The sequence below is a fragment of the Lethenteron reissneri genome, chromosome 67, assembly GCF_015708825.2.
Source record: "Lethenteron reissneri isolate LAM-NWPU_2019-01 chromosome 67, ASM1570882v1, whole genome shotgun sequence".
In the NCBI taxonomy this organism is placed as follows: Eukaryota; Metazoa; Chordata; class Hyperoartia; order Petromyzontiformes; family Petromyzontidae; genus Lethenteron; species Lethenteron reissneri.
The window spans coordinates 3,070,646-3,201,644 of record NC_083845.1 but is presented as its reverse complement, the minus strand read 5'-3'; the positions used below and the strand labels follow the sequence as shown (position 1 = coordinate 3,201,644).

Below are 130,999 nucleotides of genomic sequence, written 5' to 3'. Positions count from 1 at the left end.
GAGGTGTGGACTCGAGTCATGTGACTTGGACTCGAGTCAGACTCGAGTCATGAATTTGATGACTTCAGACTCGACTTGGACTTGCATAACAATGACTTTGTCCCACCTCTGAGGTGTGGACTCGAGTCATGTGACTTGGACTCGAGTCAGACTCGAGTCATGAATTTGATGACTTCAGACTCGACTTGGACTTGCATAACAATGACTTTGTCCCACCTCTGAGGTGTGGACTCGAGTCATGTGACTTGGACTCGAGTCAGACTCGAGTCATGAATTTGATGACTTCAGACTCGACTTGGACTTGCATAACAATGACTTTGTCCCACCTCTGAGGTGTGGACTCGAGTCATGTGACTTGGACTCGAGTCAGACTCGAGTCATGAATTTGATGACTTCAGACTCGACTTGGACTTGCATAACAATGACTTTGTCCCACCTCTGAGGTGTGGACTCGAGTCATGTGACTTGGACTCGAGTCAGACTCGAGTCATGAATTTGATGACTTCAGACTCGACTTGGACTTGCATAACAATGACTTTGTCCCACCTCTGAGGTGTGGACTCGAGTCATGTGACTTGGACTCGAGTCAGACTCGAGTCATGAATTTGATGACTTCAGACTCGACTTGGACTTGCATAACAATGACTTTGTCCCACCTCTGAGGTGTGGACTCGAGTCATGTGACTTGGACTCGAGTCAGACTCGAGTCATGAATTTGATGACTTCAGACTCGACTTGGACTTGCATAACAATGACTTTGTCCCACCTCTGAAGTGTGGACTCGAGTCATGTGACTTGGACTCGAGTCAGACTCGAGTCATGAATTTGATGACTTCAGACTCGACTTGGACTTGCATAACAATGACTTTGTCCCACCTCTGAGGTGTGGACTCGAGTCATGTGACTTGGACTCGAGTCAGACTCGAGTCATGAATTTGATGACTTCAGACTCGACTTGGACTTGCATAACAATGACTTTGTCCCACCTCTGAGGTGTGGACTCGAGTCATGTGACTTGGACTCGAGTCAGACTCGAGTCATGAATTTGATGACTTCAGACTCGACTTGGACTTGCATAACAATGACTTTGTCCCACCTCTGAAGTGTGGACTCGAGTCATGTGACTTGGACTCGAGTCAGACTCGAGTCATGAATTTGATGACTTCAGACTCGACTTGGACTTGCATAACAATGACTTTGTCCCACCTCTGAGGTGTGGACTCGAGTCATGTGACTTTGACTCGAGTCAGACTCGAGTCATGAATTTGATGACTTCAGACTCGACTTGGACTTGCATAACAATGACTTTGTCCCACCTCTGGTACAAGCCAAGGGTAAGTGTGCGGGGCGAGAGATGGAATTTGCAAGTAAATGATAGAAGGAGGAACCTTGCCGGAAGCGTCACCCGCGCCTCCGATTGGCGCGGTTGGCTACGTACGGTGCGAGAGAAGTTTAACGTGCTTGCACACATTAGCTGTGTACAACTAATGTGGTGATACGGTAGACACTGTACAATGGCGCTAGTCACGTGGGATCACGCAAGGTGACGTGAACACCTTGTCTTTTGGTGGTCACGGATCGTCGTCGTCGTTGGTGTTATCATCGTCGTCGTCCTCGTCGTCGTCATCATCATCGTCGTCATCATCGTCATCATCGTCATCGTCGTCATCGTCGTCGTCATCATCATCATCATTGTCATCATCGTCGTCATCGTCATCATCATCATCATCGTCATCGTCGTCATCGTCGTCATCGTCATCATCATCATCATCGTCGTCATCATCGTCATCATCGTCGTCATCATCATCATCGTCATCATCGTCGTCATCATCATCGTCGTCATCATGATCATCGTCGTCATCATCGTCATCATCATCATCATCGTCGTCATCATCGTCATTATCGCCATCATCATCGTCGTCATCATCGCCATCATCATCATCGTCGTCATCATCGTCATCATCATCGTCGTCATCATCGTCATCATCATCGTCATCATCATCGTCGTCATCATCATCGTCGTCATCATCATCGTCGTCATCGTCGTCGTCATCATCGTCGTCATCATCGTCGTCATCATCGTCGTCAGCGCGCTCGACGACGACGCGGGCACGAAGCCTATCCAGCAAGGTGCCGCCTGGGGGTTGCTGGCATCGCTCTGCACGACGACAACGACGACAACAACAACAACGACGACAACAACAACGACAACAACAACGACAACAACAACGACGACAACAACAACAACGACAACAACAACAACGACAACAACGACGACAACAACAACAACGACGACAACAACAACGACAACAACAACAACAACGACAACAACAACAACGACGACGACAACAACGACGACAACAACAACAACGACAACAACAACAACGACGACGACAACAACAACAACAACGACAACAACAACGACTACAACAACAACAACGACGACAACAACAACAACGACAACAACAACAACAACAACGACGACAACAATAACAACGACAACAACAACGACAACAACAACAACGACAACAACAACGACGACGCTCCTCACCACTCACGCCGCTCCCACTCCCCCAAACCCCCCCACACCCCCCAAACCCCCCCCCCCCCACACCGCACACCCCCATTCCCCCCCACCTCCCAACCCCCCCCCCCCCCACCGCGTATTTGCAGGGGGAGGGGGGGGGGTTGTCCGGTTGTGTTTTAACGTTCGCATAAAAACGGCCGCGTGAGTTTGACGAGATCCATGTTTCCCATCAGCCCAGGGCAGAAGCCTGGCGGACACTTCAGCCCGCAGACTCGCCTCGTCCAAACCCCCCCGCCCACCATCACCCCCACCACCACCCAACACCACAACCACCCCCACCACCACCACCACCCACAACCACCACCACCACCCACCACCACCACCCAACACCAACTCCACAACCACCACCACCCACAACCACCCCCACCACCACCCAACACCAACCCCACAACCACCATCACCACCCACCACCACCATACAAAACACAACCCCACAACCACCACCACCCACAATCACCCCCACCACCATCCAACACCAACCCCACAACCACCACCCACCACCACCACCCAACACCAACCCCACAACCACCACCACCCACAATCACCCCCACCACCATCCAACACCAACCCCACAACCACCACCACCCACAATCACCCCCACCACCATCCAACACCAACCCCACAACCACCACCACCCACCACCACCACCCCACCCACCCACCACCATCCACGACCACCACCCACCACCACCATCCCACCCACCCACCACCACCCACCACCCACCACCACCCACCCACCACCACCATCCACGACCACCACAACCTCCAGCACCATCCCCACCACCACCACTAATACCCCCCCACCAACCCCCCCACCACCCCCCACCACCACCCCCCACCACCACCCCACCCACCACCATCCCCCACCACCACCCACCTCCAGCACCACCACCACCCACCACCACCCACCACCACCACCACCCACGACCACCACCACCACCCACCACCACCCACGATCACCACCACCCCCACCCACGACCACCACCACCCCCCAACACCACCCCCACCACCACCCCCCAACACCACTCCCACCACCCCCACCACCACCACCACCCCCACCACCCCCTCCCCCACTATGTAGTTCACGCGCGGCTGCAGCTTGGCTCTCTGTCAACGCGAAAAAAAACGCAAAAATTGTTGTCCCTCCAAAATCTCAAATTTCCTTTTTTCTTCAGAGCCGACGTTACGTAACCACCACCCTCCACTCCCCCTCCTCTACACCCCCCTCCACTCCCTCCTCGCCCCCCCATGCGTTCGACAGAAGCGCGTCTCGTTATTTCGGTGCCGAGCGGGAATCTTTTCCCCGTGCCCCCCCCGCGACAGCACGCGGGGCCCCGGGCGGCCGCCTCGCCCGGCCGACAGGGGAGGACGCGTCACACCCACCGCGACTCCCACGACGTCGTTTGTGTGTGTGCGTGCGTGTGTGTGTGCGTGTGTGCGTGCGTGTGTGTGTGCGTGTGTGTGTGCGTGTGTGTGTGCGTGTGTGTACGTGCGTGTGTGTGTGCGTGCGTGTGTGCGTGTATGTGTGTGTACGTGTGTGTGTGTGCGTGTGTGTGCGTGCGTGTGTGTGTGTGTGCGTGTGTGTGTACGTGCGTGTGTGTGTGCGTGTGTGTGTACGTGCGTGTGTGCGTGCGTGCATGTGTGCGTGTGTGTGTGCGTGCGTGTGTGCGTGTGTGTGTACGTGCGTGTGTGCGTGTGTGTGTGTGTGCGTGTATGTGTGTGTACGTGTGTGTGTGCGTGTGTGTGTGGGGAGCGGTGGTGTAGCTGTTAGCGCTACGCTGCGCTATTAACCCGGCGACCCGGGTTCGATTCCCGCTCACGGCCAACACCGGTGACGATTATCTGAACCGGACCCGGGCCTCCCCTAGGTCGACTCAGCCTCAAATGAGTACCTGGTGCGGTGTGTAAACATTGCCACTAGGGAGACAAAGGCGGCCGGGCGTGGTGCTGGCCACCCACCCCCTCGTGTACCGTTCCGGCCTTCATAGGTGCTTGCTAACAGCACTTGTCCCTACAGTCTGTTAAGGCTATTTGGGGGTCTTTGTCTTTGTTGTGTGCGTGTGTGTGTCTGTGTGTGTAGTGTGTGTGCGTGTGTGCGTGTGTGTGTAGTGTGTGTGCGTGTGTGTGTAGTGTGTGTTGTGCGTGTGTGTGTAGTGTGTGTGCGTGTGTGCGTGTAGTGTGTGTGCGTGTGTGTGTGTAGTGTGTGTGTGTGGTGTGTGTGTGTAGTGTGTGTGTGTCTGTGTGTGTGTAGTGTGTGTGTGGTGTGTGTGTAGTGTGTGTGTAGTGTGTGTGTGGTGTGTGTGTAGTGTGTGTGTGTAGTGTGTGTAGTGTGTGTGTGTGTCTGTGTGTGTGTGGTGTGTGTGTGGTGTGTGTGTGGTGTGTGTGTAGTGTGTGTGTGTAGTGTGTGTGTGTAGTGTGTGTAGTGTGTGTAGTGTGTGTGTGTGTGTAGTGTGTGTGTGTAGTGTGTGTAGTGTGTGTGTGTGTGTCTGTGTGTGTGTAGTGTGTGTGTGGTGTGTGTGTGGTGTGTGTGTAGTGTGTGTGTGTAGTGTGTGTGTGTAGTGTGTGTAGTGTGTGTAGTGTGTGTAGTGTGTGTGTGTGTGTAGTGTGTGTAGTTTGTGTGTGTGTAGTGTGTGTGTGTGCGTGTGTGCGCGCGCGTGTGTGTGTGTGTGCGTGTGTGTGTTGTGCGTGTGTAGTGTGTGTAGTGTGCGTGTGTGTGTGTGCGTGTGTGCGCGCGCGTGTGCGTGTGTGCGTGTGCGTGTGTGTGTCTGTGTGTGTGTAGTGTGTGTAGTGTGTGTGTGTAGTGTGTGTGTGTAGTGTGTGTGTCTGCGTGTGTGCGCGCGTGCGTGTGTGTGTTGTGCGTGTGTGTGTAGTGTGTGTGTGTAGTGTGCGTGTAGTGTCTCTCTCTCGCCACGTCTGAAATCCTAAAGGGTGCCAAACCAAAGGTCTGCCAACCCACTGGACATCTGTGGGGGCGATAAAAGCGAGCGCTTTATAGCTCATCAGATTCGTCCGGTGGGTCGTTATCGTCGTCAAAGTCACAGTTTTTCTCTTTTTTCTTTTGATCGTCGTCTGTGTAGTTTGTTCATCTGAATTCGTCGTCATCTGGAAAAATGGTCGTGAGTGTCATCGTCACGGGTATTGTATATCGTCGGAGAGTACGATTTAAACGAAGGGGGTCCTAAATGTCTACACACGCTTCACATCGGGGGGTGGGGGGGGGTAAATAACTGAGCTAACTCCCTTGCCTGGTGTACAGGAGGTCGTGGGATCCATCCCGACCCTGACGCCTGCTGCTGTACATTTAGAGTTTGCGTGTCTCTCTCTCTCATCATCATCACGGTGGCTAGGAGATGTTAACTACCTCGCCTGGTGTACAGGAGGTCGTGGGTACGATCCCGACCCTGACGCCTGCTGCTGTACATTTAGAGTTTGCGTGTCTCTCTCTCTCATCATCATCACGGTGGCTAGGAGATGTTAACTCCCTCGCCTGGTGTACAGGAGGTCGTGGGTACGATCCCGACCCTGACGCCTGCTGCTGTATATTTGGAGTTTGCGTGTCTCTCTCTCTCATCATCATCACGGTGGCTAGGAGAAGTTAACTACCTCGCCTGGTCTACAGGAAATCGTGAGTTCGATCGCGACCCTATGAAGCCTGTTGTAGACTTGGAGATTGCCTCTCTTTCTCTCCGGGTAGCCTCCGTTTTGATTTCTGCCCTCCGCATTGATGTTGATATCGACAGCGACGACGACGACGACGACTGACAACTTGCGGAGTGTGAATCCCGCGCCCCATCTCTGGCGCTGCACGGTGGGGACCGTCCGAGATCTCGGTGGTTGCTGCTCGAGCGGGGAGACTCGCAAGCCGCTGCAGTGCCCAGTGCCACGCTCTTTAAATTGGCCACGTTTGAAATATCAAGCAGCACAAATTACCCGTTTGGGAGTCGCGCGTGGCAACATCGCCCCCCAACCCCCCACCAACTTCCTCCCACCACCCCCCCACCACCGCACCGTTTGCTCATGGCGAAACCGCGTCGATGATTCGTCGTGACGGGAAAACGGTCGGCAAGACTGCAATGCCCGCCGCTTGCCCCTACGTGACGGTGACGCCACCACGGCGCCTGTGCCAGGCTAGGTGCACTTTGAGGCCACGTGCTCGTGTCGACGGCTCGCTGCTGGCAGGAGGAGGTCACGAGACAGACACAGCAGGTGCCATGGGATGGCTGACTGAGATGACTGTTAGATGCACCAGCTGTTCACCCCCTTACTGTGCCAACTTGCTGCATTTTATCCGCCCGACGCTCCGCTCGTTGTTGTGAGCGTCGCTCCTCTGCCCGCTGTTGTTGTTGGAGTTGAAGGCCGACTGCCTCCAACTGCCCAGTAGCAGCGTCCTTCACGTGCCTCCTCCACAGAGGCCGATCTTGACACCGCTGCTACCAGTCCACTCAGCTCTACATCCTCCTGTACAGCATCAGCTCCATCTCTTCTCCAGCCCATGTCGTGCCCGTTAAGCTCCCTCTATTCGGCCAAACGGAAGCTGCTTGGCTATGCTTTGGCTGGGCATGCTGGCTGCATGACCCAGCCAACGCAGCCTTGCCTGCCAGAGGAGCTCACCGATGGGAATGTGTCCAGATCTTTCAAGGATTTGTGAGCTCCCCGCACAATCCAGCCCGGTTAAACCCAGGATGGATCGTAGGCAGGGCGAGCCTGAATGTTTATAACCGGCGCAGATGTTCCATTAGAGGGGTCCAAGTTTCAAAAGCGTAGAGAAGGGAGGGAATGACTGCGGCCGAGAAGACCCGAAGCTTCGTGCGGAGCGACAGACCAGGTAGCTTCCACACAGCGTTACGCAACCGATGAAAAGATATTGCCGCCCGATGGATTTGGAGTGAGACCTCTGCTGTCAAACCGGAGTTGGAACCGGCAAAGACACACACGCATACATACACACCCACACCCACTCACCCAGAAATATACACAAAGATCAAAGACTCCCCCCGTATCGCCTTGTAACAGCCTGCTTGGAGCGAGTGCTTTTAAGCTAGCAGCACCTATGAAGGCCGGCACGGCACGAACATCCCGCCTTTGTGTCCCCAGTGCTGATGTAGGCACACCGACAAACCAGGTACTTATTTAAGGCTGAGTCGACCTAGTGGAGGTCCAGGACCATGAGTGGTTCGTAGCGCAATGCGAGTTCGGGTACGGCTCACAGCCAAGAGACACACAGACAGAGACACACATACAGACACACAGACACACAGACACACAGACAGAGACATACATACAGAGACACAGACACACAGACAGAGACACACAGACAGAGACACTTACACAGAGACACAGACCCACAGACAGAGACACAGATACACAGACAGAGAAACAAACAGAGACACGGACACACAAACACACAGATACAGAGACACAGCCAGAGACACACAGATACACAGACAACACAGACACACAGACAGACACACTTACACAGAGACACAGACACACAGACAGAAACACAGACACCACAGACAGAGACACAGCCACACAGACAGCCACACAGATGAGGGGGGGGGGGGTAGAGACAGCGATAATGGTTATTTAATCCTGTCGGAAGCTGCCGAAACACACGGGTGGAATGGAAAGACAGGTGGGACGGGGAGGTGGGAGGGGGGAGGCAGGAGGTGGGAGGGGGAGGGCAGGAGGTGGGGGGAGGTGGTAGAGAGGGAGGAGGTGGGGGGAGGTGGTAGAGAGGGAGGAGGTGGGTGGAGGAGGGAGGGAGGGAGAGGGAGGGAGGGAGGGAGAGGGAGGGAGTTCACGGCTGTAAGTGAGGCTGAGGGGAGATGAGGGAGATGAGAGGAGCGATGGGAGCAGGTAGAGGGGGGGAGGTCACGAGGGGAATCGCAGGCGGCGCTGGCGATGACATCACGGTCTGGGAGCTCGCAGACAAAGCGGTGGGGGGGGGGGTGTAGGGGGGTGTAGGGGGGTGGGGGGGGTAGGGAGGGTGGAGGGGGGGGGACTCTGCTTGGCTGCTCTCACCATCGGGGGCACGAGAGGCGGCTACTGGGGAGGGAGTCAGTCGGAGTCTCTCGTGGGGAGGGATTCAGCGTGGCCTGGATCGTGCTGAGTCGCTATTATTGTCGTCTGTGGCACCAACAGAAGGTGGCTTTATAACGCTCGCGCGGGCGAGGCCCGGAATGCTTCAGGACAGGATATTAAACGGGCAATGGGCTCAGACGGAACGCCCTGACCCTGAGGGTGTTGATGGTGGAGCTCCGGGCCTCAGATCTGTGCCAGAAAAAGGCGTCGCGCGTTCACCAAAAATTCCCGGCGACTGTGACCCCCCCCCCCCCACCACCGCCCCCGAGTTTTTCGTGGACGTACGGACGGACGGACGTACGGACGGATCGACGGCACCAACGTTCCGGCGTGCGAGCGAGCTGAGCGATTTGGACGTTGGAGAGACGTTGCCCGACAAACGACCGACGTCTACCTGGGAACGTTTCAGTTCTTTGAGACATTTTTCATTCGATCAAAGTCGTTTCAGCAATTTCATACATTTTAGTTTTTAAAGCCCCCCCCCCTCCACCGCCCACCCCACGTGATGGTACGCGTCGCTGCCTTGCGATGGCACGGCGCTCGGGAGTCAACAAAACACTAATTGGGGGGCTCTGTGTCTCCCGTTGGGGGGCTCTGTGTCTCCCGTTGGGGGGCTCTGTGTCTCCCGTTGGGGGGCTCTCTGTCTTCCGTTAGCGTCGTCCCACCTCGCACATCTGGGGTGGGGGGTAGGTGGGTAGGCTGGGGGATGATAAATACTATAATTATCATGTTATTATCATCATTTTTTTAAAATTATTATAGTTGAGAAAATCCTGAGTGAGAGCGTCTCCAGGCTCGTTGGGTTCTTTATTTGGCATCGGTCCAGTGTCACACAGCCACAATCACAGGCAGAGACACAGGCACAGGCAGAGACACAGCCAGAGACACAGGCAGAGACACAGGCAGAGTCACAGACACAGGCAGAGTCACAGGCACAGGCAGAGTCACAGACACAGGCAGAGACACAGGCAGAGACACAGACACAGGCAGAGACACAGTCACAGGCAGAGACACAGCCACAGACACAGGCAGAGACACAGGCAGAGTCACAGCCACAGACACAGGCAGAGACACAGGCAGAGTCACAGACACAGGCAGAGACACAGACACAGGCAGAGACACAGGCAGAGTCACAGCCACAGGCAGAGACACAGACACAGGCAGAGACACAGCCACAGACACAGGCAGAGACACAGGCAGAGACACAGGCAGACACACAGACACAGGCAGAGACACAGACACAGGCAGAGACACAGGCAGACACACAGACACAGGCAGAGACACAGCCACAGACACCGGCAGAGTCACAGGCAGAGACACAGGCAGACACACAGACACAGGCAGAGACACAGCCACAGACACAAGCAGAGACACAGGCAGAGTCACAGACACAGGCAGAGACACAGACACAGGCTAAGACACAGTCACAGGCAGAGACACAGCCAGAGACACAGGCAGAGACACAGGCAGAGTCACAGCCACAGGCAGAGACAGAGTCACAGGCAGAGTCACAGCCACAGGCAGAGACACAGACACAGGCAGAGACACAGCCACAGACACAGGCAGAGACACAGCCACAGACACAGGCAGAGACACAGGCAGAGTCACAGGCACAGGCAGAGGTGGCGGAGGTCACGGCGAGTGGAGTGAAGCCGCCACGGCTGGTGGTGGATCCTGTGAGCTCGTTAATGATTTCTTTATTTTTCTTTCCATTCCTGGGGTTTTTTTTCCCTCCACCCCGTCAGTGCCTTTCCATCCCCCGCACGGCTGCAGCCAAAGGCACCGACCTCCTCCTCCAAACTCCGAACTCCGAGCTCGTGTGGACGAGCGTCTTCAGACGTTACCCCCGACGACGTCACTCAAACTACAGCCGCCCCCCCCCCCACACCGCACCGCCAGATGCCGAGGGTCCCTCCCCGTGCGGCAGGGTCGGACCCTCGGCACGGTGTCCGACGTTTCGCTCCGTGTGGGGCCTGCACGGAGCGAGACCGGAACCGGCTGCCATCGTGAGTGCCGAAGGAGCCTCTCCGGCTTGAGGTGGCCGTGGGCGGGGAGAATCCGCGACGTCTCAGGCCAAAGAGATCGGTGGCTTTGGGGACCCCCCATCATCCGCACGGCCTTCTGCGCCGATGTATTCGTCTGCGTATTTACATTGTTGCTGTTGTAGTTGTTGCTGTTGATGTTGTTGTAGTTGTTGTTCACACCTCGCTGATCTCGACAAGGAGCGAGAAAGCCATCACCGCAGCCGTCGAACCGATCCGGCGGGAGCTTTCACGTCGCGCTCCCGCGGCCGTCTGGAACGCTCCTTCCCTGCCCATGTTCGGAAGCCACGGGGAAGCTGGCGGGTTCTTAACCTTAACCGCAGCCTTGCACCCATTTGGTTATTGATCGTTTAACAAGAAAAAATTGTGCAATGTTAATAGACACATAGGGTTTGACGAAACAAAGGAAGTTGTAAATTAACGTGGCCGTGCTTAATTTGCGCTTTCGATGATTTACCTTCGGACATAAATCTGGCCGCGTCTCGCCCCCCCCCCCCCACCCCCAGCAAGGGCATCTCGCACCCCCAGTGGGTGCAGCGTGTAGCGTGCACCCCCCCAGGTCAAGAGAAAGAAGATGAAGCACTACTCAAGATTGACAAAGTTATTTCTGTAGCACTCCTTTCCTGGGTTCAGGTTCCTCGTCCCTCCCACGCACCTCCGATTAGCGCGGCCGGCTACGTACGGTGAGAAGGAAAGTTTAAGGCACGCACAGCGGTGGGGGTTGCGCGTGGAATGCGTCTTTATCGCCGGACCACCACCACCGCGCCCCCCCCCCTCTCTCCCCTCTCTCCTCTCTCTCTCCCCTCTCTCCCCTCTCTCTCCCCTCTCTCTCCCCTCTCTCTCCCCTCTCTCCCCTCTCTCTCCCCTCTCTCTCCCCGCACGCATTCCATGGCTGGGCAGCCGCAGAAGGCAGCAGCCGCGACTTCGCACAGAACGCCTTTCAACGATCGGACGTTTCATTTATTGTTCTTAGCCGTCCCCGAATACAGGGGGGGTGGTAGATGGTGGGGCCCCCCCCCAAGTGAGGTGGGAGGGGTCGTCAAACAGGAGGGAGAAGGAGCGGGAGCTACAGTGGTGGTTGTGGTGGTGGTTGTGGTGGTAGTGCTTGTGGTGGTGGTGGTGATGGTAGTTGTGGTAGTGGTGGTTGTGGTGATGGTTGGTGGTGGTTGTGGTGGTGGTTGTGGTTGTTGTGATTGTAGTGATTGTGGTGATGGTTGTGGTGATGGTTGTGGTGGTGATGGTTGTGGTGGTGGTTGTCATTGTGGTGGTGATTGTGGTGATGGTTGTGGTGATGGTTGTGGTGATGATTGTGGTGATGGTTGTGGTGGTGGTGGTTATGGTTGTGGTGGTTGTGATGGTGGTTGTGGTTGTGGTGGTTGTGGTGATGGCTGTGGTAGTAGTGGCGGTGGTGGTGGTGGCGGGGGAGGCAGTGGGGGAGGCGGAGGGGGTTGCCGACCGTGACGAAGGGCGAGGGGTCACGTGAGGGTACGGTGGGGGGGGGGGTCCCATGCCCCCCCCCCGAGGTGTTGGGTTCCTCCACCGCCCTCAGAAGCAGCGACCCACGGCGCGTGGTTCGCCTGGGGGGGGGGGGGTGGTGGGGGTCGCCTGCCCGAGAAGAACCCCCCACAGCCGCTGCTACTCATCTCCACGTTGTCCGGCCCTGCTAGAGCCGGCGGTGGGTGGAAATTCCACATTCGTATGACGGGGGGAGGGAGAGAGAGGAGGCAATCCGTAGGACAAATCAGTACTTCTTCTTGGTTCTTTCGGTAAAGTCACGTAGAAGGGAAGTAATAAAATAATAAAAATAAAACATAATAAAACAATTCTCACGACGTTTCGGCCACAACGCAAGCAGACAGACGCTGTCGCCTCGACAGACCTGGTTTTCACCTGAGGACGGCTGCTTGCATTGTGGCCGAAACGTCGTGAGAATTGTTTTATTATGTTTTATTTTTATTAATTTATTACTTCCCTTCTACGTGACTTTACCGAAAGAACCAAGAAGATGAATCCCTGCAGTCACGAAAGCTTTAAATCTAAAAAAAAAAATCGGTATTTGTTTTATCGATTCCCCCTCCCCCGGGAGGTGTAATGGGCTGAATCACACCCCCCCCCCCTGTCATCCCACCCTACAGGGGGCAGTTGTCCTATGGAATAGACTCGTCCTCGCCATAGGAATGTGGAATTTCGTCCACCGGCTCAGCACCAACGCAGGATGCTTCCGCCGCGGCGTAGCGACGAGGACTCTGGACGGTTCGATTCCTATCTCCTGGCGCGGCAGTTCGGAGCAATGATGGCGAGTTTCTTAAATCCCCCCTCACTCCACCCCCCCTCCATCAGCACCCTCTGTCACGAACTCTCTCGGCCCCTCCGATTGCGAGCCGCTCGCCCTCCAGCGCTCCCCAGAACAACGCCGCCAAGCAGCCAGCAACGAGCAGCAGCGTTAAAAGGGTCGACGGTTCACGCGCTGTATATGTCGGGCACACATACAACACACGCGTGTCTTCAGTCCAGCGAGAAACCCCCCCCCCCCCTACTACATGTGTAGTAGCTACTACATATGTAGGATCGGGAGGATGAGGATGATGGGGAGGACGAGGATCGGGAGGATGGGGAGGATGATGAGGATGTGGAGTAGAAGGAGGATGATGAAGATGGGGAGAAGGAGGATGAGGATGAGGATGATGAGGAGGATGAGGATGTGGAGGATGGATGATGAGGAGGATGATGAAGATGTGGATAAGGAGGATGATGATGAGGAGAAGGAGGATGATGATGATGAGTAGAAGGAGGATGATGAAGATGGGGAGAAGGAGGATGGATGATGAGGAGAAGGAGGATGATGATGATGAGGATGATGATGAGGAGGAGGATGATGAGGATGGGGAAAAGGAAGATGAGGATGAGGAGGAGGATGATGATGAGGAGGAGGATGATGATGAGGATGGGGAGAAGGAGGATGATGATGAGGAGGATGAGGAGGATGAGGATGTGGAGGATGGATGATGAGGAGGATGATGAAGATGGGGAGAAGGAGGATGATGATGGGGAGGATGGGAAGAAGGATGATGAGGATGGGGTGAAGGAGGATGATGATGAGGAGGAGGATGATGATGATGAGGATGATGATGATGATGATGAGGAGGATGAGGAGGAGGAAGCTGCCACGTGGCTCTGGCTAAATGGGCTGACGTACTCTTCGCATGACGTCGACACGGTACACATTTATGTAATTGCTATTATTTCCAAATAAAATCGTTTCTCCGCGGTGGTGGTGGCGACGGCCCCCGCCGCTACTGCTCTGACCTCTGTGGGCCCAACCCGTGCTACCGCTCTGACCTCTGTGGGCCCAACCCGTGCCACCGCTCTGACCTCTGTGGGCCCAACCCGTGCCATCGCTCTGACCTCTGTGGGCCCAACCCATGCCACCACTCTGACCTCTGTGGGCCCAACCCATGCCACCGCTCTGACCTCTGTGGGCCTAACCCATGCCACCGCTCTGACCTCTGTGGGCCTAACCCATGCCACCACTCTGACCTCTGTGGGCCCAACCCGTGCCACCGCTCTGACCTCTGTGGGCCCAACCCATGCCACCACTCTGACCTCTGTGGGCCCAACCCATGCCACCACTCTGACCTCTGTGGGCCCAACCCATGCCACCGCTCTGACCTCTGTGGGACCAACCCGTGCCACCGCTCTGACCTCTGTGGGCCCCATCGGTGCCACCGCGCTCCTCACCACGCCCATAACTCCCAACCCACGAGGAAGCCCCCCGCCGTGCCCTGGCCGTCACCCTGGCGACGCCGGCTGCTCGTTAACCACCCACCCACCTCTCCCTCTTCTCGCGCTCTCAGCCCCCGCAGGTTAGAGTCGCGAGGGAGCGGGGCGGCAGGCCCAGGTGACGATCCAACCGCTCGGAAGCCGCAGCGAGCGCCGCGAGCGACTCTCGCCCGGGCGAGACCACGCTCGCCGGGGGTGACGCGGCGACCCGCTCGCCACGCTCCGCGGCCTCTGCTCCCTCGCCGTCCGCCCGGCCGGCCGGAATGTTTTTCTGACCTTCCCGTCGCGGGTCGGATTGGTGTCGACGGCCGGGGCTGACGTCGTCTCGACGGCCGCTGTGCGGCGATCGCCATGGGGCGATCCGTCGCCTCGAACCCCGCGCGGGAGCCTCCCCCTCCGCGCTTCTGTCGTCAACGACGCCGTCGACCCCCGCGGCACCTTCACCGACGCGTCGCTGACGCATCGCTCTCCGCGCGGGCGACCCACGGACGGTAGCATCGAAGCAAAACGCACGAACTCGTCCGGCCGACATTCGCCGGGCATTCAAAACTGCAGGGCACTGCCTCCGCCGTAGAGCCTTCGCCGGGACGCCGGGTGCAAGCGTTCGGTTCGCGAGCGCCCACCAAGGGGCGGCACGGCGACTCGCTAACCGCTGAGCCACCCCCCTCCACCCCCGACGCACTCAATATTACTAACGCCCCGCACGCGCGTGCCAGGCTAGGTGCACCTCGAGGCACGTCGCGTGACGTTGCGGGGGGCTCGTCCGCCGGCAAGGAGGATGCCGCGGGACAGAGCCGGCTGGCGCGGCCTTGGGCACCGCCGTGATGCACGGCGATGATGCTCCAGCTGCGCACGCACGCGGGGGGAGGGGGGGGCAAGGGGAGGGGCGAGGGGGCGAGGGGGGGGGTCACGCGTCTCACCTCGAAGGCCTCCTCGTCCAGGATGCGGGTGCCGAAGACGGCGATGCCGTTGACGTCGATCCGCGAGCCGGCCAGGGAGCGCGCCAGTGGCCTCGTCACGCTCCTCCGGCAGTCCAGCGTCAGCGTCACATTCTGCCCGCGCACGCTCAGCGCCACGCGGTGCCACCTGCCGCGGGGGTGGGGGGGTGGTTAGTCGCGGGGGGAGGGGGTGGAGGGGCAGGTGAAGAGGGGCAGCCGGAGGAGGTAATGTTGGGATTCAAAAGTGGGGGAAATGGGGCACATTGCCGATTTTGCCACATTCCGGATTGGGTCACTTTGCCGATTGGGTCACATTGCCAATTGGGGCATTATGCCGATCGAGGAACTTTGCCGATTGGGTCACATTGCCAATTGGGGCATTTTCCCGATTGGGGCACTTTGCCGATCGGGGAATTTTGCCAATTGGGTCACATTGCCATTTGGGTCACATTGCCGATTGGGTCACATTGCTGATTGAGACACATTCCCGATTGGGGCATATTGCCGATTGGGGCCCATTGCCGATTTGGTCACATTTCCCGATTGGGACACACTGCACCATGAGACTTCCCCCGTGACGTTCTTTGGTGTTGAACAGAGGAATTGCATCGGAAGGTTAAAGACGCCGGGGCACGGCGGTGCGACTGTGGCCATGCAACCCACAGCTACGGAGCGCACGGCGAACCCACTGTGGTCGTCTGGGCTCGTTCAACGCAGGAGGAGGAGGACCAGCGACATGACACGAACTCTGTCTGTCTCTCTGTCTGTCTGCTGAAGCCCTCTCGTCGTGACGAGCAGCAGCAGTCGCAGCAACAACACCTCCACATTGACGTCTCACTCTGGGACATTTCTCCCTCTCGTTTTACTACATCTATCTCACTACAACTCTATCTCACTACATCTCTCCCGTCTCACTCCACCTCCATCTCTCTCAGGTTTTTTTGGTAAAGTCACGTAGGTAAAAAATTTAAATTAATAAAAAAAATAAAAAATAAAAAATCACGACGTTTCGGAGGCAACACAAGCTTCCGTCTTTTTTTTTACTATTTTTTTTTAATTTGACTTTTATTAATTTAATTTTTTTACCTACTTGACTTTACCGAAAAAAACCTAGGAATATGAATCCTTGCAGTCACGAAAGCTTCAAATCTAGAATCAATCTCTCTAGTCTCACCGCACGCCATCGACCCGCCTCTCGCCACATCTGCCCCTCGGTAAAGAAGAACGACTCCCCACACAATCCGACGGCTCTCCCCCCCCCACCCCCCACCCCCCACCCCCACCCCCCACTCACTTTCCGTCGGCCAAGTTGAGCCCCTTGAAGATGGGATACTCCTCTGGGGGCGGCAGGCCGTGCTGGTCCTCGTAGAGGAACACGGGCGAGCGGCCCACCTCGAGGCCCAGCTGCTGCATGCCCTGCTCGCTGTAGAGCGAGAGCAGGAAGGCCTGCGTGCCCTTGCGCGCCCGCACCGTCAGCACCATGGAGAAGTCCACGGGGAACTCCGAGTCTGCGGTGGGGGGGGGAGGGGGTGAGAGGTGAGAGGTGAGATGAGAGATGATAGAGAGATGCGAGCAAGTGTGGGAGAGAGAGAGATGAGAGAGATGAGAGACAGAGATGAGAGATGAGAGAGATGACGAGAGAGATGAGAGAGATGAAACAGATGCGAGTGAGCGTGGGAGATGAGAAAGAGAGAGATACGAGCGTGTGAGAGAGACGACAGAGAGAGATGACAGAGCTAGGAGAGAGAGATGAGAGAGTGAGACGAGGGAGAGATGAGAGAGTGAGACGAGAGAGAGAAGAGAGAGATGACAGAGCTATGGGAGAGAGATGAGAGAGTGAGACGAGAGAGATGACAGAGCTATGAGAGAGAGACGAGAGAAAGATGAGAGAGACGCAAGCACGAGCGTTTGCGGGAACATCCACGCCGAGAGGGGCGTGGGGAATCAGGGAGGGGGGGGGGCAGGGAGACAAAGGTGGAGGAGGGTGGGGGGCCCGACTTGCACACCGCGAATTCAACGCGTTCATGGGGGGCCATTGCCGGCCGATTTGCTCTTTTCCGTGCCACGCAAATGACGAAGCGTGCCACGGTGAAGGTTCATCGCCCGAAACGTCGCCCGTGATAGTATATTCCTTTAAAATGCCACGCACGCACGCGGCGTTGTTGTCGACGCGGAACGTGTTGACCTGCTGCTGTTGTTGTTTGTTGTTGTTGTGCACCACTGACCAACGCAGCAGCAGCAGCAGCCACCAAATCGTTTTTTCCCCCCCACAACTTTCGAAGCGCTCGCGAGAGGATCACGTGGAGTGGAGGAGCGGGGAGAGGCGACCACTTCCGCAGGCGACGCTTCACGGCGATGAAGCGGTCAGGGATAGTCACAGAGAGGCAGCCGAGGGATGGAACGAGTGCGGGAGGAGGGGGGGAAGAGGGGGGGAGGAGGTGTGAGGAGGGGGGGAGGAGGGGTGAGGAGGGGGGGAGGAGGGGGGAGGAGGGGGGGCATCCCCCGCCCCCCCTCCACCCCTCCACGGAGTGACCGCACGGCAGCGAGAGGTGGCGACGGGATTGGGGAGGTGGGGGGGCGCCTTCATCCAGCAGTGGATCGACCGTGGTCGGCGAAATTGTATCGTCTCGTTCTCCTCCGGGGCAGTCAATGGGGGTGGGGGGGGGGCAGAGGGCAGGCAAAGGGCAGGCAAAGGGCAGCTCTAGGGGTGCAGGAATGTGAGGCACGGGAGGGGCGCGTGGCTGGGTGGAGAGATTGCCAAGAGCCGTCACTGCCTCGACTCGTGAGCAGCTGACGAGCAGCAGCAGCAGAGGAGGGGAGCCTCACCCACTCACCCACCACCCAGCCCACCACCCACTCACCTGCTCACCACCCCAGCCCACCACCCACTCATCTGCTCACCACCCAGCCCACCACCCACTCACCTGCTCACCCCCCAGCCCACTACCCTCTCACCTGCTCACCCCCTTGCCCACCACCCTCTCACCTGTTCACCACCCAGCCCCCCACCCTCTCACCTGCTCACCCCCCTGCCCCCCACCCTCTCACCTGCTCACCCCCCTGCCCCCCACCCTCTCACCTGCTCACCCCCCAGCCTCACCACCCACTCACCTGCTCACCCCCCTGCCCACCACCCACTCACCTGCTCACCACCCAGCCCACCACCCACTCACCTGCTCACCCCCCAGCCCACCACCCACTCAGCTGCTCACCCCCTGCCCACCACCCACTCACCTGCTCACCACCCAGCCCACCACCCACTCACCTGCTCACCCCCCAGCCCACCACCCACTCAGCTGCTCACCCCCTGCCCACCACCCACTCACCTGCTCACCCCCCAGCCCACCACCCACTCACCTGCTCACCCCCCTGCCCACCACCCACTCACCTGCTCACCACCCAGCCCACCACCCACTCACCTGCTCACCCCCCAGCCCACCACCCACTCACCTGCTCACCCCCTGCCCACTCACCTGCTCACCCCCCAGCTCACCACCCACTCACCTGCTCACCCCCCTGCCCACCACCCACTCACCTGCTCACCCCCCAGCTCACCACCCACTCACCTGCTCACCACCCAGCCCACCACCCACTCACCTGCTCACCCCCCAGCCCACCACCCACTCACCTGCTCACCCCCCTGCCCACCACCCACTCACCTGCTCACCCCCCAGCCCACCACCCACTCAGCTGCTCACCCCCTGCCCACCACCCACTCACCTGCTCACCCCCCTGCCCACCACCCACTCACCTGCTCACCCCCCTGCCCACCACCCTCTCACCTGCTCACCCCCCTGCCCACCACCCACTCACCTGCTCACCACCCAGCTCACCACCCACTCACCCACTCACCCCCCTGCCCACCACCCACTCACCTGCTCACCCCCCAGCCCACTACCCCCTCACCTGCTCAACCCCAGCCCACCACCCACTCACCTGCTCACCCCCCTGCCGCCCACCCACTCACCTGCTCACCCCACAGCCCACCACCCACTCACCTGCTCACCCCACAGCTCACCACCCACTCACCTGCTCACCCCCCAGCCCACTACCCCCTCACCTGCTCACCCCCCTGCCTCACCACCCACTCACCTGCTCACCCCCTAGCCCACCACCCACTCACCTGCTCACCCCCCTGCCCACCACCCACTCACCTGCTCACCCCCCAGCCCACCACCCACTCACCTGCTCACCCCCCCTGCCCCCCACCCACTCACCTGCTCACCCCCCAGCTCACCACCCTCTCACCTGCTCACCCCCCTGCCCCCCACCCACTCACCTGCTCACCCCCCAGCTCACCGCCCTCTCACCTGCTCACCCCCTTTCCCACCACCCACTCACCTGCTCACCCCCCTGCCCCCCACCCACTCACCTGCTCACCCCCCAGCTCACCAACCTCTCACCTGCTTACCCCCCTGCCCCCCACCCACTCACCTGCTCACCCCCCAGCTCACCGCCCTCTCACCTGCTCACCCCCTTTCCCACCACCCACTCACCTGCTCACCCCCTTGCCCAACACCCTCTCACCTGCTCACCCCCCAGCTCACCACCCTCTCACCTGCTCACCCCCCTGCCCACCACCCACTCACCTGCTCACCCCCCTTGCCCACCACCCTCTCACCTGCTCACCCCCCAGCTCACCACCCTCTCACCTGCTCACCACCCAGCCCACCACCCACTCACCTGCTCACCCCCCCTGCTCACCACCCTCTCACCTGCTCACCCCCTGTCCCCCACCCTCTCACCTGCTCACCACCCAGCCCACCACTCACTCACCTGCTCACCCCCCTGCCCCCCACCCTCTCACCTGCTCACCCCCCCACAGCTCACCACCCTCTCACCTGCTCACCCCCCTGCCCACCACCCACTCACCTGCTCACTGTTACTACCGCGACATTGCACGGCCGTGACTGTGGACACTGTACGCCAGCGTGTCCGTCTGTCTGACAAAACATCTAAGTTGCTAGGGAGACAAAGGCGGCCGGGCATGGTGGTGCTGGCCACCCATCCTCCTCGCCTGCCGCAGTGCGGGCCTTCGTAAGGTGCTCGCTAACAGCACTTGCCCCAACAGTCTGTGAAAGCTACACGAAGAGGGTGGGTGGGTTGGTGGGTGGGTGGGTTGGTGGGTGTGTGGGGTGGTGGGTGTGTGGGTTGGTTGGTGGGTGGGTGGGGTGGTGGGTGTGTGGGTTGGTTGGTGGGTGGGTGGGGTGGTGGGTGTGTGGGTTGGTTGGTGGGTGGGTGGGGTGGTGGGTGTGTGGGGTGGTGGGTGTGTGGGTTGGTGGGTGGGTGGGTGGTGGGTGTGTGGGTTGGTTGGTGGGTGGGTGGGTTGGTGGGTGTGTGGGTTGGTTGGTGGGTGTGTGGGGTGGTGGGTGTGTGGGTTGGTTGGTGGGTGGGTGGGGTGGTGGGTGTGTGGGTTGGTTGGTGGGTGGGTGGGGTGGTGGGTGTGTGGGGTGGTGGGTGTGTGGGGTGGCGGGTGTGTGGGTTGGTTGGTGGGTGGGTGGGTTGGTGGGTGTGTGGGTTGGTTGGTGGGTGGGTGGGTTGGTGGGTGTGTGGGTTGGTTGGTGGGTGTGTGGGGTGGTGGGTGTGTGGGTTGGTTGGTGGGTGGGTGGGGTGGTGGGTGTGTGGGTTGGTTGGTGGGTGGGTGGGGTGGTGGGTGTGTGGGTTGGTTGGTGGGTGGGTGGGGTGGTGGGTGTGTGGGGTGGTGGGTGTGTGGGTTGGTTGGTGGGTGGGTGGGGTTGTGGGTGTGTGGGTTGGTTGGTGGGTGGGTGGGGTGGTGGGTGTGTGGGTTGGTTGGTGGGTGGGTGGGGTGGTGGGTGTGTGGGGTGGTGGGTGTGTGGGTGGGGTGGTGGGTGTGTGGGTTGGTGGGTGTATGGGTTGGTTGGTGCAGTTCCACATTTTCCTCGTAGCAAAGTAGCTACATATGGCTACGCGCCCCGCACTTTCAAGGTCCCCGCGCTGAACGCTTTCAAGCTATCAATTGCGATCTTTGCTTTGAAGCTTTCGTGACTGCAGGAATCCATACTCTTTGGTTCTTCCGGTAAAGTCACGTTAGTAGAAATAAAATAAAATGAAATAAATCACGACGTTTCGATCGCAACACAAGCGATCTTCATCAGGTGGAGCAACCACGGCAAGAAAATTGCTGAAATAGGTGAGAGAGTTGCCGTGGCAAGAGGTTATATCGGTAAGAAAGGAGGGAGGCAAGTGGGGAGAGAGAGATTCTGCACTTGCTCTATTGCTATAGTACTACACCGCCTTCAACTTGTATGAACCACTGGGTGTTTAATTTTAGCCATTTGTCGTATTATCTGGCTGCGTAGCAATTGAACATATACAAATACTTTACTGTGCAAGTTAAACATTCGTGTTTTAATATTTAAGTGGCTTTATTTATTTATTTAGGGCCCCTTTATAACATCATGTTACCAGCCCCGCACTAGCTTCACCCGGCAGCGGTGGGCGGCGAGGGGACCGCTGCCTCTGCGCCTTCCCGTGAGCGCGCCGAAGCGTCCGCTGCGTCCCAACGGCGACGCTGCGTCAAAGGAGAAACGTTCTTTTTGGTTTGACGAAAATAATATTGAGTCTGGCTCCAAGTCGTGTCCGGCCCTGGGCTGTCCTCTCCAAGTCACTGTGCAGCACCCCCCCAACCCCACACCACCACACCACCAACACCACCACCGGCACCACCACCAACATCACCACCACCACCAACACCACCACCAACACTACCAACACCAACACCACTACTACCACCACCACCACCAACACCACTACCAACACCACCACCACCAACACCACCACTACCACCACTACCAACACCACCAACACCACCACCGACACCACTACCAACACCACCACCACCAACACCACTACCAACACCAACACCACCACCACCAACACCACCACCACCAACACCACTACCACCACCAACACCACTACCAACACCACCAACACCACCACCACCAACACCACTACCAACACCACCACCACCAACACCACTACCAACACCAACACCACCACCACCAACACCACCACCACCAACACCACCACTACCAACACCACCACCAACACCACCACCACCAACACCACTACCAACACCACCACTACCACCACTACCAACACCACCAACACCACCACCGACACCACTACCAACACCACCACCACCAACACCACCACGAACACCACCACCATTCATTTCCAGCCCACCCAACCCGACAGCCTCAGCCCCTAATTCCAGAGCTTCGTCCGTCAGGCGCTGCCACCACCAACCAAAACCAAACGGCGCTCGTCCAGATTGTGCCCACCGGGACCTCGACTCGAGCATCGCCCGCGGCCCCCTCTCTCTCTCTCCTTTAATCCATCCCCATCCATCCATCTACTTCCAACCCCAACCATCTGCATCCATCTCCTTGGGACTCGCCGCCAGTCCGCCTCGCTCACGACGGCCGCTCGAGATGCCCGTGGACGTCGTTCACAAGTCGCTGGGGCCGCGCCAACGGCGATCGCGGCGCAAAGGATTGAATGGCTCGTTTGGGACAGCAAAGACAAAGAACCCCCGTATAGGCTTAACAGACTGTAGGGGCAAGTGCTGTTAGCGAACACCTATGAAGGCAGGCACGGCACACAAGGGGGTGGGTGGCCAACAACACGCCCGGCCGCCTTTGTTGACACACCGCACCAGGTACTAATTTTAGGCTGAGTCGACCTACGGGAGGCCCAGGACCACTTCAGACAATCTCTATCACTGGGTGTTGGCCTTGAGCGGAAATCGAACTGGGGCACGCCGGGTTGGTAGCGCAGCCTGCGACTCCATCACCAGCTCCCCACACCAGCGTGTGTCGAGGGAAGTGCTGTTAGCGAGCGCCTATTAAGGACCTTCTGCAAGTGCACAATGCAGAAACAAAGGCGCAGCCCCGCAAATGCCGGCGCACACCACTGTTGGGTTGGAAAGGGGGGGGGGTCTCCTCCGCGACGCGGGGAGATCTAGAGAGCCTCATCCTCTGCAGTGGTATTTGGCCTACTCTTCCACGCCTGAGCCAGGCGTCGTGAAGGAGGTGTGAGCGGCCCACATTTTGCCCCAGCCGACACGGCCTGGAGTGGAAGGAGGTGGCGGGGATTCGAGAAACTCGCCGTCGTTGTTACAAACTGCGGCGCCGCGAGATAGGGATGACGGGGGGGGTGGGGGGGTCAACATTGAGGTTTGCCAACGATCCGGTCGAAGGACCTCAACTTGTGATGCAAGGCAGAGGCGCTGCCAGGCAGGGGGGGGGGGGTCCAACCGAGGATTTCCTCCACCCGCCCGTCCATTACGCATGGCGGGTTGCGTTTCCCCAGCCCTCGAAGTGTTCGTGGCAAAGGGGAGGGAGGGTGTGGAGGGATTAGAGGGAGGGAGTGGAGCGAGTTGAGGGAGGGAGGGAGTGGAGGGAGTGGAGGGAGAGAGTGGAGCGAGTGGAGGGAGTGGAGCGAGTGGAGGGAGGGAGTGGAGGGAGTGGAGGGAGGGAGAGAGTGGAGCGAGTGGAGGGAGTGGAGGGAGTGGAGGGAGTGGAGGGAGGGAGTGGAGCGAGTGGAGGGAGTGGAGCGAGTGGAGGGAGGGAGGGAGGGAGTGGAGGGAGGGAGGGAGGGAGTGAGTGGAGGGAGGGAGGGAGTGGAGGGAGGGAGAGAGTGGAGGGAGTGGAGGGAGGGAGTGGAGCGAGTGGAGGGAGGGAGGGAGTGGAGGGAGGGAGTGGAGGGAGTGGAGGGAGGGAGGGAGTGGAGCGAGTGGAGGGAGTGGAGGGAGTGGAGGGAGTGGAGGGAGTGGAGGGAGGGAGTGGAGGGAGTGGAGGGAGTGGAGGAGTGGAGCGAGTGGAGGGAGGGAGTGGAGCGAGTGGAGGGAGGGAGGGAGTGGAGGGAGGGAGGGAGGGAGTGAGTGGAGGGAGGGAGGGAGTGGAGGGAGGGAGTGGAGGGAGTGGAGGGAGGTAAGGACTGGAGGGAGGGAGGGAGTGGAGGGAGTGGAGGGAGGTGAGGGAGGGAGGCCAACCCCATTATGGAACATCATGGTCCATGTGTTGCCTAAAGCTCTGAGTGTGTGTGAGTGTTTGTGTGTCATCTCATTCAGTCAGTCATCTCATTGCCGGTCATCTCAGTCAGTCATCTCACTACCGGTCATCTCATTCATCGACACTCGGGAGACAAAGGCGGCCGGGGGTGGTGCTGGCCACCCACCCCCTCGGTGTAACGTGCACGGCCTTTACAGGCGCACGCTAACAGCACTTGCCCCCCAAACAGTCCGTTCCAGGCTATACGGGGTGGGATCTTTGTCTTTGTTGTGCGCGTGCGTGAACGTGAGGGGTGTGATCGATGCCCAGGTGCGGTCAAGGGTCGGCTCCCCTACTGGTCAACGCTGGTGCTGAACCTGGAGCGTGCCACTCAGAGGCGGGGGCCTTATTCCATCAAGGCCCTGCTAAAATAAAACACCTGCCCGGGTGTTTTATGTCGTCAAACACTCCCATCCCCGGAGAGGTCTCCATGAGTGATGGGGTGGTTAAAGAGAGGGAGGAGGGGAGGGTCCCATACCTGGACAGTGTGCTCATGGGCCAGCTATGCTTCGAGTGGATAATGAGAGTGGAGAAACTGCACTGGTGACTACACACAATGCTTATCATCTCTCTTTCGGTCACCACGATCGCTAGGAAATGTTAACTACCTCGCCTGGTATACAGGAGGGCCGTGGGTTCGATCCCAACCCTGACGCCTGCTGTATATTCGGAATTTGCGTGTCTCTCTCTCATCACGGTGGCTAGGAGATGTTAACAACCTCGCTTGGTATACAGGAGGTCGTGGGTTCGATCCCGACCCTGACGCCTGCTGCTGTATATTTGGAGTTTGCGTGTCTCTCTATCATCATCATCACGGTGGCTAGGAGATGTTAACTACCTCGCCTTGTGTACAGGAGGTCGTGGGTTCGATCCCGACCCTGACGTCTGCTGTGTATTTGGAGTTTGCGTGTCTCTCTTTCTCTCATCATCATCACGGTGGCTAGGAGATGTTAACTACCTCGCCTGGTGTAAAGGAGGTCGTGGGTTCGATCCCAATTCTGAAGCCTGCTGCTGTATATTCGGAGTTTGCGTGTCCCTCTCTCTCATCATCACGGTGGCTAGGAGATGTTAACTACCTCGCCTGGTGTACAGGAGGTCGTGGGTTCGATCCCGACCCTAACGCCTGCTGCTGTATATTTGGCGTCCACGTGTCTCTCTCCCCGTGGTCGACTGTTTTTTTCTCTCTCTCCGGGTCCTCGGGGTTCCCCCCCCCCCCATCCGACACGCAGAGAAGATGCGCTTAAGAGTATTTGGCTTCTGCGATGAATTTGCCGCGAGATTAAATCAGCCCGCTTCGCTCGGGCTGCCCATTAGCGAGAGAGTCACGTGGCTTCTGAGACACGAGGCCGCACAGCTCAGAGGGCAGCACGCAGCTGGTGCAATAAACACGGTCTGCTTGAGTTCGGCTTCCCTCTCGCCTCCGTGTGTGCTTTGGACAAGGGTCCTGCACGGGACGTCATCTATTATATACATGTAATATCAGGGGCGGTTTCTTCATTAGGGCGATTGGGCGACGCACCACCAATGTCATTCAACCACAGTCACGCTAGCCGTCACTGTCAGCCTCTGGATATAGTCCAATCAGCGTCATGTCACGTTCTGTGGAGTACCGCCTCTTTTGGGGCGATTTCACTCCGGCTGAGAATCGCCCCGAGTGGTCCCATAGACTTACATTCAAAGATGTTTTTTGTCGAACGGGGGCGCTCCAATGCATTCTCTATGGCTTCCGGGAGGGCGAGCCCTAACGTGCTTACGTCATCATACGTGCTAACGTCATCATACGTAAGCACGTTTCATCCAACAATATAATTTATCGCTACCTAGTGGAATATTTAATAAAATAAACTTGAGTGGTTTGTTTTAATAGTGAGTATATAAACAAACAAGATGCATTGTAAGAGTCACTTTATTTTTCATTAATATTAAAGAAGTGAAGTTGCCTTTACATGCTTAAGCTGTTAATTTATTCATTGCATGGGTGGACCTTATCCTTATCAATCATCCAGACATTTGCCCCCCCTGAGAGATTTTGCAGGAGCCGCCACTGTGTAATATATATAATGCAAAGTTGTGAATGTGTGTCTGTTCAAAATGTTTAGCGTACTTCCCGACATGCAACAAACTGGAAAATTGCCATGTGGGTATGTTCCAGACTGTACACCATGCAAACATTATAAAAATATACTTTTGTCTTTTTTTGCGGGGGGGAGCTCAAGAATGCATATTTTTTTGCACGCCAAGTGAGCTGTGACGTCAAATCTGTCACGTGACCCGCGCATGTGGAAGCGTCACGCATTGTAGTGTAGCGGTTAGCGCTACGCTGCGCTACGAACCCGGCGACCCGAGTTCCACGTGGTCAACCACGTGCTGATCGGAGGCGCTATAGTCAGTGCCGGATTACCGTAGAGGCAAAAGTTGCTACATATATGTAGTAACTACTATATGTGTAGTAGCTACTACTACATATGTAGTAACTACTATATGTGTAGTAACTACTATATGTGTAGTAACTACTATATGTGTAGTAGCTACTACATATGTAGTAGCTACATCTGGACTCTCTCTCTCTACATATGTAGTAGCTACTCCATATAGCTACGGGCCCCACACTTTCAAGGGCCTCGCGCTAAATGCTTCCAAGCTATCAAGTCCGGATCAGTGATGCTGCACTTGCTCCATTACTCTAGTACAATACCGCCTTCAACTTTTATGTTTAAGGTTAGCGATTTGTCGTATTATCTGGCTGCGTAGCAAATGAAAAAAAATACTTTACGATGCAACTAAAATAAGTTAGTATTTTAATATTTAAGTGTTTTTTTTTTATTTAGGGCCCCTTTATAACATTACGCTACAGGCCCCGCACTCGCTTCATCCGGCACGGGCTATTGTAGCTACAACACTTGTCGCCACTATGGCAGTGGATCGTGTGATCCAGAACTGACTGCTGTCCCAGAGACTCGCCCGTGGTCTCTGGAGTTCTCGTTTGGTTCAAACAAATCAACTGGACTCTCTCTCTCCCCGTGTTTGTCTCCCATCCCCGTGACTCTCTCTCATCTCCCCGTGACTCTCTCCCTCTCTCTCCCCGTGACTCTCTCTCATCTCCCCGTGACTCTCTCTCTCATCTCCCTGTGACTATCTCTCTGACTGACGTCATCCATAACACTGGTCAACACACTTTTCTGGCATAAGGTATTCCAACGGTTTTAATGTAATTTTGGGGTGCTGATTTCAAATTTGGCATCAGTTTTTGTCTATCACATCAGGTTTTTGAGATATCAAATATTGCATTTTAAATAAAAACTGCAGAAGAAAAATATTAAATAAATGTGGATATCTACATAAAATGATATTATAAACACAATATCCTAAAAATACAGCACCATATTTTAACACTAATGCAGTCACTGACTCGCAACAACTTGCAATCATAAGTGACAGAGTTAATTTCGGGTAAAATCAATGAAAATGGGGTATGCCGATAGCATAAAAATTAGATGTTAGAAGTCCAGGCCAGAATTTATTTTTTGTTTGTTGACCAGTGTAATATAAGTGTCGGGGCCGTTCAAGCCCCCTCTGCCCGGCCAAAGCAGAAGCAGAGGCTGGTCGCCACGGGTGGCTGGGCACGTGGGCGACACCAGGGGTCACCAACCCCCAGGCCGTGGACCGCGACCGGTCCGTGGCCTGTTAGGAACCGGGTCGCACGGCAGCAGGAGGTGAGAGCGGTGAGTCCGTGTGTGTACACACTCTACACACCGCATAGTGGTGAGCGGTGAGTCCGTGTGTGTACACACTCTACACGCCGCATAGTGGTGAGCGGTGAGTCCGTGTGTGTACACACTCTACACACCGCATAGTGGTGAGCGGTGAGTCCGTGTGTGTACACACTCTACACACCGCATAGTGGTGAGCGGTGAGTCCGTGTGTGTACACACGCTACACACCGCATAGTGGTGAGCGGTGAGTCCGTGTGTGTACACACTCTACACGCCGCATAGTGGTGAGCGGTGAGTCCGTGTGTGTACACACTCTACACGCCGCATAGTGGTGAGCGGTGAGCCCGTGTGTGTACACACTCTACACACCGCATAGTGGTGAGCGGTGAGTCCGTGTGTGTACACACTCTACACGCCGCATAGTGGTGAGCGGTGAGTCCGTGTGTGTACACACTCTACACGCCGCATAGTGGTGAGCGGTGAGCCCGTGTGTGTACACACTCTACACACCGCATAGTGGTGAGCGGTGAGTCCGTGTGTGTACACACTCTACACACCGCATAGTGGTGAGCGGTGAGTCCGTGTGTGTACACACTCTACACGCCGCATAGTGGTGAGCGGTGAGTCCGTGTGTGTACACACTCTACACACCGCATAGTGGTGAGCGGTGAGTCCGTGTGTGTACACACTCTACACACCGCATAGTGGTGAGCGGTGAGTCCGTGTGTGTACACACTCTACACACCGCATAGTGGTGAGCGGTGAGTCCGTGTGTGTACACACTCTACACACCGCATAGTGGTGAGCGGTGAGTCCGTGTGTGTACACACTCTACACACCGCATAGTGGTGAGCGGTGAGTCCGTGTGTGTACACACTCTACACACCGCATAGTGGTGAGCGGTGAGTCCGTGTGTGTACACACTCTACACACCGCATAGTGGTGAGCGGTGCGTCCGCACGTGGCCCGCCCCCATTTCCGTCCGCGCCTCGTTCCCGCACTGCGCACTTGTCGCAGTGTTGGTAAGCCCACAAGCTGCTAACCCCTAGTAGCCACAATGAGTGAAAAACAAACACAAGCTCTAACCCCTGGCCACAATTAGTCAAAAACAAACGTCGCTGGAGAGCTTCTTTAAAAAGGGGGAAAGACCCAATGATGAACCCCCCCATCCCCCCCCCCCCATGGTCCGTGACAAAATTGTCTTCCACGAAACCGGTCCCTGGTGCCAAAAGGGGTTGGGGGCCGCTGGCCGAGACGACCCAAACCGTGCCCAGTGCCACGCCCGAGACGCCATTGTTTCCGCCGATTATTTTTGCTGCACTGAAAACTAAAAATGAATCTAAAAAAAGTTTTTATTTTTATTGTAATCAAGGTAAGGCCCCCCACCGAGTTATGTACACAAATGAAGGCCCAATTCAACGGCTTATCATCATGTTATAAGCCGACAATTGCGCCAAATGCGTCACGTTGACTCTAAACGCGGACGGAAAATTAACGGAGGACCCGGAGGAAAATCTACGCCACCACGGGGAGGGGAGAAGAGGCATCAAGGTCGAGATTGAACCCACGACTTTCTGTATACCTGGCGAGGTAGTTAACATCTCCTAGCCACGATGATGAGAGAGAGAGAGAGAGACACGCAAACTCTAAATATACAGCAGCAGGCGTCAGGGTCGAGATCGAACCCACGACCTCCTGTACACCAGGCGAGGTAGTTAACATCTCCTAGCCACCGTGGTGCCCCCCCTCCCCCCGTACTACGTACTAATTTAAGGCTAAGTCGACCTAGGGGAGGCGCGGGACCGATTCAAATATACTCCACTCTTATTGGTCGTGAGCGGGAATAGAACGAATTCGGGTTGTGTAGCCGTGTAGCCTTCCCAGACCGCTGGGGGCAAGGGCTGTTAGCGAGTGGCAGCGCCTATGAAGGCCGCCACCGTGGCACACGAGGGGGATGGGTGGGTGGGTGGGTGGCCAGCAACTTGCACACACAAACATTGCCACCCCCCCCCCCCCCCAAACGGCTGTGTGTGACGCTGTGGGGGGCTGGGAGCGGGGGTCCTCAGCCCGTGATTCCTGCTCGCGAGCGGCAGAGGCGGCCTCCTTCCTCCAGGAAGCGACCTCATTCATCACCGCGCCGCCGGGCAGCAGCGACCGCGACACACGGGCCGGTGTCACTCGCTGTGTGCGTGAGTGAGCGAGTGGGCCAGGGGTGAGCGGGTGAGCGGGTGAGCGGGCGAGTGGGTGAGTGGGCGGGTGAAAAGGTGTGTGGGTGAGTGGGTGAGTGGGCCAGGGGTGAGAGGGTGAGCGGGCAAGAGGGTGAGTGGGCGGGTGAAAGGGTGTGTGGGTGAGTGGGTGAGTGGGTGAGTGGGCCAGGGGTGAGAGGGTGAGCGGGCAAGAGGGTGAGTGGGCGGGTGAAAGGGTGTGTGGGTGAGTGGGTTAGCCCGTGTGTGAGCGAGCGAGTGAGTGAGTGGGCAGGTGAGTGGGTGAGTGGGTTGGCCTGTGAATGAGTGAGCGAGTGAGCGAGTGGGTGGGTGTGTGGGTGAGTGGGTGAGTGGGTTGACCTGTGTGTGAGTGAGCGAGTGAATGAGTGAGTGAATAGGTGGATGGCTGAGTGGGTTAGCCTGTGTGTGAGTGAGCGAGTGAATGAGTGAGTGGGGAGGGAGTGGGTGATTTAGTGAGTGGGTGTGTGGGCCAGCCCTATGCGTGAATGAGCAAGTGAATTAGTCAGTTAGTGGGGGAATGGGTGAGAGTGAGTGGGTGAGTGGGTGAGTGTGAGTGTGTGCATGTCATAGGTGTATTTGGGTCAGAATGTGGGGAGCGGTGGCGCAGCGCTTAGCGCGCTGCGCTACGAACCCAGGGATCCGAGTCCGATTCCCGCTCACGCCCAACACCAGTGACGATTATCTGAACCGGCCCTGGCCATCCCCTAGGTCGATTCAGCCTCAAATGAACACCTGGTGCGGTGTGTAAACATCGCCACTGGGGAGACAAAGGCCGTCCAGGCCTACGTAGGCTCCTCTACACGCTAACAGCCCTTGCTGCACACGTGTGTTGTGGCTACACGGGGGGGGGGGGGGGATCTCTGTATGTGCGCGTGGGTCACAAGTTTGGCTTGCTCCGACAAATGCCGCCGCGGGATGACACCGGCCAGGGAGGAGGATCACGTGACGGGCTACGACACACGTCGTCTCGTTCGCACGTGGAGAGGGGCCGGAGGCTCTTGCCCTGGCGCGACTCTGGTGGCCTGCTCTGGGGGGCGACTGCCAAAGGGTGGGAGGACACGCGCCAGAGGCAGCTTGCCATGGACTCGCGTGGAGACGCAGCGACTCGGGCAGAGAACTAGAGACTCACATACAGAATTATAGACTCACACAGAGATCGATAGGCTCACATACAGAACCATAGACTCACGCAGAGAACAAGAGACTCACATACAGAACCATAGACTCACACAGAGATCAATAGATTCACATACAGAACCATAGACTCACACAGAGATCCATAGACTCACATACAGAACCATAGACTCACGCAGAGAACTAGGGACTCACCTACAGAACCATAGACTCACACAGAGATCAATAGATTCACATACAGAACCATAGACTCACGCAGAGAACTAGGGACTCACATACAGAACCATAGACTCACACAGAGATCAATAGATTCACATACAGAACCATAGACTCACGCAGAGAACTAGGGACTCACCTACAGAACCATAGACTCACACAGAGATCAATAGATTCACATACAGAACCATAGACTCACGCAGAGAACAAGAGACTCACATACAGAACCATAGACTCACACAGAGATCAATAGATTCACATACAGAACCATAGACTCACGCAGAGAACTAGGGACTCACCTACAGAACCATAGACTCACACAGAGATCAATAGATTCACATACAGAACCATAGACTCACGCAGAGAACTAGGGACTCACCTACAGAACCATAGACTCACACAGAGATCAATAGACTCACATATAGAACCATAGACTCACACAGAGAACTAGAGACTCACATACAGAACCATAGACTCACACAGAGATCGATAGACTCACATACAGAACCATAGACTCACGCAGAGAACAAGAGACTCACATACAGAACCATAGACTCACACAGAGATCAATAGATTCACATACAGAACCATAGACTCACGCAGAGAACTAGGGACTCACCTACAGAACCATAGACTCACACAGAGATCAATAGATTCACATACAGAACCATAGACTCACGCAGAGAACTAGGGACTCACCTACAGAACCATAGACTCACACAGAGATCAATAGATTCACATACAGAACCATAGACTCACGCAGAGAACAAGAGACTCACATACAGAACCATAGACTCACACAGAGATCAATAGATTCACATACAGAACCATAGACTCACGCAGAGAACTAGGGACTCACCTACAGAACCATAGACTCACACAGAGATCAATAGATTCACATACAGAACCATAGACTCACGCAGAGAACAAGAGACTCACATACAGAACCATAGACTCACACAGAGATCAATAGATTCACATACAGAACCATAGACTCACGCAGAGAACTAGGGACTCACCTACAGAACCATAGACTCACACAGAGATCAATAGACTCACATATAGAACCATAGACTCACACAGAGAACTAGAGACTCACATACAGAACCATAGACTCACACAGAGATCGATAGACTCACATACAGAACCATAGACTCACACAGAGATCCATAGACTCACATACAGAACTATAGACTTACACAGAAAACTAGAGACTCACAAAACCATAGAATCAGGCAGATATCTATAGAATACGGACCAGGTTTGTTCGTATTTCTGAAAGTTCGTAAGTCGAATGTTCGTAAGTGGAGGAGTCCCTCTATGTTGACCTCTTTTCGCACCGTAACGTAGCCAACGGTGCTAATCGGTGGACTACGTTGCGCGTAACACACGAGGGGTGGGTGGCCAGCACCACGCCGGCCGCCTTTCTCTCCCTAGTGGCGATGTTTACACACTGCACCGGGTACTCATTTGAGGCTGAGTCGACCTAGGGGAGGACCGGTTCAGACAATCGTCACCGGTGTTGGCCGTGAGCGGGAATCGAACATCGAGTCGCCAAGTTCGCAGCGCAGCGCTAACCGCTGCACCACCGCTCCACACACACACCGCATACAATCTCACTCAGGCACACACACACTGAGTACACGTACACACAAGGGCAATGTGGTGGTGGGGGGGGAACGAGCAACGCTCCACTGAGTCTCGCGACCCATCGCATCGGAGCGCCCGGCGATCGAGCCGAGGTCACGGATCTCCGCAGGGTGGCGTGCCAACCGGAGCGCCGCCGCTCCCAACCCTCCGACGACAAGCACGGCGATGAATGAAACCGCGCGCAAACGGCCTCGCGCGTGTTGTACACCAACACGCACACAGAGGCGCAGACTCGCCCACGCGTCGTCGTCTGCCGCCGATGTTGAACGTTTCCTGCCTGATGTAGCAGCGGGGCTTTGTCTCGGGGAGTTGCCACCGAGGGCCGTCGATGGGCACCTGGGGTCACACCGCCACCAAGTCAGGTGGCTCGTCCCTCCACACTGCCTCTCCCTCCTCATCCCCGTGTCTCCCTCCTCCCAGTCTCCCTCCTCATCCCCGTGTCTCCCTGCTACGAGTCTCTCTCCCCCTCCCTGTGTCTCTCTCCCCCTCCCAGTGTCTTCCTCCTCATCCCCGTGTCTCCCTCCTACGAGTCTCTCTCCCCCTCCCTGTGTCTCTCTCCCCCTCCCAGTGTCTTTCTCCTCCTCCCCGTGTCTCCCTCCTACGAGTCTCTCTCCCCCTCCCTGTGTCTCTCTCCCCCTCCCAGTGTCTTCCTCCCCCTTCCCGTGTCTCCCTCCTACGAGTCTCTCTCCCCCTCCCTGTGTCTCTCTCCCCCTCCCAGTGTCTTCCTCCCCCTTCCCGTGTCTCCCTCCTCCGAGTCTCTCTCCTGCTCCCCGTGTCTCCCTCCTCCGAGTCTCTATCCTCTTCCGTGTCTGTCTCTCCCCCTTCCCGTGTCTCCCTCCTCCCCCTCCCCGTGTCTCCCTCCTCCCAGTCTCTCTCCTTCTCCCCGTGTCTCTCTCACCATCCCCGTGTCTCCCTCCTACGAGTCTCTCTCCCCCTCCCCGTGTCTCCCTCCTCCCAGTCTCTCTCCTTCTCCCTGTGTCTCCCTCCCCATCCCCGTGTCTCCCTCCTACGAGTCTCTCTCCCCCTCCCCGTGTCTCCCTCCTCCCAGTCTCTCTCCTTCTCCCCCGTGTCTTCCTTCCTATCCCGTGTCTCCCTCCTACGATTCTCTCTCCTGCTCCCCGTGTCTCCCTCCTCCCAGTCTCTCTCCTTCTCCCCGTGTCTTCCTTCCTATCCCCGTGTCTCCCTACTCCTCCCTGCGTCTCCCTCCTCCTCTTGCCCGTGTCTCTCCTCCACATCCTCCTCATTCTCCAGGGACCGTTCCACTCAGCGTGGATTCATCAACCCGACCTGTGGCGATTCGTCGACTCGCCCACAATTCGAAATTATAATCGACCACGGCGTGTTCAGGTCCATGACCCGGGCCTGTTTAAAAAAAAATAACAAAAATAAACCCACATGTTGCCTCCCGATGACAGTGAACCCCCTACAATTATCACCAGAATATGTATTGATGCAGGAGGAATCCGCTGAGCTATGAAGCTTTTTTGTCACGGATGTCCAGTCGGGGCACGGGGTAAGATCGTTAACAACAACAAACACGATCGTTGTGCAAAGTACAATGAAAGTAAACAAATCGCATAGACACAGACAGATACAACACGAAACCATCCCCATCGTAACAGGCAAAGGAGAGAGACTGGGAGGTGTGAACAGATTTTTCAAAAGTGACATGGTGGCTCAACAAAGTGGCCACATCATTTGGACATTCATATCAGCAGCACAATCATGTGAATTGTCGAAAGCCATGCCCAGCGTGACGAGGAGAAGAGATGATGGTGATGATGAGGATGATGAGGATGATGAGGCTGGTGATGAGGATGATGATGATGGTGATGATGATGGTGATAATGATGGTGATGATGATGGTGATGAGGATGGTGATGATGATGGTGATGATGATGGTGATGAGGATGGTGATGATGATGGTGATGATGATGGTGATGATGATGGTGATGATGATGGTGATGATGATGGGCTGTCAGGCTATCCCGACGACGAACACGAGCAGGCCTCTCCATTCGCCGTATCGCATGCCCCCGTATTTGGAGCTGAATCCGCGATTCTGACTTCCGTCGCTGCCCCCTGGGGCAGCAAGGGGGCAGCGAGGGGGCAGGGAGACGGCCACCATCGTCCACGCAAGGGTCCCCACCACCGCCACCAAAGACAAAGATCCCCCGGGCAGTCATAACAGACTGTCGGGCCAAGTGCTGTTAGCGAGCGGCGCTCATGAATGCCGGGACGGCACATGAGGGGAGTGGGTGGCCAGCACCACCACCGGCCGCCTTTGTCTCCCCAGTGGAGATGTTTCCACACCAAGCACACACAATAACAAAGACAAAGATCCCGCGTATAGCCTTAACAGACGGTAGGGGCAAGTGCTGTTCGCGAGAAGGCCGGCACAGCACACGAGGTGGTGGGAAACCAACACCACGCCCGGCCGCCTTTGTCTCCCCAGTGGCGATGTTTACACATTGCACCAGGTACTCATTTGAGGCTGAGTCGACCTAGGGGAGGCCCAAGACCGGTTCAGATAATCGTCACCGGTGTTGGCCGTGAGCGGGAATCGAACCCGGGTCGCCAGGTTTGTAGCGCATCGCACTAACTGCTACACTACCGCTCCCCACAACAACCGCCATTCGCCACTAAGTGGCGGTGATGTCACCACGACGCTTGTGCCAGGCCCTGTGCACCTTGAGGCCACGTGCAGTGTCGAACGCCTGCTGGCAGGTCACGGCGCAGACCCAGATGCCACAGGTCGACTGACTGAGACGACTGGCTGATGCACCACCTGTGCCCCCTACTGTGCCAACTTGCTATGCTTTAGCCACCCGGCACTCCGCTCGTTGTTGTGAGCGTCGCTCCTCCGCCCTCCGTTGTTGTTGGATGGCGACTGCCTCCAACTGCCCAGTAGCGTCCTTTACGAGCCTACTCCACAGAGCTCGATCTTGACACCGCTGGTACCAGTCATCGGCATGTCCAGCTCCACATCCTCCTCTACCACATCACTCCATCTCTTCTCTAGCCCATGCCACGCCCGTTTCGCCCCCTCAATCCGGCTGAACCAAAGCTGTTTAGGCATGAGGTGGCTGGGCATGTGGCTACATGTCCCAGCCAAAGTAGCCTTGCTTGCCAGAGGAGCTCACCGATGGGACTTTGTCCAGATCTTTCAAGGATTTGTGAGTTCCTCACACAATCCAGCCTGGTTAAACCCAGGATGGATCGTAGGCAGGCCAGCCTAAATGTTTCCAACCAGCGAAGATGTTCCATTAGGGGGATCCACGTTTCGCATGCGTAGAGAAGGGAGGGAATGACCGTGGCCGAGAAAACCTGAAGCTTCGTGCGGAGCGACAGACCAGGTAGATTCCACACAGCATTACGTAACCGATGAAAAGTTAATGCCGCTCGACTAATTCGGAATGAGAGCTTTGCTGTTAAACTGGAGCCGGTAATGAGCACACTGCCCAGGTATGGGAAACTCTCCACTCTCTCCACAACTGCCCTATCACCAATTGGGAGTTGTGGCGGTGGAGTGTCCGATGGTACAAAATACCCAGGCAGGTGCTTAGTTTTGGTGGGACTGATGGTAAGGCCCCACCTCTTAGTGGCAAGTTCCAGGTTCAGCAGCAGCGCCTCCAACTCCTCCTCTGAGTGAGCAGCAATTACCAGATCATCGGCATACATAACATGGTTGAGCAATAGGGAGCCATCCCTTGACCACACCCGGGCATAAATCAGCTTCCCATTGTATCTGTACCAGATGGAAATTCCTATGGTACAGCTACTGAAGGCTTCATGAACTACGTGGTCGAAATAGATGTTAATTAATGTTGGAGCCAGAGGACATCCTTGTCACACCCAAAGGTGTACAGGGAATGGTTCCAACTCCCAGCTACGTAGTTTTACCCGGGCCCACTCACCATCATGAAGGTCCTTAATGATCATAAGCAGAAGGTCAGGGACTCCAAAAGCACCAAGAACTACCCCGAGCCCAGGCCTATTGATGGGATCATAGGCCTTGACCAGGTCAATAAAGCAGAGATGTGGGTCTTGTTGGAATTCCCTACATCTCTGATGTAGCAGACGGACAGAAAATATGGCATCTGTACAAGACCGCCCTTTCCTGAAACCGTATTGGGGCTCCGCAAGCCTCTTCTCAGAGTGCCTAGCAAGGCGATGTTGCATAATCCTTGCCAGGACCTTTCCCGGCACACTGAGGGGTGAGTTGCCCCTGTAGTTATTACAGTCTGTGGGGTCCCCCTTCTTAAATAGGGGGACCACCAGGGCATCCTTCCAGTCCTGCAGAACCCATCCAGTGGTCCAGACTGTTGTTATGATGTCATGTAGGGCAGTCTGTGCACAAATGCCACCCTCCCTCAGCATTTCCCTTGGGAGATCATCTCTGTCCGGTGCCTTTCCTGGTCTCAGACTCTGGATCGCCTTCAGTACTTCCTCAACAGATGGCACCTCAGCCAGCCACTCACAGGGGGTGACTTCTTCCAATATTTGAGGCACCGCAGCCTCGGCAGGGTCATCCCAACTTTATCCCACGTTGTTATCCAGGCTGAGAGATGTCCCCTCCCCCAGGACCTCACAGAAATGTTCAGCAAATCTGCAAACCTGTTCTTGGGGGTCGGAGAGTGGATCATAGTTCTTTCCTCGAATTATAGTAATAGGTGTGGTGCTGCAGGTTACTTTTTTGATGGAGTTAAATAGGGATTTGTGATTGCGGACCATTGAGGCAAACTCCATCTCAGCAACCCGCGACCACCACCCATCCTTGCAGCACCTCACCGCTCTCCGAATCTCCAAGCGAAGGCTGCGGTAAGCCTCCCCATTCTCCGACGTGGGATGCTGTAGCCGATGAGAGTGGGCCTATCGCTTTTTATAGCCAGCTTGAACACCTCCTCTGTCAGCCAGGGTCTCTGGGGAGGTCTGAACCGTGTGCCCAAAGCAGCCATTGCAGCTGCATGAGCCACAGTCATTAACGTCACCCATTTCCCCTCGACATCAGGAGGAGTGGGGGACGATGCCAACCCCAGCTGCAAGCGATGATTAAATTCTTGCTTGCAAACTTTCATCAGCTAGCTGAGACCATGCCACTAAGGGTTTGAACGGGGTCCTGGGTGTACACCCACCACTGGAGTGGAAAAATGGCAGGCACATCTTACAGATGACAAGTCGATGGTCAGTGTGCAGATCAGCTCCACATTAGGTCCTGGTGTCAAGGACATGGGCCCGCATCTGCTGTTCAATCACTATGTAGGTCAGCAGATGTTCTTGCTTGGACCTGACATGCATCCATGATGTTGTGTGGATGCGCCGATGCCGGAACAGCGTGTTGGTAATTACAAGCCCATGGGCTGCACAAAAATATAGCTCCTGCCGTTCTTATTGAGGTGATCTGGCCCATGCCTTCCAATCACTCCAGACAAGGTGCCAGCATCATGGCCAACTCAGGCATTGAAGTCACCCAACAAGATGACTCTATCCCGAGGGGTCTCCTGCCCCGAGTAAAGGAATGTCCACCCCTCATGGTGGCAGCAGCCAGAGCCGGTCCACCAGACCTCCTGAATACCACAGAGATCCAGGCGGTACTGCTCCAGCTACTGACAGAGGAGTGGCAGTCTCTCCTCCGCAGTGGGCGTTCGAACATTCCACGTGGCCACACGTAGTGGCTTTTTGTTGTTTCTCTGGGAGATCCGAGGGTAAGGATTCAGTCTGCTGGCTCTGCCAAATGAGGTTTGGCCAGGAGACGTCATAGACGCCTGTCCCCCCGGGGCCTCCGGCATAAGCTTATTAATATAAACTTTCCGTCATGGTTTAGCGGTAATGAATTGAAGGTGGAGGGGTCACCAGCCCCTCTCACCCTACCAGAGGCCCCTTTTGGCCGCTGTGGTGGTCACAAACGCCATGAGGGGAAAGGCCAATCGGAATTGGCCCTCCCCACACAACACTATCCACGACAGCATTGCCCGGCACCACACACTAACAAAGATAAAGATCCCCCATGTAGCCTTAACAGACTGTAGGGGCAAGTGCTGTTAGCGAGCACCTATAAAGGCCGGCACGGCACACGAGGGGGTGGGTGACCAACACCACGCCCGGCCACCTTTGTCTCCCCAGTGGCGGTGTTGACACATCGCACCAGGTATTCAATTGAGGTTGAGTTGACCTAGGTGAGGCCCAGGCCCGGTTCAGATAATCATCACTGGTATTGGCCGTGAACGGGAATCGAACCCGGGTCGCCAGGTTTGTAGCGCAGCGCCTTAACCGCTACACTACCGCTCCCCACACACACACACACTAACAGATACAACTAACACACACACACAAACACTAACACACACACTAACACACCCACTAACACACACACACTAACACACACACACTAACACACTAACACATACAACTAACACACACACACTAACACACACACTATCATACACACACAACTAACACACACACACTAACACACACACACTAACACACACACAACTAACATGCGTGGAGGGCACGGGGATGAGGACCCAAATGCGGGAATTCCGCGGGCTGAGTTATCGCCGCTGACTCGAGCAAAAGCAAAATATTGTCAAACGCGTTTCACAGATGTTCTTCATTTCCCCGGTGAACTGAAGGCTGGGACCCCCCCCCCCCCACACTACGTTGCCCCCCTCCGCCCCCCGCTAAGAAGAAATCTCCCCGTGGGATGGCCACCGTCTGCTACCAACACCGCCCAGGGTAGCAACGCCGCAGGACGTCAACATCGGCGGTTAATCCGCTGGCAGAGGAAGCTGCGCCCGCCTCGCCATCACCTCACCTCGCCTCACCTCGCCTCACCATCACCATCACCTCACCTCACCTCACCATCACCTCACCATCACCTCACCATCACCTCACCATCACCTCACCTCACCATCACCTCACCATCACCTCACCATCACCTCACCATCACCTCGCCATCACCTCACCTCGCCTCACCTCACCTCACCATCACCTCACCATCACCATCACCTCACCTCACCATCACCTCACCATCACCTCACCATCACCTCACCTCACCATCACCTCACCATCACCTCACCTCACCATCACCTTGCCTCACCTCACCATCACCTAACCATCACCTCACCTCGCCTCACCATCACCTCGCCTTGCCTCGCCTCACCATCACCTCACCTCACCATCACCTCACCATCACCTAACCTCACCATCACCTCACCATCACCTCACCTCACCATCACCTCACCATCACCTCACCATCACCTCGCGTCACCATCACCTCACCTCGCCTCACCATTACCTCACCATCACCTCACCATCACCTCACCATCACCTCACCTCACCATCACCTCACCATCACCTCACCATCACCTCACCTCACCATCACCTCACCATCACCTCACCTCACCATCACCTCACCATCACCTCGTCACCATCACCTCGCGTCACCATCCTCACCATCACCATCACCATCACCTCACCATCACCTCACCATCACCTCACCTCACCATCACCTCACCATCACCTCACCTCACCATCACCTCACCATCACCTCGCGTCACCATCACCTCACCTCACCTCGCCTCACCATCACCTCACCTCACCATCACCTCACCATAACCAGACCTCACCATCACCTCACCATCACCTCACCTCGCCTCACCATCACCTCACCATCACCTCACCATAACCTCGCCTCACCTAACCATCACCTCACCATCACCTCACCATCACCTCACCTCACCATCACCTCGCCTCACCATCACCTCACCATCACCTCACCTCACCATCACCTCGCCTCACCTCACCATCACCTCACCATCACCTCACCTCGCCTCACCATCACCTCACCATCACCTCACCATCACCTCACCTCACCATCACCTCGCCTCACCTCACCATCACCTAACCATCACCTCACCTCGCCTCACCATCACCACCATCACCTCACCATCACCTCACCTCACCTCACCATCACCCTCACCATCACCCCATCACCTCACCATCACCATCACCATCACTCACCATCACCTCGCCTCACCATCACCTCACCACACATCACCTCACCATCACCTCACCTCACCATCACCTCACCATCACCTCACCTCACCTCACCATCACCTCGCCTCACCTCACCTCACCATCACCTCACTAGTCATCACCTCACCATCACCTCACCTCACCATCACCTCACCATCACCTCACCATCACCATCACTTCACCATCACTTCACCATCACCTCACCATCACCTCACCTCACCATCACCTCACCACACATCACCTCACCACACACCACCTCACCTCACATCACCCTCACCTCACCTCACCATCACCTCACCTCACCATCACCTCACTTCACCATCACCTCACCATCACCATCACCTCACCATCACTTCACCATCACCTCACCATCACCTCACCTCACCATCACCTCACCATCACCTCATCACCTCCCATCCCTCACCTCACCATCACCTCACCTCACCTCACCATCACCTCACCATCACCTCACCTCACCATCACCTCACCTCACCTCACCTCACCATCACCTCACATCACCTCACCACACCTCACCATCACCTCACCATCACCTCACCATCACCTCACCTCACCTCACCATCACCACTCACCTCACTCACCTCACCTCCCCATCACCTCACCTCACCATCACCTCACCATCACCTCACCATCACCATCACCTCACCATCACCTCACCTCACCTCACCATCACCTCACCATCACCTCACCATCACCTCACCTCGCCTCACCATCACCTCACCTCACCATCACCTCACCTCACCATCACCTCACCATCACCTCACCTCGCCTCACCATCACCTCACCATCACCTCACCTCACCTCGTGGGTGACGTAACGAGCGAAGCTCCCACCGGCTGCCGGTGGGAACTTCGCTGGGGCCCGCCAGGTCAGAGGTCGCCACCGGGTTTGAGTCACTCGTCCGAAAAAACAACACAAAGGCGCCACTTTTTTTGTTCAATTCCTCACACCCCCCTACCCCCCCCCAAACAAAGCTAAAGACTCCACCCCCACCCCGAGTATAGTCTCGCACAGAATGTTGGGGCAAGTGGCTGCGAGAGAGTGAGGCCCGCTGCCTACATCGGCGCACGAGAGCAAAGCTTCCCGTGGTCCGCCAACCGATTAGCAGCATTATGCCGGAGCAAGCAAACCTCACACACAAAGCCAAAGGTCCCCCGTATAAGCCTAACGGACTGTTGGGGCAAGTGCTGTTAGCGGGTAGCAGCAGCAGCTATGCAGGCCGGCACGCCACTACGAGGGGGTGGGGTGGCCAGCGCCACGCCCGACCGCCTTTGTCTCCCCAGTGGCGATGTTTACACACCGCACCGATGGGAGGCCCGTGACCGCTTCAGAAAATCGTCACTGGCGTTGACCGTGAGCGGGAATCGAACTCGGGTCGCCGGGTTCGCAGTGCGATGCGCTGATTTTTGAAAAAGCTGTGAATACCTCGGCGCGCTTAGCCTGCTAGGATGAGGATGGTTTAGTGTTGTGTCTGTATGTGTCTGGGTGATTTGTTTACCTTTCTTGCACTTTAAACTACGATCGTGATTATTGTTGTAACGTTCCTACCCCGTGCCCCGACTGGACATCCGTGACACAAAAAGAGCTTCACACCCACCATGACCGCCACCACCTCTGTCCACTCAGCGGTGTTGTAGTTCGCGTTGTGGGCAACTCCCACCTCTTCCCTCTCTACGAACTGACCAGTGTGGACAGAGCAGGCCAAAGACACACGCACCGGAGCCATCCTCCTCTCGAGTCCAGCGGAGGTGCTCCCTTCGCGAGGCGAAGTCGAGTGCGAGGCCCCTTCCGCCAGCAGTGGGGTGAGCGGGAAATTGCAGGGGCTGCGCCTTTACATTTGACTGCCGGGCGGAGGGAGCGGTGGTGCGGTGGACAAGGGGGCACTGCACCACGGACTACGATCACAACGACAGGATTTCGCTTGATTTTGTAACCATCAGAAAGAGAAGAACTATTTACCGAAGGATTCCACATCAGCCTACAATGTCGAGGGCTTCACTCTTTCCTTCCTTCCTTCCTCTGCGTTCATTCGCAGGGGGGGCAGGGGGTGCGGGGGGGCCCTGTCCCCCAGTGATGGGCATGGTGCGTGACACCGTGACAACATCCGACGTTTCGTCCTCGCGTTGCCCGACCGTTCGTCGGCAGCCACCGTTCAGTTCCCGCCCAGGAAGCTTCCATCATCATCCCATACTCCCGCCACCTCCCGCAGGGTGCGCGGGAGCGAAACGTCGGACATCGTCGTCGTCGTCGTTCACGCCGAGCGATCTGAGCACACGCGCGCGTCGATCGACGGCGCGGGAAGTCTTCATCTTGTCATGAATTCTCTGTCGGCTTCTCTCGCCTCTACCAGCCTGGGTCTGAACTAAACTCAACTGCTTATTTTATTGGGACCAGGTAAGAAGGCCCCACCGAGCTGTATAAGTGGCTCTTCGTCAGAGGCGAGCCGGCTATCACGACTGATAGCAGCTCAAGTGGACGAGTATAGCAGCAGCCAAATACTGAACACGCGTTTTCGAAATGTGGAGGGAAATTTTTTTTTTTTTAGGAACCTGGGTTCAAGCCCTGGGTCTGGGTGTCTCTCTCGTTTTCTGGACGCATCATGGCCATGTCAGACACAATGAGCCACCACTACCCAGACCATGGGTTCACGCCCTGGGTCTGGGTGTCTCTCTCGTTTTCTGGACGCATCATGGCCATGTCAGACACAATGAGCCACCACTACCCAGACCATGGGTTCACGCCCTGGGTCTGGGTGTCTCTCTCGTTTTCTGGACTCTTCATGGCCGTTGCAGAGATACCGAGTCGGTAAGCAGTGAGATTCCCTGGTGGGGGTGTGGAGTGGGGGGGGTGGCTGAAGTCCGTGGAACCTCACGATGGCCGAGAGTCAGCGGCAGCGTCACCGAGTGGCTGATCGTCGTTGCTCGCCTCTTCCGAGAAAAATGGGGGGCCGTTTCCTACACCCGCCCCCTCCCCCCCCTTCAACGCCCGTTTCTTATCTCGAGCCAAACCCCTCCACTGCTGCCGCTTCCACCACCACCGCCACCGCAGCAGCAGCAGCAGCAGCAGGAGACGTTTCAAACGAAATCGTGATCTGGCCGGCACGTGCTGTGGCATGCGGGGGTGGGCATCAAATGATAGGCGGTGGCGGCGGCGAGAGTTTATGTAACAAGTCGGAGTGACGCGACAAGTCGGGCCACGGTGGAGACCACGGAGCGGAGCGGCGAACAGACGGCTCCGGTAGCGCTACGACCGCTCCAGTAGCCCCCCGGTAGCGTGACACTACCCCGGCGCTCGGCAACAACGCGGGATGTAAACAACGACCTGGGCGAGTGATCCGTCTGGAACGTTCTCCTTCCAAACCCCCCTCCGCACCAACGCCGTCGCTCCTGCGATCTCTCACCCACCCAGCCCCCACCTACCCGGCGCCCTCCCCCGCCTCCCTTCTTCCCTACCTCCCCCCACAACGAGTGAACCCAAATTATTCTTACTTAAACTTTTTCAAATTAAGGCAAAAAAAAAACACCCCCAAGGAGTCAGAAGCCCCCCACACGCCCCCCTCCCCCCCCCTCGCCCCCCCCCCCTCACCCCCCTATAGAGCAACGAGCCATGCGAGGTCCATGCCAGATTTCCTGGAAGACTCCGGGAAACGCAGCGGCGTGAAGTGAAGCTGATTCATTATCCAGACGCGCCGCGTCATCTCTCTCTCTCTCTCTCTTTTTTCTCTCTTTTCCCTCTTCAAATATTTCTCGGGGGGCAGCGCCGGGCGGAGAGCATCGCTCCCCTACCGCGCCCCCAGTTTCCACTGCCGCACGAGCTGGGCCACGGGAGAGTGCGCCGTGTGTGTCAGTGCACGCGCGCGTGCGTGTACGCGCGTGCGTGTCCGTATGTGTGTGCGTGTCTCGGACGTACGTACCTGTGTGCCCGTCCGTACGTGCGTGTGTGTGTCCTTACGCACGTATGGACAGACACGCACGTACGTGCGTTCATGTCCATACGTACGTGCGTGTGTCTATGTACGTACGTGGGAGTGTGTCCGTACGTACGTACGCATGCGCATGTCCTTACGTAGGCACGTGTGTGCGTGCGTGCGCCTGTGAAGCGGCGACGATTGTCTGAGCCGGTGCTGGGCCTCCCCTAGGTCGACTCAGCCTCAAATGGTTACTGGTGCAATGTGTAAACATAGTCACTGGGGAGACAAAGGCGGTCGGGCGTGGTGCTGGCCACCCACCCCCTCCTTGTGCCATGCCGTCCTTCATAGGTGCTTGCTAACAGCACTTGCCCCAAACAGTCTGTTAAACTTTTGTTACTTTTTTACTTAATAACCAGGCTACAGTCTACATTATCGACTGCCAGTACACTCACTCCGATTAAGAACCAGGCTACAGTATTATTATTTTTATTTACTGCATTTGTTTTATTACCAAAAGATCCAAAGAAGACAGTCTGTCCAAGGCTATACGGGGGATCTTTGTCTTTGCCCATCATTACATCTCTCTCTCTGTCTCTCTCTTTGTCCCGTGTCTCTCCCCCGCGTCTCTCTTCGTCTCAACTCTCTCACCTTCCTCCCTCCTCATCCTCCCGACTGACCACGCTCCCTGTCAGAAAAAACCCAACCACCCCCCCCCCACTCACCCACTCACTGAACCACCCACTCACTCACTCATCCACCCACCCACTCACCACTCACCCATCCACTCACCCACTCACCCACACACCCACACACTCACCCACACACTCACCACTCACTCACCCACTCACTCACCCACTCACCGACCCACCCACTCACCCACTCACTCACCCACACACTCACCACTCACTCACCCACTCACTCACCCACCCACTCACTCACCCAACCACTCACCCACCCACCTACTCACCACTCACTCATCCACTCACCCACTCACCCACACATCCACACACTCACCGACCCACCCACTCACCACTCACTCATCCACTCACCCACTCACCCATCCACACACTCACCCACTCACCCACTCACTCACCCACACACTCACCACTGACTCAACCACTCACCCACCCACTCACTCACCCACCCCTCACCCACCCACTCACCGACCCACCTAACCACTCACCCACCCACCTACTCACCACTCACTCATCCACTCACCCACTCACCCACACATCCACACACTCACCGACCCACCCACACACTCACCATTTACTCACCCACCCACCCACTCACCCACCCACACACTCACCGACCCACCCACTCACCCACTCACTCACCCACACACTCACCACTCACTCACCCACTCACCCACTCACTCAACCACCCACTAACCCACCCACCCACTCGACGACCCACCCAACCACTCATCCACCCACCCACTCACCACTCAACCATCCACTCACCCACTCACCCACACACCCACACACTCACCGACCCACCCACACACTCACCATTTACTCACCCACCCACCCACTAACCCACCCACACACTCACCGACCCACCCACTCACCCACTCACTCACCCACACACTCACCACTCACTCACCCACTCACCCACTCACTCAACCACCCACTAACCCACCCACCCACTCACCGACCCACCCAACCACTCACCCACCCACCCACTCACCACTCACTCATCCCCCAAACCACCCACTCACCCACTCACCGACCCACTCACCCACCCACCCACAAGACAGAACTGAAACAGCTCTCACAACTCTGTCCCATTACGAAAGTCAAATCGTTGCTCCCCAGAGGTCTGGGAGCTGCACAGTGACAACATCTCCGTCACCCCCTGAGCGTGCAGGAAGGGAGCCTTGACCTCGGGAGTCTATCGAAGACGCCCACCCGAAGATCCCTGGGACCTCGTTGGAGATTCAACAGCGATCGGTTCCTGCCAATATTGTGGGGTAGACCCATTAAGAGCCTTCCGGATGAGCGGCAATAGCCAAGATCTTAGAGTCGTCCACTCGGTACTGGACTGGGTGTGACGACGGTGATGACGACGATGACGACGATGATGACGACGATGACGAAGACGACGACGATGACGACAATGACTGACGATGACGACGATGATGATAATGATGACGACGATGATGATGATGACGACGATGACGACGATGATGACGACGATGACGAAGACGACGACGATGACGACAATGACTGACGATGACGACGATGATGATGATGATGACGACGACGACGACGACGACGACGATGATGATGATGACGACGACGACGATGACGATGACGATGACGACGATGATGACGATGATGATGACGATGACGACGACGATGATGACAATGACGATGATGACAAAGACGACGATGACGAAGATGATGATGACGATGATGACGAAGATGATGATGAAGATGATGATGACGACGATGATGAGGACCATACGACGAGGTCCCTCGACCCCGAGACGCGAGCGCACAGCGGTTTGGAGAGCAGGAATGCCGCGCTGGAAGAATGTTTCCTCCGCACAGGAATCGAGCGATTACGTCTGTGCACTTACAGTGAGTGAGACGGGGGGGGCGGGAGTGGGGGAGGGGGCATGGCGGGAGGGAAGGGATGTAGAGGGTGGGGGGGTGAAGGGAGGGGCGAGGGATGGAGGGAGGGGGGTGGAGGAAGGGAGATTGGAGAGAGGGGGGTGGAGGGCGGGGGTGGAGTGAGGATGAGGTGGAGGGAGGGTGGAGTGAGGGGGGGGGCTGTGGAGGGAGGGGTCGAGGGAGGGAGGGGGTGTGGAGGGAGGTTGGGGTGGAGGGGGGGTGTAGAGAAAGGCGGATGGAGGGGGCCGCTTTATAATCATAACAGGAGCACAATTTGAATCGAGCGATTTTAAATGGGCCGTGCCGTCAGGCTTCTGTGCCCGCTACTCCACACTCTCCGCTGTCGCTATCCATTAGAAGCCTTCCAAGACGTCTTCTCTGACCATATCTCACCACGCCCGGGCATCTGCGTGCTTGCGACGGCACACTTGTGTTTAATCAGCTGACTAGCAGCAGCTGCCAAAAGGTCAAAAGTTCAAATCCCAGTTTGAATTTACGGCTCTCGACTCATCATCATCTCCATCATCATAATTCCTCCGACGTCGATGAAAAACGAGAACCGCCCTTGGCAAGTCAGCAATATTTGCCCCGGGATGGGCAGACCCGCGCCTGCCATAGGAATGTGGAATTTCCCCCACTGCCTCAGGGCAGCCGGTGGAGGTGGGTGCTGCCCCACCACGCCACCCACCGTGCGACCGAGCGCAAGGCGAGGGCCGCAGCGAGCGCGGCGGAGGCCGTGCAGAGGTCGCGAGTTCAAATCCCAGGGTCAGGACCCAACACATCGTGATCATCATCATCGCTGCCATCATCATCATCACTGCCATCATCATCGTCGTTGTCATCATCATCATCGCTGCCATTATCATCATCTTTGTCATCATCATCGCTGCCATCATCATCATCATCATCGCTGCCATCATCATCATCGTCGCTGCCATCATCATCATCATCGCTGCCATCATCATCATCATCGCTGCCATCATCGTCATCGTCGCTGCCATCGTCATCGACATTGCTGCCATCGTCATTGACATCGCGTAAACCGAACCGCTCACTGGCACTCGCCTCCACCTCAACACCTAGCAGAGCAACGGATGGAGGGAGGGGAGTTTCGCAACATATCTCCAACCCTCGCTGCTGCTGCTGCTGCCGCTGCCTCCACAGCGCTGGAATCAGTACAGGCAGCTACTTGCTGCAGCAGCAGCAGCGTAGCCGCCGCCACTGCTGCCCTCCCCGCAACCGCGAACGTTTGGCAGGCCCCTCCTGACAACGAGTTGCGAATCTCGTGAGGGTGGCCCTCCCGGGTCAATTCGCACATCAAAGAGACAAGTCGCATGGTGACGGCGCAGTCGCCATCATCCGGCTAAGGCACGCTCACTCGCTCACTCGCTCACTCGCTCGCTCTGTCACTCGCTCTCTCACTCGCTCTCTCTCTCACTCGCTCACTCGCTCGCTCTGTCACTCGCTCTCTCACTCGCTCGCTCGCTCTCTCTCAAACTCGCTCACTCGCTCACTCACTCACTCGCTCGCTCTCTCACTCACTCACTCGCTCGCTCTGTCACTCGCTCTCTCACTAGCTCACTCGCTCTCTCTCAAACTCGCTCACTCGCTCACTCACTCACTCGCTCGCTCTCTCACTCACTCGCTCGCTCGCTCTCTCACTCGCTCACTCGCTCGCTCTGTCACTCGCTCGCTCACTCGCTCGCTCGCTCTCTCACTCGCTCACTCACTCACTCGCTCGCTCTCTCACTCACTCGCTCGCTCGCTCTCTCACTCGCTCACTCGCTCGCTCTGTCACTCGCTCTCTCACTCGCTCGCTCGCTCTCTCTCAAACTCGCTCACTCGCTCACTCACTCACTCGCTCGCTCTCTCACTCACTCGCTCGCTCGCTCTCTCACTCGCTCACTCGCTCGCTCTGTCACTCGCTCTCTCACTCGCTCGCTCGCTCTCTCTCAAACTCGCTCACTCGCTCACTCACTCACTCGCTCGCTCTCTCACTCACTCGCTCGCTCGCTCTCTCACTCGCTCACTCGCTCGCTCTGTCACTCGCTCTCTCACTCGCTCGCTCGCTCTCTCTCAAACTCGCTCACTCGCTCACTCACTCACTCGCTCGCTCTCTCACTCACTCGCTCGCTCGCTCTCTCACTCACTCACTCGCTCGCTCTGTCACTCGCTCTCTCACTAGCTCACTCGCTCTCTCTGAAACTCGCTCACTCGCTCACTCACTCACTCACTCGCTCGCTCTCTCACTCACTCGCTCTCTCAGTCTCGCTCACTCGCTCGCTCTGTCACTCGCTCTCTCACTCGCTCGCTCGCTCTCTCTCAAACTCGCTCACTCGCTCACTCACTCACTCACTCGCTCACTCTCTCACTCGCTCACTCTCTCACTCTCTCGCTTTCTCGCTCTCTCACTCTCTCTCTCACTCACTCACTCTCTCACTCACTCTCTCACTCACGCTCTCGCTCACTCACTCTCTCACTCTCTTGCTCACTCGCTCACTCACTCACTCGCCCTCCCACTCGTTCGCTCACTCTCTCATTCTCTCACTCTTTCACCCTCTCACCCTCTCACTCACTCACTCTCACTCTCTATCTCTCTCTAGCCCACTCACTCACTCGCTCACTCTCTCACTCGACCTCACCAACTTCGCCTGCGCTCAGGCGAAGATGGCGGTGTACAAAACGAGGAAAAAGATTCTGGAAGGTGACACTACGGCTGCTCTGTGCTTCCAGTGTCCAGGGGCCTGCTTAAGGCGCGGCTCCGGCTGGAGCACGCGTACCACACACATGTCAGTGATGTGCACGTCTTCTTCGAACGCTGGGGGGCCGGACAAGCCCCTCTCTGTACCAGCGTGGACAGCACCCTCGTGGTGTTCACCTTCTGAAGCGCTCGCTCGTCACCGTGGCGTGCGCGATGACCACCACCACCACGTGACTTTTCTTTCGTGTTGTGCGCGGTGCTTTTAGCGCCACAACGCGTCGATTTGTGGCGTTTATTTTCATTTGTTTGCTGGTGACTTTGTGTGTTTCATATCGAAATCGCCTCCAGTGCATTTGCTGCTGGCGGCAATAAAAGCTGTTCAAAAGTCAAAAGTCTCTCACTTGCTCTCTCACCCTCTCGCTCTCACTCTCTCTCTCTCGCTCGCGCGCGTACCTGGGAAGAGGAACCTGGTGGGCACGCTGAGCTGCGCCTCGCGACTCACGGAGTAGGCCACGTCCGGCCCACGGCCGCCCCTCCTGGCCGCGCACAGCCCCTCGGCGCGGCGCACTCCCTCGGGCAGCGCGGGCAGGTCGAGTGCTCGCAGGACGTCCACCACGTCGCCTGGCGGGAGGGGAGAGACACGGTTGTCATCGTCGTCGTCGTCAGAGGCATTATCATCATTATCAGAGGCATCATCATCCGCAGCGTCAGCAGCAGCATCATCAGAGGCATCATCATCAGCAGTGTCATCAGCAGCGGCATTATGATCAAAGACATAATTATCAACATCATCATGAGAAGAATCATCATCAGCAGAAGCATTATCGTCAGAGGCATTATCATCATAAGCATTATCAGCAAAAGCAGCATTATCATCAGAGGCATCAGCAGCATCAGCATCATCAGCAGAAGCAGGATTATTATCGGAGTCATTTTTATCATCATCATCAGCAGCATTGTCATCAGAGGCACCATCGCAAGCAGTGCCACACTCTCGGCTAGCATGATCATCATTACCACAACTAACATACGTGTAGAATGTACACATGTGGAACATATTTATGTATGTATTTAAACCCGGCTTGATCCTGAACGCTCAATCTGGCGTAGACTCACACAGAGACCCATAGACTTACACAGAGACCTGTAGACACGCATAGAGACCCGTAAATTCACATAGAGACCCATAGACTCACATAGAGACCTGTAGACACGCATAGAGACCCGTAAATTCACATAGCGACCCATAGACTCACACAGAGACCCATAGACTCACACAGAGACCCATAGACTCACACAGAGACCCATAGACTCACATAGAGACCCATAGACTCACACAGAGACGCATAGACTCTATAGAGACCCATGAACTCACATAGAGATCCATAGACTCACACTGAGACCCATAGACTCACATAGAGACCCATAGACTCACACAGAGACCCATAGACTCACACAGAGACCCATAGACTCACACAGAGACCCATAGACTCACATAGAGACCCATAGACTCACACAGAGGCCCATAGACCCTATAGAGACCCATAGACTCACATGGAGACCCATAGACTCAGAGGGAGACCCATAGACTCACACAGAGACCCATAGACTCACACAGAGACCCATAGACTCTATAAAGACCCATAGACTCACACAGAGACCCATAGACTCACACAGAGACCCATAGACTCACACAGAGACCTATAGACTCACACAGAGACCCACAGACTCACACGGAGACCCATAGACCTCGGGCCGCTGGGTTCGTCACACAGCGAGCTAATCACTGCGCCACCGCTCCCCAGCACAAAGAAACACAGCCTCCATATAGCCTGCACAGACCGTTGGTGCAAGTGCTGTTAGCGAGCACCTATTGAGGCCAGCACCACGCCCGGCCATCTTTGTCTCCCCAGTGTCGATGTTCAAACACCGCACCAGGTACTCATTTTAGGCTGAGTCGAGAGGGAGGAGGGGGCTGGAGGAGTGTGGGGGAAGGGGGTGGTGGGGGTGGAGGGGAGGGGGTGGAGGGGGTGGAGGGGAGGGGGTGGAGGGGAGGGGGTGAAGGGGAGGGGATGGAGCGGAGGGGGTGGAGGGGAGGGGGTGGAGGGGGAGCCACTCCGTGGCCTCTTGGAGGGCGAATCCAGAGCACGAGGGAGCCTCGCCCACGGAACCCCCCCCCTGCCCCCCACCCCCCAGCCCCCCCACCCCCCCAGCCCCCCCACCCCCCCCAGCCCCCCACCCCCCCAGCCCCCCAGCCTCGTAGCCCATCGCTCAATCACTCCGCGTTTAACCCCCGGCCTGAATTAGGCCTCGTCCCCATAAATACATCAGCTGATTGGCACGGCGCATGGGTGGGGCGTGAGTGGTGGTGGGGGTCATGGGGAGGGGGTGGTGGGGGTCACGGGGCGGGGGTGGTGGGGGGTGGTGGGGGTGGTGGGGGTGGTGGGGGTCATGGGGCGGGGGTGGTGGGGGTGGTGGGGTGTGGTGGGGGTCACGGGGCAGGGTCACGTTTCACGCCCCACAGTCCCCAGCAGGCAGGGGGCATCGCGTTTAAGTTTGTAAACAAAATTGGGTCCTCTGTGTGAGTTTATGAGTCTCTGTGGGAGCCAATTGGTCTCTATGTGAGTCGATGGGTCATGATGTGAGTGTTTCGGCCTCTACGTGAGTCAATGGGTCTCTGTGTGAGTCGATGGGTCATGATGTGATTCTACGGGTATATGTGAATCAAACGGTCTCTACGTGAGTCTATGAGTCTTTAGATAGATAGATAGATCGTTTATTGTCATTGTCACCAGTACAACGAAATTTAAAATGCTCACCAGTCAGGGCATCATTCATAAATTTAAATTAAATAAAACAAGGAAATAAAAATAAAATTAAATGAAAGATAATACATTTATACTATATATAAAAAACAGCCCAAGTATACCCACATACCCACATAAGGTTACATTTTGTCATTGCACATCTCTATTTCACAATCAATTGTAAACACTATTACTTAATAATTAATTAGCATTATTGAGTGTGGTGATCGCTGTAGGATAAAAGCTCTGTTTGAATCTGTTTGTCCTTGTTAGGAGTCAATGGGTATCTACGTCAGTCTATGTGTCTCTATAGGAGTCAATGGGTCTCTATGTGAGTATATGGGTCTCTATGTGAGTCTGTGGTTCTCTGAGCGAGTCTATGGGTCTCTATGTGAGCTACTAATCACCAGGCTGAGACCAGCAACTCACCGCAAGTGAGAACCCGGCTAGAGATGCACGCTATTTGACTATAAGTATAAATCTGTTGTTATTTATCGATAGATAAGCAGACAAAAAGAATGCAATGACATTTGAAGTTTGCATTTAACTTCTTGACAGCTTCGATTTAAAGCTTTCGTGACTGCAGGGATTCATCTTCTTGGTTCTTTCGGTAAAGTCACGTAGAAGGGAAATAATAAAATAATAAAAATAAAACATAATAAAATACAATTCTCACGACGTTTCGGCCACAACGCAAGCAGCCGTCCTCAGGTGAAGACCAGGTCTGTCGGGGAGACAGAGTCTGAATGAGCTTCTCATTGTCGCCTCTCATGGGCCTGGACGACGACGTCGGCGCAGCGATCCGGAGACGGGGACACGAAACCGCAGCGTCACTCAGCGGCATCGCGAGTGGAACTCCCTCGAGATTCAACTCGTCAAGGACGGGGGGGGGGGCTAGGAGCGGGGGGGCGGGGTTGGAGTGGGGGGGGGGGGCTCGGAGCGGGGGGGGGGGTTGGAGCAAGGAGTGGGGGGGGGCTCGGAGCGGGGAGTGGGGGGGGGCTCGGAGCGGGGGGGCGGGGTTGGAGCGGGGAGTGGGGGGGGGCTCGGAGCGGAGGGGGGGTCGGAGCGGGGAGTGGGGGGGGCTCAGAGCGGGGGGGGTTGGAGCGGGGAGTGGGGGGGGGCTCGAAGCGGAGGGGGGGTTGGAGCGGGGAGTGGGGGGGGGCTCGGAGCGGGGGGGGGTCGGAGCAGGGAGTGGGGGGGGGCTCGAAGCGGGGGGGGGGGGTTGGAGCGGGGGGTGGGGGGGGCTCAGAGCGGGGGGGGTTGGAGCGGGGAGTGGGGGGGGGCTCGGAGCGGGGGGGGGGGGCTCGGAGCGGTGGGAGGGGGGGGCAGAACAGCAGCGCACCCCCGAGGCGACCGAGCTGAGCTTCTCCGCTCGTTCACGGACAAGAAGAACGATTCTCTCGGGGGGGGGGGGCAGCGGGGGGGGGGGGGCTTCCCCCTTCCCCTCGCACCTGGCCAACAACAAGCTCAGAGGTCGCGAAGGGTCGCGGGTGGCACGGCACGGGAGGCGCGGGGCATGGAGGGCTTCCCGCGGTCGCCGCGCGGTTTCTAGGAACGCTTGCAACTTTCATCAGCTAACTGAGACCAGGCCACTTTTGGTTGGAATGGGATCCTGGGTGTACACCCACCACCGGAGTGGAAGAAAGGCAGGCGCATCTTACAGATGACTAGTCGATGGTCAGAGGACAGATCAGCTCCACGGTAGGTCCTGGTGTCAAGGACATGGGTTCGCATCCGCTGGTCCGTCACTATGTAGTCCAGCAGATGTTCTTGCTTGGACCCGGCATGTATCCATGATGTTGTGTGGATGCGCCGATGCCGGAAGAGCGTGTTGGTAATTACAAGCCCATGGGCTGCACAAAAATCTAGCAGCCTCCTACCGTTATTATTGAGCTGATCTGGCCCATGCCTTCCAATCACTCCAGACCAGGTGTCAGCATCATGACCAACTCGGGCATTGAAGTCACCCAACAAGATGACTCTGTCCCGAGTGGCCACTTTAGCCAGCACCTGTGACAGGAGGTCATAGAAAGCGTCTGACTCATCGGCTTTGCTTGCATCCCTCCACGGATGTTCGTCTTCGGTGGGGGCATAAGTAACCACGACCACCACTCCTCGCCTCTGGTTGATGGGAAGGCGAGCCCAAAGTATCCTGGGGCTTACAGCTTCCCACACCTCACCGCCACGCTCCCACGCCCCCTTCATTCTTTTGTTCAGAAGAAGAGCCACACCCTGTTGTTTGGCAGTCTCCTGCCCCGAGTAGAGGACTGTCCACCCCTCATGGTGGCAGGAGCCAGAACCGGTCCACCGGACCTCCTGAATGCCACAGAGATCCAGGCGGTACCGGTCCAGCTCCCGACAGAGGAGTGGCAGCCTCTCCTCCGCAGTGAGCGTTCGAACATTCCACGTGGCCATCCGCAATGGTTTTTTGTTGTTTCTGGAGGAGCCCCGAGGGTGAAAATTCAATCTCCTGGCTCCGCCAAATGGGGTTTGGCCAGGAGACGTCATAAAAGCCTGACCCCCCGGGGCCTCCGGCACAAGCTTATTTGTTACAGGTTTATGTTTAATTCGTGGTTTAGTGGTAATGAATTGAAGGTGGAGGGGTTACCAGCCCCTCACACCCGTCCAGAGCCCCCGTTTAGCCACTGTGGTGGTAACAGACGCCATGAGGGGAGAGGCCAATGGGCATTGGCCCTCCCCCCACAGCACTGCCCACGACAGTGTTGCCCGTCCGGCACCGCGAGGAGGTAGGAGGTTGTTTTGCCGCACTACACACACACCCCTACACACACCCCTAGACACACACCCCTTCACACACCCCGACACACATACACACACGCCCCTACACACACACCCCTACACACACACACCCCTACACACACCCCGACACACAAACATGCCCCATACACACACACCCCTACACACTCACACCCCTACACACACCCCTACACACACCCCTACACACACACACACCCCGACACACACACACCCACACACCCCGACACACGCACACCCCGACACACACACACCCCGAGACACACACACCCCGACACACACACACCCCGACACACACACACCCCGACACACACACACACACACACCCCGACACACACACACCCCGACACACACACACACACCCCGACACACACACACACCCCGACACACACCCCTACATACACCCCTACACACACCCCTACACACACCCCGACACACACACACACCCCGACACACACCCCTACACACACCCCTACACACACCCCGACACACACACACACACACCCCTACACACACCCCTACACACACCCCTACACACACCCCTACACACACCCCGACACACACACACGCGGCCTCTATCCCGACACACCAGCAGCACACGCCAGCCAGCGGGCTCCCCGCTGCGCGCTGTGTTCACACTCGGGAGCTTCGTGTTTTGGTTATTTCGGTAAAGTCACGTAGATAGTAAAGAAAAATACAATTAAATAAAAAGAAAATAAATAACTAATAAGTTGAAAATAATTAAAGCAAAAAACCCACGACGTCTCGATCGCAACACAAGCGGTCTTCGTTTAAAATTGTTTTTCTATCTACGTGACTTTACCGAAAGAACCAAGAATACGAATTCCTGCAGTCACGAAAGTTTTAAGTCAAAACTCGGGAGCTTCGTTCGCGTGGGCGCCAACTCTTCAATGCCACATTGCCGGACTCTCGGGGCACAAGGCGGGCACGTGGCAAGGCTGCCACGGTAGTTGACATCTCCTCGCCACCGTGGCATTAGGGTGGGGATGGAACCCACGACCTCCTGTATACCAGGCGAGGTAGTTGACATCTCCTAGCCACCGTGATGTTAGGGTTGGGATAGAACCCACGACCTCCTGTATACCAGGCGAGGTAGTTAACATCTCCTCACCAACGTGGCGTTAGGGTCGGGATGGAACCCACGACCTCCTGTATACCAGGCGAGGTAGTTAACATCTCCTCACCAACGTGGCGTTTGGGTCGGGATGAAACCCACAACCTCCTGTATACCAGGCGAGGTAGTTTACATCTCCTAGCCACCGTGGCGTCAAGATCGGGATGGAACCCAGGACCTCCTGTATACCAGGCGAGGTAGTTGACATCTCCTAGCCACCGTGGCGTTAGGGTCGGGATGGAACCCACGACCTCCTGTATATCAGGCGAGGTAGTTTACATCTCCGAGCCACCATGGCGTCAAGGTCGGGATGGAACCCACGACCTCCTGTATACCAGGCGAAGTAGTTGACATCTCCTAGCCACCGTGGCGTCAAGATCGGGATGGAACCCAGGACCTCCTGTATACCAGGCGAGGTAGTTGACATCTCCTAGCCACCGTGGCGTTAGGGTCGGGATGGAACCCACGACCTCCTGTATACCAGGCGAGGTAGTTGACATCTCCTAGCCACCGTGGCAAACCACGCCAAGCCCTGGCCGTCAGATTCATCTTCGCGTCCCGGCTCCAGCGCTGGCGATGCCGTGGGTAATCACAGCGGTGAGTTGAAGCGGTCGCCACCGCCGCCAGCGTTATCTCCTTAAAAGCGACTTGCGTGCCTTTCAGCCTCGTGGCCCGGGCGTGGGAGTTTATGGGGGGGGGTGGTTGGAGTGCTCCAGTTTCCTCCCAGAATAAACACTGCTTCGGGGGAAGCGACCAAACATTTCAACGTTGGTCCCTCCCGGAGGAGTCTCCGGTCTAACGCAGCCATTCCTGGGAAAGTCAGAGGGACGCTATTTTTTTAGTGTAAATTTATAATGATTTATCTATCTTGTTGTTTTTTGTGTTTTTACGGCCCTGCCATTGCCGGCTAGCGCACGCCAATGCTGGCCAAAGGGCCCTCCAGCTAGGGCACACTCTCGGGCGGTACTTTGCCTACTCTTCCACACTGCAAGGGTGCGGGGCGCACACCCACACTTTACCCCACCGCGCACGCCACCTGCCCCATCGACTTCACCGCGGTTATTCTCGAATATTCTTGCTACGACAGTGCAGCAATGTGTGCAGGAGCTCTGTGCCCAATGTAGAGGTCCTGCTGCCACTGCTGCTGCTGCCACTGCTGCTGCCACTGCTGCTGCTCCTGGCTATGACCAGAGAGGGCTTCAGCAGACAGAGTTCGAGTGGTGTCCGCTGGTCGTCCTCCTCCTCCGCTGTTGAAGGAGCCCAGACGACCAGAGTGGGTTCACCGTGCGCTCCGTAGCTGTGGGCTGCATGTCCACAGTCGCACCGCTGTGCCCCACGTCTTCAACGTTCAGATGCAATTCCTCTGTTCAACACCAAAGAACGTTACGATGTCCGGGGGAAGTCTCAGGGTTGGGGGGGGGGAGTCGAGATCAATCGGGAACGTGCCCCAAATTGGCAATGTGCTCCATTCGGGAATGTGCCCCAATGTTGGAGATCCTGCTACTGCTGCCACTGCTACTGCTGCCACTACTGCTGCTATTGGCCACGACGAAAGGGCTTCAGCAGGCAGAGAAACTTCGTGTCGTGTCGCTGGCCTTCCTCCTCCTCCTCCTGCGGTGAAGGAGCGCAGACGACCACAGTGGGTTCACTGTGGCGGTCCGTAACCGTGGGTTGCCCGGCCACAATCGCCCCGTTGTTGCCTTGTCCTCAATGTATCTCCACGCGACCCTCTGCATTCTGTCCGTGTCTCTCTGTGGGTTCACTGTGGCGGGCCGTAGCCGTGGGTGGCACGGCCACAGTCGCGCCACTGTGGCTCGCGTCCATGACTTACTGCGCACACAATAAGCCACTTACGATACATGAATGACAGGGAAATATTGTTCAGCCCCGAGATGAATACACTTCTGGAAGAAGGCCTCCCTAACCCTATGCAGTGTCGCTCATTGAGGGCGGAGGGGGGGGTGGAGTTTGACCATACTTCACCACGCTGGTAAGTGCCGGCTTGGTGGAGGGTGACACGGGTTCGCCAGCATCAGCCTGCCCCAAGTGTTTAGCGACAGCGGTGGGAGGAGAAGACGCTCGCGCAGGGGCCGGGCCCCTAGCGGGAGATGTGGCCCCTACGGAGTCGCCAACCCCCCCTGCCTCCCGCCAATGCACAGGTTGCTCACCGTAGCCAGCGCTCTCATACCTGCACGAGGCTACGCAAGGTCACAGGAGGCCACTACGCAAGGTCACGTGAGGCCACGATGCAAGGTCACACGAGGCTACACGAGGCTACACGAGGTCACACGATGTCACACGAGGTCACACGAGGTCGCACGAGGTCACACGAGGTCACACGAGGTCACACGAGGCTACACTATGTCACACGAGGTCACACGAGGTCACACCAGGCCGCACGAGGCTACACGAGGTCACACGAGGCTCCACGAGGTCACACGAGGTCACACGAGGCTACACTAGGTCACACGAGGTCACACGAGGTCACACCAGGCCGCACGAGGCTACACGAGGCGTCGGTTGTTGGGCCATGGACCAAATCAAGGCACTTTTCACGAACGGGGCTGGTGGCCGGGATGTTAACCAGAGGCTCGCATCGCCCCTCGCCGCCGCACTTAGCAACCCCCTTGCACGCAAACTCACCGTAAATGGGTAACTTAACATTGGCCTCCCGGGGTTTTGGGGTGGAGTGGTGGCGCCGCGGTCAGTGCACTGCTCTAGGAGCGTGGCCACCCGCGTTCCATTTGCCGGCGGCGGCCAACAGCGGCGGCTAATCAATAACCGGCCCCGGGGGTCTCGCCTTGAGCAACCAGCGGCGACCAGCGGCGACCAGCGTGGCGAAGTACGGTCAAAGAAATCCTAGCAGCGCACGCGGCATGGTGGAGGGGGCCCTGCATCCAGGAAAGTCGGCTGACAGAAGTGAAGTCAGGAGCCCGACACAGCGACTCATCACGGACCCTCCCCAGCCAGTTTGCATGCTCACCGCAAGCACCGTGCTAACGCAGTGCACGATTCCTCGCAAGATGTTTCTCTTTGGTGTTTTGACATCTTGACACCGCCTGTTTAATTGCCCGAGAGGGCATCAAACCTCTCCTTAAATTGTTGATGCTGGCAAGGGAGGGCCCATGATGTAGCTGCTCACCCCGAGCTCGCAATGCCCTGACAGTGGCATTGCCCTTGTGCTGTTCGCCTTTTGGCGTCCTCTGGTCTGACACCGGTTGAGACTGGGCTCTAAAGAAAGCTATCTCTGCTGTGGACCAATCAGCTTCAAAGACAATGCATCATCATACACTACCAGAGCGTGTTGTTTGTTTGCACGTTCACTATAAGTAGCGTGTGTGGTTAATGCAGGACATGATTCCTTGGTTTCTGTTTGGTGTTTTACCATCTTAACACAACTGTATATACATATATTTAATGTAAGCTGGGACATGAGCTCGTGCGTACGTAAGTTCGCGTGTCCGTAAGTTCGCGCGATTGCCCCACACGATGATGAATCGTAAAAACCGTTCGAGGGCGCAAACCGATCCGAAATCTCTCGGCGAAAAAGGGAGTCGCAGATTTTGGTGGAGGGGTGGGGTGGGGGGGCGAGGTGGGGGTTCGAGGTGGGGGGGCGAGGTGGGGGGGCGAGGTGGGGGGGAAGGGCGGCCATGTGTGTGTGTATGTGGGGGTGGTGCCAAAAGGCCGCGTGTAATACACAGAGGGGCCGAGTGATCTGTCGGTGCGTTGCGGTGCTGTGTATCAGCTGTGTGTTATTAATCACCGACACGGCCTCCCCAACCACCACCACCACCCAACCCTCCCCACCCTCCCACGCGAGACATACAGAAGTCTGTGCCGGCCCCCGGAGCCTCCGCCGGTGGTCCCGAGGAAGCGGCAGAGACGTGAAATTCTCGGTGTGGGGGCCCCGCGACGCGACACGTGCGAGCGTCTCCCCGCGAGTCGCGAGGTTGTACACAACGGAGGATTTGGTTGCCAGTGGCAGTCGTCCATAATGCAGGTTCTATTGGGGGGGTTGGATCGCGTATGTAATATATAAATGTATAGTGTATACTGAAGTTTATAGTAGTGTAGTTAATAGTGTAGTGTATAGTGTAGTGTATAGTAGTGTAATGGAAAGTAGTGTATAGTAGTGTAGTGTATAATGTAGTGTATAGTAGTGTAAAGTGTAGTGTATAGTAGTGTATAGTAGTGTAGTGTATAATAGTGTAGTGTATAATAGTGTAGTGTATAGTGTAGTGTATACTGTAGTGTATAGTAGTGAAGTGTATAGTGTAGTTTATAGTGTAGTGTATAGTGTAGTGTATACTGTAGTGTATAGTAGTGTAGTTAATAGTGTAGTGTATAATAGTGTATAGTGTAGTGTATAGTGTAGTGTATACTGTAGTGTAGTGGAAAGAAGTGTATAGTAGTGTAGTGTATAATGTAGTGTATAGTAGTGTATAGTGTAGTGTATAGTAGTGTATAGTAGTGTAGTGTATAATAGTGTAGTGTATAGTGTAGTGTACAGTGTAATGTATAGTAGTGAAGTGTAGTGTAGTTTATAGTGTAGTGTATGGTGTAGTGTATAGTAGTGTATAGTGTAGTGTTTAGTGTGGTGTAGTGTGTAGTGTATAGTGTAGTGTATAGTAGTGTAGTGTATAGTAGTGTGTAGTGTAGTGTATAGTGTAGTGTATAGTAGTGTGTAGTGTAGTGTATAGTGTAGTGTATAGTGTAGTGTATAGTGTAGTGTATAGTAGTGTGTAGTGTAGTGTATAGTGTAGTGTATAGTGTAGTGTATAGTGTAGTATATAGTAGTGTATAGTGTAGTGTATAGTGTAGTGTATAGTGTAGTGTATAGTGTAGTGTACTAGTACAACACACCAGTGTGTTGGAGAGCCAAGCCCCAGATTGTAAATGTTGTGGATTTGCTCAACCCACCGGTTAGTGCTGTCCTAGTGACGAATTAGCCACGTTCTGTTTACGTGACAACCCTTACTCGTTGGCTGTGTCGGGTGGTGGCGGCTTTAACGACACAACATTTATATATTTACGCGATCTAACCCAAATATGAATGACATTGTTCGCGTAAGCGCGCTCCGTGTTGAACAGTAGTCAAAGCCTCGCCTAGTCTCGTGACTTCATTCCACGAGAATCCTGTCCAGTTTTCATCCGTAGCGGTTAGGGGGCAGGGGGGGTGATGATGGCTGCTGCGTTTCGATAACCTCATTGAGTGATTTTGGAGGCGTTTCATTCTTGTCGCCACATTTGGCAGGGCGACGCCACGTGGCCCATGACGTCGCTCCCCTTGCGAGCTCAACTGAACGCTTTTCATTTGTTTGATTTTTACCAGCTTAAGGCCCACTTAGGCAACCGTGCAATCGCTCCTTTTCAGAATACACCCTGGCCGTCACAATCGATAGCTCAACGAAGTGACGGCTTATCACCATCATCATCACCATCATCACCATCATCATCACCATCACCACGTGGGAATTTACTGCAGCAGGCCAATCGCTCTGAATGTGTGACGTTGATTCTAAATGGGGAGGGGGGAAAAACCGGAGGCTATCCGGAGAAAAATCCACGCGACCACGGGTGGAGAGAGAGAGAGAGACACCGCAAACTCCAAATATGCAGCGGTAGGCGTCAGGGTCGGGATCGAACTCACGACCTCCTGTACACCAGGCGAGGTAGTTAACATCTCCTCGTCACCGTGATGATAATGAGAGAGACACACAAACTCCAAATATGCAGCGGCAGGAGTCAGGGTCGGGATTGAACCCACGACCTCTTGCATACCAGGCGAGGTAGTTAACATCTCCTAGCCACCGTGATGATGATGAGAGAGAAAGAGAGAGACACGCAAACTCCAAATATACAGCAGCAGGCGTCAGGGTAGGGATCAAACTCACGACCTCCTGTACACCAGGCGAGGTAGTTAACATCTCCTCGTCACCGTGGTACCCGCAGTCTTATTCACCGGCAGTATTTAACGGGGCGGGAGTGCCGGGTTCGAAACGTGAACCTCGACGACGAGCGGAGAACACGCCATCGTGATCGATCCAACGGCCATGATCGATCCACTGCTGGATGAAGGGGCCTCGCCACATCCCTCGCTGCCCCCCCCCACCTCCTCAATACGTTGGGAACGGCACCGCGCTCGCAGCAACACAAAGCAATCCAGCAGTGAATCGACCCTGGCTATTGGGGGTAACTGCTGTTAGCGAGCACCTATTAAGGCACGAGGGAGTGGTTCAGTCGGCAACATTCCCAGCCAATGGAATCTTCCCACTGCTGATGCTTACACACGCTAACAAGCAAGGCCGAAATTATAATATGCTCAAAATGTCCCCCCCCCCCACCCCCAATATATTACTATAAAATAGATTTATGTTTATACGATTGCGGTTATGGTTGTACTTTATTAATCCCTAATCTCTGCCATTGCATACAATGAAACAAGAACATGTAAAAAAGAAAAAACAAAGCTATGTAATACAATACACTATTAAACATTATTGTAAAAAAATTAATCAAAAAAGTCCATCCCATGTGTTAGTGAATTTTAAAAAAAATTAGGCAGAAAATTCGTTTTCAAATTTAGATTTTTTTTCTGGGGGGGGGACCCCCAGACCCCCTGGCAGATTTGGTCCCCCCCCCAATGTTGACTCCATGGCTACGGCCTTGTTAACAAGTTTTACTTGTTAACCTCCTAGATGTCCCGGGTAAGTTGAGATCGCACGGGCGATCTGTTGACCATGGCAGGGAATCAAACCCAGGTTGCTGGGATCGTAGCGCACACTGCTCCAAATATATACAGTCACTCACACACACTCACTCGCCCAGAAACACACATACACACACACACCCAGAAACACTCACTCACACACACACACTCACTCACACACATTCACACACTCACTCACCCAGAAACACACACACATGCAATTACCCAGAAACACACTGACACACTCACTCACCCAGAAACACACACTCACACTCACTCACCCAAAAACACACACATACACACACACACCCAGAAACACTCACTCACACACACACTCTCACTCAGAAACACACACACACTCACTCACACACATTCACACACTCACTCTCCCAGAAACACACACACATGCAATCACCCAGAAACACACTGACACACTCACTCACCCAGAAACACACACTCACTCACCCAGAAACACACACACACTCACTCACCCAAAAACACACACATACACACACATACACTCAGAAACACTCACACATACACACTCACTCACCCAGAAACACACACTCACTCACCCAAAAACACACACACATACACACTCACCCAGAAACACACACACACTCACTCACCCAGAAACACACTGACACACTCACTGACCCAGAAACACACACACACTCACCCAGAAACAAACACACTCACCCAGAAACACACACACTCACTGACCCAGAAACACACACTCACTCACCCAGAAACACACACACATACACACTCACCCGGAAACACACACACACACACTCACCCAGAAACAAACACACTCACTCACTCACCCAGAAACAGACACGCAATCACCCAGAAACACACACTCACCCAGAAACACACACACATACACACTCACCCAGAAACACACACACTCACCCAGAAACACACACACACACTCACTCACCCAGAAACACACACACATATACTCACTCACCCAGAAACAGACACGCAATCACCCAGAAACACACACACACACACACTCACCCAGAAACACACACACATACACACTCACCCAGAAACACACACACATTCACCCAGAAACACACACGCACTCACTCACCCAAAAACATACACACACTCACTCACCCAGAAACACACACTCACTTACTCACTCAGAAACACACAGACACTGTCACACACAGACACTCACACAGACACTGTAACACACACACAGACACACACAGACAATGTCCCACACACACAAACAACAAAGACAAAGATCCCCCGTGTAGCCTTAACAGACTGTAGGGGCAAGTGCTGTTAGCGAGCACCTATGAAGGCCGGAACGGTACACGAGGGGGTGGGTGGCCAGCACCACGCCCGACCGCCTTTGTCTCCCTAGTGGCGATGTTTACACACCGCACCAGGTACTCATTTGAGGCTGAATCGACCTAGGGGAGGCCCAGGACCGGTTCAGATAATCGTCACTGGTGTTTGCCGTGAGCGGGAATCGAACTCGGGTGGCCAAGTCCGTAGTGCAGCGCGCTAACCACTACACACAGACACATACAGAGACACTGTCACACACAGACACTCACGCACGCTCACTTTTTTTTCTTTTAGCAAAACGAGTGTGCAAGCAGCAGGCCTATATCTACATCGGGGTGTGGTTGACCAAAAATAAATGTCGCAGAGACAACCCTCTTAGCCCTTTCCTGCCGGGCCCACATTTACCAACAAGTCTGCCCAGACAGTAAGAAACACCAAAAAAAACATAATCGCTTCCAGCATCCTTAAACATCATCCCCATCATCATCATCAAGTGTCTTTGTAGAACTTCTCTCGCACAGTCACGTGGACTAATTGGGAGGCGAGGCGTGGAGTAGGGGGGGAGGCAATTCACTAAAAGAAAACACAAAAAGCAGTTCTAGAGAACTTAAAAATTTCGTGACTGCAGGAATTCATATTCTTGGTTCTTTCGGTAAAGTCACGAAGATAGAAAATAAAATTTTAATAAAAAAGAAAAAATAATTATTATGAATTATTATTAATACATAATTATTTTGAATTTATGATTATTATTATTTCTATCTACGTGACTTTACCAAAAGAACCAAGAATACAGTTCGATAGAAATTAGTTGTTCAACCTATAAGTCTCACAGCATCATCATCATCATCCTCGTCGTCAACATCGTCACCGGATTCAGGCGTGAGCGGAGTAAGCTACAGAGCTCATAAGTCCTCGCATTGTGAGGTTGCCACCTAAATACGGGGAGTTTAAAGATTTACACAATCGGTTTAAACGTAAAGACGATAGGGGAGGGGGGGGAAGACTTTCTAAACCGGTCATTTTTCTCCCCGATTTGACACAAACACACAGGCGTTCCTCGTTTAACGAACCCTATAAACGAGTTTAATGTTACCAGGCAAGGCCCCACTGGGCTGTGTAGATCTTTTTCAGAAGCCACCTGGCCACAATTGATAGCTCACGCAAGTGGCTTGTCATCATCATCATCATCACCACGTGAAAATGTAGAGCAGTGGCCAAATACTATAAACACGTGACGTTGATTAGAGGAGAAAGCCGGAGGCTACCAGGAGAAAACTCCACACGACCACGCGGAGAACTCCAAATCTACAGCAGCAGCAGCAGGCGTGAAGATCGGGGTCGAACCCACGACCTCCTGGACACCAGGCGAGATAGATAACATCTCCTAGCCACCGTGATGATGAGAGAGAGAGAGACACGCAAACTCCAAATATACAGCAGCAGGCATCAAGGTCAGGATCGAACCCACGACCTCCTGGACACCAGGCGAGATAGATAACATCTCCTAGCCACCGTGATGATGAGAGAGAGAGAGAGAGACACGCAAACTCCAAATATACAGCAGCAGGCATCAAGGTCAGGATCGAACCCACGACCTCCTGGACACCAGGCGAGATAGATAACATCTCCTAGCCACCGTGATGATGAGAGAGAGAGAGACACGCAAACTCCAAATATACAGCAGCAGGCATCAAGGTCAGGATCGAACCCACGACCTCCTGGATACCAGGCGAGATAGATAACATCTCCTAGCCACCGTGATGATGAGAGAGAGAGAGACACGCAAACTCCAAATATACAGGAGCAGGCATCAAGGTCAGGATCGAACCCACGACCTCCTGGACACCAGGCGAGATAGATAACATCTCCTAGCCACCGTGATGATGAGAGAGAGAGACACGCAAACTCCAAATATACAGCAGCAGGCATCAAGGTCAGGATCGAACCCACGACCTCCTGTAGACTATGCGAGATAGATAACATCTCATATCCACCGTGATGATGAGAGAGAGAGACACGCAAACTCCAAATATACAGCAGCAGGCATCAAGGTCAGGATCGAACCCACGACCTCCTGGACACCAGGCGAGATAGATAACATCTCCTAGCCACCGTGATGATGAGAGAGAGAGACACGCAAACTCCAAATATACAGCAGCAGGCATCAAGGTCAGGATCGAACCCACGACCTCCTGTAGACCATGCGAGGTCGTTAACATCTCACCACCGTGGGTGTTAGGGTCGAGATCGAACCTGCTGCTGCTGCTAACCCCTGCTGTTGCTGCTGCTAACCCCTGCTGCTGCTGCTAACCCCTGCTGCTGCTGCTGCTGCTAACCCCTGCTGCTGCTAACCCCTGCTGCTGCTGCTAACCCCTGCTGCTGCTGCTAACCCCTGCTGCTGCTGCTAACCCCTGCTGCTGCTGCTAACCCCTGCTGATGCTGCTGCTAACCCCTGCTGTTGCTGCTGCCGGGCTAGGCTGTAGCGATAATAATCGGCACAGGACACAACCGCTGCGGTACAAGGTACGCTGGTCCATACCGACCGTGCATGGCACTGCAAGGAACGCCGGTCCATACCAACCGTACCTGGCACTGCAAGGAACACCGGTCCATACCAACAGTGCATGGCACCGCAAGGAACGCCGGTCCATACCAACCGTGCATGGCACCACAAGGAACACCGGTCCATACTAACCGTGCATGGCAGCGCAAGGAACGCCGGTCCATACTAACCGTGCATGGCACCTCAAGGAACACCGGTCCATACCAACCGTGCCTGGCACTGCAAGGTATACCGGTCCATACCAACCGTGCTTGGCACTGCAAGAAACACCGGTCCATACCAACCGTGCCTGGCACCGCAGGGAACGCCGGTCCATACCAACCGTGCATGGCACCGCAAGGAACACCGGTCCATACCAACCGTGCCTGGCACTGCAAGGAACACCGGTCCATACCAACCGTGCCTGGCACTGCAAGGAACACCGGTCCATACCATCCGTGCATGGCAGCGCATGGAACGCCGGTCCATACTAACCGTGCCTGGCACCGCAAGGAACGCCGGTCCATACTAACTGTGCATGGCACCGCAAGGAACACCGGTCCATACTAACCGTGCATGGCACCGCAGGGAACGCGGCAGATCACAGTCGCACAGCGTTCACGCCACCGCACGCGCCCTGTCACTCAAACTCACTACGGTGGAACCGGTTCGCAGTGCGAGAGACGGTGGCACCGTGGTGGAGGGAATTCAGAAACTCCCCACGACCCCCCCCCCCCCCCCCAAATGTTTCAACTTTGCCACGCCGGGAGTTGGGATTCGAAGTGCATCGCCACTGTTGGCAACATCATCCCCGGAGTTGATTCTACGCTTGTTGTTTTTTTTGTTTTGCTTTTAAAACACTTATATAATAAACTGCTCGAGTAGCTGTTTTCCCAGACGCACAGATTCAATTACGTAACATTCCAGGGCGGTGTATTCCTGGAGCTTTCGCTCGAATCATTACGGAATGTCCACCGCATCTGTTTACACAGGTCCAGCGGACCTCTTGGGAGTCGGTGGTGCCACCCATAGTGGTGCAACGGTGGTCAGGGCACCGCGCCACCGTCAAATCTGCCGGGTGATGTGGGAGCCAGCCCTCAACCCCCCACCGCCAGATGCGATGTTGACACACCGCACACCTGGTACTCATTTGAGGGCTGAGTCAACCTAGGGGAGGCCCAGGACCGGTTCAGATAATCGCCACTGGTGTTGGCCGTGAGCCGGGGTTCGTAGCGCAGCATAGCGCTAACAACCCGCTGCGGTTACTGCACCCCACACACACCGACACGTACCGACACACACACACACACGCACTTACTGACACCACTCACTTGCAGGAGCTGTCATAAGTGTCTACGTCGTGGGCACCGATTCGAACTCGCACTGCAACCCCGGGGCCAGAGAGGAGCGGTGGAGATCACGCAGCGGCAAATCACCGCTCTTACTTCATCATCATCATTATTATTATTCGTGCAGAGGACAAACTCGGGCGACGTTACAACAAGGGCTGGAGGCACAGGTGGGGCCACGAGTTCGCAGAGCCCTTCCATGGCCCATAGCCCCAGCCACACCCACAGGCCTGGCAATCGCCACACCCATTGGCCTGGCAATAGTCACACCCACAGGCCTGGCAATCGCCACACCCGCAGGCCTGGTGATAGTCACACCCATAGACCTGGCGATAGTCACACTCACAGGCCTGGTGATAGTCACACTCACAGGCCTGGTGATAGTCACACTCACAGGCCTGGTGATAGTCACACTCACAGACCTGGTGATAGTCACACTCACAGACCTGGTGATAGTCACACCCTGGTGATAGTCACACTCACAGACCTGGTGATAGTCACACTCACAGGCCTGGTGATAGTCACACTCACAGACCTGGCGATAGTCACACTCACAGACCTGGTGATAGTCACACTCACAGGCCTGGTGATAGTCACACTCACAGGCCTGGTGATAGTCACACTCACAGACCTGGTGATAGTCACACCCTGGTGATAGTCACACTCACAGGCCTGGTGATAGTCACACTCACAGGCCTGGTGATAGTCACACTCACAGGCCTGGTGATAGTCACACTCACAGGCCTGGTGATAGTCACACTCACAGGCCTGGTGATAGTCACACACACAGGCCTGGTGATAGTCACACTCACAGGCCTGGTGATAGTCACACTCACAGGCCTGGTGATAGTCACACTCACAGGCCTGGTGATAGTCACACTCACAGGCCTGGTGATAGTCACACTCACAGACCTGGCGATAGTCACACTCACAGACCTGGTGATAGTCACACTCACAGGCCTGGTGATAGTCACACTCACAGGCCTGGTGATAGTCACACTCACAGACCTGGTGATAGTCACACCCTGGTGATAGTCACACTCACAGGCCTGGTGATAGTCACACTCACAGGCCTGGTGATAGTCACACTCACAGACCTGGTGATAGTCACACTCACAGGCCTGGTGATAGTCACACTCACAGGCCTGGTGATAGTCACACTCACAGGCCTGGTGATAGTCACACTCACAGGCCTGGTGATAGTCACACTCACAGGCCTGGTGATAGTCACACTCACAGGCCTGGTGATAGTCACACTCACAGGCCTGGTGATAGTCACACTCACAGGCCTGGTGATAGTCACACTCACAGGCCTGGTGATAGTCACACTCACAGGCCTGGTGATAGTCACACTCACAGGCCTGGTGATAGTCACACTCACAGGCCTGGTGATAGTCACACTCACAGGCCTGGTGATAGTCACACTCACAGGCCTGGTGATAGTCACACTCACAGACCTGGTGATAGTCACACTCACAGGCCTGGTGATAGTCACACTCACAGGCTTGGTGATAGTCACACTCACAGGCCTGGTGATAGTCACACTCACAGGCCTGGTGATAGTCACACTCACAGGCCTGGTGATAGTCACACCCACAGACCTGGTGATAGTCACACCCTGGTGATAGTCACACTCACAGGCCTGGTGATAGTCACACTCACAGGCCTGGCGAAAGTCACACCCACAGACCTGGTGATAGTCACACCCTGGTGATAGTCACACTCACAGGCCTGGTGATAGTCACACTCACAGGCCTGGTGATAGTCACACTCACAGACCTGGTGATAGTCACACTCACAGGCCTGGTGATAGTCACACTCACAGGCTTGGTGATAGTCACTCACAGACCTGGCGATAGTCACACTCACAGGCCTGGTGATAGTCACACTCACAGACCTGGTGATAGTCACACTCACAGGCCTGGTGATAGTCACACTCACAGGCCTGGTGACAGTCACACTCACAGGCCTGGTGACAGTCACACTCACAGGCCTGGTGATAGTCACACTCACAGACCTGGCGATAGTCACACTCACAGGCCTGGTGATAGTCACACCCACAGACCTGGTGATAGTCACACTCACAGGCCTGGTGATAGTCACACTCACAGGCCTGGTGATAGTCACACTCACAGGCCTGGTGATAGTCACACTCACAGGCCTGGTGATAGTCACACTCACAGACCTGGTGATAGTCACACTCACAAACCTGGTGATAGTCACACTCACAAACCTGGTGATAGCCACACTCACAGACCTGGTGATAGCCACACTCACAGACCTGGTGATAGCCACACTCACAGACCTGGTGATAGTCACACTCACAGACCTGGTGATAGCCACACTCACAGACCTGGTGATAGTCACACTCACAAACCTGGTGATAGTCACACTCACAGGCCTGGTGATAGTCACATTCACAGGCCTGGTGATAGTCACACTCACAGACCTGGTGATAGTCACACTCACAGGCCTGGCGATAGTCACACTCACAGGCCTGGTGATAGCCACACTCACAGACCTGGTGATAGCCACACTCACAGACCTGGTGATAGTCACACTCACAGACCTGGTGATAGCCACACTCACAGACCTGGTGATAGTCACACTCACAAACCTGGTGATAGTCACACTCACAGGCCTGGTGATAGTCACATTCACAGGCCTGGTGATAGTCACACTCACAGACCTGGTGATAGTCACACTCACAGGCCTGGCGATAGTCACACTCACAGGCCTGGTGATAGTCACACTCACAAACCTGGTGATAGTCACACTCACAAACCTGGTGATAGTCACACTCACAGGCCTGGTGATAGTCACACTCACAGGCCTGGTGATAGTCACACTCACAGACCTGGTGAAAGTCACACTCACAGACCTGGTGATAGTCACACTCACAGGCCTGGTGATAGTCACACTCACAGGCCTGGTGATAGTCACACTCACAGGCCTGGTGATAGTCACACTCACAGACCTGGTGAAAGTCACACTCACAGACCTGGTGATAGTCACACTCACAGACCTGGTGATAGTCACACTCACAGGCCTGGTGATAGTCACACTCACAGGCCTGGTGATAGTCACACTCACAGGCCTGGTAATAGTCACACTCACAGGCCTGGCGATAGTCACACTCACAGGCCTGGTGATAGTCACACTCACAGACCTGGCGATAGTCACACTCACAGGCCTGGTGATAGTCACACTCACAGGCCTGGCGATAGCCACACTCACAGGCCTGGTGATAGTCACACTCACAGGCCTGGTGATAGTCACACTCACAGGCCTGGCGATAGCACACTCACAGGCCTGGTGATAGTCACACTCACAGGCCTGGTGATAGTCACACTCACAGGCCTGGTGATAGTCACACTCACAGGCCTGGTGATAGTCACACTCACAGGCCTGGCGATAGCCACACTCACAGGCCTGGTGATAGTCACACTCACAGGCCTGGTGATAGTCACACTCACAGACCTGGTGATAGTCACACTCACAGGCCTGGCGATAGTCACACTCACAGGCCTGGTGATAGTCACACTCACAGGCCTGGTGATAGTCACACTCACAGACCTGGTGATAGTCACACTCACAGACCTGGTGATAGTCACACTCACAGACCTGGTGATAGTCACACTCACAGGCCTGGTGATAGTCACACTCACAACCTGGTGATAGTCACACTCACAGACCTGGTGATAGTCACACTCACAGACCTGGTGATAGTCACACTCACAGGCCTGGTGATAGTCACACTCACAGGCCTGGTGATAGTCACACTCACAGGCCTGGCGATAGTCACACTCACAGGCCTGGTGATAGTCACACTCACAGACCTGGTGATAGTCACACTCACAGACCTGGTGATAGTCACACTCACAGACCTGGTGATAGTCACACTCACAGGCCTGGTGATAGTCACACTCACAGACCTGGCGATAGTCACACTCACAGGCCTGGTGATAGTCACACTCACAGACCTGGTGATAGTCACACTCACAGGCCTGGCGATAGTCACACTCACAGGCCTGGTGATAGTCACACTCACAGACCTGGTGATAGTCACACTCACAGGCCTGGTGATAGTCACACTCACAGACCTGGTGATAGTCACACTCACAGACCTGGTGATAGTCACACTCACAGGCCTGGTGATAGTCACACTCACAGGCCTGGTGATAGTCACACTCACAGGCCTGGTGATAGTCACACTCACAGGCCTGGTGATAGTCACACCCACAGACCTGGTGATAGTCACACCCTGGTGATAGTCACACTCACAGGCCTGGTGATAGTCACACTCACAGGCCTGGTGATAGTCACACTCACAGGCCTGGTGATAGTCACACTCACAGACCTGGTGATAGTCACACTCACAGGCCTGGTGATAGTCACACTCACAGGCCTGGCGATAGTCACACTCACAGGCCTGGTGATAGTCACACTCACAGGCCTGGTGATAGTCACACTCACAGGCCTGGTGATAGTCACACTCACAGACCTGGTGATAGTCACACTCACAGGCCTGGTGATAGTCACACTCACAGGCCTGGTGATAGTCACACTCACAGGCCTGGTGATAGTCACACTCACAGACCTGGTGATAGTCACACTCACAGGCCTGGTGATAGTCACACTCACAGGCCTGGTGATAGTCACACTCACAGGCCTGGTGATAGTCACACTCACAGACCTGGCGATAGTCACACTCACAGGCCTGGTGATAGTCACACTCACAAACCTGGTGATAGTCACACTCACAGGCCTGGTGATAGTCACACCCACAGACCTGGTGATAGTCACACTCACAGGCCTGGTGATAGTCACACTCACAGACCTGGTGATAGTCACACTCACAGGCCTGGTGATAGTCACACTCACAGGCCTGGTGATAGTCACACTCACAGACCTTACCTCACTCCGAGCCATAGCTGTAATCTTCACCATAGCCCGAGGCCAACCCCACATACCCTGACCCCGCCACCTGCAGTCCCAATCGCACCCATGCGCCGAACTCTCCCCCGCCAGCCACATCTAAACCCTAATTACAGGGCTTGCTGTGTGTGTGTGTGCTTTGTGTGCTCCCCCACCCCACCCCGCACCTGCGATTAGCACGGTTGGCTACGTTCGGTTTCGGAAAGAAGCCCCGGCACGCATACATACAGGCCGAGCCATGTTCGTGCAACTAACCCGCACCAAACTCATAGCTCGAACCTCCGCTTGAAACACAGTCTGAACCGAATCCGTGCACCCAGTTCCAACCCTTAGCCATTGACCCAGGCACAACGATAGCCCAAACATTCACCCGAGCGTCATCCGAACCCTCGCTCGATCCTTCTCCCCAGCTTGAGCGTAACACCAAACTCCAACCCTTGCCATCGCTAAGAGCGTCATCCTTCTCCCCAGCCTGAGCGTGACACCAAACTCCAACCCTTGCCATCGCTAAGAGCGTCATCCTTCTCCCCAGCCTGAGCGTGACACCAAACTCCAACCCTTGCCATCGCTAAGAGCGTCATCCTTCTCCCCAGCTTGAGCGTAACACCAAACTCCAACCCTTGCCATCGCTAAGAGCGTCATCCTTCTCCCCAGCCTGAGCGTGACACCAAACTCCAACCCTTGCCATCGCTAAGAGCGTCATCCTTCTCCCCAGCCTGAGCGTAACACCAAACTCCAACCCTTGCCATCGCTAAGAGCGTCATCCTTCTCCCCAGCTTGAGCGTAACACCAAACTCCAACCCTTGCCATCGCTAAGAGCGTCATCCTTCTCCCAAGCTTGAGCGTGACACCAAACTCCAACCCTTGCCATCGCTAAGAGCGTCATCCTTCTCCCCAGCCTGAGCGTGACACCAAACTCCAACCCTTGCCATCGCTAAGAGCGTCATCCTTCTCCCCAGCCTGAGCGTGACACCAAACTCCAACCCTTGCCATCGCTAAGAGCGTCATCCTTCTCCCAAGCTTGAGCGTGACACCAAACTCCAACCCTTGCCATCGCTAAGAGCGTCATCCTTCTCCCCAGCCTGGGCGTGACACCAAACTCCAACCCTTGCCATCGCTAAGAACGTCATCCTTCTCCCCAGCCTGGGCGTGACACCAAACTCAAACCCTTGCCATCGCTAAGAGCTCTGCAATTGTCGCGTTGGGCCGATACGACAGCTAAGGGCCGTGCCCTTCGAAGCGGCAGTCCTCACCAGAGTGGCACAGCCTCGCACCGCAACGCGAACTCGAACCCAAGTCCCTATCAATCCCACAGCCCTGTACCCTGGCCGCTAAGCCTACAGAGCGGTGCGTGATGCCCTCTCTGGGGGGTGGCGAGAGACGTGGGCAAGATTCACGTTGGAAGGTCAATCATCGAAAACACGCGTTAGGCAGTGGCACGTTACGTAACAACTTACTTTGTTTCATCAAAACCCTCTATGTTTTTAATACACATGATAGCATTTTTGCAACGACTGAGAAACAAACGGGGTGCAGGGCTGCAGTGAAGGTTTAAGAACCACTGCTATAGATAGACGTAGCTGCAGCGCTAAACAGAGTTACACAGCCTTACCCAGAGCGTGAACTCAAACCCAAGTCGCAATCATATCCGTAGCCGCTAAACCCTATAGATAGACATAACTCCGGCCCTAACAATAGCCCCAAGCTCCCAAATAACATCCGAAGCTCCGAGCCCTGTCCCTTATCCAACCGCCTTACACAACCCATGTCCTCGAACTCAAATAAAAAATTCCCAAAACTGTTCCTAACCGTACAAAGCCCCTATCCCTATCACTACCCCAACCCCTATCACTACCCCAACCCCTATCACCACCCCAACCCCTATCACAACCCATATCACTACCCCTATCACTACCCCAACCCCTATCACTACCCCAACCCCTATCACTACCCCTATCACTATCCCTATCACTACCCCAACCCCTATCACTACCACAACCCCTATCACTACCCCTATCACTACCCCAACCCCTATCACTACCCCTATCACTACCCCAACCCCTATCACTACCCCAACCCCTATCACTACCACAACCCCTATCACTACCCCAACCCCTATCACTACCCCTATCACTACCCCTATCACTACCCCAGCCCCTATCACTACCCCACCCCTATCACAACCCCAACCACTATCACTACCCCAACCCCTATCACTACCCCAACCCCTATCACTACTCCAACCCCTATCACTACCCCAACCCCTATCACTACTCCAACCCCTATCACTACCCCAACCCCTATCACAACCCCAACCCCTATCACTACCCCAACCCCTATCACTACCCCCATCCCTATCACTACCCCAACCCCTATCACCACCCCAACCCCTATCGCTACCCCTATCACTACCCCAACCCCTATCACTACCCCCATCCCTATCACTACCCCAACCCCTATCACTACCCCAACCCCTATCACTACCCCAAACCCTATCACTACCCCAACCCCTATCACTACCCCAACCCCTATCACTACCCCAACCCTTATCACTACCCCAACCCCTATCACTACCCCAACCCCTATCACTACCCCAACCCTTATCACTACCCCAACCCCTATCACTACCCCCATCCCTATCACTACCCCAACCCCTATCACTACCCCAACCCCTATCACTACCCCAACCCCTATCACTACCCCAACCCCTATCGCTACCCCTATCACTACCCCAACCCCTATCACTACCCCACCCCTATCACTACCCCAACCCCTATCACAACCCCAACCCCTATCACTACTCCAACCCCTATCACTACTCCAACCCCTATCACTACCCCAACCCCTATCACTACCCCAACCCCTATCACTACCCCAACCCCTATCACTACCCCAACCCCTATCCTACCCCTATCACTACCCCAACCCCTATCACTACCCCAGCCCCTATCACTACCCCAACCCCTATCACTACCCCAACCCCTATCACTACCCCTACCCCTATCACTACCCCAGCCCCTATCACAACCCCAAACCCCTATCACTACCCCAACCCCTATCACTACCCCAGCCCCTATCACAACCCCAACCCCATTACTACCCCAAACCCTATCACTACCCCCAACCCCTATCACTACCCCAGCCCCTATCACTACCCAACCCCTATCACTACCCAACCCCGATCACTACCCCTACCCCTATCACTACCCCAGCCACTATCACAACCCCAACCCCATCACTACCCCAACCCCTATCACTACCCCTACCCCTATCACTACTCCAACCCCTATCACTACCTCCAACCCCTATCACTACCCCTATCACTACCCCAACCCCTATCACTACCCCAACCCTATCACTACCCCAACCCCTATCACTACCCCAACCCCTATCACTACCCCTATCACTACCCCAACCCCTATCACTACCCCAACCCCTATCACTACCCCAACCCCTATCGCTACCCCTATCACTACCCCAACCCCTATCACTACCCCAACCCCTATCACTACCCCAACCCTATCACTACCCCAACCCCTATCACTACCCCAACCCCTATCACTACCCCAACCCCTATCACTACCCCAACCCCTATCGCTACCCCTATCACTACCCCAACCCCTATCACTACTCCAACCCCTATCACTACCCCAACCCCTATCACTACCCCAACCCCTATCACTACTCCAACCCCTATCACTACCCCTACCCCTATCACTACCCCAGCCCCTATCACAACCCCAACCCCATCACTACCCCAACCCCTATCACTACCCCTACCCCTATCACCACCCCAACCCCTATCACTACCCCAACCCCTATCACTACCCCAACCCCTATCACTACCCCAACCCCCATCACTACCCCAACCCCGATCACTACCCCTACCCCTATCACTACCCCAGCCCCTATCACAACCCCAACCCCTATCACTACCCCAACCCCCATCACTACCCCAACCCCGATCACTACCCCTACCCCTATCACTACCCCAGCCCCTATCACAACCCCAACCCCATCACTACCCCAACCCCTATCACTACCCCAACCCCTATCACCACCCCAACCCCTATCACTACCCCAACCCCTATCACTACTCCAACCCCTATCACTACCCCTACCCCTATCACTACCCCAGCCCCTATCACAACCCCAACCCCATCACTACCCCAACCCCTATCACTACCCCTACCCCTATCACTACCCCAACCCCTATCACTACCCCAACCCCTATCACTACCCCTACCCCTATCACTACCCCTACCCCTATCACTACCCCAACCCCTATCACTACCCCAACCCCTATCACTACCCCAACCCCTATCACTACCCCAACCCCTATCACTACCCCAACCCCTATCACTACCCCAACCCCCATCACTACCCCAACCCCTATCACTACCCCTATCACCAACCCAACCCCTATCACTACCACAACCCCTATCACTACCCCAACCCCTATCACTACCCCCACCCCTATCACTACCCCTATCACCACCCCAACCCCTATCACCACCCCAACCCCTATCACTACCCCAATCCCTATCACTACCCCAACCCCTATCACTACCCCAACCCCTATCACTACCCCTATCACTACCCCACCCCTATCACTACCCCAACCCCTATCACTACCCCAACCCCTATCACTACCCCTACCACAACCCCTATCACTACCCCAACCCCTATCACTACCCCAACCCCTATCACTACCCCAACCCCTATCACCACCCCAACCCCTATCACTACCCCAACCCCTATCACCACCCCAACCCCTATCACTACCCCAACCCCTATCACTACCCCAACCCCTATCACTACCCCAACCCCTATCACTACCCCAACCCCTATCACTACCCCAACCCCTATCACTACCCCAACCCCTATCACTACCCCACACCTAACACTACCCCAACCCCTATCACTACCCCCTATATCCCCAACTGCAATTCACTACCCGCTATGACTCGCAATGCCCCTACCCCCAAACTCCCAGACTCGACCCTGATCCCCATCGCTACCCACGTCCCCTAATCCCCGTCTCGCCGTGAAGGGGGTCAACGTCTCCGTGTCGGACCACGGTGCAGGTGAAGCCATCGACGTGTAAGCGACACCCGCTCCACAGACGTGGCCGGTTCGATCTCACGGAGTGGCAGCTGAGGCCGCGCCCCGCGGGGATCACCGCACGCTGCCGCACGCGGCGGGTCAAGCGTGGGGGACACTCCCGCAGCCTCTGACGAGGACGCTTGGCCAGAGTGGAAGAGTAGGCCAAATACACATCCTCTAGACTAGAGTGAGGCTTTTTAGAGCTGCCTCTAGTAGGGGGGGGGGTGTAGTGTGCACTACCACGCACTACCACGCACCACCACGCACTACCCACAGCTGGGTGAGGGCCACGCGGAAGAGTGATTTGACCATACTTCACCACGCCGGTCAACTGCGCGTTGGTGACCTGCCCACCAAATAATCGCAGACAAATCGGGGTTCGTGCAACGTGGAGAACATGTTCCAGGGGGACCCCCCCCCCCCACCACCGCCACCGCCCCCCTGTAGCCTTGACAGACGACTCCACCCGAAGTGGCAGAACGCAGCCCATGGCATCTCACCAAGGCCGTAATTATCATAATATATTCTTGGGTGGACACATCCCCCCCCCAATATTCAAATATGCTCAAAATGTCCCCCCCCCCCCCAATATATTGCTATAAAATAAATTAATGTTTATAAGATTGTGGTGTATGATTGTACTTTATTAATCCCCAATCTCTGCCATGACATACAATGAAACAAGAAAAGGTGAAAAAGAAAAAAACAGAGCAATGTAATACAATACACTATTAGACATTATTGTAAAAAAAAAGTACATCCTATGTGTTGGTGAATTTTTTTTATATTTTAGGCAGGAAATTGCAGGAAATTCGTTTTAAATTTTAGATTTTTTTCTGGGGGGGGGGGGGCAGACCCCCTGGAAGATTTGCCCCCCCCAATGTTGACTCCATGGCTACGGCCTTGCATCTCACGATCTCAAATCGGAGGTTTCTGCCACCTCGGCTGACGACGGCAGCCTGGTCACTTCATCCGTGGGCGGTGGTGGTGAAGCAGTGGAGTACGACACGAGACAAAGACAAAGATCCCCCGTGTAGCCTTAACAGACTGTTGGGGCAAGTGCTGTTAGCGAGTAGCAGCACCTATGAAGGCCGGCACGGCACACGAGGGGGTGGGTGGTCAGCACCACGCCCGGTCGCCTGTGTTCACACACCGCACCAGGTTACTCATTTGAGGCTGAGTCGACCTAGGGGAGGCCCAGGACCGGTTCAGATAATCGTCACCGGTGTTGGCCGTGATCAGGAATCGAACACGGGTCGCGGGCTCCGTAACGCAGCGTAGCGCTAACCGCTGACACATACACAGACACGTGCACACACTCACACACTCACTCACCTAATCCCTGTTGGGCTGATGTAATCCCCGGTGTCAAGAGGAGTCCCAGGGCAGACGCCAGCAGCATCATCGTCATCGTCGTCGTAGTCAACGTGGTGCCTCGCATGACGGGATCACAGCTTCGTCTTCTCTTGTACTTGACGCTCGAACGGGAGATGATGTACATGGTGGTAGTGGTGGTGGGTGGTGGTGCTGCTTGCCGTTTGCAGATCTTGATGCGGTTGCCGCTGGAGTTGCGCCGATTCGCGAACTCCCTGTCAAGTCGGACGCTCGTCAAGAACGTCTCTCGCGATGCACCGCCACACGCGAATACCCAGCGGAGTGCACTCGAATTTGTGTCGTATTTAAATATATATATCTGGTCGCAATCACAAGAAAAATTACAATTAGCGGCGATTATAAAAGTCGGCGAACGATGATGTCGTTAAGAGCCGATTTGCAAATATTCCGTTTTAAATATCCGAGCAGATTAACGGAGAATTGAAGAATCCCGCTTAGTTCCTTCAGCTCGGCTCAACTCTGATTATGCCATCTCTGCCTGCTGCCGCGAGCGAGTCACAACGAGCCAAGTGCAGGAGGAGAAATCCTACTGACACCTGCAATGCACCGTGATCGGCACACTGCCCCACATTGCTCCGTGTTAAGACAACGGCTCCACTTCGGTGGAGCAGCAACAACACGGGAACCTCCTCCTCCTCCTCCTTTCCCCTCTTCTCTCTCGCCTCCCCGGTGGCTCCTACGCCTTCTCCGCAAGACGCACGAGAAATCCCTTTTGCCCGGCGGTTCAACTTTGCGCTCGAGATGCCGTCTTGGGGTGGATGGGTGGAGAAGAAGCGATGTCTTCTTTTCTCTTCCAAAAAAGTTGCGACTTCTCACCAAACTCCTCTCTCTCTCTGTGTCTGTCTCTCTCTGTCTGTCTGTGTCTCTCGCCTGATGCGTGGCCACGGGAGTGGCCGAGCGGTTTTAGACGGACGGATGAGACGCGCCGGCGATGGGAGAGAGAGAGAAATCGTTGCGTGGGATGGATGGATGGCGGTGGCGGTGGTGCTGGTGGAGGAATCGCTGCTGGCAGTGCCGAGGAGAGGGAATGCGGTGGTTGGTGGTGGTGGTAGTGGTGGTGGTGGCTGAGAGGGGAGGGGGAGACCGGCTAACCCGGGCCCGCCTCTTCGTGTGCGTTCGGGGACCAATCGCCTCGTGTGGGTCGGGCCAAGGAGGCAAGCCAGGAGGCGCGTGGGGGGGCGACGTCGCTTCCACACCGCAGACATAAATCATCATCATCACCGTACGCACCATGCCCACGATCGACTGAGTTATAATATAACCCCCCAATCCACCCAACACCTCCCCTCCCCCCGTGTCTCATTGTTCACTTGGAGAAATATGTACACGATTCTCCCCCGGATTACGTGTGCACCACCCAACTGCGTTACACATCCCAGCCGTGTTCAATCCACCGCAGAGTGAGTCCTGGTTCTACTCCTGGATGGAGGTGTGTGGCACGGGGGGGAGGGAGGCTTGGATTTTTGACCATACTTCACCACGCTGGTCAAGTCTTCGGGTTGAAGGTGGGGCATAGATGGAAGTCAGCAAACCCGTGTCTCTTGCTGCACTAAATCAGTTCTCGCAGTCGTCCTCGACAGCTCTGACACCTACGCGCGGTGTGGGTGGTGGTGATGGTGGCCCATCCAAGCACACGGCCAGTCCCAAATTCCCGCTTTAGGGGCCGTCCATAAATGACGTCACGCACCTGGGGGGGGGGGTCAGATATTTGTGACGACGTGTGACGAGGGGGGGTGGGGCGTTTGAGAAATGCGATGTCACATCAAATTGCGCAGCTTCAAATAAATATAGACAACACGTTCTACTTAATTTAATAAACTTTTTGATAAATGTGTTCTCCTACAACATCAGAGTGCAGCGGCATATTAAATACGCACTATAATGACAATGGTTTAAAGCGATTTGAAGGATGATTTATTTTTTGGGGGGCCGGGGGGGGGGCAGAGCTTTGTGACGTCATATTTGAGGGGGGGTTCTGACTTTTGGTGGCGCCGTGTGACGATGAGGGGGGGGGGGGTCAAAAATCGTCCAAAATCGCGTGACGTCATTTATGGACGACCCCTTAGCTTCACAAAGCCAAGGAGTTTTGGGACGCATTCGGGCCGCTTTTGGTCCCGAATAACCCAAGCGGTCTTCTTAACTCGATCCCAACAAACTCGAATTAAAAAAATTCGTGACTCGGCCAGTCAGAAGCTCCGCGCCACGACCTCGCACTCCAGGGGGCTCCGCCGGATCGATTCCCTGAAACGATGTTGCAGGTTTCTCACTTCCACCACCCCCCCACACACCACCCTCACCGCCGCCTCTGTGCACTCAGCAGTGTTGATGCAGGGGGCACACAGCCACAGCGAGTCGCGTGCTGGTGGGGTGAAGTGTGCGTGGCTCCCACCGATTCCATCGTGGAAGAGTAGGCCAAATACCCTCGAGAGAGAGAGAGCGATGGATAAGGGGTGTCAGTGAGCAATTGCAGGGCTGCGCCTCTATCTCTACCTGGATCGTAACGTCTGACCAATTATGACAAAGACAAAGATCGCCCGTGTAGCCTTAACAGGCTGTTGGGGCAAGTGCTGTTAGCGAGTTGCACCTATGGAGGTGTGGCTGGCCGCCTTTGTCTCCTCACTGTTGATGTTATTGACACACCGCGGGAGGTATTCATTTGAGGCTGAGTCGACCTAGGTGGGGTGGGGCAGGACCGGTTCTAATATTCGCTACCAATGTTATTGGTCGTGAGCGGGAATCGAACTCAGTTTGCCAGCGGTTCGTTGCACCGCGCGCTAACCACTGCACCACCGCCACCCCCCCCCACTCTGTCCCCTCCCTCTGCCCCCCCCCTCTGCCCCCCCCCTCTGCCCCCCCTTCTGCCCCCCCCCCTTACAAACCCTCGCAGCCCCAGGGACACGTGACACTGAAAAGTCCACAGCACCTTCAGACACTTTAACGCAGCCTAGTGTTTTGGGGTTTTAACACGAAAGCTTTCGCGACCAATATTATCAATAATTATACATTCATTACCCCCCCTCCTCTGACCTGCGCACCTGATCGGCTCACAGGTGATGACATCACATCGATCCCACCACCCCCCTCCCCCCCCCGTCTATTTAAGATCGAGAGAGGAGAGGGAGCATGTCCCCCACGACTCCGTGGCTGTCCGCCTCGTGATGTCGCTGATTGTAATGAGCAGTACCTCGAAGTGCAAAGGGGCCGTTCATAAATGACATCACGTGATTTTTGACGATTTTGACCCCCCCCCCCCCCTCGTCACACGGCGTTACAAAAAGTCAGACCCCCCTCAAATGTGACGTCACAAAGCTCTGCCCCCCCCCCCCCCCCCACAAAAGAAAAGAAAAAATGCTTCAAATCGCTCTAAACTAGTGTCATTGTAGTGCGTATTTAGTGTGGCGCTGCACTCTGATGTTGCAGGAGAAAACATTTATCAAAAAGTCTATTTAATTAAGTAGAACGTGTTGTCTATATTTAATTAAAGTTGTGCATTTTGATGTGACGTCACATTTCTCAAACACCCCCCCGCCCTCGTCACGCATCGTCACAAATGTCTGACCCCTCCCTAGGTGCGTGACGTCATTTATGGACGGCCCCAAACGTTGCAGTGGGTAGAACTTCTCCAACTCACGTGCGCTGTGCGCCCTACGACTCACGCAGTTGGCCACGAATTGGCCACCGTTTGTCCGCGCGACAAACCTCACCACCCCCACAGGGAGAGAAAAATAAGTATAACCCGTAAAAACAAAGTTTTTCACTCTAAATCCTTTATATGCGTGGCGGCTAGAGTCCTCTCGTCCTCTGGCTTGAGATGGCTGCCACCTATGGGTCAGATGATTGTCTGCCAGTATTAAGCAATTGGTAATTAATATTTAATTTGTTTTCCCTAAACAGTGTAAAATTTTGGAGAAAATTTTTTCACGAACATTAATTGTCTCGCACAACGAGTCTGTGTGCAAAATGTCAGCTCGATTGGATCACGGGAAGTGGGTTAAAAAACGACCGAAAGATTTGCACGGTCGTAAGCAAGCAAGCGAGCACGCAAGCACGCAAGCAAGCAAGCGAACTTAATATAAAGGATTTAAAAAACACCTCCATGGTGGGAACCTTGGTGCGTCCCGCTTGCTGTACCGCCACCTCCTGGCCAACTCGGCACCGGGGGACCGGTCCCACGCCCCACGACGGAGTGGGTTGCTGGATCGCGCGGTGACGAGTTGGTGGGAACGTGGACACGTGGGAACTTTCTGCGACCGCTATTATGGTTCGCAACTTTTTTTTCTTTCTATTATTTTGCGTCAGATCGTGTGCGGTTAAACGTGTGCGGGCACGTGTGTGTGTGTGTGTCTGTGTGTGTGTCTGTGTGTGTGTGTGTGTCTGTGTGTGTGTCTGTGTGTGTGTGTGTGTCTGTGTGTGTGTGTCTGTGTGTCTGTGTGTGTTTGTCTGTGTGTCTGTGTGTGTGTTAGTGTGTGTGTCCGTGTGTATGTGTCTGTATGTGTGTCTGTGTGTGTATGTGTCTGTGTGTGTGTCTATGTGTCTGTGTGTGTGTGTCTGTGTGTCTGTGTGTGTGTCTGTGTGTCTGTGTGTGTGTCTGTGTGTGTGTGTGTGTGTCTGTGTGTCTGTGTGTGTGTCTGTGTGTCTGTGTGTGTGTCTGTGTGTGTGTGTCGTGGGGAGCGGTAGTGTAGCGGTTAGCACGCTGCGCTGTGAACCCGGCGGCCCGGGTTCGATTCACACTCACGGACAACACCAGTGACGATTATCTCAACCGCTCCTGGGCCTCCCCTAGGTCGACTCAGCCTCAAATGAGAACCTGGTGCGGTGTGTAGTTAACATCGCCGCTGGGGAGACAAAGGCGGCCGGGTGTGGTGCTGGCCACCCACCTCCTCGTGTGCCGTGCTGGCCTCCACAGGTGCTACTCGCTAAAAGCACTTGCCCCAACAGTCTGCTAAGGCTACACGGGGGGATCTTTGTCTTTGTCTTGTGTCGTACTCCACTCCTCCACCACCACCCGACCACAGCCAACGAGTGAAGTGGCGAGGCTGCCGTCGTCAGCCGAGGTGCCAGGACATCCGATTTCAAATCGTGCGATGGCGTGGGCCGTGATGTGGACCGCTCTCCCACAGCACTCCCCACCGATGTTCTGTCACGTCGGGTGGAGAAGGGTGTACGACACACACCTTTTAACTCTAAGCGATCCGACCCCAATATAACAAGTATACATTAATCAATTCATTGGAAAATCGCGGCATAGGTGTGGGAGGCAGTCGACCAGTTTAAAAAAAACATTCTCTTTAACAAAAAAAAATCCATTACGTTAGAATGCGGTTAACATCGTGATGAGGACGGAGAGTGGCGTTTGCTGAATTGCTGCCGTCAAATGCCAAGTGCCTGACATCGATCAACATCCGACACACCCACAGGGCGCCGCGGTTGCCGAATGTTAACTATCTCGCCCGGTATACAGGAGGTCGTGGGTTCAACCCCGACTCCCTGTCGCTTGTGAATTTGGAGGTTGCAAGTCTCTCTCCCCGTGTATCGTTCCTGGGCTGCGACAGATCTACACGTGGCGATGATATAAGCCACGACAAAGCTCAGGAGGACCTTGGCTGGTAAAATGAAAAAATAAAAATAGTTACAAATAAATACCGCTCGTCGTTCGTTCGCCTAGGGGCTCCCCTGGTGGCAGCTGCCCCCCCCGTGGCCACGTCACCCAGTCCACAGCCGTTAGTCCGGCAACACGTTGTTATTTTTCTCTATTAACGTGAAATTGTAATCTCTTTACGAAATAAAGTGTCTAATTTTGTCGCTAATAGGTTTTTTTTTCGCTTGGGGGTTCCGCGGTGGCCAGATGTGAACTCCCTCGCCTGGTCTGCAGGAGGTTGTGGGTTCGATCCCAACAGGTGACGCCTGCTGCTGTATATTTTTGAACTTTGCGTGTCTCTCTGCCTCTCTCCCCGTCGTCGCATGGATTTGTCTCTGGGTCCTCTGGGTTTTTCTCTCCACAGTTAAAAAAAAGAGAATGCATTTAGAGTAATTTGGCTGCTATAAATTGCAACAGGATAAGCCTCATTCGTTGAGCTGTCATTTGAAATAGCCAGGTGGTCGCTTCTAAAAAAATAGCTACGTAGCTTAGGAGGGCCTTACTTGGTAACATTAACAAATCAACTTCATGATAACTCTGATAATGTGCACATTATCAGAGTTATGTTTTTTTTTGCATTATGACTGCAGGTATTGTGGTCTATGCAAACATGACTCCTTGTAAAAAAGGTGTCAGTTTTGTTGCCAGATAGAAGGGTAAAAAAACAATTATCATATTTTTTACTGGCAAATGAGGTTCCAATGGTGTAAATCAAAAATAGCAATAAGTTTGACATTTCTAATCGACCAACACTGATCTCTATAGAAGAGGGGGTGGGGCTGTCTGTAGCGCCCTCTAGTGGGGGACCCTCTTCTACCAGCAATGCCGTGAGCGAGCAATTGCAGCAGGGGGGAAGCTGCGCCTTTAGCCCGCTATGAGAGCCGAGTCTTCATTAAAACTACGAAAACATGTTTACGTTTTTTTTTTTATTTACGAAGTGTAAGGCCCACTGAGCTCTTTCAGAAGCGACCTGGCCATCAGAAATTATAGCTCAACGAAATGGGCACCATCATCATCATCACGTGCAAATTTATAGCAGCCGCCAAATACACTGAACTCGTGTTTTCTAAATGTGGATGAGGCGGGGGAAGCACTGAGGGTCATGGGTTCACGCCCTGGGTCTGGGTGTCTAACTCGTTCACTGGCCTGCCGCATGACCCCCCCCCCCGACCCCTTGGTTCCTCCCCCCCCGTACCCTATATAAACACGTGTCTCTAAATAGCTCTCTTCTTACGCTACAGTAATTTTGCTGGAGCGGTCACACCTGATGACGGATGCTTGTGTTGCTTCGGAAACGTCGTGATTTAATTTGGTTCTTTTCATTTCTAAGTTATTTTTTTAACCTACGTGACTTTGCCGAAAAAAAACAAAGAGTATCGTTAGCTGGACTCTACATGGCCGTGTTAGAGACAATGAGCCGTCAGTTACCGAGGACTTGGGTTCAAGCCCTGGGTCTGGGTGTCTAACTCGTTCCCTGGACTCTACATGGCCGTGTTAGAGACAATGAGCCGTCAGTTACCGAGGACTTGGGTTCAAGCCCTGGGTCTGGGTGTCTAACTCGTTCCCTGGACTCTACATGGCCGTGTTAGAGACAATGAGCCGTCAGTTACCGAGGACTTGGGTTCAAGCCCTGGGTCTGGGTGTCTAACTCGTTCCCTGGACTCTACATGGCCGTGTTAGAGACAATGAGCCGTCAGTTACCGAGGACTTGGGTTCAAGCCCTGGGTCTGGGTGTCTAACTCGTTCCCTGGACTCTACATGGCCGTGTTAGAGACAATGAGCCGTCAGTTACCGAGGACTTGGGTTCAAGCCCTGGGTCTGGGTGTCTAACTCGTTCCCTGGACTCTACATGGCCGTGTTAGAGACAATGAGCCGTCAGTTACCGAGGACTTGGGTTCAAGCCCTGGGTCTGGGTGTCTAACTCGTTCCCTGGACTCTACATGGCCGTGTTAGAGACAATGAGCCGTCAGTTACCGAGGACTTGGGTTCAAGCCCTGGGTCTGGGTGTCTAACTCGTTCCCTGGACTCTACATGGCCGTGTTAGAGACAATGAGCCGTCAGTTACCGAGGACTTGGGTTCAAGCCCTGGGTCTGGGTGTCTAACTCGTTCCCTGGACTCTACATGGCCGTGTTAGAGACAATGAGCCACCTGGCCATCACAACCAACAGCTCAACGAAGTGTCTTAATCATCAAGCGGATACTTATAGCAGCCAGATACTCTCGTAAACGCGTGATGTTGATTTTAAATGTGAAGGGAAATCTCGGAGGTACCGGAGAAATAATCCACGGGGAGAGAGAGAGACACGCGATCTCCAAATATACAGCAGCAGGCGTCAAGGTCGGGATTGAACCCACGACCTCATGTATACCGGGAGAAGTAGTTAACATCTCCTAGCCACTGTGATGATGATGATGAGAGAGAGAAACACGAAATCTCCAAATATACAGCAGCAGGCGTCAGGGTCGGGATCGAACCCACGACCTCCTGTATACCGTGCGAGGTAGTTAACATCTCACCAGATTGTTAAACAGCTGATGGTAATACCGGATGTAATCTTTGTCGAAACGCCGTTTAGTAGAAAAAAAATTGTCGTAACAATAATTAGTTTGAGCTTTCCACCATCCCCGCTTCGGCTTTAAAACCCAGAGCTTATAGCTCAACAACATTGACAAGAGACCCACACTGCGATCCAATCCTCAAGAAACGAAGCATTAGCATCGTAATAGCGCTCGTGAAAGCCTCTACGCGTACTGTACAAGTACTGTGTTATGAAGAAGAACGAAGAAAGGAGAAAAAAGAGCGAAAAAATAAAAACAAAGAAATAAGAAAGATAACGAAGAAAGACGAAGACCAATGAAAGAAGAAGCACGAATAAGAATAAAGTAGACAGAAGACGCACGAAGAATAATTACGATGAAACAAAAAAAACCGAAGAAAGAAGAAGCAGAACTAAGAAATGATAACGAAGCAAGTAAAATAAGAACGACGAAAGAGGAACAAACAAAGAGGAACGAAAAAGAAGAACGAAGAAAAACGAAGAAGAACGAAAATGAACGAAGTGAAGGAGACACGCTAAGAACCCTTCACCATTCATTCTTAATTTGGAGCTTTCGTGACTGCAGGAATTACTCTTTGGTTCTTTCGGTAAAGTGACGTATAAAGAAAAAATAATAAATAAAATACTAGTATACGACGTTTCGATTGCAGCACAAGCAATCATAATCAGGTATAAATGAAATAGAAACACAAATCTAGTATACTTAGAAATGTAATGTGATACAACAGAGAGTCGGATAACATAACAGTCAACGCCCTACCACCCCGGCCCACCACCCATCATCGGTCACGTGTCCATCTCGACATCTCAGAGCCGCGTGCGTCCCGGTTGCTCGCCCGGGGCCCCGCTGGGAGGGCGCCCTCTCTGGGGGGGGGGGGGGGGGGAGTCATCCCTCTCGGCCGTGCCCGGCCCTGCCTGGTCAGGGCGCTCTCCAACACACGCTGGGATTATCGCGATTTTCTCCATGGATTAGGCCCGGATAGGGAAGGAGTAGAGGGAGGGAGGGAGTGGAGGGAGTGGAGTGAGGGAGCAGATGTAGCACTTGTCGTTTTCTCTCTCTCTGAGTCGTCCCCTCTTTCTCTGGGTCGTCCTCTCTCTCTCTGAGTCGTCCCCTCTCTCTCTCTGAGTCGTCCTCTCTCTCTGTCTCTGAGTCGTCCTCTCTCTCTCTCTCTCTGAGTCGTCCTCTCCCTGAGTCGTCCTCTCTCTCTCTGAGTCGTCCCCTCTCTCTCTCTCCGAGGCGCCGTCGTGCAGCGTCGGCGCGGCGTTGCACGTCGGTGCACGAGCGCCGGCGTAAGGCACTACCACGAGAGTGCGAGGCACGTGCATCCTCAACGCGACGCCATTGCACCCGACATTCCTGAGGTCCAGCACGTGCTCGCCACTACATGAAGGCGGTGTGGCGTGTAACACGTGTTCCGTTTTTTTTTTAAACTCGCAGTAACTCATCGGTAAGGAGTCCGGGATCAGCGCGTGCTGTGTGAGTGGTTTCAAGTGGGAAGCGGTGGGAGAGTGTCTGGCCCGTGTCTGGTGAGTGTTTGCCGGCTCGCAGGCAGGGGAGTGTGTGGGGGTCGGGCGTGCTGGGTGGGTCTTGGGGGGGGGGCATGGGGTTTTTATTTAAAGGGGGGCGGGGGAAAATGACAGGGAACAAATTGTGGAATGACATCCTGTGTCGGTTCGCGCGTCCTTCCTGAACAGTAAAATGCAAAGAACCCCCGTGTAGCCTTAACAGGCTGTAGGGGCAAGTGCTGTTAGTGAGCAGCTATGAAGGCCGAAACGGCACACGAGGGGGTTAGTCGCCAGCACTACGCCCGACCGCCTTTATCACCCCAGTGGCGATGTTTACACACCGCACCAAGTACTCATTTGAGGCTGAGTCGACCTAGGGGAGGCCCAGGACCGGTTCCGATAATCGTAACTGGTGTTGGCCGTGAGCGGGAATCGAACCCGGGTCTCCGGGTTCATAGCGCAGCGTACATTGCCGCTCCTGAACACAAGACACACACAGACACTCACTAACAGACACACACTCACAGACACACAGTCACACTCACAGACACACACAGACACACACACAGAAACTCAGTCACAGACACCCACAGACACTCACTCACAGACACACACTGACACTCACAGACACACACAAACACTCACTCACAGACACTCACAGACACTCACTCACAGACACAGACACACACTCACAGACACTCAGACTCACAACTCAGACACACAGTCACACTCACAGACACACACAGACACACACAGAAACTCACTCACAGACACCCACAGACACTCACTCACAGACACACACTGACACTCACAGACACACACAAACACTCACTCACAGACACTCACAGACACACACTCACACTCACAGACACACACAGACACACACTCACAGACACAGATAAAATTCCGTGGAAAATTTGAGCAGCTACAAAATCCAGACCTTGGGAATCTCACCAACCCCCCCCCCCTAGACACAAGACGTGGCCGCAGACACCGCAGCAAAGGGCTCGGCACCACCCCGGCCACGCCACCTCTCCGTTGCTACACGTGCGAGTGATTCAGCTGCGGTGTTGTACAGCCAACACACGAAATCAAACGCACAAAGCGTCGACGAATGGGCACACGGGCACAGCGAGTCGCGTGTGGTGGTGGGGGGGGTAATGTGTGGGCAATTCACATCGTTTCCATCGTGGAAGAGTAGGCCAAATTCCATCTCAAAAAGAGAGAGAAAGAGAGGGAGATAGGGCCGTCAGTGAGCAATTGCAGGGCTGCGCCTTTATCCCTATCTGGATGGTAACGTCTGACCAATTATGACAAAGATCCCCCGTATAGTCTCAGCAGACTGTTGGGGCAAGTGCTGTTAGCGAGCACCTATGAAGGCCGGTCACGGCACACGAGGGGGTGGGTGGCCAACACCGCGCCCGGCCGCCTTTGTCTCCCCACTGGCGATGTTCACACATCGCAGCGGGTACTCATTTTAGGCTGAGTCGACCTAGGGGAGGCCCAGGACCGTTTTATATAATCGTCACCCGTGTTGCCCGTGAGCGGGAATCGAACTCAGGGGCTCCACTTTCGTAGCGCAGCGTAGCGCTGACCGCTGGACGTAAACTCACAGTGCGCTCCGTGCCTGCACGGACGCATCCTGAGGTCATCGTGTTCATCACGTGGTCATCGTGTGCATCACGTGGTCATCGTGTTCATCACGTGGTCATCGTGTTCATCACGTGGTCATTGTGTTCATCACGTGGTCATTGTGTGCATCACGTGGTCATCGTGTGCATCACGAGGTCATCGTGTTCATCACGTGGTCATCGTGTTCATCACGTGGTCATCGTGTTCATCGTGCGGTCATCGTGTTCATCACGTGGTCATCGTGTTCATCGTGCGGTCATCGTGTTCATCACGTGGTCATCGTGTGCATCACGTGGTCATCGTGTTCATCACGTGGTCATCGTGTTCATCACGGGGTCATCTTGTGCATCACGTGGTCATCGCGTGCATCACGTGGTCATCGCGTTCATCACGTGGTCATCGCGTGCATCACGTGGTCATCGCGTTCATCACGTGGTCATCGCGTGCATCACGTGGTCATCGCGTTCATCACGGGGTCATCGCGTTCATCACGTGGTCATCGCGTTCATCACGGGGTCATCGCGTTCATCACGTGGTCATCGCGTTCATCACGTGGTCATCGCGTGCATCACGTGGTCATCGCGTTCATCACGGGGTCATCGCGTTCATCACGGGGTCATCTTGTGCATCAAGGGGTCATCGTGTTCATCATGGGGTCATCTTGTGCATCACGTGGTCATCGTGTTCATCACGAGGTCATCGTGTTCATCACGTGGTCATCGTGTGCATCACGTGGTCATCGTGTTCATCATGGGGTCATCTTGTGCATCACGTGGTCATCGTGTTCATCACGAGGTCATCGTGTTCATCACGTGGTCATCGTGTGCATCACGTGGTCATCGTGTTCATCACGTGGTCATCGTGTGCATCACGAGGTCATCGTGTGCATCACGTGGTCATCATGTGCATCACGTGGTTATCGTGTTCATCACGTGGTCATCGTGTTCATCACGTGGTCATCGTGTTCATCACGTGGTCATCGTGTGCATCACGTGGTCATCGTGTTCATCACGTGGTCATCGTGTGCATCACGAGGTCATCGTGTGCATCACGTGGTCATCGTGTGCATCACGTGGTCATCGTGTGCATCACGTGGTCATCGTGTGCATCACGTGGTCATCGTGTGCATCACGTGGTCATCGTGTTCATCACGTGGTCATCGTGTGCATCACGAGGTCATCGTGTGCATCACGTGGTCATCTTGTGCATCACTGGGTCATCGAGTGCATCCCGTGGTCATCGTGTGCATCACGTGGTCATCGTGTGCATCACGTGGTCATCGTGTGCATCACGTGGTCATTGTGTGCATCACGTGGTCATCGTGTGCATCACGTGGTCATCGAGTGCATCACGTGGTCATCGTGTTCATCACGTGGTCATCGTGTTCATCACGTGGTCATCGTGTTCATCTCTCTCTAGCGAGCAAGTAAAACTCAACAAGACTAGTTTACCCTTTCCGGCAATGACACATGCAATGACATGGGTGTTAAGATGTTCAAACACCAACCATCAACCCTTTGCAGGGAGTCATGTCTGCGTTAACCTCACACACACAGCGCTTGTTGGTGAACATGCAAACAAAAATACGCTCAGGTAATTATAAATGCATTGCCTCTGCTAGAAAGTGTACAATCTACAGTTACGTTTTCCATATTTTGATACTGGCAAAAAAAGGTCAAATTTTTTGTATTTTAATCAACTTCGTTGTATATATTCCACGAGAACTCACAGCGGTTTACAACACAATACCACAGTACCTGTGGTGAACATGCAGAAATGACTCTGTTTAACACGTAGCAGGGTGTCGCGAGCAATATCATCCATAATAGAGGGGTTTTTTGGGTCAGATCGCGTAAATAAATAAATGTGTCGTTAAAACCCGCCACCACCCGACACAGCCAACTAGTAAGGGTTGTCACGTAAACAGAATGTGGCCAATTCGTCACTAGTACAGCACTAATGTATAGTGCAGTGTATAGTGTAGTGTATAGTGTAGTGCATAGTAGTGTATAGTGTAGTGCATAGTAGTGTATAGTGTAGTGTAGTGTGTAGTGTATAGTAGTGTAGTGTATAGTGTAGTGTATAGTAGTGTATAGTGTAGTGTATTGTAGTGTATAGTGTAGTGTATAGTGTGTAGTGTATAGTGCAGTGTATAGTGTAGTGTATAGTAGTGTATAGTGTAGTGCATAGTAGTGTATAGTGTAGTGTATAGTGTGTAGTGTATAGTGTATAGTGTAGTGTATAGTAGTGTATCGCGTAGTGTATAGTAGCGTAGTGTATAGCGTAGTGTATAGTAGTGTATAGTAGTGTAGTGTATAGTGTAGTGTATCGTGTAGTGTATCGTGTAGTGTATAGTGTAATGTATAGTGTAGTGTATAGTGTAGTGTGTAGTGTAGTGTATAGAAATGCAGTGTATAGTGTAGTGTATAGTGTAGTGTGTAGTGTAGTGTATAGTGTAGTATACAAGTACAGCACACCGGTTGTGTGTTGGAGAGCCAAACCACAACATGCCTCTGATAAACATGGCTCTGATAATGCTAATATCCACATTGCATGTAATAATAATGTAACTAAAATGGTACACGGAATTGCCTTTGAAACTGATTGTCCTACACAGAGGCAACCTTCGTGAGGGATTCGTCTCACCAGTGTCGGAGCAGAGACGTTTCGATCGCAACACAAGTGGTCGTCACCAGGCGAAGGAGGCTCTCACAGATGTGTGAAAACCCTCCCCGTGGAGGCGGTTCAATCTTGATTTGAAGCTTTCGTGACGGCAGGAACCCATACTCTTTGGTTCTTTCGGTAAAGTCACGTAGGTAGAAAACGTCGTGATTTGTTTGATTTCATTTTATTTCTACCTCTGTGACTTTACCGAAAGAACTAAAGAGAATGGATCCCTGCAGTCACGAAAGCTTCAAATCAAGATTCTATCCTTATTTTTGTTCACAGACGCATACGCAAGGACAAAATTAACAACAATGGTTTTCGGACGAGCTATTCACAACCTCGACTCACAAGCAGCGTCCTTAACGAACTGGGGGTGGGTGGCTGGGTGGAGGTGGTGGTGGTGGGTGGCTGGGTGGTGGTGGTGGTGGTGGGTGGCTGGGTGGAGATGGTGGTGGAGGTGGTGGGTGGCTGGGTGGAGGTGGTGGTGGGTGGCTGGGTGGAGCTGGAGGTGGTGGTGGGTGGCTGGGTCGAAGTGGAGGTGGTGGTGGGTGGCTGGGTGGAGGTGGTGGTGGTGGGTGGCTGGGTGGAGGTGGAGGTGGTGGGTGGCTGGGTGGACGTGGTGGGTGGCTGGGTGGAGGTGGAGGTGGTGGGTGGCTGGGTGGAGGTGGAGGTGGAGGTGGTGGTGGTGGGTGGGGATGGAGGTGGTGGTGGTGGGTGGCTGGGTGGAGATGGTGGTGGAGGTGGTGGGTGGCTGGGTGGAGGTGGTGGTGGTGGTGGGTGGCTGGGTGGAGGTGGTGGTGGGTGACACCACGATGTTCCACGCACAATGCGCCCGGCCACTGAGCGATCGATCGATCGTCAGCCCCCGATTGACGCGGACTTCTCCTGCGGGACCGCTCGAGGGTTTGATCAATCAAAGATGCGGGACAGGGGGCATCGTCAGGGGGCGACCCGTACGCCTACGGGTGACAAGTTTAAGGACGGGGTGGTGGGGGGGAATTCGAGGGGGGAGGAATACAAATTTAAATAATGGAGATGCCGTCATTTCAATTTCCCGTGCGCGCACGGTGAGAAATGTGAATTATTATTTATTTGAAAAAAATAAGAATAGATTTTGTTACCCGATCTGATCGTGCATTGCCCCTGCAGTGTTCGGCTTCTGGCGTTCTCTGCTCTGACACTGGTGAGATGAATCCCTCACGAAGGTTGCCTATGTGTAGGAAAATCCGTTTCAAAGGAAATGCCGTGTAACACTACGGTTACATTATTATTAAAGACTATGCGTATATTAATTCTAGATTTGAAGTTTTCGGGACTGCAAGGATCCATCCTCGTGGTTTTTTCGGTAATTTTCGGTGATTTAATTTAGTTGTTTTCATTTTAATAATTTTTTACCGACGTGACTTTACCGAAAAAAACAAGGAGAATGCATTTTTTTATTATTATTATCAGAGCCACGTTTGTCGGTATGTTCAACACAAGTAATGTGTGTGTTTAATGCAGACTTGATTCATTGCAAAAAAGTTTCTATTTGCTGTTTGAACATCTTAACACAACTCTTGTTTTATTTTCAAAAAAAGGTTAAAAAAACCCTTTTTTTTCATACTTTAATATTGGCAAAAAAAGGTCCCATTTTTTCGCATGATTCATTTCTCAACATTCCTCAGAATGTATTGGTTGGACTGACGGACAAGGCCAACAAACCACCTAATTGTTCCTCTGTTTAAAAATAAAATTAAATACGCTTACAATATTTTTTTTTACGGAAAATAAGGGCTTCAAAAAGTGTCCTAGTTTACCAGTAACAACCTCAGCCTGGATCTGCCCTTGGGGGGTTTGGAGAGGGGGTGGAGGCACGGATTGATGGCACCAGCTCGCCTCGGGCCGCCCCTGGGCATCATGCGTCTTCAGCAGATCTACGAGACACGATGGGAGCTACTCAGCCTCTCGCGGGGCCCTTGAAGGACCCAATTCGATCCTCTATGTTACTGGCGGCCAACGCAAGGGATGAAGAATCGGTGTGAATGCGCTCGTATTACATCGCTCCGCGCAACACAACAACAACAACAACCAACAAACAACAAACCCGGGCAGCAGTCTTTTATTTAAACATTTCCACCGTTTCAGAGCTCAACGGTGACATAACAATAAAACGAAGCCTTGATTTATTCCAGCAGCACTGCAGCCGTCTCTCAGCATTCGGCATCGAGGGGATTGAAGCGCCCTTCTCATCGTGCCAGCAGCAGCAGCATCAAGACCTCCACATCGGCATCATCGAGATCCTGAACATCGCTGCTGCTGCTTGCTGCTGCTGCTTGCTGCTGCTGTTGCTGCTGAAAGCCAGAGAGACAGACAGAGACAGAAAGAGCCAGAGAAAGACAGAGAGCCAGAGAGAGAGCCAGAGAGAGACAGAGAGAGACAGAGAGAGGCAGAGAGAGACAGAGAGAGACAGAGAGAGGGCCAGAGAGAGACAGAGAGAGACAGAGAGCCAGACAGAGACAGAGAGAGGCAGAGAGAGACTAAGAGAGACAGAGAGAGCCAGAGAGCCAGACAGAGAGCCAGACAGAGACAGAGAGAGACAGAGAGAGGCAGAGAGAGACAGAGAGAGACAGAGAGAGGGCCAGAGAGAGACAGAGAGAGACAGAGAGCCAGACAGAGACAGAGAGAGGCAGAGAGAGACTAAGAGAGACAGAGAGAGCCAGAGAGCCAGAGAGAGAGCCAGAGAGAGACAGAGAGAGACAGAGAGAGGCAGAGAGAGACAGAGAGAGACAGAGAGAGGGCCAGAGAGAGACAGAGAGAGACAGAGAGCCAGACAGAGACAGAGAGAGGCAGAGAGAGACAGAGAGAGAGCCAGAGAGAGACAGAGAGAGACTAAGAGAGCCAGAGAGAGGCAGAGAGAGACTAAGAGAGACAGAGAGAGGCAGAGAGAGACTAAGAGAGCCAGAGAGAGGCAGAGAGAGACTAAGAGAGACAGAGAGAGGCAGAGAGAGACTAAGAGAGCCAGAGAGAGGCAGAAAGTCAGAGAGAGAGACAGAGAGAAGATTGTTCGATGCTTGGTGAGGCCCGGAGTGCCGAGCCCGGGTTACCGCAGTGAGTGTCGCCTGCTCGGAACCAGCAGTTAAGTGATTTGGGTTGTTACGCGACTATAGGAAATACACGTTGACGGCTTAATTCGCTCCGATATAGAGCGGTGAGTGTGAGTGAGAGAGTGAGAGAGTGGTGAGTGTGAGTGAGAGAGTGAGAGAGTGTGGTGAGTGGTGAGTGTGAGTGAGAGCGTGAGAAAGTGGGGTGAGCGGTGAGTGTGAGTGAGAGAGTGAGAGTGGGGTGAGCGATGAGTGATAGAGAGGGTGGGGGAGTGGTGAGTGAGAGAGTGGGGAGAGTGGGGTGAGTGTTGAGTGAGAGAGTGAGAGTGGGGTGAGCGATGAGTGATAGAGAGGGTGGGGGAGTGGTGAGTGAGAGAGTGGGGAGAGTGGGGTGAGCGATGAGTGATAGAGAGGGTGGGGGAGTGGTGAGTGAGAGAGTGGGGAGAGTGGGGTGAGCGATGAGTGATAGAGAGCGAGACGGGGTCGGGTGGGCGGAGTGTGAATATCCCACCGCATGGAACGAATTCCTTCCATCTCAGCCCACGAACGCATGAGTCATGACTCATGACGGAGCAGTTTCTGTTGAGTGCAGCGGCGGCCACAAGGAAAATCATTTCCCGTGTTTCCATTGCTGCTGTTGCTGCTGTTGTTGTAGCAGCGCTGGCCGATGACTCGCGAATTCATTAAAGACGAAATTTGACCGTTCCCACGTGCAACAGGGGAGTACACACCGACACACACACACGTGTGTAGGTTGGTGTGTGTGTGCGTGTACGTTTGCATGTACAAGTGTGTGCGTGTGTGCATGCGTGCATATACCTGTGTGTGTGTGCGTGTGTGCGTGTCCACGTGTATGTGTGTGTGTACACGTGTATGTGTGTGTGCGTGTACACGTGTATGTGTGTGTGTACACGTGTATGTGTGTGCGTGTACACGTGTATGTGTGTGTGTACACGTGTATGTGTGTGTGCGTGTACACGTGTATGTGTGTGTGTACACGTGTATGTGTGTGCGTGTACACGTGTATGTGTGTGTGCGTGTACACGTGTATGTGTGTGTGCGTGTGTGTGCGTGTGTGTGCGTGTACACGTGTACACGTGTGTGTGTACGTGTACACGTGTATGTATGTGTGTGTACACGTGTATGAGTGTGTGTGTGTGCGTGTACACGTGTATGTGTGTGTACGTGTACACGTGTATGTGTGTGTGTACACGTGTATGTGTGTGTGCGTATACACGTGTATGTATGTGTGCGCACGTGTGTGTACAAGTGCGTGTGTGTGCGTGTACACGTGTATGTGTGTGTGTGTGAGTGTACACGTGTATGTGTGTACACGTGTATGTGTGTGTGTGTACACGTGTATGTCTGTGTGTGTGTGTGTGCGTGTACACGTGTATGTGTGTTTGTGTACACGTGTATGTCTGTCTGTGTGTGTGTGCGTGTACACGTGTATGTGTATGTGTGTGTGCGTGTACACGTGTATGTGTGCGGCGTAGCAGTTAGTGCGCTTCGCTACGAACCTGGCGACCCGAGTTCGATTCCCGCTCACGACCAACGCGAGTGACGATTATCTGCACCGGTCCTGGGCTCTCCCCCAGATCAGGGCACTCATTTGAGACTCAGCCTCAAACGAGTAGCTGGTGCGTTGCGTAAAAACATTGCCACTGGGGAGACAAAGGCGGCCGGGCGTGGTGCTGCCTACCCACCCCCTCGTGTGCCGTGTCGGCCTTCGTAGTTGCTGCTCGGTCCTGCAACTGAACCCCCCCCCCCTCCTCTCTCCTCCCACCGCACGGGCCCCCACCAGAACCGGTGACGATTTATCCGAACGAAGCCCGGGCCTCATATGAGTTTTCGGTGCGGTCTGTGGCGTGGAGATCAAAAGGCTGCCGACTCACCACCAGCCTCTCATGTGCCCTGTCGGTCTTCATTGGGTGCTGCTCGTGCTGCTTGGCCATCGGACAAAGTCGGTGGTCACCGTCGCATCGCGTGGCGCTTTCAGTACGCGCCGCTGCTGCTGCGGCCGTCTGGAACGTTCTCTCCTTCCGATGTTGGGAAGCCGCTGGGAGCTGCGGCACTTTTAAAAATCGTCGTCGGCGAGATTTTTTTGGCGTTCAGTTGTTTGGCCCTTCGCCCGCACCTCCGATTTGCGCGGTTGGCTACGTACGGTGCGAAAAAAGTGTTCTGCACACGCTTCGTTGAACACGTGGAACTTTGGAGACCAATATTATCCGGAGAATCGTCGCAGTTCTCGAATTGTGAAATGCCGTAGTGGGCTTACTCTCCGACACACCGGTGCCTGACACGACCTCACTAATCGGCTGTGTCGGGTGGTGGCGGGTTTAACGACACATTTATATTCACGCCCTATTGTGGATACACTCGCTCACACGCTAACGGCACTTGCCCCAACATCTCGCCGAGGCTATACGAGGGGGGGTGCGGTTTCGGGGCACCTTTGTCTTTTTTCCGGTCTACGCACAGTCCACGTGGATACACGAGTTGTGAATAAATATCGGTCGCGCTGTGTTTACCCAGCGCCATCAGCGTGTTTCCCCGAGTGTAATTAATGTCTCTCTCCCCTCCCTGCTTTCCTCCCTCTCCCCTCCCTCCCTCTCTGAGTCATAGTCGAGTCGAATTCCTTTCATTGTGCGGCCCGAGGCCGAGGTTGTTGGGTGGGACGCGAGGGGTCATCGTGACCCCGGCTCCATCCTCCACGGCTCCACGTCCCACTCCTCCGCCACGTGACCCCATCCTCCACGGCTCCACGTCCAACTCCTCCGTCACGTGACATCAGCTCCATCCTCCTCGGCTCCACGTCCCACTCCTCCGTCACGTGACCCCATCCTCCACGGCTCCACGTCCAACTCCTCCGTCACGTGACCCCGGCTCCATCCTCCACGGCTCCACGTCCCACTCCTCCATCACGTGACCCGGGCTCCATCCTCCACGGCTCCACGTCCCACTCCTCCATCACGTGACCCCATCCTCCACGGCTCCACGTCCCACTCCTCCGTCACGTGATGCGGCCTTCCCCTGCTCCTTTAAATCCCCGCCGCCTCTCCTAAGCCCCCTTCAACCAAAGACAAAGATCCCCCGTGCAGCCCACAGCAGACTGTCGGGGCAAGTGCTGATGCGAGCAGCACCTATGAAGGCCGGCACGGCACACGAGGCGGTTTGGGTGGCCAACCACCACGCCCGGCCGCCTTTGTCTCCCCAGTGGCGATGTTGTTTACGCACCGCACCAGGTACTCATTTGAGGCTGAGTCAACCTAGGGGAGGCCCAGCACGGGTGTTGGCGAGCTGGAATCGAACCCGGGTCGCCGAGTTCGTGACGCAGCGCGCTAACCGCTGCACCACCGATCCCCTCCCACGCACACAAAGACAAAGTCCCCCCGTATAGCATTGACAGACTGCATGGGCAAGTGCCGTGAGCAGCACTGATGAAGGCCGGTACGGCACACGAGTTGGTGGGTGGCCAGCCACCACGCCCGGCCGCCTTTGTCTCCCCACCGCACCTCCTCGCCTGCACCCACAGACACGCACTCACATGTCTCGCTCCCATCCAGCCCACCCACCTCACCCTGCCTCTTCTCTCGCTGCCGTCTGCAGCGTCGTCTCTAAAACCACCGAAATGTCCCCGTTTGGCCGCAGCCGAAAGTGGCTCCGTAACGTTTCAGGAAGTCTGTAAGCGGCGTCCAAAGAGTTTGAAATAAATAAATACTCTCAACCAATTAACCCTGAACTACGTTTACTTTTTTATTTTAACCAGGTGTAAGGGGCCGTCCATGAATGACGTCACGCACCTAGGGGGGGGGGGGGGGGTCAGACATTTGTGACGATGTGTGACGAGGGGGGGGAGGGTGTTTGAGAAATGTGACGTCACGTAAAAATGCGCAACTTTAAATGAATATAGACAACACGTTCTACTTAATTAAATAGACTTTCTAATATTTTTTTTCTCCTACAACATCAGAGTGCAGCGCCACATTAAATTCGCACTATAATGACAATAGTTTAAAGCGATTTGAAACATGTTTTATCTTTTTTTGGGGGAGGGGGCAGAGCTTTGTGACGTCATATTTGAAGGTGGGTCTGACTTTTGTGACGCCGTGTGACGAAGGAGGGGGGGGCAAAAATCGTCCAAAATCGCGTGACGTCATTTATGGACGGCGCTTAAGCCACCACATGCCACACCCTTTAGCCTGGGCACGGGAACGAAGAATCCGGACTCCTTCTTCAGGAGTCGTTAGAATAAGCGTCACTCTGTGAGCGATGCCAACAAGAGTTGTCATTCAGCATTGCTCAGCCCTGCCATAGAAATGTGGAATGTCTAACACTTGGCAATTTCAGATCTACATCATTAGACCTCCTTTGCCAGTACCGAAATGTAATAATAGGGTAGTTCCCCTTTTTCTGGCAACAAAACTGAAACCTTTTTACGAGGATTCATGTCTGCATTCACCACAATACTTGCGGTCAAAATGCAAACAAAAACACATACTCTGATAATATATGCATTGCCCTTGAAACTGATTGGTCCACACCAGAGACAGCTTTGTTGCCAGAAAAAAGGGGAACCACCCTAATATTATATTTCAGATCTGTACCTAGCCCTCGGCAAGGTAACAGGTAAAAGTTAAACGGTAAAAAAACAAGACAAACTTTACCCTACCTTTTACCTTACCACAATACAATCACTCTACCCTACCTTTTACCCTTTAGCAGGTAAGGTAAAAGGTAAAAAAACAACGGGCCTACCTTTTACCCTTATCCCATACAAATTACCCGATTACAGGGTAATTACTGGGGTACAACACATGAAAAAGATGTATAACGATAAATGCTATAAGGTAGAGCGCTTTATACAGATAGAACACTCTCGAATCGGGCGTTGAGGCTGTCGACGACACCGTCCTCCATAACCTCCTCGTCCCAGTCGTCTTGGTCGATGACGATCTCATCGACAACCTGATCAAGGTCGTCATTGCCTTCGTCCTCGGACGAACGACGGGCAATAAAATCCTGCGCCGCTCCGGCCCAGTTAGACGGCGACCTTCAGGCAGCCGGCTGCGATCCATGAGCGCAAGCACGTGGACTTGATGAAGAGCATCGGCGACAGCGACTGGCGAACGCCGTGAACTCCCGCCCGGCTCCGCTATTCGTGCGTTCGCAAGGAGTTGACGTCGCGGCACTCCCAAGTAGTCGCAGGCCATCTTGTAGTGGGTGGAGAGCAGCTCTTTGCGGGGAGACCACCACCGCATTACGTCAATGAAGGCGCTGGCGGTCGTGACGCCCATGCTCAGAAAACAATCGACTTCATCGCCGTCGTCAATGGAGCTGCCGACGTTGCTGAATATGGTGCTGAACAGCGACCCCTCCGCCATATGGGCAGTGACTGCCGTCGGCGGGATCGCGAGCACGTCCGCGTAGCGATGCTGCAGGACAGAGCGGATTGTGGCCTTCATTGTAGCCAGCTAGTTTTGGTCTGTCGTTTTCGGCAGCTGTGGATTCAAGTAGGATGCCACAATGGCGGGTTCCTGAACCAGGAAGTCGCGGCACCGTACAAGCTCGGCCTTCATCCCCATCATGGTCAAGGACTCATCGATCGCTCTAAGAGCAGCTTCACCGCGATCGCCATGACGGATCAGGCACTATATCGTCACCGGCACGAGATCCAATGTCGACTTGTGGTCCGCCGACAACGAGGTCATGACCTGGCACGACATTCGCAGGAATGCTGTCACGCCCTCGATGTTTGCCCACTGCAGTTCAGAGAAAGCACCGACGCCGATCACATCCTGGAAGCGCGCCATGATAATGTCCAATGGGACAACCTTCTTGATGGCGTCGTCGCTCATGTCAAACGTCGAATGCCACCTGGTCGTCGAGTCCTGGTGCGTCAGCTCCTTGCTGGCGAGCTTGGCGATCTCGGCCTCGCGGCGGTACGACTGCCGGACGACCTTGCTGCGCCTGATATTGACGAGCGCCTCGCGCAGTTCGGCGTTCGTCGACTCGATCAGTTTTAGAACTTGGACGACACCGATCTGGACAGAATGATCCGTGCAGCGAATATGGTGGCAAGCCCGCAACTGCTCATATCCGGCGTCCACGTTGACCAGGGTGAACAACGTCTTGACAGCAATGATCGCATCGGAGCCATTGTCACTGGTGACAGCGAGCAGCTTGGTCGAGACATTGTGCCCGAGGCCTTGGAGGTGCTCAAACAGAGCGGCCCCAGTGCGCTTGCCGACACTCCTTCCGGACTGCACATCGAGGATCGTCAGCAGCATGGATTTCGACGCACCAGATTTGTGTCGATCCAGTGCACCGTGACCATCCAATATCCCTTCAGGTTGCGCTTCGAACACCCGTCGATGGTGAGCGAGATGGCGACGTCCAGGTTGGAGAAGAACGCCCTGACGATGGGCAGCACGATGGCGTGATGCTCGACAATCCTGCGAATGACGGTGCGGGTCGACGGGTCCTCGTATCCCCAAGGTCTTGAACTTGTCGCTGCCGGCGGCTCGCAAAGAGATTCGCACCTTGGATAACAAAATCCACCACCGCGTTCTCAAACTTTACCAGGAGGCGATCCGGGATTGCTGGCCAGCTCAGCGTTTGCTGCATTAGGCGGCTCCCCCGACGCCGACGTCCCGACCTCGCTGCCTGGGGCAAGCACGTTGTGCTTCTTGAGGTGCTCTCTCCACCCCGACGCGTTCGTGTGGGTGGAAAACCACTTGCGGCAGTGCACGCACTGCCGCTTCCCTTGATGTGCATGGGAATCACCCTCCATCCAATCGTGTGTGTGCTCCCACGGGAACGCATGCCGCTGCCTCTTTCGATTGCTGTTCGTAGCAACCCCAAAAAATCCGTTGCTGGCATCCTCGACCTCGTTCTCTCGTACCTCGACCTCAAGAACGTGGACCGTCTCCATCTGGTCCGACATCCATTTAAAAAGGAGGCCACGGACTGCGCCATGGAGCTTTTAGCGTTAAACAAGGTACTCTATTTACCGGGTAATTATTCGCGCTACCTTTACCCTACCGGGTAATTCTTCTGAGCTACCTTTACCCTACCCTTTATCTTACCCCTTGGCATGTCGAAACCTTTACCCTTTTACCGGGTAAAAAAGGTAATTTAGCTTACCTTGCCGAGGCCTATCTGTACCACCGTCGGCAGAGGACCGCCTCATTGCCTGCATGCTCATTCGCGCTGGGAAAATCACTTGACTTAGATCGACTCTGGCTTGGTCGAGGCTCCCTTAACAGCCTGGCTTGCCAGCTTGTAATGCGCGCTCTCGTCGTTATTATTATTATGTTCTAATTCTAAGATTAATGAGTCCACGGGCCAGCCCTCGCGAGCTTGTTGAGAGATCAATTCGGCATTGCAAGCACGTGCAGTCAATGTCCGTAGGGGAGCGTGGCCTTTTTTGTGTGTGCGCCGTTAAGCGATTTATTTATTTATTTAGCTGACACCCCCCCCCCCAAAAAAACGAAGCCCCCCCCCACCTCCTCGCTTGCTTACCAACTCCCCCCTCGCCCCTCCCCCCCTTCCGTGGGTGTCTCTGTAAGGGGCGGGGTTGTGGGGGGACCCTGGGACCATCCAGGGCTGAGCTGATGCCCGGAATGTCACGGCCCTGGGATTGTAACAAACAAACAAATACGTTTGTAAATAAACAAATGGGGGGGGGGGGCGTGAGAGGGGGGGGGGCGATAGGAGGGAGTGAGTCGGAGGCCATCCGACCCAACAAAACATCTCTCAACCCCACCGTCACCTGGTCGGGCCGCTGAGACACATCATTTTCTGAGCCAATAAACCAATTACTATTATTATTTTTACTGCTCATGTTGTTGTTTTTGTTTACCGTTCCGAGTGCTTACCCCCTCCCCCCTACAGGAATGCCTCACTGAGTCTCAAGACTCTTCTTCGGGAGGCTCCTGCCAAGTTCTCGCAGTACGATACGTGGGGGCTGGGTGGGGTCGATATTGTGTGCTGCTGTGTGTGTGCTGTGTGTGTGTGCTGTGTGTGATGTGTGATGCGTGTGTGTGCTGTGTGTGTGTGTGTTGTGTGTGTGTGCTGTGTGTGTGTGCTGTGTGTGTGTGCGTGTGCTGTGTGTTGTGTGTGTGCTGTGTGTGCTGCGTGTGTGCTGTGTGTGTGCTGTGTGTGTGCTGTGTGTGTGTGCTGTGTGTGTGTGCTGTGTGTGTGCTGTGTGTGTGCTGTGTGTGTGTGCTGTGTGTTGTGTGTGTGCTGTGTGTGTGTGTGCTGTGTGTGTGCTCTGTGTGTGCTGTGTGTGTGTGCTGTGTATGTGCTGTTTGTGTGCTGTGTGTGTGTACTGTATGTGTGTGCTGTGTGTGTGCTGTGTGTGTGCTGTGTGTGCTGTGTGCTGCTGTGTGGGTGCTGTGTGTGTGTTGTGTGTGTGCTGTGTGTGTGCTGTGTGTGTGTGCTGTGTGTGTGCTGCTGTGTGTGTGCTGTGTGTGTGCTGTGTGTGTGCTGTGTGTGCTGTGTGCTGTGTGTGTGTTGTGTGTGTGCTGTGTGTGTGCTGCGTGTATGATGTGTGCTGTGTGTGTGTGTGCTGTGTGTGTGTGCTGTGTGTGGTGTGTGTGTGTGTGCTGTGTGTGGGCTGTGTGTGTGCTCTGTGTGTGTTATGTCTGTGTGCGTGTGCTGTGTGCTGCTGCGTGTGTGCTGTGTGTGTTGTGTGTGTGTGCTGTGTGTGTGTGCTGTGTGTGTGCGTGTGCTGTGTGTTGTGTGTGTGCTGTGTGTGCTGCGTGTGTGCTGTGTGTGTGCTGTGTGTGTGTGATGTGTGCTGCTGTGTGTGTGCTGTGTGTGTGTGCTGTGTGTGTGCTGTGTGTGTGTGCTGTGTGTGCTGCATGGGTGCTGTGTGTGCTGTGTGTGCTGCTGTGTGTGCTGTGTGTGTGCTGTGTGTGTGTGCTGTGTGCTGCTGTGTGTGTGCTGTGTGCTGCTGTGTGCTGCTGTGTGCTGCTGTGTTGTGCTGTGTGTGCTGCATGGGTGCTGTGTGTGCTGTGTGTGCTGCTGTGTGTGCTGTGTGCTGCTGTGTGGGTGCTGTGTGTGTTGTGTGTGTGCTGTGTGTGTGTGCTGTGTGTGTGCTGCTGTGTGTGTGCTGTGTGTGTGCTGTGTGTGTGCTGTGTGTGCTGTGTGCTGTGTGTGTGTTGTGTGTGTGCTGTGTGTGTGCTGCGTGTATGATGTGTGATGCGTGTGTGTGCTGTGTGTGTGTGCTGTGTGTGTGTGCTGTGTGTGTGCTGTGTGTGTGTGCTGTGTGTGTGTGTGCTGTGTGTGGGCTGTGTGTGTGCTCTGTGTGTGCTATGTCTGTGTGCGTGTGCTGTGTCCTGCTGCGTGTGTGCTGTGTGTGTGTGCTGTGTGTGAGTGCTGTGTGTGTGTGCTGTGTGTGTGCTGTGTGTGTGTGATGTGTGCTGCTGTGTGTGTGCTGTGTGTGTGTGCTGTGTGGTGTGCTGTGTGCTGCTGTGTGTGTGCTGTGTGTGTGTGCTGTGTGTGTGTGCTGTGTGCTGCTGTGTGTGTGCTGTGTGTGCTGCTGTGTGTGCTGTGTGCTGTGTGTGTGCTGTGTGTGTGTGATGTGTGCTGCTGTGTGTGTGCTGTGTGTGTGTGCTGTGTGTGTGTGCTGTGTGCTGCTGTGTGTGTGCTGTGTGTGCTGCTGTGTGTGCTGTGTGCTGTGTGTGTGCTGTGTGTGTGATGTGTGCTGCTGTGTGTGTGCTGTGTGTGCTGTGTGTGTGTGCTGTGTGTGTGTGATGTGTGCTGCTGTGTGTGTGCTGTGTGTGTGCTGTGTGTGTGCTGTGTGTGTGTGCTGTGTGTGTTGCATGGGTGCTGTGTGTGCTGTGTGTGCTGCTGTGTGTGCTGTGTGTGTGCTGTGTGTGTGTGCTGTGTGCTGCTGTGTGTGTGCTGTGTGCTGCTGTGTGCTGCTGTGTGCTGCTGTGTTGTGCTGTGTGTGCTGCATGGGTGCTGTGTGTGCTGTGTGAGCTGCAGTGTGTGCTGTGTGTGCTGTTTGTGTGTGCTGTGTGCTGTGTGTGTGCTGTGTGTGTGCTGTATGTGTGTGCTGTTTGTATTTGCTATGTGTGCTGTGTGTGTGCTGTGTGTGTGTGCTGTGTGTGTGCTGTGTGTGTGTGCTGTGTGTGCTGTGTGTGTGCTGTGTGTGTGTGCTGTGTGTGTGTGTTGTGTGTGTGTGCTGTGTGTGTGTGCTGTGTGTGTGTGCTGTGTGTGTGCTGTGTGTGTTGTGTGTGTGTGCTGTGTGTGTGCTGTGTGTGTGTGCTGTGTGTGTGTGTTGTGTGCTGTGTGTGTGCTGTGTGTGTGCTGTGTGTGTGCTGTGTGTGTGTGCTGTGTGTGTGCTGTGTGTGCTGTGTGTGTGCTGTGTGTGTGATGTGTGTTTGATGTGTGTGTGCTGTGTGTGTGTTGTGTGTGCTGTGTGTGTGCTGTGTGTGTGATGTGTGTGTGTGCTGTGTGCTTGCTCGTGATTCCCACAGAGGAGGGAATGTGCTGGCAATGATTCAGCATTGGTGGGGAATAGTTTTGCCACTGCGGATCGCGTTGTGCGACTGCGAGCTTAGATGTGGGAGGAAACCGCCAAAGGCAGAAGAGACCCAGGCAGAACAGAGGGGGGGGGGGGCAAGAACATTAAAACGTCACAATCACATCTACTAAGAAAAAGACAAAGATCCCCCTGATAACCTTCACAGGATTGCTTGGGGCAAGAGCTGTCAGCGAGTCAGCAAGCACCAACGAAGGCCGGTACGAGAGACGCAAGGGAGTTGAGATCAATGAATGTTGGGATCAATGAATGTTGGGATCAATGAATGTTGGCATCAATTAATGGTGGGTAATCAATGAATGTTGGAAATCAATTAATAAGGGAAATCAATGAATGTTGGAATCAATAAATGTTGGGATCAATGAATGTTGGAATCAATAAATGGTGGGTAATCAATGCATGTTGGAAATCAATTAATATTGGAAATCAAGGAATGTTGGTAATCAATGAATGTTGGGATCAATGAACGTTGGGTAATCAATGAATGTTGGAATCAATGAATTTTGGAATAAATGAATGTTGGAAATCAATGAATGTTGGGATCAATGAACGTTGGGTAATCAATGAATTTTGGAATCAATGAATGTTGGAATCAATGAATGTTGGAATCAATAAATGTCGGGTAATCAATGAATGTTTGGATCAGTGAATGTTGAGATCAATAAATGTTGAGATCAATAAATGTTGGGATTAATTAAAATTGGGATCAATGAATGTTGGGATCAATGAATGTTGTGAATCAATGAATGTTGGCATAAATTAATATTGTGATCAATGAACGTTGGGTGAAATTATGGAATGAATGCCAGTGGATATTAGAACGTCAAGGGAAGTGGGGGCAGGACAGTGAAACAGTGACGGCGCCATCGAGAACTCTTCATCATTGTCCATCATCACCATCATCGTCAGCCGTGATCTATCCACTGTTAGACGACAGAGTTCTCAACACGATCACCGTCCCTCGTGGCCCCGCGATGCCCCACAATCCATCTCGATCCCACCACGTGGGCAGAAGAGACCTCATCGCTCCATCTCCATGCCATAACAACAATAATAACACTGGTCAATACACTTTATCTGGCATTAGGTATTCCAACGGTTGTAAGGTAATGTTGGGGTGCTGATTCCAAATCTGGCATCAGTTTTTGTCTATCACATCAGGTTTTTGAGATATCAAATATTGCATTTTCAATAAAAACTGCAGAAGAAAAATATTAAATAAATGTGGATATCTACATAAAATTATATTATAAACACATTATCCTAAAAATACAGCACCATATTTTAACACTAAAGCAGTCACTGACTCGCAACAACTTGGAATCATAAGTGACAGAGTTAATTTCAGGTAAAATCAATGAAAATGGGGTATGCCGATAGCATAAAATGAGATGTGATAGAGCAAATCTGAGATCAGATATGGAATCAGCACCCGGAAATTAGTCTAAAACAGCTGCAAACGTCCAGGCCAGATTTTTTTTTTGTTGACCAGTGTAATCCGTAATGTGGAATTTCCACCACTGCAGCACTGTCAACAACAACAACAACATGATGATGAGGAGGACGAGGAGATAAACCCCCAAACGCGTCAGCTCCTCATCCGAGCAGAAACCCACACTCGGATCTGTGTAGAGTTTAATTTGTATGTGCTTGCGTCATTTGTTTATTTTATTGCATTCTGCACTCCAATCGAGTTTCTTGTCGCGACGTTCTGACCCCGTGCCCCTGCTGGACATCTGCGACCAATGAAGAGCGTTGCAGCTCATCGGATTCCTCCTGCGGTATCAATACAATATCCTTATTCTGACTGTTGGACGTGGAGCCGCGGGTCCCGGCGGCGAGATAAAGGGCGGCACGCCTAAGCACACACGCTCTGGGGTCGTGACCTCCACGTGGACAATCAAAGATGGACCACTCGGACAATGGCGCCACTGTGTGGGGTGTCAGCGTGGGGTGGCTCCCTCGGTGGCTCCCTCGGTGGCTCCCTCGGTGACTCGGAGCAGTGAATCATGCCCGGGGGGTCAGGAACAAGACCCCAAAACCAACAACCTCACCCCGATGACTCCACAAACTCGGGACTACCCCCCCCCCTCTCCCTCTCTCCTGAAAAGACAAAGATCCCCCGTGTAGCCTTCACAGACTGCTGGGGCAAGTGCTGTTAGCGAGCAGCACCTACGAAGGCCGGCACGGCACGCGAAGGGGTGGGGTGGCCAGCACCACGCCCGGCCGCTTTTGTCTCCCCAGTGGCGATGTTTACGCACCGCATCAGGTACTCGTTTGAGGCTGAGTCTACCTAGGGGAGGTGGTAGGCCGGACCAATTCAGATATTCGTCTAGGGCTCTGACCGGGTTCGTAGCGCAGCGTAGCGCTAACCGCTGTGCCACCGCTCCCCAACGAGACCACGCCTGTCTGTGTCGCTGTGTAGGAGGGAAGCCGCGGTCTCTATCACTCGCCGGTTTGTTAAAGCCGCAGTCGGCTCTGTAGTGATTGTGGCTTAGACGTGACATCCCAGTGCCTCCGCCGGCGTTCCTGAGGTTTGCCCCGAAATAAATCGCTTTGTTGTACGCGTGCGTGTGTGTGTGAGTGTATACTTGTGTGCGTGTGACTGTATACGTGTGTGTGTGTATACGTGTGTGTGTGTGAGTGTATACGTGTGTGTGAGTGTATACGTGTGTTGTGTATGAGTGTATACGTGTGTGTGTGTGAGTGTATACGTGTGTGTGTGAGTGTATACGTGTGTGTGTGAGTGTATACGTGTGTGAGTGTATACGTGTGTGTGTGTGTGAGTGTATACGTGTGTGTGTGTGTGAGTGTATACGTGTGTGTGTGTGAGTGTATACGTGTGTGTGTGTGAGTGTATACGTGTGTGTGTGTGAGTGTATACGTGTGTGAGTGTATACGTGCGTGTGTGTGTGAGTGTATACGTGTGTGTGTGTGAGTGTATACGTGTGTGTGTGAGTGTATACGTGTGTGTGTGAGTGTATACGTGTGTGTGTGAGTGTATACGTGTGTGAGTGTATACGTGTGTGTCGTGGAGAGCGGTAGTGTATTGGTTAGCGCGCTACGCTATGAACCTGGCCACCCGAGTTCGATTCCCGCCCACGGCCAACACCGGTGAAGATTATCTGAACCGGTCCTGGGCCTCCGCTTGGTCGACTCAGCATCAAATGATTACCTGGTGCGGTGTGTAAACATCGCCACTGGGGAGACAAATGCGGCCGGGCGTGGTGCTGGCCACCCAAACCCCTCGTGAGCCGTTCCTGCCTTCGTAGGTGCTGGTTGCTAACAGCACTTGCCCCAACAGTCTGTTAAGGCTACAAGGGGGATCTTTTTCTTTTGACGAGAGGGGGGGGGGGGGGTCCCGAGTTTATGGAGTAGTGGGAGTTGTGGTGAGGACGTGGGCGTTGGGGTCCGGCTACTGACCCCCTCCCCCATCCTCCACCTCCCCCCTCCGTGGTTGTGACTCGGTCACGTTACCCACTCCACGGCTCTCTTGTGGGTGGTGGTCACTCGCTGTCCGCACACTGAGCAGAGATCTGGGTTTTTTTTTCGTCAACCGTGCATTGAGGATCAAAGTAACAAGGTGCCCATCGGAAAGAATCAGAATCTGTATTTATACCGGAGGAATCCGATGAGCTACAAAGCTCTTTCATCCACAGAGGAGTTCCACGAGAAGACGCGATGTCGGCAGAGGGCAAATTCATTCATTTTTCACGGTAAAAAAAAACAAATAGGGGGATTATTTATTTTCTCCCACCCACCCACCACTACCCCCTCCCCACCAAAAAATAATATAATTAGGTGAAATTAAGGCGCAAACATGAATTCGAGAAAGAATTACCCGTGTCATATTCGCTGACGACACGGTCGTTAGAGCGCTGAGATTATTATTTTTTTCGCTTTGAAATGAATTACAGGAAACGGCTGAAGGCCGAGCAAAGTCGGGGGCTCGCCTCGAATTGCGAGCGACCGCGTGGTTGAACTTGACGCGAACACGCGGCCCGGGGTGCTTGTGCCGAACAGCAGGAAATCATTTTGGTCAGAGGGACACATCTTGGACGGGGAAGGGGGGGGGGAACGCAGCGGAGTCCGTGATCGCCCGAGCCGAGCGTAATTGCCCGTGGCGTGCGCCGTGCCTCCTCCCGGCACCCAACGCGGCGGAACATTGGGAACGTTGTCACGTGCGTTCGTGGTTTGGCTGGGCACGCCACACCCCCCTCCCCCCCACGTCGGCCTTCATAGGCGGTGACGCGGCCACTCGCTACTTAACGACTGTTGCACCCCGAAGGTCCGTCACGGGGCCACACTGCTCGGGTAGTTGTTGTTTCGTGTGTGCGTGCGTTAGTGTACGAATTCAGAGACACGAGTAGGAGGCGTTATCCCTCGTGTTTATTCCGGCTCTCGCAGCCATAGGGGATAACTCCACACCGGGTGGGGACAGCCAACACGCTTCCAGAGCCACGGCTTGAAGAGGGCGAAAATCACCGACGACGACGGCACGACGAGTTCCATTCCCGATGGCAGCAGCCCCGACTGTGAGTCGGAGCTGCCTTTTATCCTCCCCAGCGTGGCCAGGCACCGCCCTCGGCCACGCCCCCTTCTGGATCCCTCAGAAGGCTCCGGGCTTGGCCCACGAGTCCAGCTGGTAGATCGGGCTGCTACCCCTAATCCCATTGTCTACCAATGCCCCAGCGCCACGCGCTACATTGACTCATTCAATGTCACTCCTCGTGCAATCGACGGACTGCAAGCCCACGTCAGGGGGTCGAGGCGGCGACGGGGCCAGTCGTTGCGAGGTACACGACGTGGCCATGATACGAACGCTCATGAGTTGTGCTCCCCACACCCCCCCTTCCCCTCTCCTCGCATTCACCCCTCCCATTTTCCCAGGCTTCGAATTGCTCCGGGAGGGGTGGCTGGGTGAGACACGGACACATACAAAGGCAAAGATCCCCCGCATATCCTTAACAGACTGTTAAAGCAAGTGCTGTTAGCGAGTGACGTATATGAAGGCCGGCACAGCACACGAGGGGGTGGGTGGCCAACACCACGCCCGGCCACCTTTGTCTCCCCAGTGACGATGTTTACACACCGCACCAGGTACTCATTTGAGGCTGACTCGACCTAGGGGATGCCCAGGACCGGTTCAGATAATGATCACCGGTGTTCTGAGGTAAAAGGTCAAAGCAACGAGCCTACTTTTACCCTACCTTTTACCCTTACCCCATACTAATGGCCCGATCACAGGGTAATTACTGGGGTACTACTACACATGAACAAGGTTTATAACGGTAAATGCTAGGTAAAGCGCTTCATTCATTCTAGATTTGAAGCTTTCGTGACTGCAAGGATTAAATATTCTTAGGTTTTTTCGGTAAAGTCACGTAGGTAAAACATTAAAATTTATAAAAGTAAAATAAAATAAAAATCATGACGTTTCGGAGGCAACACGTCGTGATTTTTATTTTATTTTACTTTTATTAATTTTAATGTTTTACCTACGTGACTTTACCGAAAAAACCTAAGAATACGCTTCATTCATATAGAATACTCTCGATGATTCAAATTTTTAATGCAGGCCACGGACTGTGCCACGAAGCTTTTAGCGAGCGGTAATCACAAGGTGTTTACCGGGTAATTCTTCGCGCTACCTTTACCCTACCCTTTACCTTACCCCTTGGCATGTCGACACATTTACCCTTTTACCCAGTTAAAAGGGTAAATTACCTGACCTTGCTGAGGCCTAAGAGTGGGGTTGGTCAGCACCACGCCCGGCCGCCTTCACCACCCGAGTGGCGATATTTGCACATCGTACCCGCTACCTCATTTTGAGTCGATCTGGGGTCAGGCCCCGGCGCCGGTTCAAATGATCGTAGCCGGAGTTGGCCACGAGCAGAGGAATCCGACTCGCGTCCGACGGGTGTGTGACGCGGTGCGCGCTAACCGCTGCGCCACTGCTCCCCACGGTCACTTAAAGCTCGTGGCGACGATGCATCTCGGCTGTCCACTGTGGGACGCGGGTTTGCGTTTCTAAGCATTGGGCACAACACCCCCCTCCCCCCCCGCTCGTTAAACAACTAGCAGGGCTTTCGCGACCAATATGATCCATAATAGAGCGGGGGGGGGCGGGGGTTAGACCGGGTAAGTATATAAATGTGTCGTTAAACCCGCCACCATCCGACACGGCCAAGCATAAACAGCGTTGGCATGTTCCGTTGACGCTTCTTTTTTTACGACCAGTAGAAACAAGAAGATGCTCGGTGTATTCGGCACTTTGCTTCGTTCATCATTTTGTATTTTTTTTATAACTTTGCTTTATGTAAACCCCCACCTCTCGCTCACTCTCTCTCTCGCTCACTCTCTCGCTCTCTCTCTCGCTCACTCACTCTCTCGCTCACTCTCTCGCTCACTCTCTCGCTCTCTCTCTCGGTCACTCTCGTTCTGCACGCAGCCCTTCTCGCAGTCCGACGGCCTCCGACGGGTAGCTTATATCAGCATGCAGAGCTCCCCGTCATCCATTGACGCTTCACTCCGGACGGCTGGTGGACATCTCGTGGTGCGAGGAGGGCCCGTGACGGGCTCTGGGGGTCGCGGGGCATCGCCATTTGGTGGCCACACCGCCCCGGGCACGAGGCCTCGAATGACCCCGCTACGGAGCAGCAGCAGCAGTGTGGCGGGCGGGAGGGGAGGGAGGGAGGCAGGGAGGAAGGGGAGGGAGGTCGGGGAGTGAGGGAGGGAGGGGAGAGAGGAAGGCGAGGGAGGGAGGAGAGAGAGGGAGGGATAGGAGAGAAGGAGGGAGCGAGGGAAGAGGAGGGTAGGGGAGGGAGGGAGGGAGGGAGGCAGGGAGGAAGGGGAGGGAGGGAGGTAGGGGAGGGAGGGAGCGAGCGAGGGAGGAGATGGAGGGAGAAGAGGGAGGGATGGGAGGGAGGGAGGGAGGAGAGGAAGGGATGGAGGTAGGGGAGGGAGGCAGCGAGGGAGGAGATGGAGGGAGGAGATGGAGGGAGGAGAGTGGGCTGTACGTATCGTAATTAAGGCTGCTAACCAGTCTTTATTTATTATTTTTTCACTCTACCTCTCTGCAATGCAAAGGAGGTCCATTGCCCGAAACGTCGCCTCGTATATAAATCATTGCCATTGTGTTAAGGCCACCGCGCTGTTGTTGACGGCCGCGCTGTTGTCCCCAATTCGTGTGAGCGAGTGGCGCGTGACGGCGTGCGCACTGCAACATTCACTCCGAGACACTCCGAGAAACCCTCCACCACCACCACCGCTCTCGCTACCCCCCCCCCCCTCCCAACGCGTTCCTCGACAGCGCCCACGTCGCCCCCACAACCCCCTCAACTGCTGCCCCTCCCCGCGATCCCCCGGTTGCCCACGTGGGGCGAGCGTGGCCCTGGAGGGGAAACGTCCGGCCAGCAGCCTGGGCATCTTCCGCGCTCTGCTCGGAGCCAGGGTGTGGCTGGAGTTCCCCATGCGCGGCTGACCCACGCCGTGCCGGCCTTCAAGGAGCAGTGGGCGATGGAGGAGGCCGTGTGCTCGGTGGCAGATGACGGGGAGCTCTGCGTGCTGATATGAGCTACGGACTGCGAGAAGGGCTGCGTGCAGAACGAGAGAGAGCGAGAGTGAGCGAGAGGGGGGGGGGGTTACATAAAGCTAAGTTATTACTTTAAAAAAATTACGAAATGATGAACGAAGCAAAGTGCCGACTACACCGAGCATTTTCTTGTTTCCACTGATCGTAAAAAAAAGACGTGCTGCCCTGCTGCCCTGTCTCTTCCCCACCGCCCTCGCTCTGCCCGCGTAACCCACCGAGCCTCTCGGAGCGGTCCCAGGCGGCTCCTCTCCATCCTCCTCCCGAGCTCCGCTCCGGTCTCGAGCCTCTCCCTTTGCTCTGCTCGCTGACGGCCTCACCGCAAGCAGACGGCGATTTTAACATCCCAGGGTGGGGTAGATAAAAATAACAGATAATAAAATTAAATAAAAATAACTGGTAATAAACTAAAAATTTTAAACTTAAAATAATAAAAGCAAAAAACGCACGGCGTTTCGATCGCAACACAAGCGATCGTTATCAGGTGTTGCGATCGAAACGTCGTGGCTTTATTTAATTTTATTATTATCAATGTATTTATTTTTATTTTTAAGTTTAATTTTTTTGGTATATTTTCTTTAATTGTATTACCTGTTATTTTTTATGTTTTTTATATCTACGTGACTTTACCGAAAGAAACAAGAACATGAATTCCTTGCAGTCACGAAAGTTTTAAGTCAAAATGTCTCCCGGGTGAAAGTTATCGCTGAACGGGGGTCGAGTTTCGTCATTTCAAACTTCGCTGTTCGTCTCTGCCTTGTCCTCTACTCTCTCTCTCTCTCTTTTTTATTACGATCAGTGGAAACAAGAAGATGCTCGGTGTAGTCGGCACTTTGCTTCGTTCATCATTTCGTTTTTTTTGTTTTTTCTCTCAATGCTTGCTTTATGTGACCCCCCCCCCCCCTGTTTAAATGAAATATTTCACGAAAGATTTCACGCTCTGCTCTCCTCCTTACCCCCTCACCCTCTCTCTCTACCCCCTCTATCTCTCTACCCCCTCTCTCTCTACCCCCTCTCTCTCTACCCCCTCTCTCTCTACCCCCTCTCTCTACCCCCTCTCTCTCTACCCCCTCTCTTTACCCCCTCTCTCTCTAACCCCTCTCTTTACCCCCTCTCTCTACCCCCCCTCTCTCTCTCTACCCAACTCTCCCTACTCCCTCTCTCTACCCCCTCTCTCTCTACCCCTCTCTCTCTACCCCCTCTCTCTACCCCCTCTCTCTACCCCCTCTCTTTACCCCCTCTCTCTCTACCCCCTCTCTTTACCCCCTCTCTCTACCCCCCCTCTCTCTCTCTACCCAACTCTCCCTACTCCCTCTCTCTACCCCCTCTCTCTCTACCCCCTCTCTCTACCCCCTCTCTCTACCCCCTCTCTCTCTACCCAACTCTCCCCACTCCCGCTCACTCTATCCCCTCTCTCTCTACCCCCCCCCCCCCCTCTCTCTCTACCCAACTCTCCCTACTCCATGTTTATGTTCCCCCTGTTTTCTATGTACATTTTTATTTTATTTTTTTATTTATCCTGTCGCGGGGGTTCGCTTACAGCGCTGGTCTCGAACCCGCAAGCGGCCGCCTCTGAGACACCTCCTGTGGGCAACTCGCGGTGCCCCGTGACGAGCTCCAGGGGCTCCTCTCCATCACTGCCCCCTTCTTGCCCACCTCAGGAGCCCCGCCTGCTGCTGGTGCCGATGGGGAGCGGTGGCGCAGCGGTTTGCGCTGCGCCAACGTCCTCTCTCTTCCAATGGTGCCGGACAACTGTGACCACTGTGACCTCTGTGACCTCTGTGACCACGCCAGATGGGTATTGCGTCTCACGGTGTTCCCCACTACTACACCACCACCCACCCCCCCACCACCCCACCACCTCACCACCCTCCACCCCACCACCCCACCACCTCCACCACCCACTACCCCACCACCCCCACCACCCCACCACCCACTACACCACCACCCTCCACCCCACCAGCCCACCACCACCTCCACCACCCCCACCACCCCACCACCCCACCACCACCTCACCACCCCACCACCCTCCACCCCACCAGCCCACCACCACCTCACCACCTCACCACCCCACCACCCCCCCACCACCCCACCCCACCACCCCACCACCCACCCCCCCACAACCCCACCACCCTACCACCCCACCACCCCACCACCCACCCCCCCACAACCCCACCACCCTACCACCCCACCACCCCACCACCTCACCACCACTCCTCCACCACACCCCCCCACCACCCCACCACCCACCACCCCACCACTACACCACCCCACCACCCCACAACCCCATCACCCCACCACCACCCCACCACCACCCCACCACCACCCCACCACCACACCACACCACCACCCCACAACCCCATCACCCCACCCCCCCACCACCCCACCACCACCACACCACACCACCCCCCCACCACCCCACCACCCCCACCACCCCTCCACACCCCCAAGCATTTCGAGTCTGCAGCTGGCCACGCGCGGTGGTGCCGCTGCGCCCGCCGCACGGACTCTTCATCGCGCGCCGTTTAACGTTTCTCCGTCTTGGAGTCCCACACTCCCCCCCCCCCCCAGCCGTCTCCAATGTGACTCACACGCAGCTGCGCGAGCCCTCGCTCCTCTCGAGTATCTATCGTGCGATCCTGGGCTCTGGGCCATCCATCCGCGCAACAACAAAAAACAAAGGGGGAGGCGTGGGAGGGGGAGGGGGAGGGGGTTGGAGTTCAGTGTCAAATGGTTGCTAGCGCGAACTCCGTGGGGGAAAACTTCCGCCACCAGATGATCGCCCCAATCCGCGGACGGCGCTCACGTCGGGCGAGGCGTGACTCCAACGATCTGCAGCGTGCGTGCCGTCAGCCCGCGGATGAGACGGGGACGTTCCTATGGTGCACGTGCTCCAACGCCACCCTTCACCACCCGGCTCCTACCTAGCTTACCACTTGGCGCAATTGCCCCATGCCAAGCTGCCTCCCATCCGCGTTGCACCCATCGGTGACCCTCATTCACCGTCACGCTCCAAACCTCACTCCTCCTTCTCTGCCCCTGCAACATCGGGGGGTTCCTTTCCCCGTCACCTCCGTTCTTTCCGTCACCTCCCTCAATGACACTCCGCCCGTTCCTCTCCTTTTGACCCACCTGTGCGGACCGCCGTCGGTTTTGCTTTGTCAGGCACTTCACAATTCTCAATAGAACACTGACACGCGCATTCTTAGCTGCGATCATTGTGCTCGCCCCCAATCATCCTGGATCTCTTCATATTGCATGCAGAAGAGGCCCTTTTTTCTAGGAAATAATCATTTAAAAACCATTTTTAAAAAGCCCCTTCTACCCAACAGTCTCAGATTTTTGATGTGCTACTGGCAAAGCCATTGGCCACCTGCTCGCTCTATTCATTCCATGGCCACCAACATGAGTGCATTTCCGGCGACCGGGATTTTAGCAGACTGAGGACGAGCAGGAAAGGTTTGGAGGAGCAGGTAACGTCACGTTCCAGGACGCTTGGAGAGGTTTGGTGGTGACGGGTCGAGAGCGTGCCGGGTCGGGGGAGGATTGATTGCTTCTGGAGCAGTTAGTTGAAGAAGAAGAAGACTACTAAACTACCGTCACCATTATTTATAACCAACTGCACAACACTCATCGGTCAGAGTCAGAGGTTGGGTGGTGACGGGTCGAGAGCGTGCCGGGTCGCAGGAGGATTGATTGCTTCTGGAGCAGCGGGTTGAAGGAGATGAAGGACGTGGAAAGGATCAAGGGATGCGCTCGATTGCCGAAACCCTCACCTAATAATGTAGCCACTACGTCGATGATAATGTGGCCAGCACATGAATGATGATGTAACCACTATGCCACTGATAATGTAGTTTACTACGCCACTGATAATGTAGTTACTACAACTACAACACTTGATAATTCAGTTACTACACCACTGATAATATAGTTATTACACCACTGATAATGTAGTTACTACAATTACAACACTTGATAATTCAGTTACTACACCACTGATAATATAGTTATTACACCACTGATAATGTAGTTACTACGTCAATGCTGATGTAGTCACTACACCACTGATAATGTAGCTACTACACCACTGATAATGTAGTTACTACACCACTGATAATGTAGTTACTACACCACTGATAATGTAGTTACTACACCACTGATAATGTAGTCACTACACCACTGATAATGTAGTTACTACACCACTGATAATGTAGTTATTACACCACTGATAATGTAGTTACTACACCACTGATATTGTAGTTACTACACCACTGATAATGTAGTTACTACACCACTGATAATGTAGTTACTACACCACTGATAATGTAGTTACTACACCACTGATAATGTAGTTACTACACCACTGATAATGTAGTTACTACACCACTGATAATGTAGTCACTACACCACTGATAATGTAGCTACTACACCACTGATAATGTAGTTACTACACCACTGATAATGTAGTTACTACACCACTGATAATGTAGTTACTACACCACTGATAATGTAGTTACTACACCACTGATAATGTAGTCACTACACCACTGATAATGTAGATTCGAAGCTTTCGTGACTGCAGGAATTATTATTTGGTTCTTTCGGTGAAGTCACGTAGAAAGTAATAAAATAAAATTATAAAAGAATACGACGTTTCGATTGCAACACAAGCAACTATCATCAGGTACAAATGAATCAGAAAGCAAACATAGTAAACTTGTAAATATAATGCAATACAAAACAGAGAGTCGGCCATCACAACAGTCAACACCCCACCCGGTTGATGACGTTCCTCTTAAAAGATTGCTAAATATGAGAAAGAGACAAAACACAGACACGGAGACACACAGGCAGACACACAAGCAGAGGGAGACTCACAGAGACACACAGAGAGAGACACACAGAGAGACACTCACACAGAGACACACAGAGAAAGACACAGACCCCGCTAATCGGTGCCACGTGCTGACCGCACGGTCAGTTCCATGCACAAGGCGCTCTTCCACTGGGGCTGCACCACCATCATCATCATACTACTCACACATTCTGGAAAAGGGTGTCTTGGGACTCGGTGGAGCTCTCCTGGGAACTTGAAGGGCGTGATGATTATTGCTCTCGGGTTAGTGACGACCACACGTCTCTGTGTGAGTCTGTGGGCCTCCGGGTGAGTTTGTGGGTCTGCGTGTGAGTCTGTGGGTCTCTGTGTGAGTATGTGGGTCTTCGTGTGAGTCTGTGGGCCTCTGTGTGAGTCTGTGGGTCTCGTGTGAGTCTGTGGGTCTATGAATGAGTCTGTGGATCTCGTGTGAGTCTGTGAGTCTTCGTGTGAGTCTGTGAGTCTCTGTGTGAGTCTGTGAGTCTATGAATGAGTCTGTGGATCTCGTGTGAGTCTGTGGGTCTCTGTGTGAGTCTGTGGGTCTATGAATGAGACTGTGGATCTTGTGTGAGTCTGTGAGTCTCTGTGTGAGTCTGTGGGTCTATGAATGAGTCTGTGGATCTCGTGTGAGTCTGTGGAACTCTGTGTGAGTCTGTGGGTCTATGAATGAGTCTGTAGATTTCGTGTGAGTCTGTGGGTCTCTGTGTGAGTCTGTACGTCTCTACGCGATTGGAGTTGGCAGATCTACATTATGAGGATGCCTTCATCCAGCAGTGGATTGACAAAGGGCTGCCTCCAGTAATTGTTCCCCGATGTCGTCCTGGCGTTGTCGTGGTCTGTACACGCCACCCGTCTACAATGCATGCGGTCGGCACGGATGAGTGTGGCTGCGTTTGAAATCCCTGCAGCGAGAGTGCGTGTGTGTCTGTTTGTGTCTGTGTGTGTCTGTGTGTGTCTGTGTGTGTCTGTGTGTGTCTGTGAGTGTCTGTGTGTGTCTGTGTGTGTCTGTGTGTGTATGTGAGTATCTGTGTGTGTGTGTCTGTGAGTGTGTTTGTGTGTCTGTGTGTCTGTGAGTGTCTGTGTGTGTCTGTGCTTGTGTGTCTCTGTGTGTGTGTGTGTTTGTGTGTCTGTGTGTCTGTGTGTCGTGGGGAGCGGTGGCGGAGCGGTTAGCGCTACGCTCGCTACGAATCCGGCGACCCGAGTTCGATTCCCGCTCACGGCCAATACCCAGTGACGATTATCTGAACCGGTCCTAGGCATTCCCCTAGGTCGACTCAGCCTCAAATGAGTACCTGGTGTGCTGTGTACCCATAACCACTGGGGATACAAAGGCGGCCGGGCGTGGTGTTGGCCACCCACCCCCTCGTGTGCCGTTCCAGCCATCAGAGGTGCTCGCTAAAGGCACTTGCCCCAACAGTCAGTTAAGGCTATACGGGGGACCTTTATATTTATACATATCTCAAAACAGGAAAAAGCCAACAATTTACATTACGTCCGCTCGAAGATTATCTTCATTGGTAAAAAATAAAAAGTGAAATAAATATTTACATGACGTGTTGGAGGAGTGTAAAACACGTGGAGCTTGAGAACGAGACAGCAGAAACCTCGACAAAGTCTTGGGATCAGTTAGCGTGTCTGTAAAGTAATCCTCGACTCGGGTTGCCACCTTGTACGCTCACCAACCCGGGACGGGTTTCTCAGTCGCTGCTCTACAATTGTTTAGTCGTCGTCTGCTGCCGAGATGACACGTGCTGTCCATTACGGATTTTGGATGTGCTGAATTGAAACATGACAATTAAAACAACTGATTGGCTACTGTTCCCAAGAGATTTAAGTTTTGACATTTTACGTCTATGTATGTTGTGTAGATAGTAGAGTTTTTACTGGTAGGAACCTCCTGGTTACACCAGCCCACAGGGGATTATTGTGTCCGTCGTGCAGGGAGGGGCTGGGTGGGGAGGGGAGGGTGGAGAGGGGCTGGGTGGGGAGGGTGGGGAGGGTGGGGCTGGGTGGGGGGTGGGAGGGGTGGGGCTGGGTGGGGAGGGGTTGGTCACCCCGTGGTGCCCTTATAAAACTCAACGTTTCACCTACTCACGCCGGCTTGTGCCCGCCCTCACAGTCGGGCATATTTGCGGAATACACCACGCCGCCGTTGACCCTGCAGGCCATTGACCGAGCAACCCAACGTTCCTACCAGCTCCCTCCGCAGGAATGTGTTACTCATACATTGTAAACCTCAGTCTTGTCGTGTGTTTATGGTTACTTTACACGATCACATGTCACCTGTCCTGTTCATGTAACACTTAAAAAATCAACAAAAGGGTTATATAAATAACATTTATTACAAAACAAAAGGCAAAAAACTCCCTGCAAAGCGCTGGGAGTCTCTACTGATGCAGTTTACCACACAAATACATCCCCCGGACTGTCCCGGCCACACCAGGGACAGGTGGCAACACGGTGGATGGGTGAGCGAGTGAGTGAGTGAGTGAGTGACTTCGTGGGTGAGTCAATGAGTGACTTGGCGAACGAATCAGTCTAGCGGCTGAATGAATGAATGAGTGAATGAATGAATGGGTGGGTTTGGTTTCAAGTTGCCACCTTTGTCCGATTTCGACCACACTCCGGAACTGTTTATCGAATCGGTGGGGGGGGGGTCCCCTCTCTGTCATCGCTACCGCGTGCCCCGCGGTTCACTGCGGGAGAACTCGACGCGGCTACGTCGCTGGCACCAACCCCGAGGCCCCGGGGTGGCAGATCGAGCCCTGCCGGCCCCGCGGGCAGCACGCACGGGCGCGCACAGACGCCAAAGTGACCGTTCCGGGTCAAACCGGGACGGGTGGCAACCCCAACCCAACGTGAAATTCAACAGCCCCTCCCCTATCAACATTGCGCGCCCTTAACATGAATGATGATGCGTCATTGGCGACGTTTCAAGCAGCGGGCCTTTTTTGTTTGCACGCGGATGACGAAGGCCCATTGCCTAAAACGTCGCCTATTATATATGACAAGCCAGTTGGTTGAGCTATCATGTGTCCAGGTCGCTTCTGAAAAAAAATACTAAATAGCTCGGTGGGCTTTACCTGGTTAATAAAATTGAGAGTTTTAAGAACATAAAGTAGTTTTTTTGGGTTAGATCACGTAAAAGAAAATATTTACGCGATCTGACCCAAACACCTCTTATATGGATGATATTGGTCGCGAAAGCTCACGTATTAAACTGAGTTTTAAAAACAGTTTAGCTTCAGCATCAGAGACAGAGACGCACCCCACAGAACGCTTTAACAGCGACATTGACATCTACATTGAGAACATTCCAGACGCGTGCATCTGCTGCGTTACAACGGGCTCATTGGTTCCGCAGATTTCATATTAAGCGGAGGCGAAGGCGGCCTTCATGCTGAGTCTTAGGGATGAGGGGAGGGGATGGGAGGGGAGGGGAGGGGAGGGGGAGGGGGATGGGAGGGGAGGGGATGGGAGGGGAGGGGATGGGAGGGGAGGGGAGGGGTTGGGAGGGGAGGGGGGGGGGATGGGTGGGGAGGGGATGGGAGGGGTGGGGAGGGGATGGGATGGGAGGGGTAGGGGGAGTGGAGGGGATGGGAGGGGAGGGGTTGGGATGGGAGGGGGGATGGGATGGGAGGGAAGGGGAGTGGAGGGGAGGGGAGGGGAGGGGGATACGCTGAGTTGACGGGGGGGGGGGGGGTGTCCCATCTTTCTTGACACGTTGGACTGTCGAGGGTGCTTCGTGTGATGTGACGAGTGCAGGGGATCTGGTGATGGGTTCTTGAGGGTGACATGTTATTGTTGGTGTCTATGAACACAGCGGCATACAATGGGATTCATGTTAGGCGGGAAACCCGTGGTGATAGCTTTTATTTAAAAAAGGGGACACAAATGTAATTAAAAACGACGATGATGAACGAAGCAAAGTGCCGACAAACCGAGCATTTTTCTGTTTCTTCTGATCGTGAAAAAGGAGAGTGGGAGGGAGACGTCAATGTAAGACGGGAACAGCTGTGAATTGTGTGGTGACTTCATATGAGCGAAGGGGAATTCCTCTGCTCGGCCCTTTTGATCGGACGTTGGGGCACAGGGAGCATCGGAGTGAAAACGCAGACGCGAACGGGTGAGGGATGGTTCCCATGGGGCTATGTCTCTCCCCGCCGCTCGTTGAATAAGCGCTGTGTCTGTGCGTAGGCGTCGTTCGCTCACCCACTCGTTCATTCCCTCGTGTGCTCGCTCACTCTTTCCTTCACCCATTCGCTTACGTGTTCAACTCTTCGTAACCGGTCTCCGCATTCGATGTCTCATCAGCAGAGCCAGGCCCACTGGTAACCGATGCTTTTGGCGGTGGTAGAATGGGATCCCTTTAAATCTAAGACGTGGGTCCTAGCTGGAATCAACATTCTCCGAAACGCAACACAGATGAACCACGTGAAAAAATAATCAACAATGGCACCGCCTTCATCGCCATCGTGATTAAAAATCACTGTTCATTAACGTCACTTAAATCCGGCCACGTGGCACATGCGCAGAGGGAGTGGCTCGCAATTGGAAGGGCATCAGTTCTCATCGTGGTCGGGGGTGATCGACTCAGCCTCATCAGCCCCCCGGGATCGATCTAATTTAGTACCACTTTGTGGGGAAGCGATTTTACTTAACGAAGACCCACCCCCGCCATAGGAACGTGGAATTTCCACCACTGGCTTTACAGGGTAACGAGGACCAATGCCCGCTGAGCAGCAGTAAGTGAATGTTGACAAGAGCATAACTTGCTCTATTCCGTCTCTACTGCCTAACATACAACCCTGCCCCTTGTCCATAGCTTGACATCCACTCTCCCACCCACACACCCACACACCAACTCACACATCCACCCACACACCCACGCACCCACATTCCCCCACACATCCACCCACACTCCCACGCACCCACCCACCCACACATCCACCCAAGTACCCACTCACACATCCGCCCATCCACATGCCCATCCGCCCAAGCACCCACCTACAACACCCACCCGCACAACAACGCACCCACCCACACACATCCATCCACGCACCCACACACCCTAACCCATCCACCCATCCACACACACCCACCCACCCACACTAACCCATTCACCCACCCACACACATCCATCCACGCACCCACCCACCAACACTAACCCATCCACCCACCCACACTAACCCATCCACCCACCCACACTAACCCATCCACCCACCCACACTAACCCATCCACCCACCCACACTAACCCATCCACCCACACACATCCATCCACGCACCCACCCACCAACACTAACCCATGCACCCACCCACACTAACCCATCCACCCACCCACACTAACCCATCCACCCACCCACACTAACCCATCCACCCACCCACACTAACCCATCCACCCACACACACCCATCGACGCGCCCAATCTCCCTGCCGCGTGGCTCGCCACGATGCACAACACCGCACGTCATTGTGGTGGGGACGATTTTTCCATGCGCCGGTCGCCATGGAGACTCGAAGGAGCCTTCTCTGCCCCCCCCCACTACGCATGGAGGAGAGATGAGGTGGGGGGGGGGTTAACCCAAATGCGTTCGCATGCGTATGGGGAGGGGGGGGTCTACTGACAATGGTGCGTACGCATAGGGAACGGGGGGTGGTGGTGAAGGGGCCGTCCATAAATGACGTCACGCGATTTTGGACGATTTTGACCCCCCCCCCCTTCGTCACACGGCGTTACAAAAAAGTCAGACCCCCCCCCCCCCTCAAATATGACGTCACAAAGCTCTGCCCCCCACCCCGCAAAAAAAACATGCTTCAAATCGCTTTAAACTATTGTCATTGTAGTGCGTATTTAGTGTGGCGCTGCACTCTGATGTTGTAGGAGAAAACATTTATTAAAAAAAGTCTTTGCGTGATGTCATTTATGGACGGCCCCGAAGCCTCATTAATAATGCAGCTGGCGGTGGACTATCTGTTTGCGTAAAACCCTGAAATATGATTAATCCTTGATCGTTTCTGCGTGGATTAAATATCGGCCGTTCTATAGGATTCGGGGGGGGGGGGCGGGGGGCGTCAAGCGAACGTACGCAGGTGGGGGGGGGGGGTGTGAAACGTCCGCGTGCGTACAGGGAGGGGGAAGGGGTCAAGTTTGGACAGATTTGTGCGTACCTACTAAATGGATGGCCCCTAAAGACGAAGATCCCCCTGCCCCCCGCCCCTCGTGTCGCCTCCCATGGACTGTTGGTGCAAGTGTCGTCAGCGAGCAGCACCTGCATGGCGGTGACGTCGCCACGCCGCTTGTACCAGGCTAGGTGCACTTTGAGGGCAGATGGAGCGTAAGGCTCGCTGGTTTGGCAGGACGTCATTGGACAGACCCAGGTGCCATGGGGTTGACCGGCTGAGATGACTGCCAGATGCACCACTTGTGCTCCCCACTGTGTCGACTTGCTGCGTTTTAGCTGCCCAGAGCTCCGTCCGTTGTTGTGAGCGTCGCTCATCCGCTCTCCGCTGTTGCTGAAGGTGGACTGCCTCCACCTGCCGAGTAGCAGCGGCGTCCTTCACGAACCTCCTCCACAGAGGCCCATCTTGACACCGCTGGTACCGGTCTTTGGCACACACACACAAAGACACACACACACAAAGACAGACAGATACACAGACAAAGACACCCCGTATAGCCTTAACAGACTGGGGGGACAAGTGCTGTTAGCGAGCACTTGTAAAGGCCTGCACGGCACACAATGAGGTGGGTGGCCAATACTACGCCCGGCCGCCTTTGTCTTTCTAATGGCGATGTTTACACATCGCACCAGGTACTAATTTGAGGCTGAGTCGACCTAGGGGAGGACCCGGACCGGTTCAGATAATCGCCACTGATGTTGGCCGCGAGCGGGAATCGAATAGGTGGCCAGAAAGTACAACGACCGGCCGTCTTTATCTCTCCGATACTGATGTTTTAAGGCTGAGTCGACCTACAGGGGGAGGTTCAGGACCGGTGCAGATATCGCCCGAAGTTGATGCTCGCCGTGGCTGGGAATTGAACTCAACCTTCCAAATCTGCAGTTCTGGGCAGTGACCGACTGAATAATACAATATTTAAAAATCCTTTTGTTTTTTAAACACGCTTTAATGAAATGTACTGTCCGAGCTGCCCCTTCCCCTGCCCCCTTCCCCCATCACCCCTCCCCTCCTTCCACATCCCCCGCCCCTCAGCGTGGCTCCCCGAGGCTTGCCGTGACGTCAGGGACCACGTGGTGATTTACAGGCAACGTGAGTTGAGCGTCGACAATTAGAGCCGCAAAAAATATTGTTTACAGATATATATTTTAAATTTCAATGATAGAATATATTCTTGTCATCAGTATGACACACCTATACCAAGTTTGCAGTCGATAGCCCATTGGGAAGACGGTTGAAATTGAGTTACAAAATTTGAGGATGCGACAACAACACAGAGTAAGTTAAATAAAAGCGTGTAAGATGTTTAAAAATATGTTGTGGAATTTTTTTTATGATAGAATATAGTCTTGTCATCAGTTTGACATAGCTATTTCAAGTTTTCAGTCGATAGCACATTGGTAAGTGGGTAAAAAAAAATGTTGAGGATACAACAGACAGAGTGAGTTAAAAAACGCGTGTAATAATAATAAAATACCGGGTGAGTTACCGCGGCATGTCCCAATGACCGAACGAAAATTTCGCTTTCATACTCTTCGGTTCTTTCGGTAATGTCACGTAGGTATAAAATAAATCACGACGTTTCGGGCGCAACACAAGCGTCTGTCATCAGGTGGGAAAGCGTGGTCTGCTGTTGCTGAGTCAGACTGTTTGTTTCGCTTTTCTTACCCAAATGGGGCCCAATCCACAGCTTGGCAGCACAGCGGCCATCGATCCGAATCCCATGCGACCCCGAGTTGGACTCAACCTCAAATGAGTACCTGGTGCGGTGTGTGAACATCGTCACTGGGGAGACAAAGGCGGCCGGGCGTGGTGTTGGCAACCCACGTCTTGGAGTGCCGTCCCGGCCAGCATAGGCACTCGCTAACAGCACTTGCCCCTACAGTCTGTTACAGGCTACACGGGGGATCTTTGTCTTTGTGTACTTGTGTGTGTGTGTGGTGCAGCGTTGAGCGCGCGTTTCGCCACGAACCCAGCCACCCAAGTTCGGTTCTCGCTGACGTCCAACACCGGTGACGATTATCTGAACTGGTTCTGTGCCTCCCCAGGGTCGACTCAGCCTCAAACGAGAACCCGGCACGATGCGTAAACATCGCCACCGGGGAGACAAAGGCGGCCGGGCGTGGTCCCTGGCCACACCGCCAAACCCTCGTGTGCTGTTCTGGCCTCAATAGGTGCTCGCTAACAGCCAGCATGGAATGCAAAGACGCTGGTCACCACCCAGTACAGAACCGGGGAGCGTGTGACATGGAGGAAACATCATCATGATCATCATCATCATCATGATCATCATCATCATCATGATCATCATCATGATCATAATCATCATCATGATCATCATCATGATCATCATCATCATGATCATCATCATCCTCTTAGGTTTTTTCGGTAAGTCACGTAGGTTAAAAAATAATAATAAAAATAAATAATAAAAATAATAGAAAAATGTTAAATAATAGAATAATAGAAATAAAATAATAAATCACTATTCTTTTTTCTATTATTTTTATTTTTTATTTTCTACCTACGTGACTTTACCGAAAAAACCTAAGAGTATGAATGCTTGCAGTCACGAAAGCTTCAAATCTAGAATCATCATCATCAACATAATCCGCTACAATCGTCTGCCTGTAACATTACCTTTCTTGCTCAGCATCGACATCAGCCGTACGAAGGAAGCAGCGACAATTCCACGTTGCTATGGCTGGGCCCAAGTCCATCCATATTAGGAGGAGAACCGCTGCGTTGACACGCTCCGGTCAAGCTGCACTCATTTTTCGCCAGCCGTGTTTTTTTTCATAAATAAAAATAATATATCGTATTAATAATCGCAATAAAAATTTGTATTGGCCGTGAAACTGTGGCGGCTTTGGGTTGAATTCCACCTTCATGGGGAAAGTAAGACGGGGGTGGGGGGTGTGGGTGTGGGGTGGAACCAACAACAACATCACAAACACATAGTCATTCTTTTCACGGGCTCCAGTCTGCGACCGCGTGGCACAAGAGGGCATTGTGGGCGCAGATGCCCCAGAAGCCCCCGCTCGGGGCCGCGTCACAGAGGAGACGTCGCTCTCTCTCGACGCGTAGACTGCGTGCGTCAGCCTGACGAGGAAAACCACACCCCCATGTGTAGCCTAACTCTCAAAGACAAGAGACAAAGATGCCCCGTGTAGCCTTAACGGACTTTTGGGGCAAGTGCTGTCCGCGAGTAGCACTTCTGAAGGCCGGCACGCCCGGCTGCCTTTTGTCTCATTTGAGGCTGAGTCGACCTAAGGGTGGGCCCTGGACCGATTTGGATAAACGTCACTGGTGTTGGCCGTGAGCGGGAATCAAACTCAGGTGGCCGGGTTTATAGCGCAGCGTAGCGCTAACCGCTACACCACCGCTTCTCAGCCTAACCCTCACCAATACCAACCAATAGCCGCAATTCGCCACGAAGTGACGGTGACGTCACCACGGCGCCTGTGCCAGGCCAGGTGCACTTTGCGGCCACGTGAAGTGTCGAAGGCTCGCTGCTGGCAGGAGGTCTCGGTGCCATGGGTTGGCCGGCTGAGATGACTGCTAGATGCACCACCTGTGCCCCCTATCTCTCTTTGGGTTTCCAACCTCACCTGCGCACCTTTCTACTTAGTTGTCTTATTCATTTGCATTGTTCGTCTTTCACTTGTCTTTTTTGCGTGTGTGAGTAAAGAATACTACAAATAATATGTCGGCTCTCTATTTTTCTTAGAAGTGACTTGGCGGTCACAAGTGATAGATCAACGAAGTGGCTTACCACCATCACCATCATCGTGCGGGCATTTAGAGCAGCCAAAACCACTTTGAACGCGTGACGTTGAAATCTTCACGTGGAGATGATAAAACCGGAGAAAAATTCACGCGACCACGGGGAGAGAGACACTGCAAACTCCAAATATAA

The 130,999-nt window shown here is 54.3% G+C and overlaps 1 protein-coding gene across 1 annotated transcript; it reads right to left on the bottom strand.

Moving 5' to 3' along the window:
• Window positions 1-10,867: 10,867 nt before the first annotated feature.
• Window positions 10,868-81,847, bottom strand: LOC133360102 (collagen alpha-1(V) chain-like). Its single transcript, XM_061578689.1, has 6 exons — window positions 80,736-81,847; window positions 51,182-51,349; window positions 16,724-16,937; window positions 15,388-15,577; window positions 14,768-14,895; window positions 10,868-10,979 (listed from the first exon to the last, which is right to left on the bottom strand). The coding sequence occupies exons 1-6, from the start codon at window positions 80,899-80,901 to the stop codon at window positions 10,868-10,870; spliced, it is 978 nt and encodes a 325-aa protein (XP_061434673.1). The 5' UTR covers window positions 80,902-81,847.
• Window positions 81,848-130,999: the final 49,152 nt, after the last annotated feature.

Coding starts and splice junctions, on each gene's coding strand:
- LOC133360102 (XM_061578689.1), bottom strand. CDS start 80,901: ATGTACATCATCTCCCGTTCGAGCGTCAAGTACAAGAGAAGACGAAGC. Junction 51,350..80,735: donor ATCAGCCCAACAGGGATTAG/GTGAGTGAGTGT, acceptor CCCTCCCGCCAG/GCGACGTGGTGGACGTCCTG. Junction 16,938..51,181: donor CACCAGGTTCCTCTTCCCAG/GTACGCGCGCGA, acceptor CCCCCACCGCAG/ACTCGGAGTTCCCCGTGGAC.